Source organism: Corylus avellana, chromosome 6 (genome assembly GCF_965113065.1).
Source record: "Corylus avellana chromosome 6, dhCorAvel1.hap1.2, whole genome shotgun sequence".
In the NCBI taxonomy this organism is placed as follows: Eukaryota; Viridiplantae; Streptophyta; class Magnoliopsida; order Fagales; family Betulaceae; genus Corylus; species Corylus avellana.
The window spans coordinates 27,171,592-27,308,006 of NC_142495.1; the positions used below are offsets into that span (position 1 = coordinate 27,171,592).

The following is a 136,415-nucleotide window of genomic DNA, read 5'->3' on the forward strand; positions in this document are numbered from 1 at the left end:
TTTATTGCCTTACAGAGAAGGGAAGTTGAAAATGCATGGTTTTCTAAAAGTTGCACCAATATATATATAGGAAAATGTTAAGTGTTTTTCTAGTGTTCTTCTGTGTCCTCTTAACTGTACGTGATGTGACTTTTAAAATTACCGTTGAATTTGATATTATCATTATTGACTTTTAATCTATTGATAATTTTAAAAGCCATATCACAGTTATGAAGACACCAAAAAAACACTAAAAGAACACTTATCATATTTCATATATATATATATATATATATATATATAAAAGAACTTTATTGGCAACCAAGCTACTTATTAATTAGGCTTGGGCGAATATTGAGAAAAGAATATGCATTGCTCAGAAGTAAAGCAATTGCATGTACGAGGGCGAAGAAATTCATTTATAATTAATGGTGAAAGGACACTAAAGCTAATTAGCTACTAGCTCTTGCTTTTCCTTGAAAAGCAACTTCCATCTAACCAATATATTAGGCCTTTTTTTTTTTGTTCTTTTTTTCTTTTTCTTTGTGTCATTATCTAACAAAAGGCTACTAAGATCTCTTGCGTTTCCTTAAAAAAAGCCACTTGCGTATAACGACTGAAAAAGCATAAGTTATTTCCCATATTCTTGGCAGAACATTAGGTTTAATTTGCTTCCTTAAAACGAAAGGCAAGCAAAGCATATCACATCTGTCAGACAACTTTACTTCCATCATTTCTCGTATTCTTGGCAGAACATTAGGTAATATATTACGCTTTGTACATGCACTAGGCCTTACGAGTTGCTACAATAATATATATGTGACATTTAATTCAACACCATCGTCTTGTCCATATCAAGACAGAATGTGAAACATGCATGTCATGAGTTACATGACCAAACACTGCACCTAAATAGATCGAGCATTGCCCAATAACAAGGTGAGACACCTAGTGGAGCACATGCAGAGGAAAGAGAGCCCATGATGTAAAGAAAAAAAGCTATCAAAAATATGAAACTAGTTTTACCTCTCTTTTTTCTTAAGAAATTATTAATTTAACCATCAAAGTATTTTTCCGTTAACTCAGCCAACGAAATCATCCATTTATGTTTCTTTTTATTGTAGGTTTCGTTGGCTTTGAGAGATCCTTTAATAATGAATTCAATACTTTGTTGAAAAACTAAAGAAAATTCATATTCAATTATTCGTTTATTATCCACGTACGTACGGCTTCAAGGTTATAATATGCATAATTTCAAGCGTACGATCTAGACAAGATGAAAATGAAATTACATGGTGATTATATTTTATGTAATTATAATTATGTACGACTTTTGTGACCTTTAATTTGCAAATCAAAGGTCACTTTAACTTGGTTCACGATCCACCATTTCAAGGTTATAATATATATGCAAAATTGTAGCGGATATAATACATGGTACGAATCAAATCACATAATGATCATATTTCATGTCTCCGAGAATATCATGTTTTTTTACATAGCTTTACGCTAATGAGACTTTGATCATGACATTAAAATTAAAGACGGGAATAGGAAACAATTGCGCACAAACTCCAATAGAAAAAGAAGGCACTTCCAAGTTCCAAGAGTGAATTCTCAAAGACTATAAAAAGGGTAACAGCCAAGCCAATAGAGTGCACTTACTGGACTGAATCCTGTTTAGCATTGAAATACCTAAAATGGCAGCAACCAAGGTAACCCTGAAGCTTTTGATAGAGAAAAAGAACCGACGGGTTCTCTTCGCTGAAGCAGACAAAGAATTTGTTGATTTCATCTTTGGCATTTTCACTCTCCCGGTAGGAACTGTGACTAGGCTCTTAAAAAAAAAAAACATGGCAGGCTGCTTGCGTAGCCTGTACAATAGCATAGAGAATCTGAGTGATATTTACATTCAGCCAGATCAAGACAAAGGCTTTTTGCTAGACCCAAAAGTAGAAAACATTTCTGGTGCTAAAGTCCCTCTCCTCTTGCCAAGCGTTGAGCACAATGAGCAGTCAAATACAACCAAGAAATTTTATAGGTGTGGAAGCGGCGGAAGTCATACCAGCTATGTGGCTATTGACCGGAGAGCAATATGTCCTTTGTGCAAGAATTCAATGACCACTGAGGTAAGTTACGTAGACCCACCAAGCGATATCAAGGCATCCTCTTCTAGTGAGGGAGGTTACGTGAAGGGGGTGATTACTTACATGGTGATGGATGATCTTGACGTCAAGCCCATGTCCGCCATCTCTTCTATCTCTCTGCTTTCCAAGTTTAATGTCACGGACCTTGGAGCTGTTGAGGAGAAAGTGGTCGATTTTGGCATGGATGAGGTATATATATATATATATATATATATAGCACTCATCCCCTTTCTTTTTTCTATGCATTAAATATGCATTTTTTAGCTGAACACTGAACCGTAAACGGTTTTTAGGTTCTAAGTTTGCTGGAGGCTTCTTTGCGATCTAAGACTGTTTTGACCGACATTTTCCTTCCAAACCCCATTACAAAATTGAACACGTTTCCAATACCGATAGCAGCTCCCGCTGAAGCAATTGTAGCAGCTCCAGCACCCATTGATTTTGCACCCGACAATGAGATAGAAGTAATTCAGGATGTGGCGGGCGCATAAAGAGCCAAATGAAAGCAGTACTGTTGCTTCTTATTAGTCTTTTAATTTCAAGGTGCAAAAACTCTGGAATAATTTGTCCAAAAAAGTATCTATGCGTTTGTTTACTTTGGTATGTTGGTGTTTTTGTTGCAACTTGTAACCATGTTTCTCATGTTTTAATTTGTTCTATGAGCTTGTCATGTTAATCAAATCTGGTATGCGCGCTAATATGATTTTTATTTATTGCAATTTATTATGCGACTCATAAGTGTTGAACAATTTCAGTAATCAGATTCCATATTAGAGATGAAGATACAAAACTGACAAATATTAATATGGTAGCCTGGTAGGTTTGATTATTGTTCTTTGGGTATTGCTTTTAATTTTAAATCACAAAAAAAAAATTACAAATCTAATTATTACATATTTTTTAAATATTTTAGATTTTTAGTGTCGGCAAATTTAGTGTCAAAACTAATTAGCATGTAAGGTTTGAGTTAAGGATTGAGTTGGTGTAATTAAGTTGGTCCAAGACATTAAGAAATATAACCATTTTTTTGTTTGGTTGCACACCATTTCTAGAAGTAGATATTCTCATGGAAGTAAATATTTTCGCATGAAGAGTAATACATATTCCTTTAATTTTTTTTAGAGGAATGGAGTTATTCAAAAAGCCATCATTTTTTTTTTCAAACAAAAAAAAAAATCCCCCTAAAATTGAAAGAATTTTTCGAAGGCAGGTCGGTCACCCATAATAGAACCTGGGGGTGGTGCGACCATCCCGTGCTTGGGGTTGTCACATGTACACCACCCCTATGGCCTATGTTCTGTTATGGGTACATAATCCCTTCATTTTTTTTATTTTTTTTTGGGTTTTAAAAGTTGAAGTAAAACTGCCATATCTATTAATTCTGACATTATATGAAGACAAATGTGGCCACCATGGGACCACTGAAAGTTCATATAGGCCATGACGAGGCTATTGAAAGTTCATGGCGACCAATGTGGAGCTGCCGCAAATTCCCGGTGTCTATCGCAAGGTCAACAAATGTTTATGACGGCCACCACAAGGCCGTACGTCGTACGTTTCTACAGCCATTGCGAGCTCGCAAAAGTTCATGGTGGCCATTGAAAGATCGACTGTCGAAAGTTCTTGGTGGATCCTACATATATATGAGGCTCCACCAACATATGAGGCAGTTCGATATTTATGGTAATTAATTTTTGGGTTAAATACTTAATACCTCTAAAGTTTTATTTCTTTATTTTTTTTCTCCTTAAGGTTTGATTTTTATCACAGGAAGTACATGTAGTTTTGATAAAGACCAAATTGGTCATTCTGTTCATTGACTGTTAGTTGAATTAACGGAAGTCCATATCACTGACATATGAACCAATTAAAATTTGACACTTGACATAAGTGGCCACGTCATCAGTGATGACGTGGCCACTTAATTAAATTTTTTTATTTTAAAAAAAAAATTTAAAAATATAATTTTTCAAAAAAATAAAATAAAATTTAAGAATATTATTAATAAATACTATAAATATCAATATACACATTTGTTTTATTATTTTTTTTTATAAAAAAAAATCCCATTATATATATATATATATATATATATATATATATATATATATATATATATATATATATATCTTTTATTTTGGCATAGAAAAAGTGAAGAAAAGTCGGTAGCCCTTCCGTGGGCTTCAATAGAGGCACGAAAGTGTGAAGATCGACATAAGAAGCCCAAGTATGTTGGTATAACTCAAAGCCCAGCCCATAACGTGTGGCTAGTGCTCAATGTCGGTAATATCAGCGTACAATTGTCCCAAGTCAAAAACTCCAATGATTTTCAATTGGGAAAACCAACAGTCCCTTGCAGCAAAAATGTTTATTTGACTTTTCCGAGTCCCGAAGGTTCATCATCAATGGTGTCTGCAAATGCAAAGGGTAGATATGGAAGTCCCTAATTCCAACTTCCAAGATTGCCTAAAGACTATAAAAAGGGTAACAGTCAAGCCAACGGAACAGGATCCTCTCTATTTCAAAATTCTTTCATTTTCTTTATTTAGTACATTTTGAAGGGTATTGCATTTAATGTATTACCATTATTAAAACTTTTGGACAACATTACCCTTCAAAATGCACTAAATTAAAAAAATGGAAGAATTTTAAAATGGAGAGGATCCTTTTCCCAAGCCAACAGCTGTAGCCCGAAGTACTGTAAGGTGAAACCGGATATATACCTCGTATAAAAAAATTAAAAAAATTAAAAACAGAGGCCACTCACAGGACTGAGATACCTAAAATGGCAGCGACAAAGGATAGCCTAAGCTTACGATAGACAAAAAGAGCCAATTGGTGGAACTGAGCTTCGTTGAGGTATTGCAGTAATCCCTTGCTTTCTGTGCTTAATTAATACTTTTTGTACTTGTTGTTTGAATAAAAGCAGTGCTTTCATGCATGCACAATCTTATCGTTCAATATAGTGACTGACTATTTTGCTCTTTTATCTGGTTTGTTCAAGGGTACTGTGAAATTGCTCAAGGTTTCTCTGCAAGTAAATACTGTTCTCATTGATGTCTTCTATCGGGCAGAGGCCACTGGAACTGGAACGTTGATTTCTAGGTGCAAGAAAATTATCCGTGGGATTGCTATATTTGTTGCAATCATGTTTCTCATTTCCTTTATCTTGGAGAAGTACTCTAATCTTCAATGTTTTTGTATATAGCTTATTATGATGTGGCAGTATGCCTTTTTAAATATTTTATTTATCAAATTTGTAGTAAGCTGATGTGTTAGTATTTCTTTTTATTTTTCTAATGAAAAAAATTTAGAAAGGAGGCCATTCACATTTTTGGGTAACATAGTACGTAGTACTTACTGATTGAGAACCAATATAATAGAATGGTTTTAAACAGCAAAAAGCAGTAATAAGTCTTCCTTTATGCCCTATTGAGCCATAGTTGACTTGGCCCCTTCATGGTAAAAGTTACTACATACATCAAAACTTTTGTCATTCAAATTGGTGTAATAGTTGCAGTGCTGTGTTGATTGGGTTGGAAGAGGATCGAAGAAGTTTTTTTAACTCATTATGTAAAAATATATATATTTTTTAATAAAAATTTTCTTCGATCCAATTTATAAAGTAAATTTCGCTTATCCGAGCAAAAAGAAATTTAAGTCCGTTGAATGCACGTCTTTGGAGTTGACAGTTTTCCATTGGCAAAAATTGAAAGACAAATTTCCCCAAACTGATTTAAAAGAATTTGTGGAAGAAATTCATCACGTTATATAGAAGTTCCTTTGCTATTAAAAAAAGCATTTATTATTATTATTATTATTTTTTTTTTTTTCTATTCAAACGAAGAAACCAAGAAAGAGTAACAAGGGATACATTTCATATGCTTAAATTTATTGTCCAAAAAGCTGCTTTTTTTTTTTTTTTTTTTTTCTTTTTCTTTCAGTTATTCTGCACCGCTTTAAGGTTATAACATACATGACTCAAGCATATGATACCATTTCGTGTAAATTGGATTTAGAATCTCATTTATTTGTGGTCAAAAGTGGAAAGGAATTTTCCATCGAGAAAATCAATCCCATTACAGCAAATGTTTATTTGAATGTTCCAAGTCCCGAAGGTTCATGAATCGTGAACATGCATGACTGCAAATGCAAAGCGTAGCGAAAGAAGTCCCTTACAGAAAGTGTAACAGCTAGCCAAGCCAAAAATGGCAGCAGCAAAGATAAGCCTGAAGATTTTGATAGAGAAAAAGAGCCAACGGGTGCTCTTCGCTGCAGCAGACAAGAAATTTGTTGATTTTCTTTTTAGCATTCTCACTCTGCCGGTCGGAACTGTCACAAGGCTCTTACAAAAGCACAACATGGCAGGCTCCTTACATAGCCTGTACAAGAGCATTGAGAATCTGAGTGATGATATTTACCTTCAGCCAGAGCAAGACAAAGACTTCCTGCTAAATCCAATGGTAGCCATTTATGGTGCTAAAGTCCCTCTCCTCTTGCCAAGCGTCAAGCAACACTCATATTCAGCCATGGAATTTTATAGCTGTAGTGCTGGCTACTGGTCCTGTGAGAGCGTGGCTAATGACCGGAGAGCATTTTGTCCTTCGTGCAAGAGATCAATAACCAACGAGTTAAGATACATAGATCACGTAGACCCAGTACCAAAGGATATCAAGGCATCCTCCTCTAGTGAGGGAGGTTACGTGAAAGGGGTGATTACATACATGGTGACGGATGATCTTGATGTCAAGCCCATGTCCATCATCTCTGCTATCATTTTACTTACCAAATTTAATGTCACTGACGTAGGAGCTCTTGAGGAGAAGGTGGTCGAGTTGGGCATGGATGAGGTATATATATAAATATATATATAGCAGTCATCCCTTTTTTTTTTCTATGCATTAACAACTCTATATTCGAATGAAGATTTAGTCATGCGTTGATTTTGAAGTTTCTTTTTCTGGTCTGCAGTTTCTCTTTTCTTGTATATGTGATGAGTACTTTGTTCTTTAATCTTTTATGTTGCTAGGGTGTAAAATTGCTCAGGGTTTCTTTACAATCGAGGACCGTTCTGACTGATGTCTTCCTTCAGAATGATCAAAAGATTCAGAACCATAATGTTAAGGAGGAGTTCGGAATTGAAGGTGTTGAATGAAGGACTCCGTGGGATAATTGATCTAAAAAAGTATCTGTGAGATTTGTATTGAAGTGTTTTAGTCGCAACAATGTTTCTATATTCATTTTCATGATCGGGTGTGGTAATATGCTTTTTATTTGTTTGTATTCAATAAAGAATAACTTATGATACGATCCTATGCATACAACATTTCATATGTACTATCGACAACCATAACACATGCATATACATACATGAGGTTCACTTCCTAGAGATTGGTGCTCAAAGAAAGGGTGCCTTAAGTTACTTACCTCATCTATGAGAGAAACATGATCACCATTTTCTCTCAAATGTTCATGATCCAATTCCTAAATAATTGGTTGTACCGTCGAAGTCCTCCATTTACACAACTCTAGTTCTCCAATTCGACGGTCATAATTTATCCATCAAGTATCTCACCAGATAGTACTTGCTAACTGTCAATTTGAAATTGCGTTGAAAAATAAAGCTTGAAAGAGATCACAATTTTCAAGTTTTCACAGTTTTGGGCTTTTTTAAAGCATAAAAATGCTTTTTAAGGTTTTTTTTTTTTCTTTTTTTTCTTTTTTAATCAAGTCAACATTTTTTTTTTTTTTGTTGCCTAAAAGAGCTTTCTAAGTATTTGATGCAGCCTTACTTGGTGGGCTGCATTGAATAACAAAAAGAAAAGAACGAATAGATAATTCTAGATCTTGGGTCTATTAAGGATCTGAAATTTTTTTTCAAAACTATAGAGTCTATCTAAAGTTTGAAGGAAAAAGAGGAATAAGTTCAACTCTGAGTATTCTCATTAATAAAAACTTATTCATAAACAACAACTCTGACTTTCTGGAGGCTATAAGCATGTATTTATAGCCCCAAGAATTCTAAACCTAATAAAACATGAAATATAGACTCCCCAAACCCTAAACCTAATTAAAACACGAAATAAAATTTGTTTAATAAAACAAATAAAGCTACGCATTCGAACGGGACAAATGGTCGTTCGAACGGGAACTACTGAAAGCGTAAAAAATGAAAATTAACATATGGCCGTTCGAACGGGGATCGAACGGAGCCTTCTGCCAGCCTTCTATTCCACTTGGCCGCTCAAACCGTGGCTTATGTCCGCCTTCCTTCGACTACTCGATTTGCATTATCCACTCCTGGTTGGAGAGAATTCGACCTCGAATTTAGCCGATTCTTTCCACGGTCATTCGGATGCCCTACCAACTCGTTCCACTTGCCCTTCCTCAAAATCAAGACAAGACAACACCCCACAATAAGTGTGATGTTCTTCATCATCGAAATACCTTGATGGTTGTCGTGAAGGCCCCACACCCCACTTGACAATACTTCGGATTTGTTGTACTTCTCTTGTTCCTTTTCCCTTCCATGTGCCATGAAAATACTCAAAAATTGGCCAACCGTTGTTTCTCTTGTGAACATATAATTTTCCTCATTCACATAAAACTCACCATAATCATTGTTATGAGAGTTTAAAATATTTTCAACACCAAGGAAATTAACATAATTAACCTCTTTACCATTAAAATTAGATATTTCACCTGAAAGGTCTTCATCAACCTCTTCATAATTGGCGATGTCATCTGTGGGCTCTTCCTCTTCCAATGGGTCATCTTCTTCAAGGTAGATGCCGCCAAACATGGTAGTAAACCAATCTGCTGTGTATTCTGCCTCTTCGTCAGATGGCAAAAGTCTTTCAATAGGATCTTCTTCATTGATATCGTCATCATAGGTTGGTGGGAAATCTCAATCCACAAACCCCTGTGAAGGATCTTCAACATCTTCATGCTCGAACTCTTCATTAAGGATCTCAAATTTCTGGAATACCTCATCAATGGGTTCACCTTGCCCCTCCACATATAGATTGGGTAGATGGAGTTGAGGTTGGCGAATAAGGGTCAAATTGGCTTGTCGTTGACTCTCCGCCTCAATCCCTGCTTTCCCAAACACCTCTTTATTTTTGTTGACTTTTCTTAATTTTTCTGTCACCATGAATTCTTTGGGTTGCAAGCAACCTTGAAATTTCGGTATATCGAGTTTGAACCTGTTCACCGGCTGACGGGCATGAGCTTGGGCAAGGTGCTGACATCCGTGTGTTTGGTGCTCTGCAAACGGGTTTCTAGATCCATTCCCATTGTGACCACCCATGTTGGATATTCGGGTAGTGAGGTCTTCAATTTGATCCCTCATAGCCTCGAATTGATCCTCCACATGTTGCCAACGTTCAATGTTAGATTGCCTTCCACCTCCGTGAATCGAGGTCTTGGTTGGTGATGACAACAGTTCGGCCCACCACCCATGTGCCGCAAATGAATCGCCAGTTACTCCTTACGTGTTGTCTCTGTGCGCACATGCACCTCGTTCATGTATGTACAACGGTCATCCCTTCCCATTCATGGAAAGCAACTTGGGCTCTGATACCAACTGATGTAGCATGACTTAGTGGGCTGTAGCGAATAACAATAAGAAAAGAACAGATAGATAATTCTAGATCTTGAGTCTATGAAGGATTTAAAAATTCTTCTCAAAACTATAGATCGAGTCTATCTAAGGTTTGAAAGAAAAATATGAATAATATCAACTCTGAGTATTCTCATTGATAAAAACTGATTCATAAACAACAACTCTGACTTTCTATAGGTTATAAACATGTATTTATAGCCCCAAGACTCATAAACCTAATAAAACATAAAATATAGACTCACAAAACCCTACACCTAATTAAAACATGAAATAAAGTCGGTTTAATAAAACAGATAAAGCTACGTGTTCGAACAGGACAAATGGCCGTTCGAACGGGAACTACTGAAAGCGTAAAAACTGAAAATTAACATATAGCCGTTCAAACGGAGATCGAACGGGCTTTGAATGGAGCCTTCTGCCAGCCTTCCGTTCCACTTGGCCGTTCGAATGGCGGTTCGAACGGTGGCTTCTGTACGCCTTCCTTGGACTACTTGATCTGCATCTGCAGTATTAAAACATTACCAACATGCTCTAAACAGATTCTAAATGGTTGGTATGGATTGCGTCTTGACTACCCCATGGATTGCGTCTTTTCATGAAGTTCTCACCAGTTTGAGATCTTTATGAAAAAAAAAATTAAAAAATAAAATAAAATTGAACCGTTGAATTCATATTATGATTGAAAGATATCAATGACCTCATTTATCACGGAGGGATCCTAGGAGTACTCTTCAACTTTGATTTAGACATATATAAATTCATTATAAACGAGTAAATCGATCACGCAGAAAATTCGTTGCTGATTGATGGTCGCTCCATACCTTTAACACAGAGGGAGTTCTCAGTCCAGTACTGTAGAATTCATAATAAAGTGTTTGAAGTAGAAAAAAAATTACATAAATTATGCCATTCGAATTTAAGCCTTTTAAAGGATGGATTCTTATGGGGGCAAAAAATGAAGATAATAAGAACTTTGTAACAAGTGCAATTTAATTTTGGGTTATTTATAAGTGGCTGCAATTTCTTGCCTTCTTGAGAAGGGAGTTGAAAATGCATGGCTTCTGAAAATTGTACCAATATATATATATATATATATATATATATATATATATATATATATATATATATATATATATGGGAATCACTAATTTCTACAATGTGAAGTTAAAATGCTAGAAACATGTCGACAAATTAACCTAAGTAATGCAATGGACAATTGACATGCCACACCCACACACGAACCCTCATGGGTTATGGCCGACAAAAGTAAAAGTAAAGCAATTGCATGCATCTGCAGGTGGAGGAAATTCATGATGGTGAAAATTGAGAAAAGAACTTTATTGGCAACCAAGCTACTTATTGTGCTTGGGCGAATATTGAGAAAAGAAAATGCATTGCTCAGAAGTAAAGCAATTGCATGCATGTATACGAGGTCGAAGAAATTCATAAATAATTAATGGTGAAATTATTGACACTAAAGCTTAGCATCAAGCTCTTGCTTTTCCTTGAAAAGCCACTTCCATCTAACCAATATTAGGAGCTTCTTTTTATTCTTTTTCTTTTTCTTTTTGTCATTATCTAACAAAAGGCTAATATACAAAATTTCTTTTTTTTTTCTTTTTCTTTATCTTGACAAGTAATCTCTTATGGATATCTTTGGTTCACTACCCACCGCATCAAGGTTATAAATTATAATATACAAAAAAAAAAAATTAAGCGGATAATACACGGTAAGAATCAAATCACATGATGATCGATCATATATATTCCATGTATTTGGGAATAATTATGTACATGGCTTTACGCTAATGAGACTTTCATCATGACCTTATAATTAAAGACGGGAATAGAAAAAGAAGTCTCTTCCTGGCTTCCAAGAGTGAATTCCATATATATAGCCCAAAGACTATAAAAAGGGTAACAGCCAGGCCAAGAGACAACGTAACACACCTAAAATGGCAGCAACAAAGGTAAGCCTGAAGCTTTTGATAGACAAAAAGAAGCAACGGGTGCTCGTTGCTGAAGCAGACAATAAATTTGTTGATTTCCTCTTTAGCATTTTCACTCTGCCGGTCGGAACTGTGACTAGGCTCCTACAGAAGCAAAACATGGCAGGCTGCTTGGGTAACCTGCACAAGAGCGTAGAGAATCTGAGTGATATTTACATTCAGCCAGAACAAGACAAAGGAATTCTGATAGACCCAAAAGTGGCCAATATTTCTGGTGCTAAAGTCTCTCTCCTCTTGCCAAGCGTTGAGCACTCATACACACCCAGGAAATTTTATAGGTGTAGTGGCTGCTACAATGACTACGTGGCTAGTGACCCGAGAGCAATTTGTTCTTGGTGCAAGACTTTAATGAGCCACGAGGTAAGATACGTGGAGTACCCACCAAAGGATATCAAGGCATCCTCCTCTAGTGTGGGAGGTTACGTGAAAGGTGTGATTACATACATGGTGATGGATGATCTGGAGGTGAAGCCCATGTCCGCGATCTCTTTTATCTCTTTACTTACCGAGTTGAATGTCACGGAACTTGGGGCTGTTGAGGAGAAAGTGGTGGATTTAGGCATGGATGAGGTATATATAGCAACCATCCCTTCTTCTTCTTTTTTTTTCTATGAATTAATGCGTTTTTCGCTGAACATAAACCGTTTTCTTAAGGGTAGTTATGGCTTTACGTACATACTATATATCTAATATTGTTTCTTTGTCTGGTCTGTTTTTAGGTTTTGAGTTTGCTGGAGGCTTCTTTGCAATCTAAGACTGTTTTGACCGATGTCTTTCTTCGGAACCAATCTGACAATGATCAAATTGAAATAATTCAGGATATTGTGGGCACATAAAGAGCCAAATTATCAAAGCACCGGCTTGCTTTTTATTTGTCTTTTAATTTCAAGGTACAGGAATTCTGTGGAATAATTTGTCCATAAAATCAAAGTATATGTGAGTTGGTATTTTGGTGTTTTTGTTGCAGCCATGTTTGTCATGTTCTGTTTCATGACCTTCTTGTGCGTTTCATGTTAATCAAATCTGGTTTTGGTAATATGATTTTCATTTGTTTCATGTTAATAACAAAACTTCTGCAACTTGTAACCTAATATTGCTAATTATAACAATTACAATTACTTGCGACCCATAATAAGTACCGTTGATCAACTGCATGAACCAGATTCCAAATTAGATATAGAGATACAAAAATGAGAGATAAGGTAGCCTGGTAGGTTTGATTATTGTTCTTTTGAAACATTTTTTAATTTTTAAATTCACAAAAATAATTAATAATACAAAAGTATTTATTACATATTCTTTTTTTTTTTTTTAAATATATATTAAACAGTTAAGTTTTTAGTGTTAGCAAATTTAGTGTCAAAACAGGTTGGGATGTAAAGTTTGAGTTAAGGATTAAGTTGGTGTAAAAGTTTGTCCAAAACATTATAAGAAAATATGTTTGTGAATGCAGTTCAAAAAAGACTTGGCTAGAGTAAAACGGCCATATCTTTTAATTCTAATATCATATGAAGACAAATTTGGTGGCGTTGAAAAGTTGATTCAGAGTCTACAACTTTGTATTTCATGAAAAAAATTTCTTTATACTCTTTTAATGTGGAAAATATTCAACACTAGCTCATATTTCTCATTTTTATTTGAAAAAAAAAAAACACTTATTAAACTTTAACACAATCTCAAACAAACCGTAAGAACCATCATTTTTTGTTTGCTATCATCTTCTTGAATTTTAACGGTCTCGATAGGGATTCATTTTTTGTTTGCTAAACCCTAGGGGTGACTTGCGGCCACCCCATGGGCGGTTAAGGGTGGCCCGGTGGTTTGGGGTGACTTGCAACCCCAGGGAATGTCCGCAAACCACCCCATAGGAGTTGAGGGGTGGCAGCCCCACTGCTGGCCACCCCTTCAATTTATTTTTTATTTTTTAAATTAAATTAATAAAAAAATATTATGCTGACGTGGCAAAATGGTGCGTTTTGATAAAGACTAACAGGCATTACAAAAATTTAACGATTGAGATTTATTTGGCATTTCGATTAACCCAAGAAGTCAAAAGTCTAAAAAAAAAAACTTAGGAATTTTTTAATTTTGGCGGGTTGACTCCGGAACTTATGATATATTTACCCTTTATTTATTTATCTTCTTCTTTTTTGGGTCTAGCTAGAAGAGTAAAGGAAAGACTGTAGCACTTCCCTGGGCTTGAAATAGCAAGGCACAAAAGTGTAAAACCAACCGAACAAGCCCAAGTGTGTTGGAATATTCAAAGCTCAGCCCATAACGTTTGGCTATAGGGCTCTATGTCGATCCGAAATGAAACAACTTTATATCAGTGCACAATTGATTGTTCGAAGCCACAAACTCAAATGATTTTCCCATTGAGAAGATCGACAGTCCCTGCATGAAAATGTTATTTGTCCTTCCCAAGTCACAAGCTCCAATGATTTTCCATTGAAAAAATCAACAGTCCCTTGCATCAAGATGTTTATTTGACTTTTCCGAGTTCATGAATGGTGACAGCAAATGCAAAGGGTAGCCAAAGAATGCACTTTCCAAGAGTGAATTCCATATAGCGGCCTAAACACACTATAAAAAGGGTAACAGCCAAGCCTGTTGAGAGCACTTACTGGGACTCATTGGCATACGTAAGATGGCAGAAACAAAAGTAAGCTTGAAGCTTTTGATAGACAAAAAGGGTCATCGAGTGCTTTTCGCTGAAGCGGACAAGAAATTTGTTGATTTCATCTTTAGCATTTTAACTCTGCCGGTGGGAACTGTAACTGGGCTCTTACAAAAGAAAAACATGGCAGGCTGCTTGGGTAGCCTATACAAGAGCATAGAGAATCTGAGTGATATTTACATTCAGCCAGACCAAGACAAAAAGTCTCTGCTAAAACCAAAAGTGGCCATTTCTGGTGCTAAAGTCCCTCTCCTCTTGCCAAGCGTTGAGCAGTCGTGTACAGACAGGAAAATTTATAGGTGTGGTAGCTACAACAACTGTCAGTTCGTGGCTAATGACTCTAGAGCAAATTGTCCTTCGTGCGGGAAGCCAATGAACATTGAGCAATGTTACTTTGAGTACGCACCAAGCAATAATATCAATGCATCCTCCTCCAGTGAGGGAGCTAGGTTACGAGAAAGGTGTGATTACATACATGGTGATGGATGATCTTGAGGTGAAGCCCATGTCAACCATCTCTTCTATCACTTTACTTACCAAATTTAATGTCAGGGACCTTGGATCTATTGAGGAGAAAGTGGTGGATTTGGGCATCGATGAGGTAATATATAGCAGCCATCCCCTTCTTTCTCTGCATTAAAACTACATATATATATATATATATATATATATATATATATATATCAAATGCTTCTTTTACTTCCTGTTATCTATTGCCTCGATCTATTGCTGGCTCTACTTATTTTTTATTTTAGTTGAACATTGAACAATTAGCCTTTTTCTTAAGGTTAGATTTTGGCTTTACAATTTTATCGGATCTAAGCAATTTAATTGGAGTCCTGTATACGTTTGTACTTGTAGCAGTTTTTCTTTTTCTTTTTCTGAGCCTACTTTCTGCAGTTTTTGTTTTTATAATATCTTTGTTCATGAAGAGTAGAAAATGGTGCGCTTTTGCAGCGTCGCTTTTTTTATTACCCATGATGACTATATTATTGTTCCTTTGTGTGGTCTGTTGTTAGGTTCTGAGTTTGCTGGAAGCATCTTTGAAATTTATGACTGTTTTCACCGATGTCTTCCTTCGAAATGATACAGACAAGGAGGAGTAATTAGGATTGATGTGGGCAAAAAAGAGCCAAATGAAGTTACTGTTGCTTATTTACTCTTTTAATTTCAAGGTTTAAGAACTCCATGTAATATTTGGTCCAACAAGTATTTATTTTGATTGGTATTTTGGCGTTTTTGTTGTAACAATGTTTCTCAAGTTCTGTTATATGAACTTGTATGTTTCATGTTAATCAAATCTGGTTTGCTGTTATGATTTTTATTGTTTTTAATGTTGTTAATTAAACTTCTTCAAAATTAAATTATAACCTAAGAATATTTCTAGCTATTAGTAACAATTACAATCGTTTAATTTATTATTCCACTCGTACGTGTTGATTGATTGCATTAATTGCAAATTAGATTTAAAGAAACAAAAATGAGAAATATGGTATCCTGGTAGGTTTGATTATTGTTCTTTGGAAACATTTTTTTTTTTCTATATGTACTTTTAAATCTCAAAAATAATAAATAATACAGAGTAATCGTTCACTTGTACGTGGTATCAAAAGAACCAAGCTAGATTGCCCTTTGTTGAAGCATACCAAGGAAATTGTTGATTTCCAATTTAACATTTTCAGTGTGCCCGTTGGGAGAGCTGGGGGAGGCCAATGGTCCCGCCGAACCCCCCAAAAAAATTTTGGTGGGTTATTGAACAAGTTAACTAAAGCTATTTGTATGTGTCTATTAGGTTATTGAACAAGTTAACTAAAAGCTATTTGTATGTGTCTATTATGCGTGTGCGCCACGCCCACCTTGATTGACAACACAAAACTTGCTAAATTGCTAAGTTGTTCGAGTGCTTAAATGTTTTGATGTAAGCATGTGATTAAGTGAAAACGAATGCTATGCCTCGTTCATGCATGATGTTGGAATTTTTTGTTGTGCGCAACAGGAACATTTGATTGTTGTTGCAATGGTTTTGTTGTTGTTTTTTTTTTTTTTTTTTTTGGGTCACTTGTTTTCAAGTTTTTTTTTTTTCTACACAAATTTGACATCTAAGTAAGTTTGTATTTTTTTTTTCCCATATTAACTTGTGCACAAACTAATGTCAACTTAAACAAGAAGAACAAGTCAAAAATAAATAAATAAATTAGTTACGTGAGATAAAATAATATTATTTTATTAATTCAGCGCATGAATCTTCTGTCAAATTGCTATGCTTTTTTAAAGTGTTGAAAATATGCTAATCTTATTTCTGATACAAATAGGACTACTAAAATAATTAAAAGAACACACAAATATATGATGAAAGAAAAGAAAAAATATCAATTGGACAATATCAGGAAACAAAATTGAGATGTACGGTTGTTGTGTAAAAAAGAAAAGAATACAATATTAATTAATAAATACTATATAAATATGAAATTACATCTCTGTTTTACTTAAAATATGAATCCTATTATTTATTTATTTATTTTCTTCTTAATTCTTTTTTGGGTCTAGAAAAGGAAAGGAAAGATTGTAGCACTTTCTTGGGCTTGAAAATAGCTAGGCACAAAAGTGTGAAACCAAACGAACAAGCCCAAGTGTGTTGGAATATTCAAAGCTCAGCCCACAACGTTTGCCTATAGGGCTCTCTATGTCGATCCGAAATGAAACAACTTTATATTAGTACACAATTGATTGTTCGAAGCCACAAACTCCAATGATTTTCCCATTGAGAAAATCAACAGTCCCTGCAGGAAAATGTTTATTTGACCTTCCCAGTTCCCAAGTCACAAACTCCAATGGTTTTCCATTGAGAAAATCAACAGTCCCTTGCAGCAAATTGTTTATTTGACTGTTCCGAGTCCCCAAGGTTCACGAATGGTGACTGCAAATGCAAAGGGTAGCAAAAGAATGCACTTTCCAAGAGTGAATTCCAAACACTATAAAAGGATAACACCCAAGCTAACAGAGGGCTCTTTTACAGGACTTATCCTCTTGAGCATTGACGTACCTAAAATGGCAGCGAAAAAGGTAAGAATGAAGCTTTTGATAGACAAGAAGAGCAATCGAGTTCTATTTGCTGAAGCAAACAAAAAATTTGTTGATTTTCTCTTTAACATCTTCACTTTGCCGGTGGGAACTGTGACAAGGCTCTTACAGAAGTAAAACATGGCAGGCTGCTTGCATAGGCTGTACGAGAGCATAGAGAATCTGAATGATATTTACCTTCAGCCAGGCCAAGACAAAAACTTTATGCTAAACCCAAAAGTAGCCGTTTCTGGGGCTGAAGTCCGTCTCCTCTTGCCAAGCGTTGAGCACTCATATACAGCCAGGAAAGTTTATAGGTGTGGCCACTGCTTTTTGTAGACGGCTCATGACCGTAGAGCAATTTGTCCTACCTGCAAGAATACAATGACTAGCGAGCTAACACACGTAGACCCATCAAGCGATTCAAGCGTTGAGCAGACATATACAGCAAGTAAATTTTATAGGTGTGGCTAATGACCCGAGTACAATTTGTCCTCCGTGCCGGAGTTTAATGCCCAACGTGCAAAGTTACGTAGACCCACCAAACGATATTAAGGCATCCTCCTCTGGCGAGGGAGGTTATGTGAAAGGGGTGATTATTTACATGGTCATGGATGATCTTGACGTCAAGCCCTTGTCCACCATCTCTTCCATTACCTTACTCACGAAGTTTAATGTCAAGGACGTGGGTGCTGTTGAGGAGAAGGTTGTCGATTTCGGCATGGATGAGGTATAGCTGCCATACCTTTCTCGGCATAGTACAACATATATATATATATATATTCCACTGTTTAGATATGTAGGTCAAGTTGTATGATATATTTGGAGTTTCTTTTTCTGGTTTATAGTTACTAGCTAGCTGCTTTTATCTGCTTAACTTTTTTTTACTTGTTTGAATAAATTTTTTATACTTGGATAATTTTTTTTTTATACTTTTTATTCTTGTGGTTTGTTTCTAGGGTATAAAATTGCTCAAGGCTTCTTTGAAATCAAAGACTGTTGTGACTGATGTCTTTAATTTCTAGTTGCAATAATTGTGTTGAATTATTTATCCATAAAATTATCTGTGGGATTACCATATTGTTTGCAATCATGTTTTTTCTCATTACCCTTGTTCTCGACGAAAAGTACTGTACACGTCGTTGTTTGGATCATGAGAAGTCAAATTCTTATCTGTGTACTAAATTTCAAAAGCCAATGTAGTTATGGATGTTTTGATCAGTACTTCACATTTGTGCCGATGTGAATTTTATATAAAAGAATAGGGTAAATCTTTGAATTTTCTTTTAGATAAGGTTGTCAAATTGCATAGAAATTTGTTATAAAAATTGAAGGGAAATGATACACATACATTTCTTGTTCATTTAATTTGTAAATCAACATGCATATTAATTTCCGATTAAAGGTTTATAGTAAATCTACACTATTATTTGTGCTGATTTTTTTTGTGAATCTGCACTATTATTTTGTCAAATTTATAATAATCTTATCTAGGGCTATAAATAAACTAGTATATTCGACAATCAGTTTGATTTAACTTGACCCAAACTTGAAGTCAATATTATACAAACCCGCTTGTTCTTGTAAAAACCCGTTCAATTAGTTAATGATACATACTTGACTGTTGGATTAATTACCAACTTGACCTTGTTCGTGCCCGTGCCTTGCCTATTGAAAAGTAGTAGATTAATACTTAATAGCTTTGTTTTCACCTAATTTTTTTTTTTTGGAATATATTTTTCCCAATTTGGGGCTTTTAGCTTCGTCTAAACCGAAAACATTTTACACTTCTTTTTTATTTAAAATAATAATCCCATCATCTATATATTCCTTCTCTCTAGAAATGAACCACTTTGAAGATTTTAAAATGTGTCAATTTCAGTGCACACTTAATTGCTAAGTGAACTGTTTAATTCCAACTTAATGTTTAAAAGCATTCCCAAATATTTTTGGGAATTAATTCTTTAAGGATTAGTGGCCGCTGTAAATCCCCTTTCCTCACATTAATCACAAATCAATTCTACATTACCAAAAAAAATTCTATCCTTATCACAAAATCAAATTCTTGGCTCAAAAGTAAATCTATTGCATGCATATATCTGAAGGTTGAGGAAACTGTGATGGTGAAATTTGAGAAAAGAACTTTATTGGCAACCAATTAAGCTACTTTTATTAGTGCTTGGTCGAATATGGAGAAAAGAATTTAAGAAATTTTCGTAAAGAGACATACTTTATAGAGAATCGGAAATAGTTCTCGAAATGTCAATTACAAATAAGTTATCTTCATCGATTTTATTCCTCCTATTTTTTGGATTCTTATGATCTCCGTAGCATAGAATTTGATTCAGACTGTTTCTGGGAATCGCTTGAATGCGAGAATTAAACATGCCGTTCCAACCCTCGTGGCCGACAAAAGTAAAGCAATTGTACGAGGTCGAAGAAATTCGTGATGGTGAAATCAAAGTTTTTTTTATAGGAATCTTTTCTTTTTTTTTTTACCAGTTGGAGAAGCGTAGCATATGATAAAAGCCACTGGCCAGAGAGAATTCTGTGTAGGCCAAAGAGTTGTATAAAAGCCAAACTAGCCAATAGAGGGCACAAAGCTAACATGGCAGCAACAAAGGTAAGCCTGAAGCTTTTTATAGAAAAAAAGAGCCGTCGAGTGCTGTTTGCTGAGGCAGACAAAGAATTTATTGATTTCCTCTTCTTTATTTTCACTCTGCCGGTGGGAACTATCACCCGGGTCTTACAGAAGCAAAACATGGCAGGCAGCTTGAATAGCTTGTACGATAGCATAAAGAGTCTGAGTGATATTTACTCTCAGCCAGGCCAAGATAAAGACTTTGTGCTAAATCCAAAAGTAGCCATTTCCGGTGTTGAAGTCCCTCTCCTCCTGCCAAGCGTTGATGAGCAGTCATTACAGCTGTAACAACCGAGAAATTTTATAAGTGCGGAAACCACCAGAAATGTACGTACGTGGCAGTGGCTAATGACCAGAGAACAATTTGTCCTTCGTGCATGAATACAATGAACTCTGAGCTAAGATACGTGGACTACCGACCAAGGGATATCAAGGCATCCTCCTCAAGTGAGGGAGGTTACATGAAAGGGTTGATTACTTACATGGTGATGGATGATCTTGACATCAAACCCATTTCCATGTCCACCATCTCTGCTATCTCTTTACTTATCAAATTTAATGTCAAGGACGTAGGAGCTGTTGAGGAGAAGGTGGTCGATTTTGGCATTGATGAGGTATATATATATATATCAATTGCTCATTTATAGTGGAAAATTATAACTATTTTGCTCCTTATTTGGTTTATTTTTAGGGTGTGAAATTACTTAAGGCTTCTATGCAATCAAAAACCGTTTTGACCGATGTCTTCCTTCAAGCAGAGACCGCTGGATTTGGAACTTTAATATCTAGGTGCAAAAATTGTATGGAAACAATGGAATTATTTATCCATAAAATTATCCGTGGGATTACTATATTGTTTGCAATCTCGTTTCTCATTGCCTTTATAGGCAACGAAGATTGTATGCGTCGTTGTTTGGATGAGCACAAATTCAAACTCAAATTTCAAAAGCCAATGTAGTTATGGATGATTTGAGTACTTGGAATTTGTGCCAATGTGCTTTTATGTAAAAGAATAAAGTAAAACTTTGAAGTTTTTTTAAGAGTAGAATGTTAAATTTGTACTAAAAACAAAATATATCTCTTGCCCATCTCTTATTCACCCCTTCTGTAAATCATCACGCATGTTAGTTTCAAAGAAGAGGTTTATAGTAAATCCACACTATTATTTTGTCAAATTTATAGTATTCTTATATTCCAGGGATAATCCTGAGTTTGGATGACCTCTTTATTGTGGTGTTTGACCCTTGATGTAAAATTGAGGCAAATTTTGTTTGGATTACCAACCTAGCATGTTCCTGCCACGCCTAGCTACATGATAATTGCCAACATGTCATTCAATGATATAATTTATCATTGAATTTGTGTGGAGTCCACGTGAGCTTACAAAGTTAATGGTTGATACTTGATATATTAAATTTGTAGAATGAGATGAGAAAAATATTAACGCGAATCTTTCATCTTTATTTGGTTAGCATCCATTCTTAGGATTTATGAATAATTATTCCCGTGAGAATAGTCATTCTCTTAAGAAGATGAATAGTTATTTCTCTAGAAAATGAGAACATGTACAATATCTATTCCTACATAAATATACAACGTTTTTTCCAAAGAAATTCACATTATTTTATTTTCTTTCAATTTTATTTTATTTTTTTTTTATTTTTTTTTTAATAAAGACAAACAAGCCCTAAAGTATTTTCTTGGAAAATGTTTGTCATCGTCCTCAACAACCATATATGCATGTGTAATGGGATACAAATATCCCAAATCTTAAGTAGAACCCATTCTTGAAAATCGGTATAAAATGAGAGGGTTTCCAATAACTTATATACATAGTTAATATTAGACTTAACCCATGAAAAATGAAACATCAACCTCCAAGAAAATAAAGAATAAAATTGAATTTTCATATGGTACTTTCTGCTTAGTTTTTCATTTCTTTCCTACTCTATTTATACAAAGCATTAACTGAAATGGGGTTCGTTAATTACCCACTAAGTAACAAACTTACAACTAAACCTCTATCTGACAATTGCACTAACAGCATTACAAGAAGGAATTATATGATTAACCCAATTGAATACAACTATTTACCCATGATTAACCCACCTCACGAACTATATATCCTTATTTCCCTCTAGTCTTCTAGACAAACATGCTTTTGTTTTTTTTTGTTTTTTGTTTTTTGTTTTTTTTTTTTAAAGAGAGTAGTAGCAGCCTCACCAAATTTTACTCACCAAAATAGTTAATTTTTTTTTTCTTCATTTTAACTACCTGCTTTTTTAAAACACCCTCAGCAACCTTAGCATTCTAACATTTCACTATTACATTTAAATATTATTTTTCAAATATTGCTTTATTCTTTCTCTCTAACTTTTTTCAAAGAATAAGGAGGGAGAGAGAAACAATTTATTATTTTTTATTCATTTAGTGAATAAACAGTACTCACTAAAAATTAATATTTTGCTGAGGCTATAGAGAGGTTTTTTTTTTTTTTGTGATTTTTAGTGATTTGGCTTACCAAAATAGCCAAAAAAATAATTTAGTGAGGAGGTTAGAAATGCTTTTAAGTGTTAAAAACAAAAAAGAAAATATACTAATCTTATTTGTGATACAAATAGGACTACTAAAATAATAAAAGAACACAAAAATGATAAAAGAAAGAAAAATAATATCAATTAGACAATATAAATATCATTGTATCAATTTACACTTTTGTTTTAATTTTATATATATATAGTTTTATTTTGCTATAGAAACGTGGGCTTCCAAATAGGCAGAAAAGTGTGGAAGCTTTCGAACAAGCCCAAGTGTGTTGCTATAATAAAAGGCAAGCCCATAGCGTTGGCTAGGGCTCTATGCTCTATCCGAAATGAAACAAGGTTATATCAGTAATTCAGCTCTGTATATAAAGCAGCGTCCATCTTCTCCAGTTGAGAACCCTATTCTACGGCCGCGCAGCCCTCTCTGTCTCTCTCTCAGGTTACGACCCCTCTCTGTATTTCTCTCCAAAATCCCATTTCACGGTGCTGCTACTTTCATTTTTTTGTGCTTAATCACTCTTCAAAATCACTTTTTCGAGAAAAAAGAGAGAGCTTTGTGTGTGTGTGTGTGTGTGTTTTGCTCAGAACTTCCGCAAAGAGCTTAGTTTTGGAAATGGATCTGAAAATTATAATGGGTATTTGATATTCTTAGAAGCTAACGCTTTTTCTTGCTGTAATTTTGTTATGTTAGGTAAGGAAGAGCTTTGGGTAGAGTTTTCTTCATTGTGCAATGGCTCCTAAAGGTACATTTTTTTCTCCATCTTTTTTTAAAAAAAAATTATATTTCCATTGTTAAGTTATGTATGTGTTGCTGGGTTTCCAATGTAGATGAGATTCAAGTTGTGGATTTCTGTTTTGACCAATGATAAGAAATTTACGTTCGTGTTATGTTCACCATGTGTTTGTCTTAACTATGAATTTGCTAAATATTGGATAATGTGTAAGGATCACACGAATTTAAATAGCTGTGTGTTTGTCAGCCTCAATCGTGCCTCTAGCCCATATGATATGTTATGGACATTTAGCATAATTTGAATGCTCTCTGTAAAATTGGTACGGTGCTTCATGATTTCCTGTTATATTTGTTTTTTTGTTTTGTTTTTTTTTTTCTTTGAGGTTGAGAAAAAGATATAGGGTGGGGGGGTTGGGTTCTTGTTACATTTTACTGTTGAATCATGAATGTAAGCTGAAAAGTGAAAACTCTGAAGATGTATAGAAGTTGCATGATGTTGGTGTGCTCTTTTTGTTTGAGATCGTTATTGCTCATTGTGTTTTTCTTGCAGTTAAACAATAGGTATTGAAAAGTAGTTTAATATATAGGGATTCTTGTTATATGGTTTTTTGTATCAATTTGTTACATATATCTCTGTGTTATGATTACTGTAGCCAAATTAATGGCATCCCTCACGCTATGCTCTCCTACTTGTGGCGTATTAGGCAATATATGTTTCTGCTTACCTGCTGTACTTAGGTTTAATGCTGTATCTTTTTGCAGGTGATGTGGCGAAAAAGGGTGATCCAAAGGCTCAGGCCTTGAAGGCTGCCAAGGCTGTGAAATCAGGTGCAGTCTTTAAGAAGAAAGCTAAGAAGATACGGACATCAGTCACATTCCATCGGCCAAAGACATTGAAGAAGGACAGGAACCCCAAATATCCCCGTATCAGTGCTCCACCAAGAAACAAGTTGGACCATTATCAGATTCTCAAGTATCCACTGACTACTGAATCTGCAATGAAGAAGATTGAGGATAACAACACCCTCGTTTTCATTGTTGATATCAAGGCTGACAAGAAAAAGGTCAAAGATGCTGTGAAGAAGATGTATGACATTCAGGCCAAGAAAGTGAACACTTTGATCAGGTAAATTTCTTTCTTCGACACCTAAGATTTTGGTGTTTATATTTAACGGATATGGTGGAGGGCTATGCAACTTAATAAACCACTCATACAAAAAATCTGCGATACTACATATAGTGGAGGGCTGTGCAACTTCATAGCCTGTCCTTTTACATCTCTGCTTGTTCTTCAAAGCTATTCTTTTCATGTAAGATTAGAAAAAACGAGACACTTTTTTATATGCATATACCAACCCTTTGATTTTTGTGATGCAGGCCTGATGGAACTAAGAAGGCATATGTTAGGTTGACACCAGACTATGATGCCTTGGACGTTGCAAACAAGATTGGCATCATCTAAGATCTAATTTTTTATCCGTTTGTCTGGAGCAAAGTGATTCTGATCTTGCTATGACAGTTTTGTTAGTAATGAGACATTGTGTTAGTACTCCAATATTAGTTGCTTTTTTAAATTTTTGTACTGGGAACTATATTTTCTATACACTATTGCGATTGTGTGCCAATTAGGAATATGTTTTCTAGTGGTATTGCAATTTTTCTGTTCTAGTAGCCCCTTTTTGCCGCATGACAGGATGGAAAAATGGTTAACCGTCGTATTTAAGGTGATCTGAGATCACCCGGTTTAATGTTTACTTGCCTGGTATTCTGTGTACGTTGCCCTATTCAAGGAATTAGGGGAACTAGTTTATTCTTGACTTTCATTCCTTTATGCCATTGGTGAATGAGTTGGTGACGTAAAATTTTGGAGAGTTGATGTTGCATACGTACAGGCTTGTTAGGATGTTTGTATATCCGTTCTCCTTATGAATTAGATTATAGTGTTTGTTAGGTCAAATCTCAACACTCTGCTTAGCAGAAAAGAAGAAAAAATTAGGTGTGCAATTCGTAGTTGTGTACTTAGTTTGGGTTAGACATTGATATAAAATTATATAAGTTTACTTTGATTTGATTCATTTATCTAAATTGGTTAGATTTTTTAACTTTAACCTGTTAATTTTGTATTGGGTTTGTGGGTTATGTTAATAATTTTTAGTTTTAAAAATCATGTATTGGGTTTGTGTTTAGGTATGAGATTGGGTTCGTAGTTAGGTATGAGTATTAGACTATATAAGTTAGTCTTAAATTGATTTATTTAATTATACCGTCAAACTTCTTAATTATAACTTACCAATTTTGTCTTGATTTGTATTGACTTTGCAATTCATTTTAAAGAATTGTGAACCTTAGGGGAAAAAAAAAAAAACCCTAATTTGAGTGGTTGATCAGATGTTGCTAGGGACACGAGCCAGGAATATACACCAATCATGCCACTCGGACCAATCATGCCACGCCCTACTCGAGTGACTATCAAGTAGACTTTAGAGAAGCTTTACACCAAATGACATAAAAAAAAATAAAAAAAAAAAAAAAAAAAAAAAATGGCCTCAAGGAATATTGAAGGCTTTTATTATAAATTCCTTATAAATTTGATGTCCCTAAGTTTTATAGGGCCATCTGGACCTTTAATACGGGTGGAGAATTTACTTACTTACTTCACAGTTTCTACTAGTTTGTCCAGAAAAGGAAAAACTGACAGATAACATTTGACTGATCATGGCAAAAATGCTTTCCTGCACATAATTATAACCTCCATTGTAATTTCATTTGAAACAATAAGTAGTCCGTACTATAGCTACACCTCATCATCGTGTTAGAATTGAACAAGGCTCCGTCTTTACCCAAATCCACAAAAGAAAGCATGAAAGAAGGGGGAAGAAATAATTGTTGGCTTGTATTTGGGCTGCTAAACAACTGAGGAAAATGCATGGTGGTGCTTTGCAATTCAGAAGTGGTTGTTTCCAATCTGATACGAGAAAATTGAATGACCACATCAGACGTTGAAAAGTTTGAAGGAATCCACAACCGTATGCAATTTGTCTTTCATCTTCTCCCACCTCCTCTCATTGGCCCCTGTGGTCAAAGTGTAGAACTTCCCTGCCATTGTCAATGTGATTCTCAATGAAAAGCAAAATTATGTACCGGTATACACTTGTATAAAGAGTTGTTTCATGTGGGTTATCAGTCTCATATCACCTAGTGAGTTGTAATTCTAGCCCTCTAAAAGACATTCAAAGTGGTGAAGGGACTGCTAGAGCATAATTGTATGGACCTGTCCTTAATCCATAGGATCAGATAGCTCTTTCCTAAATCAGTAGTAAATCTAATAGGAGACAGAAATGGTGTTATGTTGCTGCAATAGTAAACTAACGACAGGCCTTTAATGCTACATTAGTCGGTATAACAATCTAGCGTAAAGAGTAGTATTACTCTATGAGAAAATTAAGCCCAGTGAAAGCATGCCATGAAATGACACTACCAAGTTGAACAAATACTCCCAATTGGTTGGATGGAGCTCTTATGGAAAACCCAACTTCTTGGGATGGGATGTCATAAGAAGTATACAGAATGCATTGCTCATGCACCTAACATACACAAACATAGGAAGTGCACCATACCATTGCCTATGGAGATTGTGCTGAGAGCATGGCGGGTGTAGTTTGGAGCCTTAGCAACGAACTCAAATGTGTAATATGCTTTCCCGTCAACATCATGCTGTACGATACAGAGGATAACTAATCAGTCGATAATTTTAGAAGTAATAGTTGAACAAGTCCTCCATTCTTATGTGTGCATGCAAGTGTCAAGTACAGACGTTTGTGAAAAGTATGGTTCGAGAAATGGTAGAATTTCATTCCCCTAATGACCTTAGCAGTAAATGCTACAGATTCAAGCTAAATTGTCTGCCAAATATGCAAAATTGAAGAACCATGATATAGCATTGAATTTTATTGAGGTAAGTGTTATATTGGAATTAAAAACAAACAAGTGTGATCATCTCGGAGGAGAACTAAGATACTTTTCTGAAGTACTGAGGCAAACTGGTAATGGAATAAACTTGAATCAAACTCAAATATGACCAAGATTTTTAAGAAGAGATAAGACTAATAGAAGGAATATCATATTACATAGCAGTGTCTTAGGCATGAGAAAAAGCATATAAAGCATATCTAAGATTAACCCAACTTATGGAGGGGGTCAAACCTCTACTGCCTCAATTAGCTTTGTTTTCTGGGAAGACGGGGCCAAGACCCTTTTTATCAAAGTTTCAGCAACCTGTGATCGTTTTATAATGAATAGTAGCAACCTTATCAAACTCCAATATGAACAAAACTTTAAGAAATAGACAAAGCAAAAAGTGGTTAAAGAGTTAAATGCACAGAACAGGCTAACCTCATTTGGTGGCCCAAAGTCTCGAATGTCCTGTTTGACTGTTGGGATCAGAGTCACACTTACATTTTCTAATGGCTCAATGACATCTTTGAAAACCTTGTCTTGGCCTTCAATCACTACTTCCTGCCAACTCCCAAGACAGCATAGAGGAGCTACTCTTAACTTTTGGTATTTTAGCAGTTTACTGATAGATCAACTAAAAGAGACTGACATGAGCTACAGATATAGCAGACAAAACAGAAGCAGATAGAATTTTGCAAAGCACACCTGCCACCCAAATGGATAAATAAATTCGTATCCATCTTTCTTGTCTGTGACCGGCAGAAATCCCTTCTTAGTTTCTGCAGCAACTGAGCCATATCAAGGGTGTACTCTTAGGATATCAGCCATCATTAGTTAAGGAAACCGCTGCACTGCACAAATGGCAGGCATTGCTTTCCTAGATGATCACTATGTTAGTACAAAGATATGGACAGGCTAACTCCTTGAATGACAACCTTAATACACACACACACACAAAAATAACATTCATCCTACGTTCAGATTAATAATTCTTACACGATTTGTAATTCTGATTGACAAGAAAAACCAAAGGGGCAACTGTTCCAATAGCTACCACTTGTCGCCTCCCAGTTCTGTCTGCCAAATTAAAAGGCAAAAAATAAAAAAAAGAAGAAAAATGATTCTACTGCTTTTTCTTTAAGTAAACGCCAAGAATGAAGAAACCCAATTAATATAATCATAAATCAAATTAAAAGAAAAAGAAAATTTACCTTGAGGAGGAGACACTCTTGAGGACGTTCCTACTTGCTCGGCTCTGACCAGAAACGAAATGCCGCCTCTTTTACAGCAAGGCAACGTACTGTGCTTCTGTAACTGAGCCATAAGCGCGTGAGGAAACAATATAACAAAACGGGATAGGAGAATATGGAGAAAGAGACTGAGAACCTGAGGGAAAGAGTTGAGAAACAGTGAGTTTTGCAGAGACGCCATTGTTGGTGCGTTTGCGTGTGAACCGTGCAGGCATTAGAAAAAAGAGGGTCTCTGGGCTTTGTGGTGGAGACCTTGTTATCTTTTTTCTATGCTTTGGTCCACTTATCCGTTATTCGGAGCTTGCAATGTGGGCGGGTCTTTTGACACCCGTATTCGTTGGTAGTTGACCCGGTTGCATGGACTTGGACCCGCTTTTTGTCTGTCCAGAAGTCGGTCCCTGTGAAAATTTTAAAAAAAAAACAAAAAAAAAAAAAAGCGAAAAATCATTATTATTTTCTAAGCTGGTCTATCACATGTATTCAACAGATAATTGAATTTTAAAAAATTATATAAATTTTAATCATTTTTTAGTTATACATATTTAATATAATATATCATTGGCAAACAGATTTCCAGCAAATTGATGGAATTAATCATTCAATTTTGTTGATTTATGTAAAGTGTCCCAGCTTTTCTGTTTAGCAGTTTAGAAGCTTACAGTTTTACGTTCTATTTCACAATTCGATATAATTTTATTTTTTTTTCTCTTCCCTCGTGATACTACTTTATTATTGTTCACCCAAAACTATTTAGCCTTACACGGTGATTCTATTTAGAACGTAAGTTAGTGATGCTTTTCGACTACGGGACCATCACCATTTAGGGTTCAACATTCCACCGCTCTTAGAATATGGGTTTTGTTAACATAAAAAACAAGATAATTAATACATAATTTTATATAATCTATTATTTTAAAGTATCAAGCTAATTTTATAGGACATCTATACCATAAAAGGAAACTGTTTCGTTAGTATGTATGTGTTTTTTTATATGATAAACTTAAGAACTACACAAAATCTTCAATTGTCATCAAATAATATTGTTATGTAGAATTGTACTATATAACCTTTTTGAAGGGATTTGATGACTAACATTGAATATTAGGGGAAATTTTGTCTCTATCATGCATATTGTCGATGGTAGCTAATAGCTTATATTAAATAAACTTATTTGATGTGATGTTAGATTATTTGCCATCACATTCATCCTTATTTTTATTTTTTATTTATTTTTAATATTGGGACTTCTCATTAATAATCAATCAGAAAATGGAGTTTAAAAAACTCCATCAAAACTCATTTTCATTGGCAACTTGATAATTAAAATCTTTTTCCAATGGCAATCACACGAGAGTAATCATACTCTTTATACTTATTTTTCATCGGCTGACATGATGTGTATTAAGTATTTTTTATTTATTATTATTAGTATTTAAGTGATTGACATAAGAAACCATTTAACATAAACAATGTCAACACATGAAAAATGAATATAAATAATAACATTACTATAACAGCATTGCTTAATAACTATTAATCCATATGCTTTAAAATACGAAGGGCAATTAAATAGATAAATGAAAGCAAAAAAGGTTTTTTTTTTCCAAATTGAGTTGGGAGATATTCCTTAAACTAAGTATAATAAACAAAATAAACAGATATATATATATATACATATATATATATATATATATAGAGAGAGAGAGAGAGAGATAGAGAGCATGTATTTTACATGCATTTTTAATATGATTAATAGAGTATGTGATTATCACATATATTTTTTTAAAAACACACATAAAAATCATACGCTATAAAAATATATGCCAATTTAATATTATAAATTAAAAAAAGTTTCCACCCCCACGTAGGAAGAAAACTTTATCCAATAAAAGCATTGTTGATTAAACAAATCAATTTCATATTTTTTTTTCTTTATCTTGTACTCAATAACACTTTTTGGCAACATCAACAAAATTTCTCTAATTTCCCTAAAGTATATCTTTTTATCAAATCACTTCTTAAGTATAAATTTTGTCGATTTACTTTATAAAGTTTCAATTGTTATCAAATAGGTCATTTAATTTATTTTATGTTAAATTTCTAACAGCATTGCCATGCCATGCCTAATTAGAAGGCGTCACGTGTCCCCTTTAATAACAAAATATAAAATAAAAAGAAAAAATTAAAACTATAAATATAAATATAAAAAACAAAAAAATAAAAAATGTTTTTTTTTTCTTCAATTTTTAACTTTTTATATTTATATGTATACTTTTATTTTTTAAATATATTTTAATGTTATTTTTTACTTAAAAAAAGAAAAGAAAAAAGAAACCATTTTTTCCTTATAAAAAAAATAGCAAATGGAATAAATAAATACACTGCCACTAAGGCGCCAACCCAAAATATAAAAAGAAAAAACAGAGAAAGACGGGGGAGGGAACAGAGCAAATGGACTGGCAGCAAAAAAGTTCATCCAATCTCAATGATGTCCCGCATACTCCTATAATTCTAAACACACACTTTTTATTTCCCAAAATATTACTTAAATAAAAATAAACAAGAGACACGCACACTAGCCTCACCCGAGTTGTCTCATGAGCCACCGCAAAACACCACGCGTGACAGCCTCACAGCCCCACTCCCAAAGGACTTGAACGTAAATTCACCACTCGTTTATACAGCTGTTAGCACATTTACCAACACCATCATTCGTCGCCGAAATTTACCAAAACACCACCAAACCCCGTCCAGGTGTCCACCACCAACTTGACCCTCACCACCAAAACACCGAGACACACGTTTCTCGCCTTTAATCGCCGGCTACGGTTATCGAAATATCCAAATGCGCAACAAATCGCCGGCGCTTAGCCGTTAACCAGAAACAAGGAAAGAAAGAAAAGGCGTGGGTGAGTCAAACATTTTCCCTTTAGTCTCTCTATCTCTCTCTGTCCGCCTAGTTTGACCGAACCACGCACACCCACCCGCGACGACCCCGTTTTGTCTGTTTTTGCTTTTGAGAAAAGCAGAAAAGAATGGAAGGATAAAGAGAAATATCGCAAAGCGCGTAGCATACAAAACTCAAAAGATACATCAATCCGTCCTCTAAATTTAGCGGATCTGCTAAATTTAGAGGGATTTGTTGCTTTGAGCTTATTCCAGATAGTGACTCAGTGAGCTTCAGCTGCGGGTTCGGGTTCGGGTTCGGGTTTCGAAGAAAGATGATGGTCTCGAGGGGGCTATTCGGGTGGTCCCCACCGCACATACAGCCGTTGACGCCTGTGTCGGAGGTGTCAGAGCCGCCGGAGTCTCCGTCGCCGTACATGGACCAGAGCGCAGAGACTGCGGGGCAGCAGGTGGAGCCGGAGGAGGTGATGGAGGAGATGGAGGAGATCGAGCCGCCGCCTGCAGCTGTGCCGTTCTCGCGTCTCTTCGCTTGCGCCGACCGCCTTGACTGGGCTCTTATGATCGTCGGCTCGTTCGCCGCTGCCGCCCACGGCACCGCTCTTGTCGTCTACCTTCATTACTTCGCCAAGATCGTCCACGTCCTCAAGATCGACCCCGAAAAGCACGACGAGCAGTTCGAGAGGTTTCGGGAGGTAATTTCATATAGTTTCTGAAACCCTAATTTTGGAGTTCTATATATTTGTGTTGTGTTTGTTTGGTTGCTGAGAAAATGTAGCAAATGGTAGGAATTAGGGTTTTTGAGTTTTAGGCTTGGTTTTAGTAGCTAAGCTTGACGCGACTAATCGTGTTGAGTTCAGGTGACCAAAGACAGATTAAAAATATTTGGAATTTGAGTTTGTTTGATTCTTTTTGGTTGCGCTGTTTGATTGATAACTAAATACTATAATAAGCTCATGATTACCAAGTACTAAAATAGGCTCATGATTTTCGGTGCTGAGTTTGTTATGTTACTGTTGTTGTTTTTTTCTTTTTATTTTTGGCTTGTGGATCTAGCGCGCACTGTTATATTACTTTGTAAAAATTGGTTAAGTACATATATGGAAATATTATATACATATCCAAAAATGTATGGGGGCTAATCAAAATCTATAAGTTGAGATTACAATTGCTTCGGTGCTGCAGATTTTGTTATGATCCTCGCCTGAAACTGAATAGCTCATTCCTTATATTTAAAGCCAAATGGAACCTGTGTTTTATAGGCCAAACCATCCAAAAAAAGTTAACTGAAGTTATATTACTGTATTCTGCACAATCTATTCTATTTGGATACACTTATTTTGAAAAGGAAAGATAATCTGTTCATATTATCATTCTAAAATGCGAAGTGCTAGAGAGCCAAAGAGAATTGTCAAGAATTTTTTCCAAACTGACGTGGCAGAATTTTAAAATGAAAATTCAAGGGGTGGCTGGAATTCTGTCACGTCAGTTTGGAAAAAATTCTGGACAATTCTTTTGGCTCTTTAGCACTTCTCTTCTAAAATTATAAGGTATTCCTACTTAGCAAAGGAAAAGTAAAAAAATTATAAAGGTATTCCTGAGTTGATGGGGAATAAGATATGATGGGCTTGCATGTCTTCATTGCTGCATAATGTTGTTCTATTCTTTTTTCATAAATTAGATGTAGGTTGTTGTAAAGGTGCTGTGATTGGGAAGTTACTGATGCCAAATTGATTGCTATTTTTGCTTTTGTTTGCCCTTCTTTCGTTTGTAAAGAGAATGAAAGATTGTTTATAAACTTATTCTTCTGAGTCATGCTTTCTCCGTTTTTTGGTTTCAAGAATTGAAATTACTAACCCGACGTAGCTGAATAGACTGCTGTTTGTAAGTATTATATGGTGACTGACGTTTCCTTCTCTTACATATACATGTGTACTCGGAGGAGCCTTAGGCCAATTTACTCTAGAACAAGCCTTCTATGGTCTCTAGAAGACATAACTAGCAGATGTTTGGATGGGGTATTATTGGTTTGCATCCAATGTCTGCATTCCGTGAAACTTCTATTTTAGGTTAACCTTTGCTATTGTACTTTATATGAAACATTCAATATCTTCTTTTTTCCAGATGCCATATTCATCACTTCACTATGAAAAATAGTGGCTTGTTTACAGAAATATCGTGTTCTGAGGGACTATCCTTTGGTATCTAATGCATCAGTTGCTTCTCAAATAATGGGAGAGTTGTCCTAACATTTTATGTGAGGGAGAAAAAAGGTCATAAAACTACAGGAAGAGTAACATCTTGCAACACTTTCACTTGGTGCATACCTGGAATTGGCTAAGTACTTAATGGCTTATTGTTTGAGTAAGTTTTGTCTGGAGGGTGGGTATCATATACTTTAGCATATTTATTGCGGGGCTAGGCCTGGTTGAAAGAATACGAATTTTTTTTAGTCACTTTTTTCTTCATATGGTTATTTTTTCCTCTTTCTCCCCTGCTTTTTGATGAGAAAGTATGAAGGTTTAACCATGAAGGATGCATACTATGTGTAATAAGAGTGGGGAAACCCCGGATCATCTTCTTCTTCACTCTGATGTTGCAAGAGATTTGTGGATTATGGTTTTTCAGATGTTTGGGGTAGAGTGGATTATGCGTAGATGGAGTGGTGGATATTGTGGCTTGTTGGAAAAGAAGGGTCAGTTGGAATGATATCATTATTGTTTGGAATGTAATTCCTCTCTCTTTATTGTGGTGCATTTGGAGAGAAAAGGAGTGCTCGAAGCTTCGATGGTTGCGAGAGAACGAGCTTGGATGTACGGACTTATTTTCTTAAATCCCTATTGGAGTGGATCTCTGCTATCGTCCTTCTTCATGTCTCTAGCTTTGCAGATTTTTGTACTCTTTTTTCTTGTTCTTGATCTGCATAGTGGTTGTACTTGGGTAGCGCCCAACCTTACTTAGAAAAAAATGAAGGATACATACTAGTTGCATCTTATTATTGGGGAAAATCTCAGCTTTGCGCCTTGACCTGGATGACATTCAATATCATGTACCCATGTTCCTATACGTATAAGCAATATTCCAGTCCATAAAGTATGTAATTTTTGAAGTTTGTACCTGAAATTAATTTGTAATGATTTAGTCAAAAAACATTACAGCAATGACCGATACGTATAAACAATATTCCAGTCCATAAAGTACGTAATTTTTGAAGTTTGTACCGGAAATTAATTTGCAATGATTCAGTAAAAAAACATTACAGCAATGACTGAGATACTTGTAAACTGCAAATACAATGCAGGGATTTGTCCAGTGTACGTAGGGGCGCCTTACGCTTTTAATAAAACTTGAATATTACTTATAAAAAAAAAAAACAATGCAGGTCCATGACTTGTGGGGTTTCCTTCGGTACTAAAGTTTCTATCTGAAAGAAAAAAGTTTTTTTTTTGCCATTTTAAGTGGTAATATAGTGTGAAATATCATTTCTATATGGCAGAAGAAGTCTAATACCTAGTTAACAGGTGGGTTTTGATTTTTGAGGCTTGGATTCTCATTTTGCTATTTTTCTCCCCTTTACTGTAAGTAACGGCCTTCTGTTATGGTCCTTGGCATATTGGTGTTTCATCCATTGTGCAATTTATTAAGTTAGTGTCTCCATGTGGTTTAGAAGGTGAAAATTTGTATATTTTCATTTATGAACTGGAAGTTGAAGACATGAACTTATTGTCATTTAACTGTGTTATTGTTTTGCTGCAGCTTACTTTAACACTCGTGTATATTGCTGTGGGCGTTTTTGCTGCTGGTTGGATTGGTAATTTTATTGATCATAATTAGCATTGCTGCATTCCTGTTTTTGTATCCTATTTGTGACCTTCAGTACTAACTCGTTTTGTGTAATAGAGGTTTCTTGCTGGATTCTGACTGGGGAGAGGCAGACTGCTGTCATCAGGTCAAGATATGTTCAAGTATTACTTAACCAGGACATGAGTTTTTTTGATACCTATGGGAACAATGGGGACATTGTGAGCCAAGTATTGAGTGATGTGCTACTTATTCAATCGGCTCTTAGTGAAAAAGTATGTAAAGATCTAACATATTGCTTCACGCATAATTTTTATTTTTATTTTTTAATTCTTCTACAATATAAATTCTCTCTCGATACATTGTTTTGTCTAATCTTTTTGTTTGCCTCTCATGATACAGGTTGGAAATTATATCCATAATATGGCTACATTTTTCAGTGGTCTTGTTCTTGGATTTATCAACTGTTGGCAGATCGCACTCATAACACTAGCCACCGGTCCATTCATTGTAGCTGCTGGAGGAATATCAAATATATTTCTTCACAGGCTTGCCGAGAATATTCAAGATGCATATGCTGAAGCGGCTAGCATTGCTGAACAGGTCTGTTTATGTTGCTTTTTTCCATTTAACATATCCCCTCCCCCCCCCCCCCACACCCAAAAAAAAGAAAGAAAGAAAGAAACAGAAAGGAAAACTATGGTGTTGTTTGCTAATTTTTTTGAAAAGTGTGTTTTGAAAAGGTGATTTGAAAAATGTTTTCGGTGGGATCCACATTTGGAAAGTGTTGTTTGTGAGGTCCACAGGAAAAAAAAAAAAAAAGATTGCTTGTTAAACTTTTTGAAAAGTGTTTCAGAAAAGCAAAAGTCTAATAAGTTTTTTCAAAAAAAAAAAAAAAAAACTGGGATAACAACAGTGCGCCCCGTGGTCATCCGATTCCTCTGGTTGGGTTGGTTGCATAGAGACCCCCTCTCATCAAGTGGGGGTGGCTGAAACCACCTCCAAGTCCCTTAGGGGTGGCTCGGCCACCCCCAGACTAAGGTTGGAAAAAAATAAAGTCTTTAAACCACAGGAGGGTAATGAGTGTTTAACTTTTTTTTTAATAAATATTTAGTTTTTTTTTTTTTTTAATTTAATTTATAAGGGTATTTTTGATTTATTGAAAAAAAATTTAATGTCATTTTTGTCTTTTTGCTGGCCTTGGGGGGGGGGGGGGGGGGGGGGGGTGGGGGACATGGACTCAATCTATTGTTCGAGGGGGACATTTACAATAGGGTGGGTGATAGTTTAAGGTGGTATGTGGACTTTATCCTTTATTTTAATTTTTTCAAGATCCTTGAGAGAGACCTTTCCTTACCTATTTAAATATATGATTTTGGTCGGGAGACGCTGGTCCAAGTGGCTTGCTTTCTGCTTAATTGATGAAAACTTCATATCTGTTAGCAGTAGTTGCAGATAAATGGCTCAAAGTGCTTCTGTATAATCTCCCGAGTTCCCTTCTCTCCTTTTGGGATCATTTGGAATTAGGCCCAGGAATAACCCTCTCAGTGAATTAGTGGCTTTATCTCCTTGTTGAGTTGGCTGCAAAGGTGATATTAAGGATTAGAAGTAAGATTTGGTTGAGGGGGTCTGACGATGCTGCCGTTACTTTATGTTACTCAAAACCATCAATGTATCCTTTTTTCTGTAATTGAGAATAGAACATCTATCTGACTATTACAAGGGTGATCTATTTTTATTTTTTAAAAAAAGGAAGAAAGATTAGGCTTACTTTCTCCCTGAAGCACTGTAATAGTTGCTGGCTGTGTAGCTCCTAAGGGCACTTTTCAGGGAATGTTTGGAAAAACAGCTACAGATTAGGAGAAATTGAGTGCTTGTAAGACTAAGCTTATATTTGTCATGCACTTATGGATAAATAAACATATTGATTGGTACCTGGTAACTGAAGTATATGTCCGTTATAATTTTTAACTGATGTCTACAAACATTTTTTTTTAAAAAAATACTTTTGGCATTTATTAATTTTTTGTTCTTTCTGTATATGTATTGGTTAAATACTATAATTGACTGATGGTGGTCATTGAAGAGCTTGCTTGTGCAGTTCATTTTTCCCTGAGTAATTTGTCAATAACCAAAGAAGTAAAGGGCATGTTTGGTTCTATTCTCTGAAAACAGCTTTTATTTTGTGGAGAAAAATAAAAAACAGCATGAAGGCACATTGGGGAATGTGTTTATTCTTGTTAACATCAATGTTCAAAATCAGGGCAGTGAAGTGTTTAGAAAATTTCTTTTCATTCTCAACAACTGGTTTCTGAAACACGATAGGAAATAGCTTTCTGCTGTTGTGTTGTCCAGTACTTTCAGCATGTATTTTTTTGAAAATGGTGACGCATCTTATTTCGTATAAATTTTTCTGTTATGAAGTGGCAGGTAAATAGTTCAAATATAGTAACAGTTTTGAATTATACTTGTGGTCATTTTTGGAGTATTTAATGCAAGAGATTCTGAAGTGTGAATCATTTTTTAATCATGCAGGCAGTCTCCTATATTAGGACATTGTATGCATTTACAAATGAAACATTGGCCAAGTATTCTTATGCAACATCACTACAAGCAACTCTGAGATATGGTATATTAATAAGCCTTGTGCAAGGCCTTGGTCTTGGATTTACGTATGGGCTTGCTATATGTTCTTGTGCCTTACAACTGTGGGTGGGAAGGTTTCTAATTGGAAGCAAAAAAGCTCATGGTGGTGAAATTATAACAGCCCTATTTGCTATAATTTTAAGCGGCCTGTAAGTATTTTGCTTAAACTGTCGTGTCCTGACTAAATCATTTCAACCATTTTTTCTTACGTATCATTTTTCTGTCTTTAATAGTGGACTGAATCAAGCCGCAACAAACTTCTATTCATTTGACCAAGGACGAATTGCTGCTTATAGACTTTTTGAGATGATAAGCCGATCATCCTCTGCAGTTAATCAAGATGGAACTACCCCAGTTTCAGTACAAGGAACTATCGAGTTTAGGAATGTATATTTCAGCTATTTGTCTCGTCCTGAAATCCCTATTTTGAGTGGGTTTTACCTCACTGTACCTGCTAAGAAAGCTGTGGCACTTGTTGGCAGAAATGGCTCTGGTAAGAGCAGCATTATCCCACTCATGGAGCGGTTTTATGATCCTACATTAGGTATGATTGTCTTATTCTTTACCTTTCCTTCTTGTTTTTTGTTTTTCTGTTTTTCTTGGGGGTGTGTGTACGTGCTGGGTTGGGTTGGTGGGTCTGGCCATATTCTTTTCCTTTTAAAAAGGTGCATGTATCTTGGCAAAGTTCCATGGAAATACTTAGTATGCTTGCACATTTCAAAGGTTTGTTTTTATTCTGTGGTGCAGGAGAAGTTCTCTTGGATGGAGAAAATATTAAGAACCTGAAACTGGAATGGCTAAGAAGCCAAATAGGACTAGTTACCCAGGAGCCTGCCTTGCTAAGTTTGAGTATAAGAGACAATATTGCTTATGGGCGGGATGCTACCTTTGATCAAATTGAAGAAGCTGCTAAAATAGCACATGCACATACTTTAATCAGCTCACTTGAGAGAGGATATGACACACAGGTAAAAGTTGAAAGAAAATATTAACTCAAACCTATGTTTCCTGGTATTGTCTGATACGTATCATTTCCTGTTCTTATGGTCTCAAGTTAAGTAACTCTTTTTCATTTCAGGTGGGTAGGGCTGGGTTAGCATTAACAGAAGAGCAGAAAATAAAACTTTCTATTGCTAGAGCGGTACTTTTAAATCCATCAATTCTTCTGCTTGATGAGGTTACTGGCGGACTTGATTTTGAAGCTGAAAGAGCTGTTCAGGAGGCTCTAGATCTCCTCATGTTAGGACGCTCAACTATAATAATAGCTCGACGACTTAGTCTTATCAGGAATGCTGATTACATAGCTGTGATGGAGGAGGGTCAACTTGTTGAAATGGGTACACATGATGAATTATTGACCCTGGACGGCCTATATGCAGAGCTTCTCAAATGTGAAGAAGCAGCAAAACTTCCTAGAAGGTATAATACAAGGGAAAACTATGCATTTGCTGACATGGATATTGCGGGTGAATAACCTGCAATAATAAATTTAAGCATTCTGTATCATTGTGAAGATAATTATTTTTTTATTTTTGGGCTTGTTTGCTAGAAAGTTAAATTGGACTTCTTTTTATTTTTACTTTTCTTTATGCTAAGTTGCATGTATGGTTTCTGTTTATGTAACCACATCCAGGATGCCATTAAGAAACTACAAAGAGATTGCAGCTTTCCAAATTGAAAAGGATTCTTCAGCAAGTTACAGCTTCCAAGAACCATCATCTCCTAAAATGGTCAAATCGCCCTCTCTCCAGAGAGTTCCTGGCATATTCCGACCATCAGATAGCACCTTTAACTTTCAGGAATCACCCAGAGCTGGGAGCCCACCACCAGAGAAGATGCTGGAAAATGGTCAGCCCTTGGATGCAGCAGATAAGGAACCATCGATAAGAAGGCAGGATAGTTTTGAAATGAGACTACCGGAGTTGCCCAAGATTGATGTTCAGTCTGCACATCGACAAACATCAAATGGTTCCGACCCTGAATCTCCTGTTTCACCCCTTTTGACATCTGATCCCAAGAATGAACGTTCACATTCACAGACTTTTAGTCGACCACATAGTCAGTCTGACGATGTTCCAGTGAAAGTGAAGGAAGCGAAAAATACACAGCATCGGGAAGCACCATCATTTTGGAGGTTGGCAGAGCTTAGTTTGGCAGAGTGGCTTTATGCTGTATTAGGAAGCACCGGTGCTGCTATCTTTGGTTCTTTTAATCCTCTTCTTGCTTATGTTATAGCACTTATAGTAACGGCATACTATAAACATGAAGGCCATCACTTGCGGGAGGAAGTAGACAAATGGTGCTTGATCATTGCCTGCATGGGTATAGTGACAGTTGTTGCCAATTTTTTGCAGCACTTCTACTTTGGTATAATGGGGGAGAAGATGACTGAACGAGTTCGTAGAATGATGTTCTCAGGTGCTTGGCTCTTTCCTTAATCTCCCAGTAGTTCTCTTGAGACATGAAATTTTGTTTATTCACATTACCTTATATATTTCCACAATGTGACAGCGATGTTGCGCAATGAAGTTGGATGGTTCGATGAAGAGGAAAACAGTGCTGACACCTTATCCATGCGTTTGGCAAATGATGCTACATTTGTGCGAGCTGCTTTTAGCAACCGGCTCTCCATATTTATACAGGACAGTGCTGCTGTTATTGTGGCTGTTCTCATTGGGATGTTGCTACAATGGCGATTGGCACTTGTGGCTTTGGCGACCCTGCCGATTCTCACTGTTTCTGCCATTGCTCAGGTTTGCACCATATCTACTTGCCTCCCAGTACAAATTTATTTAATACTTGAACTGATAGTTGAGTTGTGATTTAAACTTATTCTTTAATTTTCTTTTATGAATAAAAAATTCATTAATCAGCCCATTTTGTATATAAATATCCTTTTCATCAGCTTCAAGGTCTTTCATATTTTCAAGGGCTATATTTTATTTTGTGGAAAGTGACTTGTAGGCAGAAAAGTTTTTATTTATTTTTAATAATGTTCAGTGTAACTTTTATGTTTTCCACTGTTTGATAGGAACACTGAAAATGACATGAAAGCTGTTTGGCATGCCTGGAAAACCCTGATATTTTCTTATTTTCAGATAGCTACAAGTAATGACTTATTTGAGATAAACACAAAAGTGTTCACAAATTACCTAGAATGCTGAAGTAGGAAATCATAAACACCAGATGCAAGAATAGGCAATAAGTGTATTCCATTGAAGCTTTTAATTTATTTAAATCAAAATCCATCACTTCTTATGAGTCCCACCACAAAAGCTTGTGTCATCCGCATAAAACCACCCCACACACTCAGCCGCCACCAATAACTGCCAGTGAATGGTGACCTCAATAATTCTCTTGTCCTATGTTATCCAATCCACCTAACAAAAACCGCACATGCACCTCACACCCGTATCTGCTTTTTACATGCACACACTTGCAGTGCACACTGCACAACTATAAGCATATGCATCATTTCTATATAGTGGGTTCCCCCAAACACACATAGCAAGCCCATGCGAAATTGATTTGACATATTCCTTTAATAACGACTGTGCTTTTTCAAAGTCCTAAAACACAGTTGCCAACAATGTGGCATTGTGGTGACCTAAAAAAGGTCAATATTGTGATTAACAACACTTGCAGTGCAGGCTGCACAACTATAAGCATATGCATCATTTCTATTTAGTGGGTTCCCCCAAACACACATAACAAACCCATGATTTTTGAAATTGATTTGACATATTCCTTTAATATCGACTGTGCTTTTCAAAGTCCTAAACACAGTTGCCAACACTGGCATTGTGGTGACCTAAAAAAGGTCAATATTGTGATTAACAGCTACACTGTCTATATATTTGGATCTAATTTTGTCTGATCTTTTGGTCAATTTGTAACCTTACTGACCTGCCTGGATTTGTGAAATCTCTACCTTTCTTATATATCTGTTTTCCGTGGATGTAATAATTACTTGGTGCTGAGTTTCATTTTATATGATTCACTTTCATATATTCGTTTTTTTTATTAAAAAAAAAAAAAAATAATAATTAATTAATTAATTAATTTTTTAATTTATAAAAAGCACTGTTTAAATATTTTGCAGAAATTGTGGCTTGCTGGATTTTCAAGGGGAATCCAGGAGATGCACAGGAAGGCATCTTTGGTCCTTGAGGATGCAGTTAGAAACATATACACTGTTGTAGCATTCTGTGCTGGTAACAAGGTAATGGAGCTCTACAGATTGCAACTAAACAAAATATTTAAACAGAGTTTCCTTCACGGAATGGCCATTGGTTTTGCATTTGGCTTCTCACAGTTTTTACTTTTTGCCTGTAATGCCCTTCTCCTCTGGTACACCGCATATTCTGTAAAACATAAATATATGGATCTACCTACTGCTGTCAAGGAGTATATGGTTTTCTCTTTTGCAACATTTGCACTGGTGGAGCCTTTTGGATTGGCTCCTTACATACTTAAGCGTCGTAAGTCTCTCACTTCAGTATTTGAAATCATAGATCGAGTGCCTAAGATTGAACCAGATGATAACTCAGCATTGAAGCCACCGAATGTATATGGGAGCATCGAGTTGAAAAATGTTGATTTCTGTTACCCTACTCGCCCAGAATTGTTGGTATTGAGCAACTTCAGTCTCAAAGTCAACGGGGGACAAACTGTGGCTGTGGTGGGAGTTTCAGGGTCTGGGAAGAGCACCATAATATCTTTGATGGAGAGATTCTATAATCCGGTTTCTGGTCAAGTACTACTGGATGGGCGAGATTTGAAACTTTATAATTTGAGATGGTTGAGGAACCACCTAGGTCTTGTTCAGCAGGAACCAATTATCTTCTCAACAACCATAAGGGAAAACATAATATATGCAAGGCACAATGCTAGTGAAGCTGAAATGAAAGAGGCTGCTAGGATAGCAAATGCTCACCATTTCATCAGCAGCTTGCCTCATGGTTATGACACACATGTGGGAATGAGGGGTGTGGATCTCACCCCAGGACAGAAACAGAGAATTGCAATTGCTCGGGTAGTGCTAAAAAACGCACCCATATTGTTATTAGATGAAGCAAGCTCGTCCATTGAGTCTGAGTCAAGTCGAGTGGTGCAGGAGGCTCTAGATACATTGATCATGGGGAACAAAACAACCATTCTGATAGCCCATAGAGCTGCAATGATGAGGCATGTAGACAACATTGTAGTTCTGAATGGGGGGCGAATTGTAGAGGAAGGGACCCATGATTCTTTGGTGGCAAAGAATGGTCTGTATGTCCGTTTGATGCAACCTCATTTCGGGAAGGGTTTGCGTCAGCATCGACTTGTTTAGAAGAATGGGTTTTGTGATTGTTTGGGTTTGGCTCATCTACGGTTCTCATTCTGCTCATTTTGAATCTCTTGGATATATCTATACTGATGGTTGTTTTCCTATAATGTTGGTGGGAGTCCTGAGTCAGCAGCAGGGAGAGGAATGAGACTGCTGAGGCTTATTACAATTTTTATGTTGCAGAGTGAGTTGGTGTATCCAGTGGCGGCTGTGCTAGTTACATTGTTCAAAAGTAGGTTTTAGAAGTAGGGTTTTTGGAATCGGTTGGCCTTTGGGGATGTGCTCTCGGGGCTGGATGCATATTCTTTCGGAGGCGATGATCACTAGATTGGCATTGTGCTTCGTCTCCATGGTATATTGATTTGCTTTTTAAGCAGAAAGTGGGTTGGAATTAGTTCTAGTATTTTTTTTTTTTTTTTACTGAGGTGTGGTTTTCTTTTTACATTTTTAGTAAACTTCTTTGACCTCTCTCCAGCTTCAACGCTAAATTTATTTCTTGTAGTAAGTTTTACTTCCCTTTGTGAAAAATGTAGAAAGTTCAAGAGGAAAAAAAAAAAAAAAACTTGTAACCTTTGTATATAAATACTGATGATTTACAAGCTATTCAGTTTTGCCTGTTTGATCCCGCAAGTTATACTGTGCCAAGAACAAGAAGCTCCCCCCACTGTTGGATTCAGTGTAATCTGAAGTTACGTTCTGCACTGCATCATTCTCTAACTTGGATGTTCATGGAGCATGTTGTTACGGCATGAACAACAGGCATCCCATGTCCTGCTTATTATTATATGGCATAAACTCCTGGAGTTGCATACAGATTGATTGTTAATTTTGGTGGTGATGATTTCTGTAGGAGACTTTCTTGCTCAATATATACATTTATTGCAAATTAACAATCAATAAAAAACAAAAACAAAAACAAAAACAAATAATGACTTTCACATAGGAGATTGCCAGCTCCACAACCGTACTTCATATGTCAAGCACCTTAAAAGAGTCTGCAACCACTCTAAGCATCTCGCGATATCTTCTCCATCGTCTTGTGTTTGCTCCGACAATCAGCGTGTAATATCTCCCTGCAGAAAGAGCAAGTTGGTATTATTTATTGATAACATGTCCTCCCAGTGTGTTGCATATTGACAGTTATGCTTCAGATAGCAGGTAAACTCGTGATCTAATCTCAAGGCTATTCATCTTCCTGGTATTGTAAGATGGATGATGGCAGCACTCAAATCAAATGGTACAAAACATTATGATAATGGCACTTACCATTTGCAATTGCTATGGTTGCAAAGGAAGTGGTAGAGAAATTCGGAGATGTAAGTTCATACTCAAAGGTGTAATAATTTTTCCCATCAACGGTTTTCTGCATCCATTGGATAGACATTATTATATATTTCCTGCAAATTTTGGAGTTAAATTGAGAGGAACTTTGTGAAGAGGAAGATACAAACCTCCTTCATCTCCATTATATCAGCTACTTGATTCGGTGCAGCATATCTATGTCTCACCAAATTGTAAATTACCTGTTAAACATAGTAACTTGTCAAAGACCATTTAGAGTCTTCTGAAAACATAAAAGACTCTGCAAAATTGCATTTCTTCACCTCTTCCATTGGACCCATATCATGGATGTCTGTTTTAACAGTCGGTATAAATCTCACTCTAACATTTTGCAGTTGCAAATATCGATCCTTAAATGCAGAATCATGCGCCCTGAAGTCAAACTCCTGAACAATACAAAAGATGAATTATTTTTACAACCAAAATTCAGGCTTCCATTTCATAATGAGATTATCTTACCCTCCAATCCGCCGGGTAGTAATAAGAATACCCATCTGCAGAATCAACGAAAGCTCGATAGTTCTTCGGTATTTCTGCGCAACACGGGTAGGATAACAACTTATTTGTTACAAGCAAAGAGAGATTTCAAATGGAGATTACAAAATTGCTTCATACTGACATAAACTTACAAGTCATATATTGAAATAACTTCCAACCATGATACCTTCAGCAAAAAGGGAACTTGCAGGGAGTAAACTTGCACTTGCAGCCAGTGCTCCAATTTTCAACAGCAGCAGCCTTCTCTTGCAATTGCCTAAATTTCATAAAGGTAATCATTTAAGACACTGAACAACCAAGTTTATAGGGTTTGAATTAAATTCAATCATCATATAGAACAGGATATAATAAACATTCTAACAAACCCATTACAGATTTAGCCAAAGTAATCATCTAAGCATCAGGGTTCTTTTGTCAAATATCAGTTTGACAGAAACCCACTTGTAATTCCTAGAACAAACGGCAATCAACTCATTCTAAGCCAAAAATCGAAAAGAAATCAATCTAGTTATCTCTCAAACACGACTTTCCTCACAGATAAGAGTGGCAGAAAGTGCATAACAAGTGTGAAGAGCTAGAATTCATCTGGGTGTCTTACTTTCGTCACTTGAGGCTGTCTCCCTTGAGCATGTGATGGTGTTGCGAAAGCAAAAGGCAGCATCTCTTGGTAAGTCCTTCGAAGGAGGCAAGTTCAACTGGAAATAGTACACAACTCATTCACTGAGAGGGAAATAGAAATACATAGTCTGAAATCTGAATAGAAGAATGTGGAGAGGGAACCAATTGATGCACTGACCTTCTTGCAAGAGGTGGTTGAAACCCAGTTCAGTGAGAGTGAAGACGCTGCCATGTTTGACAAAGAGAAGAATTTCTAGCTTCTCATGATGTGGGTATTGGATGGTGTAGCTCTGCCTTTTGTTTTGGCTAGGAAGGAGATTGTCTCATGTGGGGGCTTGTTTCCCTCTTGTTTTTGGATAGCAGTGGATAATACCATGTTTAATGGGGGGAGGAAATTCATTGATTTTCTAAATTTAACACTGTTAAATTAATAAAATTTAATATAATTTTTTTTGGTCATTTCATTTGAAATGAAAGAAGATCCAGATATCATGCTGCCAAAAAAATTTTATACAGTTTTTCAAACATTAATAATGGACGGTATTATTCATCCTCCAATATTAAATGCAGGAACACTTCGTTCAAGAAGAGGGGCATGTGATCAACCTCCAGCTTCGTTATACAACTTATACTTTAATTCAAATTAAGCTGAACCAAAATTATTTAGTTTGCAAGGATTGCAGCTTTAAACTTTTGGACGAACTTCTTTTTCAAATCGAGTCAAAGAAATTTAATTTATTTAATTCACTTGTGTTTTTAGTACATGAAAAACACATAATTTTTTAATAATTTTATTATAATTTTTATATACTAAAGAACACATGACTATGTTTATAGACCCATTTAGAAGAAATTTATGTTCATAATTAAATGTTTCATTGATTTGAGAAAGTGTAACTGAATAGAATAGAGAAAATGCTTATAGACCCAGCAAATGGAGCCTTTACACGTCTTCTAATTTTGTAAATATATTATGAATAGAGAAAGCTTAAAACTCTGGGAAGTAGCCAAAGATCCATGGAGTTGGTCAACAGCAAATCTACTGACCATCGCTTTAATTAAAGAAAGGTTTTTTTTAAAAGGTTTCGTACTTCTTGGGGAAGTTTATCACACTGCCCTTGCTGAAGATCGATTTATTACATGTCTACTCCTAACTTTTGAAGCATATTGTAAGGGAGAAAAATAACATAATTTTAACTGATTCATATGAACATCCTTATTTCAATATTCTAATATTGGGAAGGATTCCTGCCGTTCACACAAGGTAGAAATGGGATTTATCGGAGGAAAATTAGATCATCTCCAGTTCAAAAACCCAATTCCTCATCGTGGTGAATGAGAATTGTTAGAAATTTATAAGAGTGAAAAATGGAAAAAAAAAAATGAATTTCAGTAATTTATGTTTGAGTTATTAGTAATTTGAGTAGCAAATATGATTCTTTATAAAACTCATTTGTTTGAACAAAAGACGAGTGGCTACTCAAAACTTATTTAGATAGATGAAATTAAGTATTTCACAAGTTGAGTCTCATTTATTAAATGAGTTATAAAAGGGAATTGTTGAAAGCCCATTCTCATATTTTCTATCTGAATTTCATTAAGTTCAGACAAAAAAATAAAAGGACGTCTTGTTCCATCGTAATCCAATTCAATTTTCAGACCGGTGATTGCATTAATTTACGTTGTTGCCAAAAAAAAAACAGCTAAGTTCAGTTAAGTCAGTTTCCTACTTCGCAAACTTCAATGAGGCTCTTTAAGAAAACACCAATAATTTATTTAAAACTGTCAGTGGGTCCTCAAAAAACTAACAGTCCAGATCTTGGAAACGGCAGCATCACCATCATCACTCCCACACGCCTCTTCTTCCTTCTCCTTCTTCAGTGAGAAAAACTCTCTCTGTTTCACATCATTTTCTTAAGAAGAATTCTGACCCAGGCGCGCCTTGTTTCATCCAACTTTGCTCTTGCTAAAAGCCTCAAAAGAACTGAGAACGCAAAGGTGATAAAAATAGGTTCTTGTCTGCATTTTATGTGCTATATTGGTTAGCTTAAGCGAAAGTTGTGTAGGAAGATATGTCTCATTCAAATACTTCATGTGTTACCTGGATATTATGCGTTTTCTGTGTTCCACTCGCTGTATGTGCTTCATTTTTTCCTAAAGATAGCTTTTTTATTGATTGTGGTGGAAGTAAAGAATTTAAACTCGATGATGGCCGGGTTTTTGAGTCCGATTCTGGGAATCAGCATGTGGGTTTGTCTCCAGACTCCCACATTGTGGTTTCTGAGACCAGAATGGGCAACTCAAATGACTCAACTCTCTGTAGTTCTGCTCGGGTTTTTAAAGAAACTTCAACTTACACTATAAATACTAAGCAGATTGGTCGCCATTGGCTGCGGTTGCATTTTCATCCGGTTCAGAATCCACATTATCATTTGAAATCTGCAGTTTTTTCAGTTGTGGCTAATGGAATTACACTGCTTCATGGGTTTTCATCGTCTTCGAATTTAGGCACAAAATCCTGTCTTTTTAAGGAATATGTGATCCAGGTGGATGGTTCAAGCTCAGAAAAGTTGGTGCTGACATTTTCTCCCTTGAATGGTTCGATTGCATTTATCAATGGGATAGAGGTTATATCTACGCCTGATGGGCAATTTCCTTCCAGTGCAGTGCCATTTCCCCTGCGGGCTGCTGTTGAGATCCCCACTCAAGTAGCTTTCGAGACAGCTTATAGAATTAACATGGGAGGTCCTCTTCTAACTTCAAAGGACGATCCACAATGGAGGATATGGGAAACAGATCAATCTTTTCTTGTTAATGTTGCTTCTGCCAAGAATGTAACGGTAGATCCTGCTTCGATTAAATACCTTGATGGGGTATCGAGAGAAATTGCACCCAATTTGGTTTACTCAACAGCACAAGAAATGGCGAATGCAAATGTCATCAATCAGAGATTTAACATTTCATGGGCATTTGAAGTTGAACCCATGTTTACCTATTTTATTAGGATGCATTTTTGTGACATTGTTAGCATAACTACTGGTACTTTGTTTTTCAATGTGTATGTTAACAATCAATCTGCTCTAGATTCTTTTGATATCTCAAGCAAAACAATGGAACTATCTGCTGCTTACTTTGTAGACTTCATTGCCAACACTTCCGCGAGCTTGAATCGGATTCTGGTCCAAGTAGGTCCTTCCAATCTGAGGAATTTTCCACCCAATGCAATTCTAAATGGTTTGGAGATAATGAAAATGAGCAATCCGAGTGACAGCCTTGTCAAGAATCTTAGACCAGACTATATTGATTCCAGGATCCCCAAGAGAAAAAACTGGATACTGCTGGCAATTACTTCTTCAGTCAGTCTTGCAGTTTTGGTGCTCATCTTTGCGGTTTTATACTTGTATTTGCACCATCCAAAGAAGCCTAGGCATGAGACTGCTCATCTGGGAAATTCTGATAGCAAAGTTTCAGTTGGTAGCTTTGCTTCTTCAACAGCACATTCTCTTAGTTTAGGCCGTGTTCTAGCATTCTCTGAGATTCGTGAAGCAACAAAGAACTTTGATCAAAGGTTGGTTCTTGGTGTTGGTGGTTTTGGAAAGGTTTATAAAGGAGTGCTAGAAAATGGGGTTGTGGTTGCTGTAAAGCGAGCAAACCCACAATCCCAGCAAGGATGCACTGAATTCAGAACAGAAATTGAGATGCTTTCGAAGCTCAGGCACAGACACCTGGTTTCTCTTATTGGCTACTGCGAAGAATTTGATGAGATGATTCTTGTATATGAGTTTATGGCCGGGGGTCCCCTCCGTAAGCACTTGTACGGCTCAGATCTTCCCCAACTTACTTGGAAACAAAGGCTGCAAGTTTGCATTGGAGCTGCAAAAGGTCTGCACTACCTTCATACTGGAGCAGCAGAGAGTATCATCCACCGTGATGTTAAAACAACCAACATTCTACTCGATGAAAATCTCACTGCAAAAGTGGCAGATTTTGGATTGTCTAAATTAGGCCCTACTCTGGATCAAACCCATGTGAGTACTGCAGTAAAGGGGAGCTTTGGTTACCTTGATCCCGAGTACTATCGTCGACAACAACTCACAGAGAAATCTGATGTGTATTCTTTTGGAGTAGTAATGATGGAGGTTTTATGTGCTAGACCAGCTGTAAACCCTGCTCTTCCAAGAGAACAGATTAACATAGCAGAATGGGCCATGGACTTGCAAAAGAGGGGGCAGTTAGAGAAGATAATAGATCCCCATCTTGTAGGATCTGTTAATCTTGATTCCCTGCGAAAATTTGGTGAAACAGCAGAGAAGTGCCTAGCTGAACATGGTGCTGACAGGCCAACAATGGGAGATGTCTTGTGGAATTTGGAGTATGCTCTTCAGCTACAAGAGGCTTCTATGCAGATGGTTTCGAATGAGAATAGTGCAAATTATATTCCGGATATTCCAGAATGGGTTAACCAAATTGAACCTGCTGAAGGTGATGCTGCAGACGCTATTAGCTACAAAGACTCTGATACAACAACATCAAGTGGAGTATTTTCACAGTTGATGGATCCAAAGGGAAGGTAGTTCTGCAAGGGTAATAAGCCTCTAACACACAATTTTAGTTGAGAATATTAGTGCCTGTCTTTTACCACAAATGGAAAATTTTTCTTTATATTGTTCATGACTTCCAATAGGCTGACTTGTTGTAAAATTAAAGTCTCATAGTTCTTCAGATATATGCATCCAAAAACTGACAAGGAATGTCTTTCTATGCTTACAAAGACCACTTCCTTGAGTGATTGTTGTGAACCTTGCCACATGCTTGGTTTTAATCTGCCTAGGTTAATCTTTCTGTAATGAGTGAGTGCTCATAAGTATTAAGATTTTCAAAACTTTGGGTTTTTCCTACAGTCAAATTAGGATAGTATTTACTAGTCCAGAGAATTCTTAGTTGCTTCTTATCTAATATTGTTAAGAAATGCTACATTTATTTACTGTTCCAAAATTCAACGATGATTTTCATTGCCCCATCAGAGAATAAGTACTTGTCATTAATATTGTTTTATGTGAAATCTATGATTACATTATCTGGAGTAAGAGTCAGTGGAGGAGAGCCTTTGATTCTGCAGACATGGGTGAGATATAAATAAGTACAAATATGAGGAATTTTCTCACTACTCAATGTGTGGTGGGCGGCACAGGGGAACGACTTTTGGACCAAGCATTTTGTACCATTGGTTTTAGATTTTAGAATCTTGGGATTGTACCTATGGTGAATATGGTGCTGAGGGAAAAAGTTGCAACAAATTGGAACTTGTGAAGCAGGAGTGTTACCACTCCTGCTGCCATGGCATGGAATTACCTTCAACTGCAGTAGATTTCTGCCTCGGATCTTCTGTTATGAAGAAAACAGTGCCCTTTTTTTTTTCTTTTTTTTCTTTTTTTTTTCATCCCTCATTTTGCATTTGTTTTCAGTTCGTTAGTATTAGGCCATCTACAAAGAGTAGAATGATTTAGTTGGTGGGTTTCAAATTATAATGAAGGTTTATAGGAGCAAATTTATTTATTTTTTCTAAGCAAATTAGGAAAGGGTTACAAGGGATTAAAAAACCTTCATTGAGTGAAGTTTAAAGGATAAAAGACTATTTGTAACGCATTCGGTCCATTAGGGCTATGTTTGTTAATTAAAAGCTAAAAAACTCAAAAATATTCACTATAAGCCCAAAGCAATGAAGATATTAGTAAATGAACAAAATGTCATGAAAGCTGAAACGTCGAGGTCAATAATATAGAAACTTAAACTTTGAACAAAACAACATAAATGTTCTTAATAACTTTTATAGTGTAGTAAGTCACTTAATAAGAACTCAACAAGAAAATTTAAAGGATCATGCTTGTGCAATTGATCAGGATCTCCAGCGTTAGAATTCTTAGCAATTTGAGTAGAAAATGTAAGAGAGACCTTATGAGACCTGCATGCCTTAATAAGTGGGTGGGCTGCTTGAAATTTATTAGGGTAAGTGAGCTCCATTGGGGCTCTTTAATTGTGCATATGTTAACATGTTTAACATGCTTATGCTAAGTGCTATAGTGAATTTTATGAATGTCTTTATTTTACAGAATATATATATATAAAACTATTTTCGATCTCATTTTGTTGGGAAAAAGACCAAGAATGGTCAGTCCACATAAAACTTTTACTAACTAATTTCATTAAGGCCCAGGATTCAATTACTTGGGCCTAAAACATAAACTACAACAACTTAATTAACTTATTTGGAACTAATTAGCCTAAAACACCAACTAAGGCCCACAACCTTAGCTAAAATGGATCCATTTCCCTTTAACCAACTGTTTACACAAAACTTTATTGAAAATGAATCGAATTCTCCCTTTGTACTAAAATTGGAAGAGCACCTATTTAATTTTTCTTACCAACCCGTTTTGGACCTTTGATAAATGATACTTTTCCAACCACTTAGGACCTTTGGCATGGAGTTTTTGGCCATGAAAGTTTATGCTTTGGCCGACTTTTACAAAGATCAGAAAAGGAAGGAAAATTTGAATTAATGACTCCCGCTTCATGAGACATAGTCCTCAGCCAATTAAACTATTTCTTATGCTCAATTGCTTATAACGTTTAGGTTTAAAATCATTTTTCAAGTAAAAACTAGTTCTTAATGAGCCATTATAATTCAGGTACGTAGGGGAGTTCTTCCCTTGGCCGAATCATGCTTATCAATACATCATTTTTAGGAAAATAATTATTTTTATTTTTTTAGAAGAATATCATTATTATGGAAATGATATTTCATTTATGAGTTTATTCGAGTGTGCAAAACATGCTCTTAGCCGCCCATTGGTGTGTTAAGTGTCTTTAGTGTGAGTGAGGCCAGGTGCCCTTATTGGATTCGTGTGAGTAGGCAGTAGATCTAATTTAAGTAGAAATGTCGTTGTTATTAAAAAAAAAAAAAAAAAAAAAAAAAAAAAAAAGGGAGGTTTTGGCATTCAAACATTGATGAACGTTATCATTTTCTCCATTGTTATTAAAAGTCAGTCATCTTCCTTGGGTTGTAGTGGCAGTACTGTGACCTGTCAAGTTATATGAAAGACAAACTAATCAATCATGGCAAATGATAACAGCTCTTTTTTGCAATTATTCAAGAGCCTGGTCGGTCCAATAAAGATATATATGATTATGGTAAAGTCCTTCTGTCGGCATAATAAATGATATTCAAGATATTTTTTTATCTCACCCAAATAATGTTAATGTTTGAGAGCAACTTGTAAACAATTCCCACACTCTTCCTTTATGGGCCATAAGATAGGAAGAAGTACAAACCTCACGTCTTCATGTCTCTTGCTCATTACATTTTGCATCAACTACTACTGGGATGGAGTTATCCAACCAAATTTGCAAAGAAACAAAGTAACTTGCTGCATATCACATCACATCACATCACACCACGTCTACTCCTTCAAACTATCTATTTTCTTTCTATAAGGATGATGTTATATAACTTCATGTTTGACACTGAAAAATCAGGGAAAGTTACAATTTATTTTTTAGTTTTGAGACCTATTATTTCTCAATCTCTTTATCGAATTACTGTGGATTTGAAAAAAAAAAAAATATATATATATATATAGATGAAGATGAATGGGAGATGGAGAAATGACATTTCCTTTTGATTTTGCTTAGGACAAGAAAAAAATATTGATGTTGTTAGACTATATGAAAAATATATTTGGTTACAATTGCATATGCAATTGCAAGTAATATTGAAACTTATCTTAAGAGTATCCACATCATATCAAATTTTGAAGAACAAGTCTACTTTTTTTAATTTTAAAGAACCACTAAAAATACTATAAACCCATTCTTTATTTTGGATAATGAATCATTTTTCTTTTTTCTTCTTTTTTTTTTTAGGTTTAAAAAAAGAATAGTTAAAGAGATAAATAGAGTTTGAAGAGAAAAATTAATGAAATAAGAGATAAAGAATGATCTATCATATATTTGAAGAATTAATAAAAACCGGATGTAGGGTAATTTTAAGGTGTGATTCTTCATAAACTTATTATTATTTTTAAAAAATAGAATTGTTTAAAGAATTGGATGTAAATGCTCTTACAACCCAACTATGATATTACCTACCTAAGATCAAAATTCTCTAAATGTTAGCCATATTCCAACGTGTAAACTCTCAACCATTTTTTTTCTTCAAATTAAATGGTTTAATTTTTATCATAATCACTCAAAAATATGATAAATATTAAGAGGATAAATTTGAAAAACTTATCAAATTTTAACCTCTTAATTTGAAGGCAGGCATTAGACGATTCCAACAAATTTGAAATTTCTTAGAAAAACTCTCGAACCTTCTATCTACCTACTTTTTCGTAATTTCGGGTGTGTTTGGTAAATGGCTTGAAAAATGAAGTGAACCGAAACTGTAGCAGATTTAATTGATGTGAGAAAAAAAAAGTAAGAATGTTTTATATAAAAAAGTGAAAAAATTTTTTATTTTATAGTAATTTTTTGGGATAACTTCAGAAAACCCCCCTGAAGTTCCAGCCGATTTGAAAAGACCCCCCTGAATTTCCAAAACTCTCATTTAAGCCCTCTGAACTTCCATTTTCTCTCACTTTGGACCCCTTTAACATTAAACTACGTCGTTTTGAATGTTTTATACCCATTTTACCCTTCCCCAAAACTACGTCGTTTTGTGTCCTAAAATTACCCAGCCTAAAACGACGTCGTTTTAGGCATTAATTTTTATTTTTTTAAAAAAAGAAAAAATTAAAAATTTTAAAAAAAAAAAATTTAAAAAAAAAGAAAAAAAAAAAGAAAAAAACTGGGGTGGCTTCAGCCACCCCCTTGGCCAAAATGGGGTGGCCGAACCACCCCATTTTTGGCCAAGGGGGTGGCAGAGCCACCCCCTGGACGGTCTGGGGGTGGCCGGACCACCCCCTTGGCCATGGGGGTGGTCCGGCCACCCCCAAAAGGGTTAAAAAAAAAAAAAAAAAAAAAAACGGGGGGGCGGGGGGGTGCATATGGGGTGGCCGGACCACCCCCAAGGGGCTGGGGGTGGTTTCGGCCACCCCATACGGCCGGTATGGGGTGGCCGAAACCACCCCAGCCCCTTGGGGGTGGTCCGGCCACCCCCAAAAACACCCCATCCCTTTTTTTTTTTTTTTTTTTTTGGGGCCAAGGGGGTGGCCGGACCACCCCCTTGGCCATGGGGGTGGCTCGACCACCCCCAGATCGGCCAGGGGGTGGCTGTAGCCACCCCCTTGGCCAAAAATGGGGTGGTCCGGCCACCCCATTTTGGCCAAGGGGGTGGCTTCAGCCACCCCCTTTTTTTTTTCTTTTTTTTTTTTTAATTTTATTTTTTATTATATATATATTTTACTTTTTTTAATTAAAAAAAAAAATTATGCTTAAAACGACGTCGTTTTGGGCTGGATATGTGTTGTGATTTTAGGACACAAAACGACATAGTTTTGAGGAAGGGTAAAATGGGTATAAAACATCCAAAACGACGTAGTTTAATGTTAAAGGGGTCCAAAGTGAGAGAAAACCAAAGTTCAGGGGGTCTAAGTGAGAGCTTTGGAAATTCAGGGGGGTATTTTCAAATCGGCTGGAACTTCAGGGGGGTTTTCTGAAGTTATCCCTAATTTTTTTATTTGAATAGCACTAAAAAGCGATTGATGTGAGGTAAAAAATAAAAATATTGAAATTAATTTTGAAAGAAATTTTCTAAGTCTTTTGAATCCGGTCCGGCCGAATCCTTTGCCAAACAGACCCGATTTCATGCACACCACAAGTTCACAAAATTCAAAAACGTGCACAGTGGACGCCGCATGATGGATTGGATGGTCGATGTGGGGCCATTAGAGCCGAGAAAACCTAACCTCCATGGTCCCACCAACATACTACAAAAACCCCCGAGCCTTAAACGCACATGTTTTAATATTCGTTGGTCGGTTCGTCCCAATCAAAAAACTCGCCGACCATGTAGCGCGCCATGAGATTTAATTGGCCGAACATCACGCGCGGGCCCATTGTGGGTCATAGGTCGGCGATCCTATTATCCTCGCCGATTCAATTGTAGCTAAATTCGATCACAACCACACACGTGGCCTCAGAGGACGTACTCTGGGCCCCATTCCTTGGCTGTAAAGTGACCGACATGTGGCTTCGAGAAAAGCCACGCCTCATTGGTCACATGGTATTTGTCTTGACCGAGAACCGGTTAGACCGGTTCCCTAGCCGTTATTTTAGGTATATAAATAGAAACTCCCAATAAACACATCTATATGAATGAGAGAGCTTTGAACAAAATCAAGTTAGAGAAATAAGCAAATAGACTTCCAAAAACTTTCAACTCTCAAAGCTCAAGAGCAGCTGAAATTCAAAAAAAATGCCGATTTCTAGAATTGCAATTGGTACTCCAGGAGAGGCTAGCCGTCCCGACGCGATTAGAGCTGCATTTGCCGAGTTTTTCTCCATGCTTATTTTTGTTTTTGCTGGGGAAGGATCTGGCATGGCTTTTAGTAAGCTCCCAATTTCAAAAATACATTCATTCCATTTTAATATTAGTTCATTGTTATCATGGACGAAACTAGAGGGCTGGGCAGCCATGACCCCTCGATTTTGAAATTCTTTTTAAAAATATTTACATATAGTTAAACATAACCGCGTCGCATTTGCCGAGTTTTTCTTCATGCTTATTTTTGTTTTGGCTGGGGAAGGATCTGGCATGGCTTTTAGTAAGCTCCAAATTTCAAAAACACATTCATTTCATTTTAATATTAGTTCATTGTTATTAGGGACAAAACTAGAGGGCTGGGTAGCCATGATCCCTCGATTTTGAAATTTTTTCTTAAAATATATACATATTTTTGGACCTAAAAATTTGGCTTGACTGTTATATTCTAACTTTTTTTTTTCTTTTTTTTTTTTTCTTAAGTGTGGTTGTAAAAAAATCCTTATTTGTTTATCATAAGCTTTGTGGCATTGCATGGTTTGGTCACAACTGATGATACCCCACCCACCACCCAAAAAAGTGTCACTTTCTTGAAATTGTCAAGGGCTGATTGGTGGGTTGTTTTGGCAGACAAGCTTACTGATAATGGGTCAACAACACCATCTGGGCTTGTTGCTGCTGCGCTGGCTCATGCATTTGCACTTTTTGTGGCGGTTTCTGTTGGTGCAAACATTTCTGGGGGGCATGTAAACCCTGCTGTGACTTTTGGTGCTTTTATTGGTGGAAACATTACTCTGTTGAGGACCATTTTGTATTGGATTGCACAGTTGCTCGGCTCAGTTGTTGCTTGCTTGCTTCTTAAGTTTGCCACTGGTGGACAGGTAAGAATCTGGATATGAGAATTTATATTGTAGACTAATTAACAATATTACACCGATTGGGTCTCACTTGAATTTGTACATGACCCACTGCAGGAAACATCAGCATTCTCCCTATCATCTGGCGTGTCTGTATGGAATGCGGTGGTTTTTGAGATTGTGATGACCTTTGGGCTTGTCTACACTGTGTATGCCACGGCGGTGGATCCAAAGAAGGGGAATGTAGGCATAGTTGCACCCATTGCAATTGGTTTCATTGTGGGTGCCAACATATTGGCTGGTGGTGCCTTTGATGGTGCATCCATGAACCCAGCAGTCTCCTTTGGCCCTGCCGTGGTTAGCTGGTCATGGACTAACCACTGGGTCTACTGGCTTGGCCCAATGGCCGGTGCAGCCATTGCAGCCATTGTCTATGACAACATCTTTATTGGCGTGGTTACACACGAGCCACTTCCCACCAATGATTTTTAAGAATATTGATTTAATCTCTCTCTCTAGATTAGTGCATGAGAGAATAAAGATGGGAAAGAAATGCGATTCTTCTTGTGATAGTCTGGGGAATGGAATTGAATTTCCATGTACTTCTGTTGTAGGTGTTCTTCTTGTTGTTTTCCATTTGTGCTCGAGGAATGGGTGAGCTTTTTGTATGTCTTACTAAATCAATGAATGAATTGTTTGTTTTGCAACTTGCTTAATAACTGTGTTTTGTTCTGAACAATGATCAGAGAAAACAGAAACAGAAAATCCCAAACAAGTTTTCAATTTCAACAATTAGCTACTTAGGTTTTCTTATGATTTCAAATAGGTATACTTGTAATTTAAAGTAATTGTGCCACATAGCACGTACAATTGACATATGATGTGTTAAACAAGAGCCACATGTTGTGCCACATAGTACGTACAATTGACATATGATGTGTTAAACAAGAGCCACATGGTAATAATTAAGTGGTCTAATATGACATACTGTTAATTAATTGGACGATAAATTTACAGAATAACCTATTTGAAATCAGACAAAAAACTAAGGATTGTCAAAATTAAAAACCTAAGGGTTCAATTGAAATCACAAGAAAATTTAAGCACTAAATTTGATGTTTCCTTAAAAGAAAGAAGGAAAAAATAAAGAACAAAAGCCAAGCATGAAAATGTGAAAACAGTATGTTACAAAGCTAGAAGATTGGGATAACTAAGAAGATTGGGATGACTAAGAAGATGGTTTTTGTTTCTCAAGTTCAGTTTTTTGTTTTCTATGGATGACTTCATAATTCCTAACATGGCATTAATATTGGGTGCTGATATAGACATTAACGTGTCAAATGAGATACATGCGACATATGATAAATAATTAACTTTGACGGTAAAGTAACAAACGAACCTATTTAAAACTTGGACAGAACTTACCGACCTTATTCTTGAAATTGAAAAATCAAGCATTGAATTCAAATCAAATGAAAACTTACGAGCTAAATAAGATTTTTCCCCTAAATTTTATAGATATACTTGATACACTCTTTTTGAGATCTATGCTTCATCTTTAGGCCACGGCTTTGCTTGTTTTTGGGCTTGGGAGAAGTAGATTCTCGAACAACTTTAACTACTACACCGGAAAATTCAACTACCTTCCTATGCAGGAACCTTATTGGCCATCATATTTCTTCTGGCAAAACAAGATATGGAAGAAACAAGATTTGAGTGCACTGCACTTCACCATTTGAGTGCCCGAGAAGTAAGTACATATTAGATATGGAAGAAACAAGATTTTGAAGACTTGGTTACATCTATGGATCCATGTGCGCATGTTTAGGGCATACCTCACTGATATCTCCGGTTACTTCAACAAACTTATAGGTATGCTTCCTGTCCTGTGACCAGGATGCCACCTTTTCCAAGTTGCTCCTACACTGCTGCTTTGGCTGATACAGAGGAACCTTCTCCAAACTCCGCAAGCAAATCCCATCTGATGTTGCTATGATTAGTGGCTCTAGGGCACCTACCTTTGTAAAATGCTCTGCCAATGAGATCTCATCCTCTTGATTTGTAAATCCCTCCAATTTAACCACTTTGAGATGTCCATGTTCTGAATGCCTGGTGACGTTCTTTGAGTATGTAGCAGTGCTTGGCATGCAGTAGCTCTTAGGGTCAATCTGCGGCAAAACATAAGAACCGGTAAACTCGGTGGCGAAACAACAAAAAATATGAGTAGCAACTTGTTTTTTTCCCTTGGAAGAAACTTACAGTGACAAAAAGTTGCTCTAAGGCAGGACACAGTTTCAGGAAGGAGATTAAGGCCTCACTGTTATACCCTTGTGTTGAATTATCAATCCACCATAGCCTTTTCAATTTGTAGAACTGGAAGTTTGAATGAAAATAGGAAATCGATGGCCAAATCAGTGCCTGCAACATGAATCGTATGAAGTTCTTAATGTATGATGAATAGGAAAACATAGGTTATTAGTGGTTTGTGTTACTAGCAGAACAAAACTTTGAAACCTGTACCAAAAAAGGAAGAAGTTACGAGGACATACCTCAAAAGTCCATTTGCATAGTGTAAGAATTTCGGCGTTTTTGATCGTTAACAGAGTTGGGTTAAAATCACAACTCTTGAAGCCAATGTTGCCAGAGCCTTGTCTGAAATCTAGCATGGCATCTGTCAGGTTAAAATGATATTCGGGCCAGAGCCAAGGGAGAAGACCTCGATACCGGAAAGATCGAAGTTTCAAACATCTAATATGGAAATATTTCAATTGCAGACAATCAAGAATGGTTAAGCTTTTAAGCTTTGGACTGCTATCAATTTCTAAAGCTTGTAATCCATTGCATTCAATGATTTTCAAGTTTTCAAGAAACTGAAAATTGGGAACTATAGAGGACACTGCCTCATTGGTAAGAGAGCTTACTGATTTAAGATAAAGAGTTTTAACAAAGAATGTAGAGGGACTTGGCTGGTGGGTAACGTTTTGGTGCTTCAGCTCCAACGGCCAATCAAACAGCTTTGGAAATTCTTGCTTCCCACTAGAGAAATCCACGTGCAGTTTATTATTAGCTGCAATGGTAGCTAGGAGGATACTATCTTTGCCAAAGTGATATTGAAGCTTCCGGGGTTGCCTTAATGGATCAAGCTTATCAAAATGAGTTAAGAATCCAGAAATTGCATTGGCGGCAGCTTCTATTGTTCCATGTTGCACTGAAGTTGTGTTCCATAGGCCTCTCCATCGAGTAGAAAGGAAGCTGGTCTCTAGTGCAGATTCAGAGGGGAGAAAGGCAATGATGCGGCAAAGGATCTCTTCTGGTAAATTGCTCAGCAAATCCAATGTACTTTCCTTCATGAATTCCTGTTGCAAAAAAATAGATTAGTCCAAATAGACTGTGGAACAACTAGATTATGTCAAGAATTAACTTAAAGAAGAAGAGCATATGATAGTAGTTCTTACTCTTTCTAGCCTTTCAGGTTTCACATTCCTTTTCTTCTGCTGCTGTGGTTTATATTGGGGTCTTGATCTTGATAATGCTTCCCTCTAAAGCTTCTTCCTCGAGTTCAATCCAACTACCTGCTTTAAGGGGATCGTAGAATTAGGACCACTTCTATGGCTTTGACTTTCACATATATCATATCAGTTTCTAACTCACTCAATCTTCTTTAATTAATAAAAATTAAGATACTAAAGGAACCTTTCACGTTAGTATGATATAAATTGATGTGACTGAGAGAAAAGGAATGCTGTTTGACTTGGTTTGATCAAGCCAGGCTAACTCTTATACCCTTTTTATAATATAGCCAGGGAATGTGGCAACCAATGGGGTGAAATGGCTGTGTCCAACTAGTGATTCAAGGACTCTTAGAAATACTTTAATATCTTAGGGAGTGGATGAGCAGACTGTATCTTCAATAATTGATGATCAAGTATCTTTCAAATAGACTGTTCTAAGGCAGACCATGCCAAGAGTTGAAGATTTTTTCTTTTCTTCAAAACTTAGAGTTAAAGATATGGTGCCTATAATTAAAGATATGTAGGTCATGTATGGTCATTTTCAACGGATTCGGATCCCAAGCAATTTTTTGCTCGGATTGCTAGTAATTTGGATAACAAATGTGAAAGAGCCTCTACGAGATCCACCTGCACCAACAAGTGAGTGGGTTGCTCGAGACCCGTTTGGACAAATGAACTTTATATGAACTATCTCACATTTCCTGTCTGAATTACTAACAATTCAAAATGCAAAATTGCCGAGAATCCCATCTGTTTTTTGAACATAGTTGTTATTATTGACTTCACAGAGAACTACAGCGGACTTTAGGCAAACTGTTCACTGTGAAGTCAAAGACAAACAATTATGAAGAGCCTTCTAAGGAAGGGAAAGTTGAAATTAGGAACCAAAATGTTTTCGTGTAACCATGATTAATTAGGGAAGCTTGTCAAATTTATTTATCGTTCTTTAAACGTTTTATAATGATCTGTATACTTGCACGCAAACTAATAGGAATTAAAGAACAATTTTTTTAATAAAATTTAGAATATTTTAAAAATGATCAACACTGACTGAATAGAAAAAGAGTCTACAAACTAATTAAGAGAATAATTTTATGACTAAGTTAGAATTTATAAAATATTTAACTATTATCTTATGGCCAAAACCAAAAGAGAAGAGTTTTATGACTAAGCTAGAATTCATATTTTATCTCGCCAGATACATTGATCTAAACAAAATAAAAAAATAAAAAAATAAATGATAAACAAGAAAAGGAGTCTACGAACCAGGGGGGAAGAATTTCATGTCCATGGTTAGTGATGGAGCAACTCTGCGGGGGCTTGTAGCAGTGATAGCTGAGCAAGCCAGATGGGCCGCCCAAATCCTGGAGCTCATGTCCTCCATCTTTCCCATTCTCCTCTTGTCGTTCATCTCTACCAAGTTGGAGCCCTTTAGCCTTAACTGCAAAACGACCCCGCAGCTTTCGGAGTCAGAACAAAGCAAATTCTTGTCGTTTATAACATCCGCCAGCTGTCTGAGAAAACGGTGCGTTTCACTGCTTTTGCCCAGCAGAGAAAAAAAAAACCCCAAATCTCTCTCTCTCTCTCTCTCTCTCTCTCTCTCTCTCTCTTTGTGTGAGTGTAAGCCGCCATTGTTGTACTATTGGGAAGCATGGTTTTGTCGAACAAGAAGTTGAAGCAGAAGCTAAGAGCCGAAGTCGCCGAGTCGTTAGAGAAATCCGTGGGCGGAAAAGACCGGAGTAGCGATGGACCGAAAGAACCAGACCCGAATGCACAGCCCCAATTGTCGCTGAAGCTGCTTTTGGACACGGCGAGCCAGAGACCCAGGTTGTCAAAGCGTGAGAAACGCAGAAAGGCCCTGCCTTTGCAGGGCTTGAAGGACTCTGAAGAGAATAAGGGAGGTGGGTCAGAGGGTTTGGGTGAGGAGAAGAAGAAGAAAAGGAGTAAGAGGAAGAGAGAGGAAGAGGAGGGAAAAGATGGAGACTTGGGTGAGGAGAAGAAGAAGAAGAAGAAGAAGAAGAAGAGGAGTAAGAGTAAGAGAGAGGAGGAGGAGGGAAAAGATGGAGACTTGGGTTCTGAGGGAAATGGGGTTGTGAAGGAGACCGAGAAATCGAAGAAGAAAAAGAAGAAAAAAAAGAATAAGAAGAATAAGAAGAATAAGGGTAAGATTGAGGAGGAGCAGAGCAAAGGTGGTGAGAATGGAAGTGAAGGGCAAGGGGTCGCAGAGACAAATAGGAACAGTGACAGGTAAATTTGAGAGTATACCCATGTGGTTAATTCTAGTTTTTCTTGTTAATTTGATGGGTTTTAGTTTGGTTAGGTTATAGTGTTGTTTGATTGGCCATTTTGGAAGTGCTTTTGTTGCTTCAGGAGAATCTATGTATGTCTTGATTCGGAAAAGTACGTTTTTTGAAATCCCAAGTGTGTTGATATTATGTTTGAGTTGATTCTGTGATATTGGTAGTAAATGGATTTGCTTTTCTGTTTGGTTGGCAAGAAAAACTGGCAAAAGGAGAAGGAAAGCAAGAAACTGTATAGGTGATTGCTATTTCTACTCAAAGTTTGATGCTTTTAGGAATGGTTGGAGAGACAGTTGGATAGATGCAGCGATTTCCTGCAAAACATACCTGGACATAGGTTTTTTTTTTTTTTTGAATGTTATGCTTGATGTTGGTTGATATTATCCTCCAACGTTTTCCTTAACAAGTAAAGAATTGTTTTTGTTAACTTTTTGGGGGGTTTTGTTTATTTAGGAAAGTTGTCTGCTTGTATAGAGAATAGAGAAGGGAATTAGTTTGAAATGGAGCTGGCTTCTTTCGCTAAGGCGATGATGATAGTTTGTAGTGTCTCCCTTATATATGTCTTCTTCTCCTAACTTAGTTCTTTTTTAATTTAACAGTCAAGCATACGAGGAGGTCAGTGCAAAAGTCTACGCTGGAGGTATTCCATTTTACTCGAGTGAGGATGATATTCGAAGTTACTTTGAAGGCTGTGGTTCAATAACTGAAGTTGATTGCATGAGGTTTCCTGAAAGTGGGAAGTTCAGAGGAATTGCCATTATTACTTTCAAGGTAAGGAATTAGTTAGAAGCCTTCCACATACATCTTGATCTTGATCAAGATTGTCTATTTTAATTAATTACGACTGTAACTTAGAAGTGATTTTTTTCCCTCTTCCATAAGAGTTAGGGAGTGGTTGCTAAAAAAGCCTAGTGAAAATGAGCTTATAAATATGTAGATATCATCACTTTGGAGATAAACTTGTAGAGAATATTGACTGCTGAATTGAAACCATTAAAACTGGTTAGCCTAGAAGGGTATTGGTCCAAATCATGAGATCCTCGATCCGATTGGATCCTATTTTCAATTTTTTGTTCATGAAATATGTTTTCGAGAATGAGAACAGAAAACCGTCTCAAGTTAATTTCAGTACCATATTTTTTTTATGGAAAGAATCATACTCAAAAACTATTTTTAGGAAACAACATACTGAAAATTTGTTTGGCAACCACATTTATTTGGAATTCGGAGAGCTAGAGAGAGGGCCACCTCCCTGACGTTCCTTCCCCTCAAACTGCCGTGACACATGGCCCAAACTGCCAGCCACCACACCTTCCATGGCTGGAACCGCCAGCCACCACACACCTCTCACAGCCCAGACAACACCATCAAAGCACTACCAACTATTGCTGCTGCCACCCATAGCCTCAAAACTCCCAAACCAGAAAATCAAACATCATCACTGCCCTTCCACACTCACACAAAACTACCATTGGCAATGCCCAAATACCACAACAAATCCACTCCCATCCACTTGTTGGCCAATTAATTACAAGCTTGTCAATCTTTTCTGCCAGTTAGTTACAATAATACAAATTCATGATTGCCAATGCATATGCCCACTCTAGCTTGCTTCAATGGTAGCAATTCATACCTCCAACCCTAGCAATGTGCCTTAAACAGCATTTGCCTGCAAAAAACAGAATATCAATGTTACTAAAGTCCATGACTGACCGCCTGTCCATCTAAATCATCTTTACTGAACTTACAATCTCTAACTCTCAAACTACTTCAATCATCACCTCCCAAATAATTGACTGCCTGTCATTCTTCACAACAAACAAAGTATAGTTCTCATCCACACTGAGTTGAAGCTGATGAGAACCACAAGCACTTTCAAATTTACACAGTAAAAAAAATTCAAGAGAGAGAGAGAGAGAGAGACCAAGATCACTCAATTTCTAATAAAAACAACAGAGAAGAGAAGGAAGAAAGACAAAACAGCATCAGATGATTCCTACCTGGACAGCTTGTGCTTGATGTAATTACCTAACTGGTTATTCTTGTTTTGACTTTTGAGATGGACTATAACCTTTTTGGGCATAGTTTTGTAAGGTAAGTGGGGCTTCACCCTTATAAGAATCACAAGGATTTCATTGTAATTAAATCCATGCCTCTTGTTTCTTGCATATTGAAAAGCATAGAGTTGTATAATTAAGTTAACTTGTGTTTCAAGGTTTCAAACTCTTGCTCCAGAGTATGTGCTTCGTGTAAGGTGTTCAGAGCATGCCTTGAAATATAGGATTACTTATACCTGAGGCACGCACCACATAGTGGAGAATGGCCAATTTCTATTATAATGGCCTAACACTGATTTAACTAACAAAATAGGGTAACCAAAATTGCTCTTAAACAAAAGGAAAGTTTCCAAGGGTAAGAATTTTTGCTAAAATTAGCTGAACGGAGTTCGTTTCCTGATTCCTGGTTTGCTTGATCTTACTGTTATACTGTTTCTTACAGACTGAAGCTGCAGCTAAACGAGCCTTGGCCCTTGATGGATCTGACATGTAAGTAGCATATACACGGTGTTCTCTTCAACTACCCATATGTAATTCCCATATCATGCTTATGTAGCTTTTAATGTCTCAGGGGTGGATTGTATCTAAAAATCCAACCATACAAGGCAACTAGATCCAATAAAGCTCCTGATTTTGCCCCAAAAATAGTGGAGGGCTACAATAGAATCTATGTTGGAAATTTGTCATGGGATATAACTGAGGATGACCTGAGGAAACTTTTCTCAGACTGCAAGATATCATCCATACGTTTTGGTATACATAAGGAAACAGAGGAATTCCGCGGCTATGCCCATGTGGATTTCTCTGACAGTCTATCGCTGACAATGGCATTAAAGTTGGATCAGCAGATTGTGTGCGGGAGACCTGTCAAGATAAGTTGTGCAGTTCCTAATAAAGGGACAGGAACCCATTCAAGATCTGCACCTACAATTGAAGTAGCTGAAAATGTAGCTGAGAATGTAGCTGAGAATGCTGAGAATGCTGAGATTGCTGGATCTACTGTCAGCAGTGGTAAGATAAGGAGGAGGACATGCTATGAGTGTGGTGAAAAGGGCCATTTATCATCAGCTTGTCCAAAGAAGCAAAATGCTGAATCAACAAATTCCATTGCAAGTTGAGCATGTATGAAGAGTTCCCATCATTCTTTGTTTCCTATTAATATTCATTGGTAGGTTAAAAGAGGTTTTTCTTTTTAGGAAGAACTTTTGTTTTATTTTGCTATTACAGGTTAGATGTTCCCAAGTTTTGTTCAACCTGACTTTGTTGGGAAGAGTTAAAGGAATAGCTCTGTAATTCTTTCTGTATCAGTTAAGCATGTTATGCCTGTTGCTTGTTAGTATACATATAAACTGATGAAATTTCATCATTGTTTGATTAAGTCAATGGCAGCTGATTCTTCATCATTTTAACAACAAATAATTTGTTGTCGTTTAAATGGTGGAGAACGGCAACAAACTCGTTAAACGGCAAGGGAACTGTTACTAAACGATAATAAACTTTATGGACATTTATCCTTCTTATTAGAGCACTTATACTTGGCTCAATAAATATTTAGTTAAATAACACTTTTTTTTTTTTTTTTTTTTAGTTACCTATTTTTTCAAAGCGCCTACATTCATCTTAATATTTTAACTATTCACTTTCAATTTTTTATTTAAAATATAGGAAAATTACACTTTACCCTCTAAAGTTTGAGACGATTTTCAATTTAATCTCAAATGTTTCAATTTTTGCAATGCAAACTTTCAAATTTTTGTAATTCGACCAATTTTATCTCAAAATTTCTATATTGCCCCTAATTTTTTATTTTATTTTTATTTTTAAAAAAAATTGGGACGCAAAAATGGTTAGATTGCCAAAGGGGTGGCTACGGAATTTTTTTAAAAAAATAAAAAATAAAAAATTAGGGGTAGTATGAAAATTTTTTGATAAAATTGGTCAAATTGCAAAAATTTGAGAGTTTTGGGGGGATGCATTGCAAAATTTAAAACATTAGAGGTCGAATTAAAAATCGCCCCAAACTTTAGAGGGGATAAAGTGTACTTTTCCCTTAAAATATTCATTCTTTATTTACTTTCTCTATTCTCAAAGAATAAAGATAATCACATTGATATTTTTTTAATCAATATAAATTACATATTGTTGAGCTACCGTATACAGCAAATTTGCTATAAGGCTAGCCAAAATAGTTTTTTTTAGCTATTTTGTTGAGTTTAATGTGAGTGCTCTTAAGTTTATTGCGAATGTTTAACCTTCTTAGATCATTCGGCATAACAAATTTTCTTTTCATTTTAATTGAAAAAATTACCTACTTTTATTTCCAAGCTTTTTAAAAGCATTTATATCTCATTCTTAAGGATTTCTTTATTGCTTTTTCAACAATAATATTTTTGAAAATTATCTTTTCATAAGGTTATATTTACAAAATTCTATATTTTCTCAATGATCATATTTCTAAAAATTCGTAGAGAGGAAGAGAATGCTTAAGAGGAGAGAAAGGAAGAGAAAGGAGAACAACGAAAAGAAAAGAAAAGAAAAATAGAGAGAGAATAATAGAATTATATATATATATATATATATATATATATATATATATATATATATATTAGGTTTGGTGAATTGTACGGTATTCACGAAATTGGTCTTCTTCCTCTTCCTTCATTAATTCTTAGCGTATATATATATATATACTCATAGAAATGTTAAATATTATAATTCTATCAAATATTTCCCAACAAGGTTAACGTGATACTCTCAATTAATTATTGTTAAATAAAAAAAATCAAATAATTAATTTAGAGCATCATATCAATATTATTAAATAATTATCAAATAAATATATAGTATTTAACATTCCTATTATAAATACACACTACAAAAATTGTATTTTTTCCTGACATGTAGTTTCTGACGTGTTAGATGGTTTGACATGTTAGTAAATTTTATTGACATGGCCTTTTTGACGTGTGTCAGACGTTAAAATTTTGGATGTCAGAATTGAAAATTTTCTAACGTGTCACTTTTAACAAGTCAATAATTTTTGAAATGTCAAAAAGTGGCATGTTAAAAAAATTTCCTGACGTGTCATTTTCTGACACATCAAAAAATTATTGACTTGTCAGAAATTGACACGTCAGAAAATTTTCTGACGTGTTAAAACTAACACGTCAATAAATTTTAAAAAATAATAATTTTTCTTTTTAAAATTTTTTTTTTTCAATTAAAAAATTTATTAATTTAAATTATTTTTCAATTAAAATATATATTTTTTAAATTTTTTTGAGAAAAGTTCACTTACTCCCCTCAAACTACTACCACATTAACAATTTCTCCCCCAAACTTTCAATTGCGACAATGTCCCCCCAAACTACCACTAGAATGACAATGTCCCCCCTCCGTCAAATAAAACCGTTAATACTAACGGTAGGGGCATACTAGTCTTTTCAATGAAATCTAAATGTCTAAAATAAACTTAACAATTACTTTAAACATTTCAACAATTAAAACCACGTCTTACCTATTGGCCAATGAAACCCAAAACACCCAGTCTTCTTCTTCTTCCCTAATATTCTCTTCTAGTCTTCTTCTTCCCCCATTCTTCTCAGAACAATTTCTGTACTTGCAGGAGCATGATTTTCGTTGCTCAAAACGACGTTATACAATTTCTATACTTGCTGGTGCACAATTTCTATGGGGAAAGTGAGTTTGCTCAAGATCTTCAAGCCAACACCATTCTCGCTGTCACTGCTTTGAAAATGGTAGAGAAAATAAATGCAGAACGCCAAGCGTGAATGTAATCCAACCCAAGTAAATATGTTGTAATTATCTCCTCTCAAGTACATGCAACTAGATTCTCGGTTAAACTTACCCCCATGATACGCTTTAAATAGTAAATTATGTCCAGCCATCATATGACCTGTAAAAAAAGATATGAGACACAACTCAAATTTTTATTTTTGTAAAAAAAAAAAAAAATCATTTGTCTAATATTTTATTTATTGTTTAATAAAAAAAATACAGTCTTTGACCACTAGAAAACAAACAAACCTTTATGATTGTCTTCTTGTGTTGTTCGCTAATTAATTAAAAAAATTTAAAAAATAATAATAATAACCAAAAAAAAAAAAAAAAAAAAAGACTAGCTGAATCATGATTCAAAAGCTTAATTCCTTCTATCATCTATTTTTTCAAATCATTTGTTTGTCTTTTATTGCTATACTTAAAAGAACGTCTGGTAAAGAACCCAAAATTTTTTTTTTAAAAAAATGCAGTATTATATTATTTCATAGTATACAAGGAAATAGAACTATTCAGTGGATCGGTATATATATATGGTATGACTTAGCATGTGTTATATATATAACACATGCCAAGTCATACCTTGCAGGATGTCCTACGTCAGTGTTGGCTATGGAAGGGCTATACGGGAAAATACTTTTACTGCATAGTGCTCTTGGCTCCGTCAATGTTGGCTACGGCAAATACTTTTACTGCATAACTGTTGGCTGCATGCGTCACTGTTTGCAAAGGCTAAACCCTAAAGGTTTGATAAGTGCACATACCTTGTTTGATGCAGGATATCTTGTGTGAAAATTCGGTAATAATTCTGCAAGGTGAAAAATGAAAAGACACATTAAAGTAGGAGGGTATTGCGGTCATTTTAAGTCAAATAAGGGTATGATAGTATTTTTAAAGTCAAATGTGTGCACATGACATGCACATGATGCCTCTACCGTTAGTATTAACGGTTTTATTTGACGGAAGGGGGACATTGTCATTCTAGTGGTAGTTTGAGGATGATATTGTCGCAATTAAAAGTTTGGGAAGGACATTATCAATGTGGTGGTAGTTTGAGGAGGGTAAGTGGACTTTTCCCAAAAAAATTTCACCAATTTCTACAGCTCTCCCTCTCCATTTTCTCATTCTCTCTCTCTTCTTTTCTCCACTTTTGTTTCTTCGGCCGGCCAGCTCTCCCTCTCTTCTTTTCTCCATTTTCTCACTCTCTCTCTCTCTTCTTTTCTCCATTAATTTTCAAAAACCCAAACCTAAAAATCTTCAATAAATCAAAAACCCAAATAAAAAAATCAACCTGAAAAATCAAAAACTCAAACGTCAAACCCAACAAATCTTCAAAAACCCAAAAAATCTTCTTATCTTCTTTTCTCCTTTTATTTATTTATTTATTTATTTTTCTTCCGCTTCTCTTCTCCTTTTCTTTTTCTTCTTCTTCTTCTTCTTCTTCTGCTTCTCTTCTTTTTCTCTTTTCCTTTTCTTTTTCTTCTTCTCTCTAGAGGGAGCTGCAGCTGTGCAGAGAGAAGAGGGAGATCGAGAGAGGAGAGAGAGAGTGGGGAAATAAAAGAAAAATGGAAAGAATAAATGTTGAATAAAAGAATAAAGGGAAAGAAGAATAAAGAATAAAGAAAAAGAAGAGGGAAAAAGTTGAATATCTCGTTCAATTTTTTTAGTGACGTGTCAACATTTAACACGTCAGAAATTTCTGACGTGTTAAAATAGCATGTCAGAAAATTTATGACGTGGTATTTTTGGCTATGTCAGAAAAATATTTACTGACGTGGCAAAAAAAAATCATGTACTATAGCCACGTCAAAAATTGATTATTTTTTTGTAGTGACATTGAAACGAAATGAACATAAAACTCGAGCAGCACTCTTCAAGTAACCTCTGAATTTGCTTTAGAAATGAATGAAAGTCATTTTGGAGTAATGCTATAAGTCTTGATAGAGTCATTTTAGAGTCATCCTAAATGTGATATGACTTTTAAAATTACCAATAGATCAAAAGTCAATAAATCATATCTCAAATTTAACGGTAATTTTAAAAGCCACATCATATTTCAGATGACTCTAAAAAGACTTTAAGAGACTTATATCATTACTTGCCATTTCATGAAAAATAGGACACTTTTTCAAATTCTACAACAAATATAATTTGGTAAGATAAATCTTTAGTAGGATTCACAATCTTTTTCTTTTTCTTTTTTCTTTTGTCTGAGCAATAAGATTCTCTGTTTACTTAATGAAATGGGTAAAGCACAGAGAAAAAGTTGCTTTTACCTTTACAAACTGTGTCTACTTCGTGAGCAAGGAAACAAATTCAATAAAATGACCATCTTCAACGTGTCATCTACTTTAGTTTCGTGATCGTTTCAGACGCAAGAGTCTTTCTTCATCTACTTCATTTCTGTCATCTTGCAGACGTATGTCATGAATGGCCGGCGAAGGAGAATGGCCAGCGATAGGGATTGATTTGGGGACGACGTACTCGTGCGTGGCAGTATGGCAGCATGATCGCGTAGAGATCATAGTCAACGATCAGGGCAACAGGACAACACCGTCTTATGTTGCCTTCACTGACAAAGAGCGTTTGGTCGGTGATGCAGCCAAGAACCAGGTCGCCAGGAATCCCACAAACTCTGTTTTTGGTAATTTTTAGTCTATAGCCATCTTAGCTCTTTTTACGTCCAAATTATCAATTTCATATTTGTAGTTTAATTAGTATTTAAGAAGTAATAGAAAATAATCTGCTTGTCTCTTAACTGACTGAAAAAGATTTATTAAAATCAATATTTGAAGCGATCTCTTAAGAAATATTAAAAACTTACAACTAATCACATGCTAGCTAGTATTTGTAAATGGTAACTGTTCCATATATTTCGCATCACCCTGGATTTGATGTTGGCCCAAAAATTAGATGATCTTGAGTCCTTGACGAAAATGAATTCTTCTTAAGAAAATTGGTCATATAAATTGTTTTATTTTTTTTCCTACCGTCTTTAATTCATTCCAATTCTTGATATGCTGATTGTTTTTCTTTCTTTCATTCCTGTGATTCGTTGCATCTTATGCTTTAGTCTTATCAAATCATTTTGCCATTTTTTTTCTTATTATTTTGCAGATGCAAAGCGGTTAATTGGTAGGAGATTTAGTGATTCTATAGTTCAAAGTGATATCTACCTTTGGCCATTCAAGGTTATTGAAGGTCCTACCGACAAGCCTATGATCGTGGTCACTTATAAGGGTGAAGAGAAGCATTTTGCTGCAGAGGAAATCTCATCTATGGTCCTCAAAAAGCTGCGTGAGATTGCCGAGTCCTACCTTGGCACAACTGTGAAGAATGCTGTAGTCACTGTCCCGGCCTACTTCAATGATTCACAGCGCAAGGCTACAAAGGATGCTGGAGGCATTGCAGGACTAAATGTCATGCGGATAATCAATGAACCAACGGCCGCAGCCATTGCTTACGGTCTTGATAAGGCTAACATTGGTGGGAGAAACGTGTTAATCTTTGATTTGGGTGGCGGTACTACAGATGTCTCACTACTTACTATTGACGGTGATACTTTTAAAGTGAACGCCGTTGCTGGAGACACTCACCTTGGAGGTGAGGACTTTGACAACATAATGGTAAAATACTTCGTTGAAATATTTAAGAGACATCACAAGGAGGACATTAGTGGAAATGCCAGAGCTCTAAGGAGGTTGAGAACTGCTTGTGAGAGAGCAAAGAGGATTCTTTCTTCCGCAAGTGAGACTACCATTGAAGTTGATTCTTTATATATTGGTATTGATTTCTTCTCAAGTATTACCCGTGCCAAATTTGCGGAACTCAATATGGACTTGTTCAAGAAGTCTATTGAGCTTGTGGAGAAGTGTTTGAGTGATGCTAAGATGGACAAGAGAGAAGTCCATGATGTCGTTCTTACTGGTGGTTCTTCAAGAATTCCCAAGGTGCAGCAGTTGTTGCAAGACTTGTTTGATGGAAAGCAGCTTAACAAGAGCATCAACCCAGATGAAGCAGTAGCTTATGGAGCCGCTCTTCAAGCTGCAAACATGATTGGTATGGGTAATGAGAAAGTTCAAAACATTGTGCTTTTGGATGTCACCCCTTTGTCCCTTGGGGTGAAGACTGAAGAAGGTGAGATGTTTGTTGTGATTCCGAGGAATACCACCATTCCCACCAAGAAAGAGCGGGCCTACAGCACTTTCTATGACAACCAAACTTCTGTTTTGTTCCCGATTTATGAAGGTGAGAGAGCAAGAGCAGTGGATAACAACTGGTTGGGACAATTTGTGCTTTCCCCCATTCCTGCAGCGCCCAGGGGTACCGCTAAGATGAAAGTATGCTTTGAAATTGATGCCAATGGTATCTTGAACGTTTCTGCCATGGAGGAGACCACTGGCGTAAGTTACAAGATCACAATTACAAATTACAAGGATTCACTATCCACGGAAGAGATTCATAGGATGGTCCAGGACGCAGAAAAATACGAAGTTGAAGATGATAAGCACAAGAAGAAGGTTAGGGCTAAGGAAGCTTTGGAGAACTATGCCTACAAAATGAGGAGTATTGTCAATGATAAGGAGATTGGTGACAAGCTTGACGCTTCTGGCAAGGAGAAGATTGAAGCTGCTATTAAGCAGGTGATACATTGGTTAGATGGTATCCAACATGCGGAGGCAAATGAGTTTGAGGACAAGCTGATTGGACTTGAGTTAATCTGTAATCCCATCATTGCAATGAGATCTGGAGAACCATAAGCAATTGAGCAGCTCTTCTCATAAAAAAAGATTGACACTTGGAGTCTGTTATGGCACCTTATTAGTATTTCTGTTGTCAGTGTGTTTTGATGTCGCTTTATTTGGTAGCAGTTGGAAATTGAAATATGATGTGTGATTTATGGTTTTGTCATTGACGGTTCTAATGTTAATGTTTCATGGCTTTTCCAAGTGCTTGCAAATGCAGCTTCCACAAATAGTTTTCATGCAAATTAAAATTCTAATAAATTGGATTAGAGGCATATTTTAAATATCAACCTAAACTATATGTTTCGAAATGATGAAACGACGTTACTTCATCAGTGTGCACGAATAATCAGAGAGAGCTAATTAAATGTACCAAATCTAACCATGATCCTTGCCTTCTATATGAGAACAAATATATGTCCATTCAATTACTATTAATTACGACTTGTCTTGAAGATAAAATTAATTTTTAGCTTATGGTACAATGTGACAATTCCCTAAAGAAACTCTCTTACATATAGTACAATGTCACAATTCTGGCCCCCCAAATATAATATAACAATTAAATGTATTTCAAACAAACCCACAAGCAAAAATGTTCAAATACATTTACAAAAATAAAAAATAAAAAAAAAAAGTTCAAATACTGAAACTGGATTTGGCTTCAAAGCTAGGCCCCATCGCCTATTGTTGCTAAAAGAACAACATAAATTTCCTCCGACCCAATTAAAAGAAAAGATTTGTCTATAAATGAAGTTTAGCCTTTAATCCCCAATAGCTATTCTGTTTGGAGTTGCTCAGTCAGTAGATTTCTGTATTATCTTCCATGGTCTTGATATTTGGAAATTGGAAAAGTTAGGAATATTTAAGGGGAAAATGTAGTTTACCCCCTTCTAAGTTTGACCCCATTTTCAATTTGAACCCCAATATTTAAAAATTTACAATGTACCCTCACAAAGTTACAAAATTTTACAATTCGATCACTCCGTTACTCAATTCCGTCTTTTCAGATGGAAAGTCAAACACGTGTCACGCATGTGATAATTTTTTCCCAAATCTTTCCATTTTACCCTTAACTTTTTTTTTTAAAAAAAAAATATTACGGCCACCCCCTTTGCCCATTTGAGGGGTGGCCAGGCCACCCCTATTGGGGCCCTTGGGGTGGCCGAACCACCCCATGGGCCGTGGGGGTAGCTTTTTCTTTTTTAATTTTTTAATATTAGGGGCAAAATGGGAAGATTTGATATTAGGGGCAAAATGTAACTGTTCAACTTTGTGAGGGGCAAAATGGGAAGATTTGAGAAAAAATTATCACATGCGCGGCACGTGTTCGACTTTCCGTCTTAAAAGACGGAATTGGATAACGGAGTGTTCGAATTGTAAAATTTTGTAACTTTGTGAGAGTACATTGCAAATTTTTAAACATTAAGGTTCAAATTAAAAATGAGTCAAACTTTAGGGGTAAAATGTATTTTTTCAATATTTAATTTGTCAACTTGCCGTCCAGTTTTTGAGCGTCATTGTTTCACGGGAGTAGCTTTGACTTGGTAATTGGTATATTGAAAATAGAACTACTTAATTTGTTTTAGCCTCACTCTTGCCCGTGAGCTTGCTAGTAATGGACAAAGCATTTGAGGAACATGTTGGCTTTGAGCCCTACAAAATCGCTCTAAATTATTGCCTTCATAAATCTTGCTGCACAAACTTATACGCTAAAGTAAACAGCTGAAGATTTATTGCTTGTGATTAGATTTCAGCATTGACAAAATTTTATGGGCAAAACTTAAAATCTCTTTTTGTTTTATACCACTTCTTGTCCCTTTCCACCCACTACTGAATAACCCAATCCACCCACACCCACCATGCTCATTGCTCCATACTTGTGTCATTTCCCAAGCCAAGCCCTTATAAATGCATGAGAACTCCCACTCGTCTTCTATTTCTTCACTAAAATGGCAGCAGATTCAAGAGGAACAGCAGTGCTGTGCATGCCAAGGCAATGGCAAGACAGAGAGACCAGTCCTGAGAGAAACAAAATCTGGATTGAGCCAAAGTCCAAGGCTGCTGATCAGCAAAAAGTTGCTGTCATTTACTACCTCTCTCGGAATGGCCAGCTTGAGCACCCTCATTTCATGGAGGTCCCTCTCTCTTCCCCCAAAGGACTCTATCTTAGAGGTACTAATTAATCAACTACATAATATATGAAGGCCTAATACTTGTAGAATCTCATCTGGTTGTATTTACTTTTCCTGTTTCTCAGATGTGATGAACAGACTAAATTTTCTTCGAGGACAAGGCATGGCCGACTTGTACTCTTGGTCTTCAAAACGGTAAAGAGCATTTTTCTTATTATATATTTGAAGAAACTTCACTTCAAACTCCTGAACTACTGCACGTTTTGAGAAAACTCTCTCAAAGTTTAAAAACTCTAAATTTGAATCTCTTAACTTTCAATTGCAGTCAATTTAAACTCATTCGTTAGTTTTTAAGTGTTAAAAGTGATACAATGACCATTATACTTTTGACTTTTTTACAAAATTATAAATTTACCCTTAATTTTAAATTAAATTTTTTTAAAAAAATTATTATAAAAAAATAAAAATAAAAAAACTACAAGGTGGTGACCCGCAATTGGGCCATTGTGATCATTTTTTTTTTCAATTTTTTAAAAAAAGAAAATCGAAGGGTAATTTTGTCTTTTTAGAGATTTTAACGGCAAAAATTGACCGAGGGATAAATTGCATCAAATTGAAAGTTTGAATGGTGAAATTGAAAGTTTTTAAAATTTATGGGAATCATTTCAAAACCCCACGATAATTAGGGATCCTTTGTGAAGTTTTAGCTATATATTTGTGCATGAACTAAAAGTTTTTAGCTAATTTTCTCTTCCAAGTTATAACTTATAATAATAACCCAAAGAAAACTAAGATCTTTCAGCAATATGAGAGTTATTTTGAATTCAGGAGCTACAAAAATGGATTTGTGTGGCAAGATTTGTCCAAGAATGAATTCATCTACCCGTGTCATGGCCATGAATATGTTCTCAAAGGCTCACAACTCCTACAAACTTCTCTAAGCTGTCGATCCTATGAAACAGTACTGTCATCATCAACCTCAAACATTTCCTCGGAAACAAACAGTACTTCCAGTGTAGATTCTGTTAATGCCCGGCCGGTCATTCCCAGGAAAAAGAATCAGTCATGGAGTTCATTTCACGACCTTCGTGAATATCAGGTTTACGAGGCCAAAACTGTCGGAGAGTTTGCCGGAAAAGCCACTAATGCAGCGACACAGACTGAGGATAAGGGGAGGGGAAGAGGGGAAGATCGGGAAGAAGCTGAAGAGTGTGAAGGGAGTGCTGCCATAACTGAGCAGTCTGAGCTGAGTGGAGAAGTTACTTTAGCATTTTCAAAGTCTTTGGAGAGGTCCAGGAAGGTTGATGGGTCAGCAGATTCAAGAAATCGGACGGTGGAGAGTGATCATCGTCCCAGTGGGAGGATGAAGCCGTCTACGGTTCTGATGCAGTTGATCAGGTGTGGATCAAGAAGGATCGGAGATTGTGAGTTAACAACCAGTAAGGATTGAAGGTGTGAGATATATAGGATATGGTGTATACAAATGAGTTGTTGTGACATGTATGGAATCTGATTTGAGCATGAGGGTGTGTTTAATAATTAATTAATTAATCATCTTTTTCAACATTTGTAATAAAATATGATTTAGCAATTATAATCTCAAAGAGAATATCATTAAAAAAAAAAAATGATTTGCAATATGACGTGGGACGTTATAAGCTTAGGGTATGCAGCATGTTCCGTAGTGCTCACTGCACTCTATCAGTCCTTCTCCCGCGATCACACGGTCCACACACTCACGAGTCACGCCCACTCTATCAGTCCTACCTAGTATTACTTTTCATATTTAATCCTGATTGCCCTCAACTTCCCAAAATATCAGAACTAACCCCAAATTCATTCAATCCTCAATTCCTCACCATTTCTGACTCAACGCTGCGCCAACAATGGCGTCTCTAACCACCATCGGATTGCCCAGAACCCTAACACCTTCCCCCGAAATCCCACTCAAACCTCACCAATGCCCACAATTCAGATCTCTGAAGCAACGCCGATTTCCCTCTCAAAAGAGGGTCTTTTCCAGAACTGCCATCAAGGCCTCGAACCCAAGCGCACCCACTGGCTCTTCGCCAGGACTATACTCTGCCCAGAAATTCGAACTCACCGCTCGAAACGTGGACTTGGTTCTCGAGGACGTTCGGCCTTATCTCATTGCCGATGGTGGAAACGTCGACGTTGTGTCTGTCGAAGACGGCATCGTATCTCTCAAACTCCAAGGTGGCTTGGCTCTTCTTCTTCTTCCTTTATTTGCTTATCTTAAATTTGAAATTAATTTGATTGGATTGTTTGTTTTGAAAGCAAAGGTATTGAATGGCATAGCTTTGTTAATTCTTAGTATTGGGGTGTTTTTTTTTTGCTCTCGTGGAGCTTGTTCAAGCAACTCTTTTCTTTTTTGCTTTTTTTTTTGGATGAATTTTCTTAAGCAACTTCAATGAAATTGTTTTAGAATACTTGATTCTTTTTTTTCTTTTTTCTTTTTTTTTCTGGTTTAATATATGGAGGATATCATGGGCTAGGGAGCAATTAATATGATCAAGGTTAATCCCCTTATGTACCATTTGACAGTTTGTTTAACTCTGCATCATAGAGTGATGTACATCCGGATCATTGTCTAATCTGATTGAAGAGCCTTTATTTTTCTGCCAAATAATCGCTCAACATGATCTTTAAAGGCAACAAAAACTTGCACAATATCAGATTTATTTTGAATAGGAAAGAGCCATTCAAAGCCGCTAAAATCGTCAACAAAGGAAACATAGAATTTATTATTATTGCTGGAACCAACTGGGGAAGGACGAGGGAAATGGGAGACAGTGGCTTTTTTCCAAGCTGGCATGCATTACACAGAATTGGAAGCTACCTTAATCTGGAGGGCACGAAGATGATTCCGAGAGAGGACTTGGCTAACGATTTTGGAGGAGAGATGACATAGATGCTGATGCCAATTGATCACTGAAGTTCTTTCTCCAAGAAAAGCTACTTCAAGAAGAGTTCAACGGGTAAACGCCATTCTTACTCTTGCTGTGAAAGAGGATAGTCCCTGTGCTGGAATCCTTGACACAGAAAAAAGAGGGATAAAACTCGAAATAGACGCCATTATCACGGGTAAATTGGTGAACAGAAAGTATATTATTCTTTGTTATTTGAGGAACATGAAGAGGAGATGGTTGAGGACGGATGGTGTTTGAGGTGGTGGATGAAGAGGATGAATCTGTAGTAGCCATGGGTGACAAATGTCGAGGCTTGGAAGTTGGATACCATAAAGGAGCACAATTTATGGAAAAGATTTTTGGCTTCACGGTATGGTGATACTGATACCCTTGGTGTTGCATTAATAGAAACAGTTAGAAGAGTTGTTACATGATTGTAATTGCTGTGAGATAGAAACCTACTGCACATCTACTAATACAAAGTACACTTGTAAGTGAAAACAAATTCTATCCGATATCTTCTCCTTGGTTATTCTAAGCTTCCACTGAGAAAAATAGGGGAGAAAAACAAAGATTGTTTGATATGGGTGTATGGTGTTCATTTCCATTGTCACACATATAATCCTTTTATATTTTTAAAGAATGCATCACATGCATATGATCCTACTAAACCCAGCTGAGAGTTCTGCGGCATTGAACTAATATGCAGGAGCATGTGGGAGCTGTCCTAGCTCAACAACTACAATGACGATGGGGATTGAACGAGTACTAAAAGAAAAGTTTGGAGATGCAGTGAAGGACATTCGCCAAGTAGATGATGGTGAAGCAAGGGAGACAACTGTTGAGGTGAGTTTTACACTGACATCAGGTGATAAGGAAAGAAAGACATTAAGAAATGAGTTGAGTTTCATTCATTCAATGATCATGACATTTCTAGATGCTCTGCCACTGCAGGCAGTAAATGGTCATCTTGACGTATTGAGACCAGCCATTAAGAACTATGGTGGGAGTGTGGAAGTGTTGTCTGTTGAAGGAGGCGATTGCCTTGTAAAGTATGTGGGGCCTGAATCCATTGGAACAGGAGTTAAAGCAGCAATCAAAGAGAAGTTCCCAGATCTTGTGAATGTTGTGTTCGCTGAGTAGGTTGGCTGCTCACTATGTTAGAAGCTCAGCTAATTTGTTATCTTGTCTTGCGCTATGTATCTTTTTACAATGTTTACAATGGATATTTCACCTAGTCCATAGTCAAAGGTTTCCTTGCTTAATGTCTTTCCCCATCCCTTGTTGGCCTTCGGTAAACGTCGCACCAATTGGTTCTCTTGGTTGGATAGTTGTCTATGTAAATTTACCGATAAATATTGTTTGGATATCTTTTTCGTGCAATTTGGTGCCATTTTGGAGAACACTCAATTAGTCGACTGTTGGAAAGCTTTAAATCAGTCGTAGCTCATTATTATTGATAATACAAATCTATCAATGGATCCATAGGATGTTTCTCTAATGCAGCTTAATTTACGATAGCTAAACATATTAATTACATCGAAGGCTCTTTTCGGTTTGACTTTGTTGCCTTTTCTTAAACTTTGGCTCATGTCATGGTACAATTCCTGACCAAACAGGTTTTCCTAGGCAGACGTATTGTCTGTATCAGTAGCAGCAATGGTTGATTTCAGCCAGCGTGATAATCTGATCAAAAACAGTGTGTAAACAAAGTAGCAAGTGACTGTCCAGCTGACAAATCCCTGCGACAACAGAAATCTCAAATTTCTCAGAAGAATGAAGACGTTATATAAAAAAAAATTATATAAAAAGAAAAATGCTCTTAGTCGTTTCTATAGTCAATTAATTACCTGGCCAAAGATTTCTATGTTTGCTTGTGGATAATACCAAAGGTTGAAGAACCTGAATATGAATACAGATAGATCCATCAACACCTACAGATTTTTCAGTTAATGATTGGTGATGAATCCATTGAGAAAGAAGATAGACTTACTTCATTAATGGGATCTCAGCCAGTGGGCAGCCAATTCCAACAATGCATGCTAATGTGAACCCAAGCCATGTCCTGTCCAGGGAAAACCAGAAGAATTCTGCTGCTGCAAATAATATGTAGGCCTCGACATTGTCTGCTACTCCAGCTTTATAAAGTTCAGCACTCAATTCAATAAATAGCACCAGTGCTCTGAGTAAAACAAGGATGTAGCTGTTATCAGGCAAATTAAGCAATACATGCTAGCTGACTATTGAAGAGAAACTCAACCTCTCCTCCTGTGTAGAAGAGCATACCGCAACAAATGAGTCTCAACAGAGCAATCCTAAACAACTTGAAACTACTATAGACGAGGATAAAGACCAACTCATGCTCGAGAAGCAGAGAGACCCAGAGATCATCTGAAGACTTGACTTCTTATAATTTTAGAATTCTCTTTTGACGTATATTCTGTAAAGATTGTTTCCTACTTACTATACAATACAAACTGATGCAAAACAGTTGAATTATAAATACAATGCAGCCCCCTCTAGAATCCTAACGTGGTTGAGGCATTCTATCAAATAATTTCTGAGTGTGATGATTTCGTTTACTGGCAAACTGGAAAATAAACATGCAAGGTATCCATCCTTACTGTTAGAATTTAGAGATCAAAGATTACCCACATCAGTGAAACGGCTGATTTCTCTAGGCTCCCCTCTGGAATCTTTGATGAGGCCCTTTCATCCAAGAAGAGTTGAAGCAACCCAACAGTGCAGTAAAACAGCCCAAGCAAGAAAGGAACCTAGCAAAATTAAGCGTATTAGGAACAGAACAGGGTAAAAATCTGGGAGCGGATGAAGCTTCCAAACAAGTTCAGAAGACAGAAGGGAAGGCTGAGAATGGCACCCAGAATTTACCCAGATGTTTGTGTGGAGAGGACCAATATCGATTGACCCTTTTTCGTATGCCACAAGATTCACCCTAGAATGAAGTCCATCAATAAGAGGACCCAAGAAGAAACCTGAACCAAAAAGTGAGAGTGAAATGGAACGCCAATGGGTTCCAAGGCTTATACTTGTCTGCTTTCTCATGCTGCAATTAGTTTTAGGCACAATTTTTTTGCACTTCCCTTGGAGGGGGTTATTGGGAAGAAAGCAAGACGAGCCCAGAGCAATGAAGGCTTGCATTCTTCACTCTCACATTGGGTGGGACATTCATTCACACATTACATGTAATTTCAGGCAAGTTGGAGACAGTTTTAAATCAGTTCTGCTGTGTGCAGTACAGCTCTGAAAGTCCTTCAATCCAAGACCACAAACTGCATCGGAGAATCGGTGGCTGTGCTTCTATCCACTGTGAAATGGAAGGACATGACAAATGATGTATTGTTGTCACACCTTCCAATAAAAAAATGGAAGAAAATCATTAAGAGTAAAATAATGCTATATACTCTGGCATATATTTTTTTTTATATACTTTTTAAAATTATTATTAAATTACAAAATTAATAAAGATCGATCACAAATTTAATAATAATTTTAAAAATTACTTATTTATATAAAAAATAAGTGTAAAAAAGGTAAGAGTGTGTATATTATTACTCTAAAAAATGAGTTTTTTTTTTTTAATAGAAATAAAAGTGATGAATGTAATATAAAAATAAAAAATAAATTTAATTTTTTATGAAATAAAAGTAAAATATAGTTATTTGCTAATGAGACGTGATATATATCATCTTCAATCGTTTTCTCATCCTTTCAATTTTTTAAATCACTATTAGATATGTGGGATTATATAAATCCCTGGCATGGGCCCACATGTTTCTTGTCGTTAGTTGTGGGTACGTAATTTACTAAATCGTTAATTGTCCAAATGTCTAATAAGTAAAGCCTAATATATAAAATATTTCATTGAAATAATTGTTATTATGATACCATATCAAATGATCAATTATTTCAATTTAAGTAGATGATGACGATAAATTTAATTATTTAATTTATATATATATATATATATATATATATATAAATAATATATTTAACAGTGGGAGATTAAGCTGAAGGGGGAGAGGAAAATCTCACTTGTCATTTTTTTAACCTTTAATATTTAACTAGTCAGTCACCCTCGGTCTGAGCTTGATGGGCTGAAGCCAATTCAACTAGCCCAAAGCGCTACGCTCCTGGGCTTTTAGCAGCCCACCTACTCCCTTTGTTCGTGAGGACTCGAAAAGCGGCTTCCAATTAAAAAAAGAAAAAAAAAATCGTTTTTTGTATATTGCAGTTAAAAATCGTTTTTTGTCCAATTTGTTTTACTTTTTTTAAAAAAATAATAATAATAAATACTCAAAAACACCTTTTTTTTAATTGAAAACTAAGCACATTTTAAAAAGTGAATTCACCAGCCAACTAAGAGTACGTTTAGTATTGTGATTTCATAGACAAAAAGTACAATTTTCAACAAATCGCATAAAATAGATTGTTTGGGATTACGATTTGAAAAACACAAAAAAAAATTGCGTTTTCAAATCACAGGCAATGATATATTTTTTTGAAAACGTAAAATTTTAAAGATTAAACTGTGATTTGAAGGTCAAATAACAATTTTGTCAAACACTTAATTGTGTTTTTAAAAATTATTTTTTAAAATCGCTATTTTGAAATCGCAGACAAAAGGAGTGTGTTTTAAAAACACACAGTTTTAAAGACTAAATTATTATTTTATCAAACGCTTATTTGCATTTTTAAAAACTGTGAAACCGCAAATTCAGATAAAATTATATGAGCCTTTTAAAACAAGTGACGCCCTTAACTTTTGATACCACACTAGGTTAGGTTGTAATAGGAAAACAAGAAAAAGTTTAATCAACGTTGTTTAGCCTCTCACTCGCTCTTCGGCTCGCACAATGGACTGAATATCTAACCCAAGAAACAAAGGTTCTAACTGCATCTACTATCGTGACTCTTGCCTCGTGATTCAAGAACCCTGTGAAGGCAACAATGTACTTGAGAAAATAGAAAAAGAAAAAAAATACCCAATCCAGAGTGTTAAAACTAAACCTTATACTGATCATAATACACACAAGTTTAGCCTGTTTAGGGGAATTGGAATATGGGTTTTGTGGGATTTGAAAGCTATGACATGCTATATATGTGTGTGGTACGAATATATATATTATATACAAATATATGTATATGTACCCATAAATAAACTCAGAAGAAAAGAAGAAAGAAAGGAGGTTGGGGAGGGGACTCAGGCGAGTCACCCATGTCCAGAATCTCTCTTTTCTCCTTCTCCTGCTACATTGTCTTTACTTGACAAATATATATCAGCCCGCGTCACTTACAACTTCTTGGTTCCTTCCAAAGCCTTTTCTTCACCCATATCTATCTCTTATATACATATTCCCTACAACTGGTTATACTATTGCATGCTTTGAATTCGCAAGAAAAAGTAGGACTTGCCTCAACCCACACCGTCTTTGGCTCTTCAACATAGCACCTGCATCCTCAAAACCCAATCTTGTTTTATTTTTTTATGTGTATGTTCCACTTGTTTGTCATGTTTTTCGTTGGTTTCAAATTTTGCTTATGATTGATTGGTTTATATTGTCTCTGGGAATTCTCTTTCACTGCTTGATTTTCTTGGTTGACGCTGCTGGGTTTTATTTGCAGTATTCAATGGGACCCATTAGAGGTTTCAAGAAGAGGAAGAAGGCAGAAAAGAAAGTTGACCAAAATGTCTTGGCTGCTTCGCTGCGCTCCCAACCCCAGCCCTTGGATTGGTGGGACGACTTCTCCCAGAGGATTACTGGTAGGGTCCTTCAATCTCCAATGTTCTGTTCTATGCATTTATATATACTGCTTGCTTGCTGGTTGGTTTGATTTTTTGAGTTCTGTTGATTCGATGCATTGAGATTGGTGCTAGTGGTCATGTCTGGTTTGCTGCTTATGAAGGCGTTAGATGGAATTTCTTTGCCTTTGGTGAAATTTGAAGACATGGGTCAATGCAGTTTTCAGTAATTGGATTGAAAGTTTTTTTTTTTTTTTGTCTATGTTCGTTCATGTTTTTTCGTGTGTAAAGCACGAGTAATGCAAAATGGCAACTGGTGTGTACTTCTAACAATCTTTTTGCTTATATTACTTGCTTAGCTTCTTCTGGTCGATTTGTTTGGTTGAGATTTGCTTAGTTCCATACATAGATATTGCTGACAGTGTAGCATTCCTTGCATGATGATTACGAGGGCATTAGCTAGGTTTTTTTTCTCTGTTCTTGATGAAATTTAAGGACATGGGTCAATTCCAGTTTCAATTGATGAGATTGATTTCTAGACGTATTCTTTCATTCAAATATTCTGGCTGTACACACACTATGACTTTAATAATAGTTTATGTATTCCTAAGAATATTATACTATGAAATACTTTGCTTTTTCTTCATTTATATGCGTTATTGAGTTTGTGTTGATTCCAAATAATGATGTTCCTCTTACTGTGCATGCTTGATGAATTGCTAGTGAGGGTATATAGGTTGGTTTTCTTTGTATCTGGGAAACATTAAGACTTTTGTAAAAAAAATCCATTTTTTAAGAAAAAAGATTGGTTTCTTGTATTTCTCTTGCAACCCGGTGAGGTATTGTATAAATATTGCACTGTGGTATCTTCTATTTCTTTTATGTCCGAATTATTCCTCTTATATCCTCATATGTATATCTTGAAACGGTAACAGCCTTCTTCTTTGGGCTTCTCTTGTCTATTATATTTTGACTTCCTTTCCCAATGGACTATGTAAAGGAGCAAAGGAAGAAAGTGCACAATTGTTAAATTTTCCATTGACTTTCACATACTCTGATTTAATAATTAAAATGTCATGTTGATTCAGAACAACCTATCTGCAACTGCATTGCCCCTTATTTGGCACTCCTCAACAAAATTTATAGGAGTCACATAGTATGCATAAGCTTCTGCTAACAGCGTGTCTCTATGATCGACATTAGTATTCTATTATGTTGGGAAGGAGGATCACTATGATTGGAAAAGTAGGTCTGCTGTTTTCTTTATTCAATATCTTTCTGGAAGATTGTTGATGACATTGTGATTTATAATTTGTAAAAGTTTTCTTTCACTGTTTAATGAAAATAGTCCAAAATAGATATTGGAAAGAAATGAATGGAAGAAATGGACGACTTCACAAATCACTTGACAGAGAAGCATAACTATGGTAGGGGAGGAATGATTGAGCACCTCGTTTGGCTTTTCTTGCTTTGTGTCCTCGGATTAGATATAATGCATAGGAGTAGAAAAGTTGTATCCTGTTAATGTCAAAAGTGTGTACTTTAGAGGATGTAATTATCCTAATTCTTCCAATCATCTGCATTTTTTTTTTGAGGCTCTATCTATTAGTTCCAAAAACATAATTTTTTTAGCTATCCTTAAATGCATTGATGATCCTTTTTTTACATTTTTCCACTCTATATCATCTACCAGATTTTATTTTTAAAAAAATTAAATGGGAAGTTGTTCTTATGTTTTCAATGCGTGTGAGAGCTTCTCCTTCTTGTCTTTAGAATCTCTCTTCTTTAAAATATGTCATTATTATTGTAAATTGTAGAAATCAACGAGTGTTTTCTGTTTATTCAAAAGCATAAACACCCAGGATAACTTGCTTTTGGAAATGGACCCCTTCTCATACAGTAACATTATAAACGAGCAGCAATCTTAAAACGTTTTATGCTGTTCATCAAATGGCAATGCAGTAGCCCTGCTTTTTTTGTATCTCCTGGATGTTCTGGATTATTTTGGGACACTTCCAGGCTCTATAGTTTGTTTTGCTTCAATTCTCCAATTAAAAGTTTCTAGACATACAGTTCCAACAAAAAATTATGCATTTGTAGGGTATTTAAAAACTAAAAGAAGGAACTTTCTTAATTTTTCTTCTTAGATTTCAAATTTCTTAATGAAGTCAAAAGGAAAAATGTGGTATTTCATCTTGGAAATCCAGATTGAGAATATCGTGGTCATCATGTGTCAATTTCTAAATTTCATTATTAGCAAGATTGCTTCCTCTACAGTTCCAGTGAATATCTTTAGAACATGTTTAGGAGTACAAAGTTGATATGTTGTATAACTAAACAGGACATGCTTTGTAATGTTGTCTGGATACAATCTGTTGTTTGTTTTCTGGTAACTCTGAGGGAATGCTCTTTTTTGAATATGTAAACTCATTGTGCTTCCATGAATCACTATAATTGAATATGAGTGTTCTTAATTTACACTAGTAAAACCTCTCCTAAAGACAGCGTGTCATAGGCATAAGGACATGTGTTTCTAGTAAGGCAGTGAGGTATAGGTTTTTAGGAATGTCAGACATTTGATTATACTGTAAACCTATAAAACTGAAAGATTCAGATATTTAGGATGGGCTTGAGAAACTCATGGAAATGACTGCAGAAAGCATGGCTATTATATAAGAGAGTGTTGGTTCTCAGTTATGAGCAAAGGATTTTACATAAACATCTAGGCAGATGAAACGATTTCGTGGTATGTTGTTCAGTGTATGGATTTAAATGTGCATATGGAAAATGGAATATATTAAAATATGAATTACTCAATTCTTCTGGCTTTGAATTCCATACAAATTTTCCTTGTCCGTGTTTAAAAATATAACCAATCTTGCTGGTTTTGCTTGTATCTGAATACAATTTAGACTAAATAGGCCATCATTCCCTTTAAATATTTGTTGTCTGCTACCTAAGAACCTCCATCCCTTGTGCATAAATAAGAGAGAGAGAGAGAGAGAGAGAGAGAGAGAATCTTTCTCTATCCTATTTGCAGCAAAGACTTTTTCCTTAATGTTTCATTTCACCAAGTTCTTTTTCTTTTCTTTTTTCTGAGCGTTTGGTTTCACCATGCGCACAAATTTTTAAATTACTATGTTCCAATTTTGCCACTTTTCAGGGCCTTTATCTCAATCAAAGAATTCAAAGAATTTTGAATCTGTTTTCAAAATTTCAAGAAAGACATTCAACTACATCTGTTCACTTGTGAGTGATGATATGATGGCTAGGCCTTCAAGCGTCAATGACTTAAAGGGCAAGTCTTTGTCTTTAAATGACCAAGTAGCCGTTGCTCTTAGGAGACTTAGCTCTGGTGAATCATTATCAAGCATTGGTGAGTCATTTCGGTTGAACCAATCAACAGTTTCCCAAGTAACTTGGAGGTTCGTGGAAGCAATGGAAGAAAGAGGGCTTCGCCATCTTTGTTGGCCTTTAACAGAGGTGGAGATGGAAGAGATAAAATTGAAGTTTGTGAAAATTCGGGGCCTTCCAAATTGCTGCGGTGCAATTGACATAACACACATCATGATGACTCTGCCTACAATGGACTCAGCAGATGATGTCTGGCTTGATCGCGAGAAAAACTGCAGCATGATCTTGCAGGCAGTTGTAGACCCAGATATGAGATTCCGCGACATAATTACCGGGTGGCCAGGAAGTCTGAGTGATGACCTTGTGCTCCGTAGCTCGGGTTTCTTCAAACTTTCTGAAGAAGGTAAGAGGTTGAATGGAAAGAAAATGGAGCTCACTCAAGGATTAGAGTTAAGGGAATATATAATAGGAGATGCAGGGTTTTCCCTTTTGCCATGGCTCCTTACTCCTTATCAAGGAAGAGGCCTCTCAGATTTTCAGTCCGAGTTTAACAAACGGCATTTCGCAACCCGTGTGGTGGCGCAGAGGGCCTTGGCTAGGTTGAAGGAGATGTGGAGGATAATTCAAGGAGTAATGTGGAAGCCTGATAAGCACAGATTGCCAAGGATCATCCTTGTTTGTTGCATACTGCACAACATAGTTATTGATTTGGAGGATGAGGTGCAAGATGAAATGCCCTTGTCTCGACATCATGATTCAGGTTACCAGCAACAAACTTGCCAATCTGCCGACAAAACCGCCATTATCATGAGAGAGAAGCTTTCTCTCTACTTATCTGGGAAATTAACATCTTGAAACCTTTCATCTTGCTCCTCCCTGTGGACCACTGTCTATGAGTTTATTGTTAATTACTCTGCCTTTTTTTCTTAGTTGAACTGGGAAATTATACTTGTTAGCTTATTTTCTTGAACATATATTAAATGGTAGTTATATGTGAATCTCTCTCTCTCTCTCTCTCTCTCTCTCTCAAAAGAGTTTAGCCGGATGGTGAATATGACCAGGGACTCAGGGAGGTGGAGGTGAAGTTGTTTTCTCATGACACAATAAAATGTGGCAGACATGATTTATTTGCATTTTATACATTCATGTTGCTTGGATGATGAACTGTAATCATGCTGTAGAGGCAAGGTTAAGGTGCAGCTATCCTATTCCTTTCATGCACTCATTTTTGCTAGCATCTTGTCGTTTCAATTGGCAATTTCTTTGATAATGTTTTCGGAGGGTGTATATATAGTTTTTTGTTTGAAAATTTGTTCTAATACAACATAAAGGTAAAAACAGTTTTATATATATTTTTGAAAGAAAAAAAAAATCCAAATAAAGAAGAAGAAAAATGTAACAAACGGAGCCACGCAATTTTATTATTATTTTTTTTTAAGAAAATAATAATTAGCTGGCAATTCAAAAGCATAAAACAATTTTCAAATATAAACCTTACTAGAAAGCATTTCTTATATTTATATCTCAACAAAAATTGACTCCTTTTAGCAAAGTTTTCCAAAGTGTTTTCATTTTTCAAATACTGAAAAACTCTTCTCAAATATTAGTTATCCAAACAAGTTTTTAGATGTGATTCTTCCATGACATATTTTTAAAAACAAGCTACAAAATTATTTTAAAAAAATGTTTCTCACAAACAAACTTTTCAAAAAATAAAGCATAAAATGATTTTAAAAATAACTAAATACTTTTTTTTTTTTTTTTGGGTGTGTGTCAGTGGAGGTGGGGGAGGCTAGTGTTAAAAAAAAAAAAAAAAAAAAAAACTACTCTCCCATGAACTTACGCACTTTTTGCAAACACCTCTCCAGTATTCAAAATCTCTTACTTTAGTGTATCGAACTTTGATTTCCTTTCAATTACCCCCATTCCGTTAGGAATTGCAGTTAAATCAAACAGTCAAATGTATAAAATACCTTTATACTCCTAAAATTTTAAAAAATCTCAGATTTACCCCTAAAATTCCAAAATTCTAATTTTTTTAATAAAAAATAAGAGTATTTTAGTAGTTTCACACTCATCCATTATGATTTAACAAAAAATCCTAACGGAAGGGGCAAAGTGAAAGGAAATAAAAATTGGATACACCAAAGTGAGAGATTTTGAACAATTGAAAGTTCTGCAAAAGGCGCGAAAGTTTGTGGAAGTAAGTGAAGTTTCCCCAATAAAAAAAATAAAAAATTAAACAGATTTGGGCTTGGGTTGCTACGGAAGTATGTATCCAGATCAGGCACAGGTTTGAGGTTACTAATCTCTAGCCCAAAAAAACCCAAAGAACGCCACAAGAAGTGAAAAAGCTCTTAGTTACCGATCAATCATCGTTCATTCATCAAAATCCAAAGGCCGAGCATTTCTGGGGTTAGGGTTTTTGTGGTTCTTGAATCTTGACCATGGAAGTAAAGAATCTGCTCAAGGACAAGAAGTTCTGGTTCGCTTCTTTCCTCATTGCCTGGGCCGCTACTCTCCAGGTAAACCAAATTCAAATTCTTATTCGTTCCCCAACCACACTGTTATTTACAATTCATTCAATTGGCGAAGGAATTTGAGGAATTGTGGGTGTGAGTGTGGGTGCAGGGGCACATGATGTGGGTGCAGAGGCAGGAATCTTTCAAGCAGAAGTTTGGTAACGAAAGCACAAATGATGCTGATAAATGACTCGCATTTGCACTATTATATGAGTTCTATGCAGAACAAGATTTTGGGTTGTTGTATTTCAAGTCCTTAAATCAAATAGCATTTTGTAGAGTACTTTTGAAACTGATTACAATCTGTAGATAAATAATTCTACGCATTTCTTATTTATTTGGATTGTTCTCAAGTTTTTGCTATGATTGGCTTGCTTACACATTTATACGCTAAGACTAAAGATACCGGTTGTTTGTGGCTTTGGATCTAATTTTATTTACTGAATTTAAGTGGTGGTAAAGATAACTTTGAAGCATTTGTAATGGTTCTTTGCTTAATTTGGATGCTGTGCACTGCTTGTGATGTTAGGACAGTGACGGGGTTATATTTTGGAAACAAGAGTGAGTTTTTCGTTGGATAATGTTGTTAGTTGGTTGATATGATTTTGCGGTAACTAGCATGAACACTCTTACTTGAAAGGCCGAATTCGGACTCTCTAGGTTAGGGTCTTTGGAAGAGTATGTGGAAAGCTAAGGATCTCAAGAGAGTTGCGTTCTTTTGTGTGGACAGAGACTTTAGAAAAAATCTTAATTTTGGATAGTTTATGAAAAATAAATGTTATTGGGTGGATTGATGTTGTATGTTTAAGAAAAGTGGTGGAGTTTATTGAACACCTTTTTCTTCGTTGTGATGTTGTAAGAGAATTATATAGTTCGCTTCTCAAGCTGTTAGGGATTGCATGGTTTATGTTCGAAGGGTGAGAGAGTTATTGGTGAGTCGGAGGGGACAATTGGGACATCGTAATGTTTTGGAAATGTGAAGGTTGGCTCTTTTGTATTTAATGTAGTGTATTTGGAGAGAAAGGAACGCAATGAGTTTTAAAGATTATGAGACTGCGAGGTTAGAGTTGAAGAAGATGTTGTTCCAATCCCTTTAGACTTGAATGGTAGCGTTTACTAGATTGTTTGCTTCTAATTTCGCAGAGTTTTTAGAGTTTTGCTATTCTTTTTCTATATTATAGGGATTCTCTTGTATTCTTCATGTGTACTAGAATTGCTATTGAATTTAAATTACTTATCGAAAAAAGGATGTTTAGTGATCGTTAGGCTTAGGTGGAGATTCTAAGTTCAGTAAAGACATCCTGTTGAATCCATAAGTAAGTCTTTTTGTAATATTTAGCAGAAGCAGAAGCAAGCCTGATGGCAATTACATCTACCAGTTAAAGTTGTAAAACTAGTTGAACATGTTTGTAAGTGATACAAACTTGCTTTGATACTTATGTTGCAGGTCCTAACAGTTTATATCCTGTCAGTATATGTGACCCCTGAAGTGTTCTTCACACCAATAACATTATATATAGATATGGAAAAGAAATGGAGAGAAATAAACAAGGGTCATCTTATGCTTGTACACATGCAGCCTCTAACATGGAGGCATTGAGAAATCATGGAATAGGATGATGCAATTCTATGATGTGATATTAAAAAAAGAAAATTGATAGTATAAAATAATTGTTGCTACTTTTCTTTGGAAGTAAAGAATACAGAAATTAGTGCCTTAACATAAAAATAAAAAATATTAAAAAATATTAAAAATTAAAAATAAAATAAAATAAAATAAATAAAACCTTTTTCCCAGATGGGTGTTTCTTGAATATATGATATTTATCTTTAAACATGTGATTCTCATATTCATTTGATTATGTGTTCTAAGTTGGAGAAATTTTTCTAGACCCATTTAAGAGTAATACTTTTATGGATACGAGAATTTGCATTGCAATGTAATGTGAAAACTTATGCTTAATTCCGTGGTGAAATCATCATCAAGGAAAAAAATAATAGAAAGAAGTAAATAAAGAAATAAAAGGGAAAGAAGAAGTGATACGGTCTACTTGGCTTGTCAATACCGTTGTGGGTCAAGACTTTCCTACGAGAAGTGTGACTGAAGACATTTTCTAGCTCCTACCTACAAATTGTAGGCATATCAAACACAAATGCTGGCCATTTCTTTGACTTCCTTAGTAATCCTCTCTCTCTCATAAAAACTCATTTCAAATACTTGGAAATTGGATTAATATTTTTAGAAATTCAAGCAAATTACATAATGGACAGTGACAGAAAGAAGACAAATGCAGCACTTGTAGTTGTAGTCCTTTTAGCCCACTTAAAATAACTAATTTCTTTGCTCTTGGCGTCACTAGTTGATCAACTATATCCTACCATCTCCTTTCATGTGATGCATGTCATTATTCTCTTCCAAACTTAATTCCACACCCATTGAATACGTGATAAAAGGTTACAATATTATTTAATTTCTTTTTCATTAGTCAAAAGATTATTTATTTTATTTCAAATTTAACTTCATATCCATCCTTTTAACTATGAAGGATATTTTTCATATTCATTTTGATATATTTTTCTTATAGAGCTTACCTCACCTATAATATTTTCTCTATAAATCAACCATGTAATACAATAATGCACTTAACTCGTTCAATAGAAATGTAGTTCTATCAAACTTTTCTTAGACTCTTAGTGGTATAAAAGTGGGTTTTTAAGGCCAAACCACTCTAAATTTATGTGTTCTTTAGTTCTCTCTTTTTGTTTTGTTACTCTCTTGTATTTTATATTTTATTATAACTTTTTAATTACACGTGCAAAACGTGTTAAAAAGATTAAATTCTTAGAACATACGAATACTGAAAATTACTATTCATTATTTATGTAGAAAAATATGGGGAATAAAATATGAAGAGAAAAGTGTGAGAAAAAAGAGAAAGACACAAGAATTTTTTTAAGTTGTTCAATGTTAGACACTTATGTCCACTAATGTGAATTTCCCTAAGGACTACATTGTGCTCTCATTAACATGCATGAATGTGTTTACAATATGAAGGTCCCCTATATATATATATATATATAATCATGATATTTGAGAGAATACAAGTATGAAAATAAAAAATAAAAACTCCAAGATTTGATTTAGTATATATAGAAGAAAAAATATATATATATTGACAATATCTTTTCAATGGAAAAAGAAAAAATATTTCATTTTAGCTGATTATCGAGTCCCAAGTAATTCTAGCTAGGTTTTGGATGTCAGGACTCTAACAAAAAAAAGGCCAACAAATCCACAAAAGAGAGAGAGAGAGAAGCCTATGTATGCATTAATAGGCCTTGTTTGGTTCGTGAAATGTCTAGTTTATTTGAAAATGAATAGCTACAACTAGAAATAGAAGAGTGTGAAATAAAATATCTATTCATATATATTCATTAGTTTGGTAACAACACACATGCATGCAAAAATTGGAATTGAATCAAAATTACGAAAAACCCTTATTTTTTTTCAAATTCATATTAAATTAAAAAAAACCCTAAAATAAATGAGTGGCCTACCACCCCCAATGGGTGATAACTGATAAGCAACGGGGGTGGTTGCACCATCCCACTTTATTTTTTATATTTTTTATTTTTTATTTTGTTTTAAGTTTAAAATAAAATAAAATAAAAATATATGAATGTTCTTTAAAAATGTATTCTATTTCTTAAGGATTAGCTAAGCCACTCATTTTTTAGTGGTTCAGCTAATGTATGGAATTAATAGTCTCATGGGAATAAATTATTCTCAAGAATAGTGTGTTAAGAAATAAAAGAATAGTTATACCTTAGATTAGCTAGTCCATTCCAATGATTTATTCCGCAAATAAAACAAGGCTAAGTTAATTCCAAGTACATAGACATGATCATATACGCATGTGTGCATGCATCTATATACATGAAATACACAGTTGTTTAAAGTACATTGGAAATCCAAACTAATTCATAGCTAGGCAGCTGGTAAAAGTCCAAGAATGATGATGGGAAAGTCAAGGTGGTGCTTTTGCTTGACCAGGAACTGATCAGAGCATGCAGTTCAAACTTCAAACTTCAAACTAGGTGTGTTTTCCAGGAGTTGTACGTTTCTAGCTAGGACAAACTAGAACAGCGATTGCACCAAACTGTTCAGCTACCCCGTCGCCAATGCCATTCTAGAACACTTTTGTTTCCTGGTGACCAAACAAGTCCTCTTCGATATAGGAGCAACCACAGAACCAAAACATACGTAGTACGTACTGTCACCTGAATTGGTAATATCTATTATGGGTACGTAAGATCAATAATAATGCGTTTACATTATGTTGATGGTCGTGCAGATCATCATGAACTTGGCCTATCTATCTATCTAGCTACTTCATCTAAATTTCCCCAGTCAATACTCCCATCTACCATGCATATAATATCTGTATCCGGGACCATATCTGATGGCGTTGATCGTGGACGATAATATGCATTGACTTTTATTGTCTTTATTTGACTTTTCAGTACTATTCTCTCTCTCTCTCTCTCGATCAATGGCATGCATTTGCAATATATATTAATATATTGACATAATATGTTTACCACTAATTAAACAATTAAATTTTGTTGCTTACTTTTTTTTTGTCATTAAAATATAATATTAAAAACCCAAACATTTTCCATATTTGCGTGCAGTCAGTTTGTATTGGATATAGATCATATCTGCGTTGATAATTTCGATAATCGATCAGTTCAATTTGCACATTGGTACCAAATCCGAATTCTCAATCAATGTGAAATGATCTAGTACTGGAGATAATAGGAAAGTCAACGGGGTTCTTTAGCTTGACCAGAAAGCAAAGAATATTTTTTGTATGTGGTCCAAATTAAATACGTACTTACGGTGTGTATAGGTTCCTGTTAGGAGAAGATAAATCAAAAGAAAAGTAAAAAGATGAGTTGGTGCATCTCGATCTCATCTCATGTTCAAAAGAGTCTTTGCGTCCGGTTCCAGAAAATTAATTGTTTAATATTCAATTTACGTTAGTATGAACATCGTGAAAATAAGAGTTCGCTATCCATTTCTTCTTCTTCTTCGTCTTCGTCTTCGTCTTTCTTTTTATATATACTTTTCTCTTAAATCAAAATTCAAAACGTACACGTTTATATTTTATATCACATCAATTAATTCATCGCTCATTTCTCCTCCCAAAATTCTTTGTCAAACACACGCGCACTCAGGATCTTTCCTGTCTCTTATATATAAAACAACAACAACAATAATAGATGATAGTTTAATTTAATAACTATTAACGATAATCGCATGATTTACTCAAAAATGAATTGTTGATTATTCAATATTCTTTAAAAAATGCATGTGAAAATTACATATTCTATCAAAAAGGCATATGAGAATCACATGCATTTTGAATACGTATCATTTTATTAAACTGAATTGGGAAAAAAAAAAAAAAATCTAACCTAATTTGAAGGAAGACCTTATACTCAATTTTATATGAGCTAAGTGATAAAATATTAATTTAAATAATTAAATCAACAATTTTATATCAGTTTAAAATTTTAAAATAATTATTGATTGAACATGATATCAAAGCTAGCTGGAGGTATTGATTTTGAACCATAACTCTCAATTTCAATTAAATAGTACCATGTGATCATGTGTCAGGCCTCACAGTTAGCGGAGTGATCAGTTGAAGCTAACATGCTTGAAAGAGTGTTAAAATATTAATTAAAATAATTAAATCTATTATTTTAACACGGAGTTTGTTGGCCCACTATTAATTAATCTGTCCACCCTTTGTTTGCTCTATGCTATGCTATTAGACCAAGTAAATGACGTCCTTGATGACTGTGCGTGGAGACGGAGTTATTAACGATGATGACAGTGATAAAGACAATAATACTTTGTTCGTGTACCTAATTAAGCAAACTCCCATAGTAATTACCATTTATACTATATATATCTTATATATAATCGAAGCTAATTAGCTAAATTTGTTTTTGTTTTTTTGAAACAAATCAGCTAAATTAGAGTATATATATATGTATGCTATCTATAATATTGATTATGAATTAAATCAGCAACAGCCCAAAATAAATGTCATTTTCCATTTCTATGGAAAAAGAAGCGCATGCCTTAATCCGTTCGTATGCGGATGTAGTTGATTCTCTCATTCTCGATCTGTTATCACCAATGCCACAAATAATAATAATAATAATAATAATAATAATAAATTGTTTAATTACCTGGCATGGGCAGCTACTAGAAGTTTTCAATCCTTGAAAGAGACAATCAAGCCCTAATTACACGCACAATTATGATTAAATAGATAAATTTGTGAGACATCACAAGATTGGGATTTATTTTTTGCTTCAAATTGACTTTAATTAATTAAGGCTTAATTAATCCGTTTGTTTCGGCGTAAATTATTTTTCATATATTTTTTTCAGTATTTGGTGCGACCGAAAATAATAGTCAAATTACAATTAAACTATTTTCTTGACCAATTAACAAGCTTATTTAATTTTGAAAATTTGTTTTCATTTTTAATTTTCATAAACTATTTTTCAAGTTTGAGTTTCTCATTCTCAAAACCACCAAACCTCTATCGGAGGTTGTTGAAAGTCAAAGACCGTTTTCTACCGTCGTTCATTTTCCGTACGAGCCGAAAAAATGATTTTCATTAAAAATATCTTCTAACAAAAAATATTATACTTCGAAACAATTCTGACAATAAATAAAAGATCGAGCTCATTTATTCGAGTAAGTAACTAAGCTAGCTAGTATTAAAGCTCTCTCTCATTTGGAGTTCAGACAAAGTGTATTTCGGACAGAAAATTGCAGCCAATTTCAATCCTAGGAAGATCATGCTTGGTACTTAAACGTATAGTACTCCATTTGATAAACAATCTTCAATTAATGAAATTGACCGACACCTACCATATATATATGATAGCTTCTCTATCTTTTTCATACAATTGCAAATTTAAATATATTTTGATAAAGAAAGTTTGTTAGAGAGTGACTGGAGACTAAAAGCTAGCCTTTCCCAGATCGATAGTATTACTTAACTAGGAATATTTATTAGATGTTTGTATATATTGAAATACTTAATTAGTACTTAGAGTACGTTATATATTAGAAGATTTGGGCTTGATTTGGAAATATGCTCAATATATAGATTCTATTATCTTCTTCTTCAAATTAATTTACTTAATAATTAAAAAAAAAAAAAATACTAAACTGCACGCCACCCATGACTTAGAAACTAAACCCCTAGTTATCTTCTAGAACCATGACTTAGGAAAAATGTTTGATTTTTTTTATTAATATTGAAGTAGTGGCACCATGCCAGTACTACTATCTAGCTATATGATATTATTTATATGACACCACCAAAGGGGACTGATTGTTTTTTATTATTTATTTTAGATTTTAATTGGGTAAATGACTATATATCTCAACACGGCAAACTATCAATATCATACTCTGATTAAATACTGATTATGATCATGATTGCATCAAACTATGAAATTAAGTATAATTTACATTACTATAAATATTTGTTTTCATGGGAACGCAATATGATGATCACTATACAGTCTGTTTAATTAATCACATAGGATTCATCGAATATTTCTAACGGATATATATAATATTAATTTGCGTGAGTGTTTTCTCTTTTCTAACGAAAATTATTAGCATTGACATAGAGACTACGTCCACCAATCAAATTTCTATCTTGTTTTACAATTTTTTTCTGCTGACCGCAGGTTGGGGCTGGTCTATTCGATCGTCAGAATTAAACCTTAATTAACAACTTGTTTCTTTCATCTAAATGAAGCCAGATTCAGTACGCTACTACATCGTCAGCCATTATCAATAGTTGTTTTATGATAACTACAATTAGCAGAGAATTATATATCCATTATATATATGATCCAAACCCCAAAATCATGTATATATGTTCATTATCACTGCATTAACGCATTATAGAAGTCTTAATTAATTTTCTTTCTTTCCTTAATTAAATGAACAAGTTAATAGGATATTTAAGAGATGCATGTAAAATTTGAGTTAAATCTAAATACAAGTGCCCGATGTTCTTATTATAAGTATGCAATAAATCAACAAATATCGATCGGTTCTAAAAATAAAAAAGAAAAAAGAAAAAAGAAAAGACAGAGAACTACAGTAACCTACAACATGATGACTGCATAAAAGCTTAACAAATATTGATCATTACAAAAAAAAAAAAAAATCAACCATATATTTGTGGTGCTAATCCCAAATCATTCTCGAACGGCGTCAGGTTTAGATCCAGATACAAGACTCTCCGACTAGTCGTTTTCTTTACAACCGGAACTTGTGAAGAAGGAGAAGGAGAAGAAGAAGAAGGATCTAAAGAAACCTGCCGCCTTTCTTCAAGACTCAAAGGAGCTTGGCTTTGTCTGTGCCTCCTCATGTGACCGCCCAGAGCCTGCCCGATCGCAAACTCTAGGCCGCAGATGGAGCACTCGTGCGTTTTGGGTTTGGTCGGGGAGCCATGCGACGACTGCGAAGAGTCAAGACTTGATCCGTCTCCTCCCATCATCAACCTCGGCTTCTTGTGGCTCGCCCGGTGACCGCCGAGCGCTTGGAACGACGGGAATTGCCGGCTGCAAGTCTTGCACTCGAAGACGCGGCTAGGAGAGCTGGAGAAAACGTCAATTTCTGCCCCCCGAGAGAGCAGCATCAAGCAGTTCGCCATGGTGCTCATGCTGTCAAGCTCCCTTCCTGTCATGCTTCTCTTCATGGTACGTGTGAACTCTAAAAAGGAAACTTTTGACAAAAATAAAGGTTGTTTTTGTCTGCAGTGGGAAAAATCTGAATGAAACTTAGGCAGTCTCAGGGTTTATGATATTTATAGGCTCGGGTTGGTTACTTTGTTAGTTGGTTTGCCGAGTAGTGCAACTTTTATTTTATAAAGTTGACATTTTAGATGACGCTAATAGCCCTGTTACTTGTTCGATAAGGCAGGAAGAGTGTTGGGGATTTTGGGCAGTAAAAAAATAGCCAATAGAGGTGAAGGGGGGAGGTAGCTGCTGACGTGGGACCACGTAAGCATGACCGATGGCATGAGCCAATAGATGAAGACCGAGTCGCTAGTGGCGAGCCAGAGTGAGTCATTCATGGAATCTTCAACTTCTAGAAGAAGAGGAGCCTCTCTTAACTCTCTTTACTCGCAAGTATGAAAGAGGAAGCAACGGGATATATGGTGTGCGTCAGCAAGAGAAATTGTGGGTAGAAGTCGCTTGCAACTTTTACCAGTCCAAGAATCATGTTATCTAGAAAGCATTAATTCTTTCAAAATCTTGATGCATACATTATATATCAATTAATTCACACAAGTCGTCCTACTTAACTTCCATGCCAAAGAGATGATCTGATCAAGTTTAGACCCAACAAATTAAATTAAAAAGGGGTGGTTGGAGTACTAGTGTACGTTACCCGCCAAGTGTCATCAATCTTTCAAGTTGGAACTATCGAGAACTTGAAAATTATTTAATATTTGGGGTGGCTGAACCACCCATAATTTGGTCATTTAAGGGTCATTGAACTATCCCCGATTCTTATTATTACGAGTAATGCTAGAAATCCTCATTATCATGTCCCTCCAAAATTGACTTGGTCGGCTTTAAAATCACCAATGAATTTATGTTAGATCACTATTAAATTTTGATTTAGTGATGATTTTAAATTAAAGTCACATTAGTTTTGAAGTGACAACATACGAATGACTTCTAACATTACTCAAATTCTTATGCCTACATTGGGACGAAGTCATAACTTTTTATCGAAAGGGGACATGAATGAGAAAAATATTGAGATAGAGGGCCCAAGCATAAATAAAATATATATATATAAGATTGAAGATTAAATTAATATATAAAAACTAAAATAACTAATATCTATTTAGTATTAACAAAAAATAAACAAAATAATTGTTTCTTAATATATTTCAATTTTTAGTTCGAGCGATTCCTATCAAAATGGAACCCGACATTGTGTTGTAGATGTCACTTCAGCTGGTACATTAATACCCTTTATGTGTTAAAACTCTTTTACACTACTCTTAGAGGCTATTGCTCACGCCTAATTTTTTTTAATAACATATATATATATATATATATATATATATTTGAGTTGTTGCTCATAATAAATTTGTAGTATTTAAGATTTGAGTATGAAATGATTTTTGTTATAAGAGGGCAAGAGCCAAGTTTTTGTTTTTGTTTTTTGTTTTTTTTTTTTGTTTTTAATAACTTTCAAAAGAGGAGGAATGTCGTGGCCAATACCGGCCCTTTCCTCCCTCGATCCGTCTCCACCAACTACCTAACCAAATGGATTGCTTCAAGAAGTATTTCCATTCCCTCCTTCCCCTTACTAGCTAGATATTTGATTGAGCATTGTGGAGGACCACATTTGTAATATTTTTTCTCCCCTTAATTATCTTGTTTACAAACAAAAAATAATAACTAAAAGTCTCCCTTATTGAAAACCTTCCTTGAAAACTCTTCAAGACTTTGGCAACAACATCCAATCCATTTATCAAGTTCAAAATGAAGATCCTATTAATTAACAACTCGATCAGTAAAATTACATTAATAGGATCTTCATTAATTTTACAGTCCCTACAGATTATCTCCATATATATTTTAACAATCAAATTTTTCAATTTTGTTTGGTTCGTCAGGTTGACGTACAATGGTGGCCATGTATTTATATTACTCTCTCTTCTTCTTTTTTTCTTCACTTTTTTCAGTGAATGGTGTTAATAATAAGAATTAAGAAAAATGGGTGATGATAAAGCATGTGGGCCATGATTAAAAGATAAGGTAATGTGATGGAAAATGAAAAAGAAAAAATTATTAATAGGAGACAAAATTGAAAAATACTAAGATCAAATGCGATATATATCCACTGATGGTTGAGTAGTACGACTAATTAAAACAAGAGATTGATTAGCTCTAAATTCTAATACCATAAATGGAATAAGTTGATTGAGAAAATCATATAATTTGTCAACACATCAATCAATTTCTTTAATCTTTTCCCACTAATTAGTAGTTGATCACAATATAATTAAATAAATAATTTCATTTATTCAAAAAAAAAATTCTCTTACAAGTAATAGAAACTACACAAATCTATATTAAAAAAAAAAAAAAATCACTATGGATATTAATCACGTAAACTTTACGTATCATTTACGCAACTTATATGAAGATCGAGATAGTGGAGTGTGAATCATATTAATTGATCACTCGATCTCAACACTGACAAAAGTAAACACAGGCCGGCTGCCACAAAGAGAACAACGCTAAATGTTTTTCACACCGGTTGAATTATATTGTTCTTATCTCTACGCTATACTTTGACTTTGTTTTTCTTGGGGGAACACTTGTTTTTTTTTTTTTTTTTTTTTTTTTTTTTTTTTTTTTGTGGTGGGGGTGAATTATACATCATGTTTTCACCTATAATTTATGTTGGCGTTGAATTGTGCAATGTATAGGAGCTGGAAGTGGAAGCTGTTGGCGTAGCGTGTAGAGTGCTGTGTCGTACACTAAGTGGGCGAGTGTGGTGACGTCATTGATCTTAGCCAAAAACGACGACGCTAAGAGTCAAATAAGTAATTAACTTCTTGTAGATTTGCACTACAAATTTTTCTCTCTTAATTAATTAATTGAGTTGTTGTCGTGGGCGGTAGCATAATTTCTGATTAAGTGTGTAGATAAAGACTTTTGCAATTTGCCACCAATCTCACGTTATATGTGAATCCAACTTCCCTCACATTAACTTCTTTTTATATTTCTTTCTTTCCACATGACTTCTCTAAGAAACCTAATTAACATGTTTATCCATTACATATTAAATATAGGACAAATTAATTAATTAACTAACATGTTAATCCATTACATTAACATGTTTATCCATTACGTATCAAAATCTCAAATATTTGAAATTTTGATGCCCTCTATTCTAATTTTGTCATCATTAAAACTTATGAAATTAAAGGTAATTACGTAATTTCATAGGTTTTAATAAGGACAAAATTAGAATAGAATGCATCAAAATCCCACGTGAGACGCACATGGGATGATTTCCGTCAAATTATACGAAAATTAGTAACGGAGTGTCTGAATTAAAAATTTTTAATATATTAGGAGGTTATATTGCTAATTTTTAAACATTAGGGTTCGAATTAGAAAACTCCTAAAACTTCATAGGGTAAAATAAATTTAACCCTTAAATATACGTGTAATGCTATAAATAATATTTTTAAAAATAAGTTGCAACTGTCATGTTAGTATATATTATATAATTTTTAAAAAAATGTAATTTCTAGTATACTCAGTGAGAAAAAAATATATTCTTTGAGTGTTTTTCTTGAGTTAAATATGAGAGATTCTACTGTCTTATTTGTAAAGAAATGCGTAGATAATGGATGGTATGTGTGCTGATTATGTGACGTGCTGCCACTAGTATTAATTTTCCCACCCCACTTTTGGTCAACATTTAAATGGAATGCTAGCATTGGTCTTGTGGAGAGAGCGTGAAGTATATATAAATATATTTATGGTTCCGGTCCAATTAGTTGCCGAAATGGCATGTTCTACGGTCGGGATCTTCTACAATTTTATATATATATATATATATATATATATATATATATATATATATGTCCATTTAGACCTTTTTATATCAAACAACATAAAAAATGTTATTTATTAAAAATGTGACGTATTATTAATGAGAATTGAATATATTTTTATTAAGTTTTTGCGCTTTATGTTGTAAATTTTTTTTTTGAGGATTTCCAATCTCTTTAAAATTGTAGGGAATCTTGATCTCGCTTGATATATTGGCGTGGGTTCTGTCTACCTCGAGTAATCGAGAGTGCAAAAGGCTCACTTGTTAGGTGTAAATGAGTCATGCACTTACTTATGTGATGTTAAAAAATATATATATTACAACATTTGTTGTAGTATTTTCAATGGTTCATATTTATTTCACTTTTTCTCTCTTAACAAAAAAAAATCAAATTAGATATGAATCTTTTAAAAAAAAAAAAAAACTACATCACATGAGCCAAATCCCTTTGTGGGGTTACTTGTAATGCATGCAATTCGAAATGGTAATTGCACCCGACCCTAACCTTCTTTTATATATATTAAGAGAAATGATAAAATTTATTATTTCAACCATCTCCATAGAGTGAATGGATGAATTTATAATTGAATTTATGTACTCATATGAGTCTACAAATCTAATAGTTAATCTGTTGAAATTGAAAAAAAGAGTAATGAAAATATGGTTGTGTAACATGCCTCTTATATTAACAATCAAATATTTGAAATAACTTCTATGATATTTTGAATAACACTAAGAAATAGTACTTAACCCCACCCACCCCGCCCTCCCCCCGAAAAAAATTAAAAAAAAAAAAATCAATTAATAGAGCATGTATGACGAACACTTTTTCAACTATCATTTGTTATTTATATTTTTTAATGAAAAAATTAATAACTTATTATAGTATATATACATGATAGCAGTGGCGGAGCCACTTGAGACTTTGGGGTGCCGTGAAGCTTTTAAAAAATAAATTTTTTTTGCTATTTTTCTACCCAAGTTTCACACAGCACCCCCAAAAAAAGAAAAAAAAAAAAATTATCTTCTACTTATACAAGTTACTACTCGGCACCCTCAAAAAAATTTTAGGAACACTCCCAATATCAATTGAATGACTCTGCCATTGGATGGTAGTATAATCTCTGGTTTGTAATACAATAATATAATTTAATCATGTTTACATTTGCTTTACTTTGATAAACCTATTGTAGAATGGGCCTAGTTGGTTCAATCACAGAGTATTATTTTTTTATTTTTTAGATTTAGATGAATATTAATTTTCATCCTCTTTCTAAGATTAAAAAAAAAAAAAAAAACCCCCTATTTTACCAACAAAGGTTTGACTCGTTTGAAATTATTAATGATATTTTCGTAATTCAGTTTATCCTTTAACAAGTTCATGCTTTTGCATATAATATAAATATAATCAAGGACAATGTTATTTGAGACCGTTTTAGATATTTGAATATTCAAATAAACTGTTAAATAAAAAGCACACCATAATTCTGATTTTATTTTTATTTTTAGCTCTGATTCTTGTTGGAGGATTATGGCTTTATTACAAGTGGGCCTATTCGTCTAATGCCATTTACAAGTGGGTACCATTTTTTTTTGGCCCAAACAGCAAGACAAGACATGATGTCTCGTACATTAAAACCAGGCCTATTCCCCAAGTACCAAAGGGTTTGATTGCTAATCTATTTAGGATTTTTTTTTTTTTTTTTTTTTAATTTGAAAAAAAAAAATGTTCTGATGATACTTATTTTTTTGTTTTTAAAAGTAGTTTGTGATCGAGTTATTTATTAATATTGTTGTTTTGGCAATAAAAATAAAAAGACAGAAAGCAAAAATTTTATCAAACTGGGCCTCATGTTTGCCAATCCCAATGGCTAGGCACGTGTATCTTAAATGTATAGGGTTCTTGAACAAATTTTTCCTCTAAATTATATTAGAAGAAATTTATCTAATATAATTTATTAAACCAACATCAATCTTTAAAGCATGTGATTCACTGATTCCCATATGTATTTTTAAAAATGAACGTGAGAATCATATACTTTTAAACCTATTAGCCGCCATCCGTTTATCTTATTAAAAATGTATGTGTGACGCAACAAATGCTAGTTTAACACAACCACTTATATATAAAAACATACAACCCATATGTACAACATATTAGGTTTGATCCTAGCACATATAATCACATGATTTTGTAACTAAATCAGGAATATACAAATCATTACTAATTCTACTATAAACGGCTCTTGTGATCAAGAATTGTTTGAAACTTTTGTTATTAAATATATATATGTTTTTAAAGTATGTAATTTACGGATGCTTTAAAAATAAACGTCAATTTAATAAAATGAACCGAAGGAATTTTCTTTAAATTTGTCGGATTCAAATTCCTAATAATTTGGTGCTCAAATTGCTGGTAATATGGACAACAAATATAAAACAACTACTATGGGGCCCACTTGTAAGAGAAGAGGGCACTCTCAAATACCTAATCGTGCATGTAAGCGCTATAAAGACTCACAGTTGCTGCTTTAATTGCTAACGATCTGAACAACAAAATTACTAAAAATTTGTATCCAAATATATCGTAGCTAAGTTCTTCGTGAGTGGAAACCAACTAATATTGTTCGCTACTTTGTCATTATTATGTTAATGGGTGATAAATAAAATGTTATCATATTTATGGAGTAATGTTAAGTGCCATCATTTTATTATCATTTTATCTTTTAAAGTTACATGTCTTTTAAAATTATTATTTGATTTAAAATAAGTTAATACTGAATTTTAATCCAACGATAATTTTAAAAATTACTCATAAATAAAAAATAGTAGGTTACATTACTCCATATTAATGTACTCACATGAATGCTAATTTTCCTTAATCTCCTTCACAATGCTGTATTTGAAAGGTAATTAATATCATATCTGTCTGCCCCACTAAAGTTTTAGCTTTTAAACTGCTCATTAAACTCTATTTGCTGGAAGCTCAATAAAAACCACTCACAGCAATGAATGTTTAGGAGTTAACAGGGTTAAAGTTTCCTGCACCGTCGATATTATGTATGAAAAAACAGAGAGATCTGAACCATTAGTTTAACTCCGGAAGACACGTAGCACTTATGTGGAGAAAAACCCTTTGTTTTTTTGAGGGCTCACAGCGCTTCCTCCTTGTATCACATGCATACGATTACCCGTTCTAAGTCGGGAGCACAGTATAGGCACATGTGCAAACCTATAAAGAGCCAGCACGTGGCATATCAGCCTCTTATGGTAAGCTTCACTTGAATACATTCCCATATATGCTTCCTCCATGTATGGCATAGTGTAAACGGACAAGATTCTCTAAAACCCACTCCTGGGCCCACAAAATCCCACGTGCGCGGTCAAGATGAACCCCAACCATATATGGAATTAGTGCAGAGCTCCATACAATCTCTCTCGTCATAGTTAAAGCACAAACAAGCTCAGAGATAATCTCAAGTCCTTTTCTCATAGTTTGTGTTTCTGTCTCCGGCGTGTCCCCGCCGGAAAAGCTTCCGGCAAAACCCCGGTGAAGGTAATTTCAACCCAATACCCTCTCATTCATCTCAATTTTTATGGCTTGGCCTCCATTGCCCTATCTTAGTGTGCATACGTAGATATGTATATGTATACGTAGTGTGTGTAGAGGTTTTGAAATTCACTCTGATCGCTTTCGGCTTTACTTCTCTCTAAACGATGCGTTTTGATCTTTCTAAATCATTGACTGCATGTCGTATGTGATCGAAGCTCGATTTCTTGGGTTTGAAATTGTTTTTTGAAGTGTTAGGTTTTGCTGTTGTTTGCAGATTGAATTGGCGAGGCTTTGAGCTGGTCTTTGCGTGCTTTGTGAGTTTATGGGCAAAGCGACGTAGTAAAGGATCCAGTTTTGTGAGAGTGGGCTGACTCAGTGAGTCTTGCTTTGGCTGGGATCATAAAATGGTAGGCCCGGAACTCTGATTGAAACTTTTGCATGCAAATGCTCCGTTGGAATCCTTTCGGGGTATTGTGTATTTGATTTTCTTTCGCGCTCAAGTGGTTTTCTTTGGCTTTGTGAATGTTGGAACTTATGTGTCAATTTATGGTACTGCATATGCTGTATTTTTGTGATTGCTACTGCTTTGTTTTATTTCGTTTGGTTGAATATTTTTGTAATTGTTTGGGATTTAAAAGGGTGTTTCTCTGTGTTGGATTTTAGGATTAAAAGACTATGGCCTTATGATAAAAGTTAATTGCTTATATGGCCTTAGGATATTTTTGTATCTATTGGCATGGCTTTAACCAGAAACATGCAGTTTTTAGATGATATTCTTGAGCAAATCTGCCCATGCTCGGGAGCACTTTTTGCTTGCAAAGTGATCAAGCCCTTCCTTGAGTTCCTTTCACAATCATTATTCTATCCACTGTCTTGCTGGGTTAGGATTACTGACAAGTGACAACAGATGAGTTCTAGCCCTCTCCCATTCCTTGTCAGGTTGCTTAAATACCGCAACTATTGAAATGGTGAACATCTGGTTGTTATTGCTATTATCAATCTATTGTTTTGATATTCAACAACCAAATGTTTCATCAAATTGCAAGGATAGATCTGCTAGAGTTTCTTATGAAAAGATTCATATCACGGTTGATGGGTCAAGTTGGTGGTGAGTGATCTGTGGTTGCTTATTTTCCCGATACAGGCAAACTCTAACCCTTTCTTCAATAATCTCTAAGCCTAAAGCAACCAATTTTTATGCATGAAAGCCCATCACAGAACAAGTTTCCCAATCTGTCGTATATCGATAAAAGTCAACTTCTATTACAAACATGTGGCTAGAGCTGCATTTTTCTCATTTATAATCAAATAAACTAAGATCTAGGGCAAAAGGGGTTGGTGAGAGAGAAACATTAAAGAATGGACCAAGCGAGGAGGACTTAGAATAGAATGAGAGAAAGGAGTTGATCATGATTTTGAACCTGCCACTAAGTATGCAAATAATAATTATTTTTTTCTGAGTTATTTTTCAGAAATTAATGTTGTGCATTAAAGGTTAATACTGCCTCATTGATTCTCTGATCTTTCCTTGAGCTATCATAACGAAAACCTTTGTTTACTCAGTTCCAATAGATCATATGGTGATAATTCACCATTGGTGCCTCACCTTAAAATTTCAATATATGTTTTGAATATGTCAAATCATTTTTGTTGAGAGGTTAACCTATTCAAAAGCAAGCTAGATTTCAGCAATTTGGATCCAACCCAATCACAATTAGGTTGAATTTTGAGTCTTTTGGATCAATCAACTTGGTCCATCTTCTTTTTCTATTTAGGTGTTTCTCTTATTTAGTTCCTATATACTTGGGTAGCTCCCTTTCGCTCTTAATAAATTTCGATTACTTATAAAAAAAAAAAAAAATAAAAAAAAAAAATCAATCCATCTTATTTCCGGAAGTTAAAAAAAAAAAAAAAATTATCTATGTACTTTCTTTTGACTTTTAACAATATGTGTTTTTGGGAGAATTTGTAAGATCAAGAGGGGGGGGGGGGGGGTGGGGGGATTACAGAAATTCCCCGTTTTAGATAATTGTATGCTGTGAAATTGAGTAGATTGGAAATAAAAGGTTATTGTGGATACAAGTGAATGGTTAGAGCATTCCCAATGGAAGAGCCAAATTTTTATGCAAAATGGCTTCTCAAAACGCACTTTATCTAGTTTAGCTAATGAATTTTTAAAGGTCTTCTACATTCGATTAGCTATATTTTTATCTATATCATTTAAATATTATTAAAAGTGAGAAAAGTTTTGAGAAAAAGAGAACATATGAGAGGAAAAATGGGAAAAGTTTTGGGAAAAAGAGAACATCCGAGAGAAAAAGTAGGAAAAGATTTGGGAAAAAGAGAAAACAGGTGAGAGAAACAATAAAAAATAAAATGGATCCCTTAAAAAGTGCTACTACATTTAGCTTTTTTTTTTTTTAGTTTTTCCAATCAAATATCTATTTTACATTTTTTTTTTGGCTAATCCAATGTAGGAGTTTTTTTAAACATTTGAAGAACCATTTTAAATAAAAATAACATTTGACTCTTCCATTGGGAATGCTCTTATTGATTCTGGATTGCCCATGGTTGATGGATGGGAGGTGCTGTGTGCTGAGCACTATAAGGAACTTGTGTGTTTAGGGCAAGATTTTGGTTTACTTTTTCTTTACGATCCCTGCATTAGTTATTCTTATTATTACCTAGTTTGGAGTTTGAGCAGGGAACATTTCCTTGAGTTATTTGAGCTACCTAGTTTTGGAGCTTTAACTTGATCCAGATAACTTGCTAAATGCGCTTGCGTGTGCTTTAACTAGGTGGGGCTTGAGCTAGTCTTGAGCTACTTAACTCATTTTAAAGCCTTAAATAGATAAAAATGATTAATTGGAAAGTAATAAGTCTCTTGTGAGATCTCCCTATCATGCAGAAATCTTTCCAAAATATCAGGAAACCTTACTGTCCGATTGAAGACCTACAAGGATCTTACTGTGGCCAAGTAACATATGTGGAGAACTCACAAATGGATAAATAATATGATATTTCCTATTTTTAAAAAGAGTTTGACAAGAAATCCCACCTACTTGTCATGACATGTTTATTCCTTTTCATGCCCAAAGTACCTCAAGATGTAAGAAGAGGGAGCCATGTGGTAGGGCGACTTTGTTTGAAGTCTGTATTCTGAAATTCGATTGTAGTATAACTAACTTTGTGGTGGTAACTGAATGTTGGTACGTATTGATCAAGTTTTCACAAATGATGTGGTTCCTCTCTCTCTCTCTCTCCCCCATAAAATTAAAATAGAGAGAATGCAAAACATTAAAGAAAAAAAAAGCCAAAAAAGCCAATTTATTGGATTAAAAGGGAAACCAAGAGCATGTAACATGTAGGTCGAACTATGCATATCCTCCAAACCGAAAAGGAAAGAATAAAGGAATCTTTTAAAGTGATCTAGGTCACCATAAGGAATCCTTGAAAGTGATATGGATCACCGGTGTGTAGGTTGAGAGCACATGCACCTCCGGAACATTTGTTTGTGTATAAAACAGAGGAAGACACTCAAACTTAAGCATTAATGCTGAGTTTCGTTAAAAAAGCCTGCATAATTCGTGAACTGAGAACATGCCCTCAAACACATGACATGTCTCAACAAGTGATGCTTTCCATCTTATATGAAACTCCTGTGTTGTTAGAAATTGATGTCCCCAAGGCTTTGTGTTTGTGAGAGTTTCTAGAGCTTCACCTTCGTCTTTGGTTAGATGCAAGTTTAATAGCAATGATATGAACTTGACAATATCTCTTTGTTACTATAGTGAGATCCCTTTGTTATTATAGCGAGATTAATTGTGATCATGCTTTTACTAATTTAACTATAAAAGTAATTTATACTTTAACTAAATAAGTTTCAGGATAAAATATTCGGCCATATATAATTTGATGCCATAATAGGTTGTAAAATCTGTTTGCATCATGATTCATTATTGTTTAATTAATAAACATACTTAACCTCCCCTGGTAACATAGAAAATAAGGAAGTAATCAATTAACATTTTTACATCTTTGGACAAGTGCTTTTGTTTTCTCTTTAGTGATTAGTTATTATGACTTTCTTGTTCTTTTTGCCCCTAATTTTTAGGTGGCTTCTCTTGTATACTCCATGTGCACTTGGGAGTGCTTAATGCTTTTAATGATATTTCGATTATTTATTATAAAAAAAAAAGGGGACATTTTTGCATTCTGATTCCAAGTTTATTGGGGCCAATTTCCTTATATGGATGCTTCATAGTGTGAAGTACTTCGCTTTCATGACCTAATATGGATAAGGGGTATATTATTGTTTCCAATAAAGGGAAGAGAACTTCCCTTGTTTGCTTGAATTTCCTAAAAGATGATTCTTTATAATGTCCTCATGTTAAATAAATAATTACAAATGAGTGAAATTTCCATTTGAGACATGTTACATCACATATATGTCCTCAGGTATGGAAGAAGGGAATACCAAGTATTAAGAAAGGAAAAAAAAGAAACAAAAAAAAAAAAAAAAAAAAGAGAAGAAAAAAAAGATGGAGAACCTTTGCATTTCAACCATGTTCTCATGTCCAAATTCTGAAGATGTTGGCAAACCCATAACCTGGTTCAATCTAACACCTAAAGAGTGAAGCTCATTCTATGTCTATGATCACATGCAATTATTAAATCATTGCATTTAAATGCACGTTCAATGTCCTTTTTATTTAGTTCAACTTGCTCTTTTTCACCATTGCTTGTGTTGTGCAGGAGTAAGTGCAGGGGTACATTTACTGTGGCACTCTCATAATTTTCTGTTATCTAATCAAACATTCAACAGTGGGTTTGCTTTGCGACCAATCCTAGTCGAAAACGAGCCAAGTTGAGTTGAGTTGAGTTGAGCGCTACTAAAGCTGATATTAGTGAATTCAAACTCTTGAACCAAGCTTGAACTTAAGTGGAGTTTTGAATAGCTTGATTGAGTTTGCCTTGCAAGCTTTATTAAATGTTTGATATTGGCTTTGCATGCTCACTTGCACTAGTCAAACAAGCTTGTGAGAGTATATATATATATATATATATATATATATATATATATATATATATATATATATATATATATATATATATAGAGAGAGAGAGAGAGAGAGAGAGAGACTCATGCTTAAGGAAATTAATTAAGGTTTGAACCCAAGTATTCTTTGCTCTAAGGCTTGGAGTCAAATAATTTCCTTTGCTGAACCCTTTAAAGTCAACAACCCTAAGTGGTAAATATGTTTAATAAGGAGTGAACTATAAATATATTCTAAACCCCAAGGGGTTGGCCTTGTGGTCTTAAGGAGTATCACCCTATATATCTCAAGTTCGAGACTTACTAAGTGCAAACTTCCTCTTGGGGGCCACACCCTCGGTGTAAAAGCTTGTGATTTACCCTGATCCCTATAGGGAAACTTCCGAGGGTGCGGTGCACGGGTCCGGGGTTTACTCTGCAGGAGTGGGTCCGAAAGGCCCTGCCTTGCCAAGGTTATATATATATATATATATATATATATTTTTTTTTTTCTAGTGGCTAGTGTATGAATGAGCCTAGATTTCTTTGGCCTAACTGATCTAAGTCGCATGATGTTTAAGCTCACTTGAAGGTACAGTGATATAAAAATTTGATTTGATATTGGCCCATTTACTGATGATCGAGCTCGAGCAAGCTTCAAGACAAGCTGATTATGAGCTGAATTTAAGCAGCTTGGATCATTTCACACCCTAACCACTCTCTTTGGTAACCCCATATATAACTCCCCACCACTCACCTAAAAGAAACAGGTTTGAAATCAGGAAGTCTGGTTGTAGCTTGACATATTTAGCCAAAAGAAGTGGGAATGCTTCCAAGCAGTTCCAAATGTTCATTACTATTTTTTTGCACTTAATTCTGACGTACTTATTCCATTTACTCCCCTGGTTATGTTTCTGCTATTTTGCTCTGTAAAACTTGATGGTGGAAATAATTGGTTTGAATTTATAACGAAAAATAAATAGAATTGAAGAAGTTAAAGTAAAACTTGAAGTGGATAAAAGTAGGTGGTTCAAATTTATATATTTATTCATCTTTCCGTAGGAGGACACATCTCTACTTCCTGTGAATTAAATTCCTGATTCATTGAGTTAAAAGCATCTATATCTGTGCCAATAAATACCCTTCTCCATATCCTAAAGTCAAATAAAGTCAAATATGAATTCTTCTTAGATAGATCTGAACTGACTTCAGATTACGAAAGTAGCTGTCACTTGTCTCAGTTGTAGATGATTTGGTAGTGTACTTATAGAGTTGAAAAGTTTATGTAGTTATACCAAACACAATACTGGGATGAAAAAGTAATTAGTTCATTGTTTGCTTTTATTTGTTTGCTTTCTCCAATTGTAATTATGTGAATTATTCAAACAAAATTCGCTAAATTGTTACTGATAATTTCTGCTTTCACCAAAATATTTAAACCAAATCCATAATTTCTGATACTTCAATGTCTTTTTGAGATAGTTGTGCAATAGTAATATGCATTGAATACCTCTGTAGACGTCTTGTGTATGTAATTTATTGATTGATATGGTAGTAAATGATCAAGATTTTTTTCCATGGTTGGGAAATGTATTACATGCCATGTTTATAGCTTGGACATGTAAAATGGAGTTAAGTTTGGAAGCATCTATTAACATTTCATTCTAATTAAATTACTAGCTAAGTGTAGCTGGATTCATGGAACAATTATTGACAAATGACATATAAGAGTTTGTTGGCCATGCAGTAAAATCTTAATTTGGGGAAAAAATCTAGTTGGTTAGATTTATCTGGCATAACTGGCGGCGGACTTTTGCTTTGGATTTTAACATTGTGATGATAAACCTTATCTCATTGGAAACAATATGGTTTGAAGGTGTCTGTGAGGTCAATGAATTATAACTAATTTCCTAAGAAAAATGATCAGATCTAGCTATTGTTCCCCTGTTTTAATGCCAAACAGCATTCTTGTTTGCCTTAAAAAAAGGAACCTTGATGTGTCATGTCAATGCGGCTCACATCGGCAAAGATTTCAACAAACTATGCATAGCTGTAAGATTTTGAGCTGCTCTTGTAATGGAATTTAGGCAGCCTTCAGGTTTTAAAAATTATGGAGTATTTGGGCTTTCCTTCAAATACTCTGTAAGTCAGAAAAGTTTTACCACTTCATTCAATTTCACTATGGAATGACTTTATGAAAGGCTGAATAGTTTCAAGAGGTTTTTTTTTGATAAGTAATTTTTTTTTTACCCTAGGCAGAGGGGAAGGAGAGATTCAAACCTCCCTTTCATGAAGCTTGGCTCTTAGCCGATTGAACTACCTCTTAGGGTTTACTAGTTTTTAGAGAATTAATTTGATGCAAGGGGCAAGACATGAATTTTATTTTTATTTTATTTTATTTAGGTCTAATAACTGGGTTATTAATATTTAGTTTTATGTTTTATTTAATTTTCAAGAGTCAAGGATATTTTTGGTAATTTAATAAATGGGTATTGCCCCAGGCTGAGTTGTTAGGCTATTTAAGTGTGCTTTGTACTCTAATGGGGGCAGACTTTGATGGAATAAAAAATATGTTGAATTGATTCTCCTCTCTTTTTCTCTCCCCCTAGCTTTTTCTCGCTTTCTTTCCCCCTAGCTTCTCTTTCTTTCTCCCTTCCTCTCTTTTCCCTACTTTCGCCGCATGATTTCTTTGTGATTATTATTGTCCTGCATCATAACTAATGCGATATTTTGTGCTAAAATGTGGCATTCTGTAGATGGCTGGTCTACTTGTCTTTATTGGTGCAATTAGTTTGATGAACATGAAATTTGTGTTGAGACAGGCTTTCTCATTTCTCTTCTTAAGTTAGCAATTATTTTAAGATTGTACATTCTCTATCAACCTTTCTAAAATGTTGTTATTGGAAGTCCTTTCAGCACAAAAGCTTTTGGATGCCCAGGGATGCTGGGTGTCTAACTGATGGAGAGATGGGTTGCGATAATACCTCCAGAATTGATCCAAAGCGTGGTCATCAGTGGTTTATGGATGCCAGTGGGCCAGATCTGTTCAACAAGAAGCAAGCTGTAGAAGCTGACGATGGAAGACCAGTTTCAGGAGTTGCACATATGAATGTTTTTCCATGGGATAACAGTCCTAGCTTCCAATCTGTTCCGGGGCAATTCACTGACCGCCTCTTTGGATCTGAGCCTTTACGGACTGTCAATCTGGTTGATAGGAATATTCCTTCTGTTGGAAGTGGAAATATGGTTATAGGAATAAAAGGTTTTGAGAATCAGTATGGAAAAGATCCTTCGGTGGATTTGTCTATGTCTCATACTATTGAAGATCCATCATCTTGTCTGAGTTTTGGTGGGATAAGAAAAGTTAGAGTCAATGAAGTTAACTCTGACAATGGCATGTCTGAATCTATGGGGCATACCTACAGTAGGGCTGATAACAGTATAATATCTATAGGTGCCTCCTATAGTAAGAATGACGCAAATGCCATATCGTTGGGTACTACTTACAACAATGGGGATGAAAATGCCATCTCAATGGGCCCGACCTTCAGCAAGGCAGAAAACAATTTCATGTTGATTGGGCACACGTTCAATAAGGGAGATGGCAATTTCATAACAAAGGGTCACAACTATGGCAAGGCAGACAATAGTATGTTATCAATGGGTCAGCCATTTGACAAGGGGGATGGAAATTTTATATCCATGGGTCAGTCGTTTGAAAAAGGAGATAGCAGTGTCATATCATTGGGTGCCTCCTGTACCAAGGGGCATGAGAATTTTATTACAATGGGCGGTAAAGCCAACGAGAATTTTATATCAATGGTGCCATATAAGGGGGATCATATCATATCAATGGGTCCAACCTATGACAAGGCAGATTCCAACATTTTATCAATGGGATCTTCCTATGACAAAGGAGATTGCAGCGCTCAATCTTTGGGCCACAACTATAATAAGGGCGCTCAATCTTTGGGCCACAACTATAGTAAGGGCGAGAGCAATACCATATCTTTTGGAGGTCTTCATGATGAATCTGAGACAGATCCCTCTGGGGGGATCATTAGTAGCTATGATTTATTGATGAGTACTCAGAACGCAGCTCAAGCTTCAGAAGAAGTATCAGGCCAGAAGGATCTGGTTGAAACTAATGCTGATCCGGTTGTAAATGATGCTCAAAAAGCTAAACCTGATGCCAACCCCAGGAATAAGGAGCCAAAGACAACTAAGAAGGTTCCTCCTAACAACTTTCCTTCAAATGTCAAAAGTTTGTTGTCTACTGGTATGTTCGATGGGGTTCCCGTGAAGTATGTTTCCTGGTCGCGTGAGGTATGCTTATTCTTCTATGTTTCTTGGCCATATTTGCAAAGCCGATTTAACTTTCTGAACCTCCTGGTTCTATTATTTTGACAGAAAAATCTTAAAGGAGTTATAAAGGGAACTGGGTATTTGTGTTGCTGTGACAGCTGCAAGCTTTCCAAGGTAAGCAAATTACATTACCATTTGGCTTCTTTTAGGAAAGTCGACTAAAGAATGTTCAGTTTGAGTTTAATTACCAAGCTGGTATTTTGGATTTCATCATGCAGTCTCTAAATGCTTATGAGTTTGAGCGTCATGCTGGTTGCAAGACCAAACACCCGAATAATCACATTTATTTTGAGAATGGAAAGACCATCTATGCTGTTGTTCAAGAGCTGAAGAACACTCCTCAGGAGATGCTGTTTGATGCAATTCAAAATGTGACGGGTTCTCCAATTAATCTGAAGAACTTCCGGATCTGGAAAGGTAATTTTCAAACATGAAAGATAATTATACCCCTCTTCATTGTCTCTTCATAACTAGGTGAAGTTAAATATTTGTTGTTCTCTCATATGATTTTTCTGTCTTCCGACCATATTCTCAGCATCATATCAAGCTGCCACCCGTGAACTTCAGCGTATCTATGGAAAGGATGAAGTTATCATGCCATCCTGAGATGGAAACCCTTCCTTTCTGACGATTTTGAGGTTGTGAATATGTGATATGCGCATAGCAGAATACAACCTATAGAATATATAGAGTCAGTGGGGAATTTAATAGTTTGAGCTGATGGATGTTTATAAGTATTTTGGCTTCCTTTTTCTTTTTCTTTTTTATTTTTTTTATTTTTTTATTTTTTAACTTTTTGCAAATTAAGATTTTAATTTTAATTTTGGATTATCTGTTGGATGTAGATTTATCTTTTGGGATGTGTCTGATTGGAGCACTAGAGTTACCTTTTTCTGTGTTAGTCGTGGTGGCAAAATAATTCCTCTGAGCAATGGGGCAGGTTAGGTGCTTGGTCAGATTCGATAGTATTTGGCTTTTTGGGAAGTGATAGTCTATTCTATTTAACAAGAAGAAATATTTTCTGCATAAAATGGAATATTTTTCAAGAAAATTACTAGTTTTCTATTGTTTGGTAGAGACCTGAGAAAGTAATGTCAAAAATATTGCGGGTGTTTGATTGGCATGCAAAACTTTTGCATACCACAATCAGACCCAAAAAAAAAAAGGTGGGGAGTTTTGGGGGTTGGGGTGGTTGCAAAGGGAGGACAGGGAAAGTCCCAAAAAAAGGTTTTATACCGTAACAAATGTAGCCTGTGACAACATTTGAAAGTAAAGGAAATTAGAAGTGTTTAACTGTAGATAATGAGAGGGTGAAATGGGTTGGATTATGTTAGCTTTCGAACATTGCTCAGAAAACAAATAATAATGTAAGCTTTTGAACATACCCTGATGATTTTTGGGACCAATCCTCTGGTGATATGCTTGTTAAAGATTGCAAGCAATCCTAATCTGCATATCTTACTATAGAGTGAGAACACTGCCCTTCCCATCTGACCAAGTTTACCTTATCATAAATGATAAATGGCCAAGTTCAGCTGGTTTTAGCTCAAGCTGTGTTTTCTCTAAAGTAGGTCCCATATTCCAATATTGTTGTTTCTTTTTGCCTGTTCAATAGTGCGGTTCACTCCATTTCAGGCCGACCTGGTATTGTTTGTCTTGGTTTGCAATGCTGTAGTTATCGCCGCAGCATTCTAGGGTAAAGTCACAAGCCAACCTTCGGGGGTGGCCGAACCGCCCGAGGAGTCAAAAGGAAAGATTCTGCCACCTCCAAATGAATGCACCTCATACAATACCTTAGAAAACATTTCCTCAAGCAAAACCCAGAAGTCAATGTTTACATCAGTGTCAGGAAACATCATTCCTATTTTTCCTGAATTTCCTCCATGAGCTGGTTTACCAATCTTGCAAACAGACATTTCCGCACAAGCAATCTTTTCGTATCGTCTTTTGGCTAAATCCTATCCCCATTCCTTGCCCAGAAATACTAATTTGAGGCGTAAGGTTTATCTCATATATCCATATCTGCTCGTCTTAGCTGTCTCCCATAATCCTATATAAATAGCTTCACGTATTGGGAAATGATATTAATGCAGAAGGAGCATAAGAGATTAATGGTGATTGAGATGTTTACTGCTCCATTAAATCCTGTGGAAGGAAGTGGAGAATGTCTGTGAAAGACAAAGATCATAGAAGAGAATCGTCTAGTCGTATTTCTGAAATCATTAATAAAAGATAATAAGTAATAAACGTAGGATTTTTAAAGTGCCTTGGAATTACATGCAACACAAAACTCAAATTCCAAAAGCTGTTTCCCTTCAATCATGTTCATTCGTCGGTACTACGCTGGAAACATCAACGAATGCACGATTTGCAGTCCCCATATTCTCGGTAAATGTAGCCGTTTGTTCTTCGTTTGGTGCTGCAGTGCCAGTAGATGCAGGCTGATCCACCCTCTTACCCCATAGAACAAAATATAGCCCAATCACAATGATAACTGCTCCAATAATTCTACAAGAACCCAAGTTATATATATTAAAAAAAAAAAACCACCATATTGGTTTAAATGTAGTACATAATTTTAAGAACAAAGTTTTTATGGGTTGGATTCTTTCGTCTCAGTCTATTAAACTGACATTTGTCTTTAGAGAATTATGTACTCAGAGGATTAATGTTTGGGATGAAGGCTAACCTTCCTAAATACATTTCCTCTGCTAATACGAAGGAGCCCACAATTGCAACAACGACAGTGCTTAGAGGACTAAAAGCAGAGAAGAAGACGGGTCCCCTTGCCCTGATTACCACCCCCATGATATAATAACTTATTCCAGAGAGTATTCCCTGTAATGGAAACTTCGTCTGTGAGTATAAACCCAATATATAACAGGAAACATTGAATAAAATTCAGCAAAAGTAGTTAAAAGGAGAATTTCTTACTGCATAAAGACAAGCTAGCAATTTGGCATCCCGGTGTATGGACCACACTGCAGCATTGCCCTTCTCAAATGCCAAGGCCACTATGCTGCATTCCACCGTGGCGGACATGCATATCAAAGCTGTGAGGGAGAGCTTGGCAGGGTATGATCTTAACGTAAATGCCTACAAAAAATCACCCATTTTGTCATACCAACTTAAAATTGGGAGTCATTAACAACCAGAGGCAGAGAGGGTAGCAAGGTTATGCATAGTTTAATCTGCACTGAGATGAGCTTTTTGGATAGACCATTTGGGATAGATATTACTCAAAAGTAAGAAAGCTTCAGAAATGAAAGGTTTTGCTAACTGGAAAAGAAAAAAAAGTTATTGAATTGAGAAACTAACGTGTAGAATCATGAAGCAAGACCAGAAGAAACAAGACCCTAAGACCAGAAGAGCACCCTTCATGACATTTTCCTTGGATGCAGGTCTAGCAGATGGATGATCATGAGGGTTTCTTCCATTTGTCCATGGCGGATTTATGACAGATCCTTTAAACAGAGTCATAAACATTGCCCCGCCAACCGCCACTAAGGTCCCAATTATCTTTGCCTTGCTGTGCAGTCTCCTAGTATTGACCTGCTCAAGCCTACAAAAGTAACATCTCCCACTTCCTTGATCACTCTATACAATACAAAGCCACATGCACAAAAAAGGGTTCTCTTTTCTATGTTAAAAAAACTTACCCAAAAACCCAAGCCATTGAGAATGCGAATGCAGGAATGGTATTGCACATGGCAGATGTGAAAGAGGCATTGGTATACGTCATCCCAATAAATAATAGGTTCTGGTCAAGAAGAGGGCTGTACAGAAAAACAAATACAAAAAAAAAAAAAAAACATAGAAGATTAAACAAACTTGTGATATATAGTAATGTTCTGTCTGAATCGTCTAGATTCTTACTCAAAGAAGCTCAGCAACATTGCCTTCACGAAGATGGACAGGGTCATCCTTGGCCTTGATGTCCTGTTGGGTGTCATGTCATGTCAGTATATTTAGCTTCTTCATGGAAGATGTAAATTTCAAAGAGAGAGAGAGAGAGAGAGAGAGACCTTTCCAAAACAATGGCAAAAGGAGTAATAACAACAGAGGCAATGGCCATCCTGTAGGCTATGAACACGAAATGGCTCATCCCCTGATCTAAAGCATACTTGGCAATAATGGACATTCCGGCATAGCCAAACTGCAAAAGAATGACAGCCAAATATAGCTTCACGCGACAAAATAAGCGACGCAAGGACTCCAGAGGCATTGTCACTTTTGTCTCTCTCACAGTACCTTGAAAAGCTTACAATAGAGGGTAGCCATGGCCTATATATAAAGAGTTGTAAGCCCCCACTGATCAATTTTGATACGTTTTCTTTTGAATTGAGTGAACTCAAAACCATATTCCTCAATGTAGAAAAAACCGTTTTTTTCTTCAAAACATCAAACAGGCCAGGCCACCAGTTTTGCATCAAGAGGGAAGTAACTGCAGTAAGCAAACATCAGAGAATGATCCCCATGAGAGAGTGTTTTAGCCATTTCATAGAATCCGCCTAATGTACACGTCATTTATGCTACCGTTACTTGTCATACTAGCTTACACCTTTTCATCACAATCTAGACACGAAGTCGGAATTGCCTTGGCATCGATCGTTGCTAGATCACTAAGGTAATTATGTGTCACGTGCTCACATAATCCAGCTCACATAAGTGGAAATTAGAAAGTTAAATGCTTTATTACACATCAATATCCTATTTTCATCTCACTATATTTGCTAACTTGCCAGGGTGTAGCATCACTCAATTAGAAACCCAATCAATCAAAAATGAATGGACTTTTGCGCTTCCTAGCTAGTGGTGGATTGGGATTGGCTGTCATTGTTACCTAAATTGTAATCCGTTCGCTCGACTGTAATTGTGAGAGACTCTCGATGTGACCTACTTACCTAAACTCCTAAGTATCTCGAGACTTGCTCCGGTACGTAAGCTCCATCGAAAACCTCTCACAATTGTCTGTCTGATTGCTAGAAGTCAATTACAAGGGATCCCAACGCCCAAGTGGTAGCGTTTGACAAGGAAAATGATTTAAGAATGTCAAATATTTGAAACATTTTTTATCAACATTCATTGCATTTTTACTTGTCCCTTATCTCTCTCTCTCTCTCTCTCAAGCACTTAGCCTTCACCTTATACAAAGTTACTTGTGCATGGAGGTAGAGGGGATTCCTTTGAGGGCTAGTAAGATCAATATATAGAACTAAAACAAACAAACAATCAATCAATCATAATTAAAGAAACGTTTGCATCAATTAATCACAAGATGTTCAGAAGCATCAAATCACAAATTAACATTAATAAATTGTAGATTTTGGTGGATTACACACGTACGCAAGGGAGAGTGATCGAGTAGATTGCCATGCAGGCATCACTGGCTTCATTACTGCAACTTTTGTTTGATTCCCTTCTTCTTCTTCTACTTATCATATCTTACTCATTCTGGTGTCCTTGCAAGTGCTTGTCTTGTTGCTTCAATTAATGTCCACTTTGCTTTCCTTCATTCCATATTTAGTAATGTTGCACGTAATTGTTTTTATTTGAAACCCCGAAAATTTTAAAAATTAGTAATAAATGAAGCAGGAATTTCCGATCGTCCAATAATCATTCTTATCTTCTGAGTAATGACGAAAAAAAAAAAAGGTTGTCAGTTATATATGGTGGTGACGCTGGCTCCACATCAAACGTTTTTCCTCCACCTGCTGACAACACTATAGAGGAAGAGGTGGCACAAGTGCAGAGGCGATTGGAAGAAAAAGAAGCTGAAGTTGCCAATTTGAGGCCACGTATGGTTGGTGTGAGCAACCAACTGAATCAAGCCCAACAAGTGGTTGGTCAGACCCAAATAAAACCAGATAAAAACAATCTTCTACATCTCTTTTGAGTCAGAGAGGGAGAAAGCAAATTGTAGAGAAAAAGCAAACATAAAAAACAATATTCTACATCTTATTTACTGAGATGGGTTTAGAATTGTTTTGTGAGAAAAAAAAAAAAAAAAAAAAAAAAGGAAACGTCTGGAGAAAATAAAGTAATGGATTACTTGAGAGTAATGGACACTCAGAAACTAAGATAAATAATGTGTCGTATGGCAGGATAACATTTCTATATATGGAAGATACCGAGAAATAATTTGTGTTAATAATTTGTCGATATTTTTTTTTAATTTTTTTATAAATTCAATAGATTAACCATTAGATTTGTGGGGGTTCGTTATTGACTTACGTAGAAATTATATAAGTCCACAAATTTAATAACTAACTTGTCGGTTAAGATAGACAAAATATAAAAATAATATTGACGTCGACTATTTCTCGGAGATAAATTATGTGACATATATGGACAAAGATGTATATCTTGGGTAATTAGCTGTTCGAATGAAGCCCATATGCCTTGGGCGCGCAAGTTCGGGACAGGTGGGTTCTCTTTGTGAGGACAACCTGAACGCGACTTTCCGGCAATCAATTACACACCAAAGCATTATGCATAGCTCTACTGAGGCCTTCAAGCGTGCACGTACTAACACATGGGCCTGGCTCACCCTCACCCAAACATTGTTTAAATTTGTTTTCTTGCTAATGTTATATATGACAAAGAGATCTAGTTTTTATCATTTTATTCCGAGGATCAACTCTGGTTTCTTTTAAAAAAATCAAGAATTAATTAGAATATCCATAAAAATGTAGTATTTAATTAGCATTACTTCATAATTCAAACATGACAGTGAAATATTGACTAATATATATATATATATATATATATATATATATATATATATATTTCAAATTAACTAGCTATTTAGAGTAATAGTGTACGTACGTACGTAGGTCATTACACATATAAAACACTGCAAATTTCAATCGACAAACAAATTAAACAGTTACATTAGGTTCTATAATCGTTAGCGTAACCGGTTTCGTGTTAGTGCCCTCGTCGACATGGACACAAATTCTTGGATTTGAAGTCGTTATGCTCTCATTCATAAGAGATGTAGTAGTATGGGCATTTGGTAGAACCTCATCGCTGTCGGATTTGGTAAGCTTCTGCTCCTTGCTCTTGCCCCATAAAACCAGATATAGGCCAACAACAATGACAACCGCTCCAATAACCCTAATAATGTATATATATATATATATATATATATATATATATATATATATAGTTCAGTTATTAATTTCCCATGTTACAATATTTTCTTAATTTGAGAAAAAGAATTAAAAGAATTAATTAAATATTATTTTACTGCACTTTTACTGACCTTCCTAAGAACATGTTCTCGTTGAGCATGAAGGTGGCCATGATTGCGACAATAACCATGGTTAGGGGTCTAAATGCTGTAACGAAAACAGGTCCCCTATCCTTCATTATCACTCCTTGAATGTAATAAGTAATCGCTGTAGATATTACCCCCTGCATGTATAAAACTTCACTTCTTAGCTCTAATAGTAATTAATTCTAACACTTAATTATAATCTAGTATCTTGTACTTTACCTACCATAGGGTGCTACTTAGCTAATAGTACACTGTACTCTATTGTTATATACCACATTATCAAATAGGATTATTAATTAATTAGCTACCTATATATAAATAAAAAGATTATTATCTATATTAATTAACATAACAGTTTATTTGTATATATTTTTCTCACTTTTCGTTAAACTGTGTTATCTGCCTAGCTAGCTAGCTTTTGGATTCTTTTCTAGTAATGTTCCTAACCAATTGCAGCAAGTCATTATAATATATAGAGCACCCTGAGAATATTTTGTTCTTATCACAACAATCAAAATATATATATATAAAATTCTTGATTTAAATTGGGGTTAAGGGAATAAAAGGATAGAGCCCTACATATATATATGGCTCTGATTATAAGGTAACCAAAAAAAATAAAAAAATCACCAAGTTTATGTCCCAAATTTGAATGATTATCGATTGACCCTAACCTGACTTCCTTGAACCATTTGACATGACCCGACCTAATCTAGCTCCAATATGAATTGGCTCACTTCTAAACTGATCTGTCATGCTCAATCCACCCATGAATGACCCATGCCAGCACAACCCGTTTGACCTGAAGCGGCCCGACCCAGTTGACATCAAGAGTTCAACTAAAAACCAGGGTTAAATACCCGTTTACACCTGTGCTTTGCAACTTTATCAAAAAGTTATTGGGGCTTTTAAAAAATGACAATTTTACTATTTGTGTGTGGCTTCTGTCAATCTTTCATCCAAAAAGAGAACAATTATAATGTCAAGCGGACAAATCTCCTTGTCATCCCCCTACAAGATTGTGTCGTGTGTCCACCACCACAACTGATATTTGATAAGTCAACATTACTTATTAAATTAACATATTAATTAAATACCGTAAATTATAATCATGCCCTTATGTTAAAAATGTTCCAAAAAATAAATGGCCACAGAGATCCATTGCCATGAATCTCCTCCATGCTTGGCCATGGCCAGACCACCCAGAGGTCTCTATGGGGACAAAGTTTTTCTCCAAATTGGGGTTAGAAATTTTTTTTCAACTTACTCTATAAAAGTGACATGTGTGATACGTCCATTTTTTTAATAACATGTGAAATACACGAGTTTTTAATAAAAATTATTTTAACTTTGTCCCTACTATTTAAAAAACATACATTTCATATGTTCAACACATGTCACTTTTATGAAGTAGGTTGAAAGAAATTTCTCCAACCCAGTTTAGAGAAAAACTTTATTGGAAAAAAAAAGAAAAAAAAAAAAGTGCAACTAAATTTCGAAATCCTCACTCCGTATATAGCAGTTAAGAGCATGAAATTCAAGCGTATCTCCCAGGCCGTCGGATTGTTCCATTCGATGACAAGGGCCAGTATACTGCTTTGGAGTGTGCCCATCAAGCATATCCAAAGAGTTAGGGAAAGCTCTACAGGGTATGATTTCAGGGTAATTGCCTACAAAAGCAGCCACCATGATTTAAATAAAAGTATTTAATTTATTATATTATATATAACACTTGCGGCCATTAAAAAATTGAATGGGGAATGGAGCACTTACTTGAAGAATGATGAAAGCAGACCAGCAGACACAACCTGCAAAGATCATGACAGCACCCTTGATGGGATCTTGCTTATTTGCTGCACCAGTAGATTCATGATGGTTATTCCCATTTGTCCATGGCAAATTCAACATGGGTCCTTTAACAAGAGTCATAAGCATTGCTCCCCCTAGCGCAACTATAGTCCCCAATACCTTTGCCTGGCTAGGCAGCCTTCTAGACACCTTCTCAAGCCTACAAAATGCATGCACTAATAAATTTGAAGCACCCTCCCATATCATATATGTTTATAAGCAAGCTATAACTATTGGGTAGTTACCTGCAAATCCAAGCCATTAAAAATGCTAAGGCAGGAAGAACATTGCTCAAGGCAGCTGTAAAAGTTGCTGTAGTATGCTTCATCCCAGTATAGTACAAGTTCTGGTCAATTACAGGCCTGAATATTTGGAGAAAATAAAAGGTAAATGTTTGTTTGAAGCTTAAGCCAAAAAGCTAGCTTGTTGCTAATTAATGCTCAAGATTCTTACTCTAACAAGCCGAGCAACACAATCTTAGCAAAGAGAGAGAGGGTCAACTTTGGCCTTATTTTCCTGTTAAGAGAGTATTAAATCACTGTTCATATATGGCTAGCTTTTTCATCTCCTTCAACATAAAGAATAAGGGAAGAGAGAGAGAGAGAGAGAGAGAGAGAGAGAGAGAGAGAGAGAGAGAGAGAGAGAGAGACCTATCCAAGACAATAGCAAAAGGAGCAATGACAGCAGAGGCAACAGCATACCGGTAGACTATCAACACATGTTGGCTCATTCCCTGGTCTAAAGTAAACTTACAAATTATGGTCATCCCTGCTGAACCAAACTGCAAAGCAATGACTGCCAAAAATGGCTTCAACCGGTTATACAATTGAGCCATGGACTCCATAGACATGTTACGTTTGATTTCTTTCTTCTCTCAATTGCAAACAGCTTCTAATCAAATTTATGTAGAAAGTGAACTTTATATAGAGGTTTTTTTTTGGTTCATTTTCTTGTGGATGAAATCAATCTCAACACGTCTTCGTTTTACAATTTGGGACCTATTTTCGAAGTACGTAACATATTAAACACCTATAGAACCAGAAAATGCACCCGAAACCAGGGACCAGAAAATATTAAACACCTAAAGGCCACCATTATCAGGCCCGACAGAGGCCCATAAGAGCCCCACAGCAGGCCGCTCACCATAAGAGGCTGGAAAGCCCACAAGGCACAAGAGGCTCATAAACAAAATATAAAGGTCTCTACTGTTTTGACTTTTCTCATTACTCATTCATTCCCTTTTCCCTTTTTCCCGTACTTCAATAGGGAAAAAAAAAAAAAAAGTAATGTTTTAATTTATAAGTAAAAAAATAGGCCATGGTCCCCCTAAAATAAGGAAAAAAATAATTTATAAGTAAAATAATAATAATAATAATAAAGTAATGTTTTAATTTTAGTCATTTGGCCCCTCCTAAAAAAATTTGGTCCTATTTTTAAATTTTTTAGCCATATCAAATAAAAACTTTTGGTTCTATTCTTAATTATTTTAGGCCATACCCATTAAGTTTTTTTTTATTTTTGGTCCTTACTTTCAAATGTCCATTTTTTGGCCCTTATGGTAGTCTTCGGTTCATTAAAAAAAAAAAAAAAATACTAAAATAATTTTTTTTAACAAAAAAATTCTAAAGAACCCGAAAAAAATTTTGATTGCCCCCTCCTATAAAATTTCCTGGTTCCGCCCTGTCTGTTAGTTCTGTCAGTCCCAATTAACAAAATATACATGTCTCACTCCCATAATGCGCCACGTGTCCTAAAAATTAAAAATAATTAAAAATATAAATAATAAATAATAATTAAAAAAAACTAAACCTAAAAAAAAAAAAAAAAAAAAAAGAGTAAAAATTTTATGGGATGCGTCAACCCCACCACAGTTTCCATCTGCTGTACGGTGCAAAGGGAAGTGAAGCAGTAGAACAGAACCAGACCCATATGAAATGCTATTCTCTCTCCAACCAAATTTATGGTCTATCTCCCTGAATTTGCCACCCTCATTCATTGATTCTGTTGGGCCTTCAGTTCCCATTTGCAAAACCACACACTCTCTCTCCGCTACTTTCTCAACACCAAACCGTAGATCATTGTCCCCACAAAGCAAAGCCACAGCATTGAGCGAGACGAAGCTGATGTTACTAATCTCAAAGGCACTACAACACGCCGCATACAGTCCTGGGAAATTGCCAGCGACCCAATTAACCATTTTCACATTCAATCCTCTACAATCTCTGACGTCCCTGTCACCGAGAATGACATGATAAAGAAGACCCAGCCAGAAACGGGCCTAACAGTCCTTGAAACTGGTGGACCACAGAAACCCATTTCCCTCTTGTTAACTCTGAACCTCTTGCCGAAAAATCTCCCAAAACTAGCAGCATATCAGGCCTAACACTTTCGAACGATTTCTGGTGAGCATATTAGCAAATTTCAGAAATCAATACATCAATTTCAAAAGAGAAAAATCAACAAGGAAAGCTTGAAACTGGTCTCTGAAATTACCCGAAAGAACTTGGACATGTAATAGTGTCTGAAATAAAAATAAATTCTCGGCAACTCGGCAACACATTCTTTCCCTTGTTTTCTCGGCAACCAAACAGATGGCAACTCGTGTTTTTTTTTTTTTTTTTTTTAATTTTAATTTTAATTTTAATTTTAATTTTTACTTTTTAGGACACGTGGTATATTATGGGAGTGACACGAGGAAATTCCGTTAAGTAGGATTGACGGATCTAACGGAGGTATTGATTTTGTCTTTCCTCATAGGTTAGGTACTAGATTTGTCCGTTTTAAAACGTAGGAGGAAAAAAAAATAAAAAAGTGAAAACTGAGATACCAAAATAGTTATCCTCATAGGTTAGGTACTAGATTTGTCCGTTTTAAAACTTAGGAGAAAAAAAAAATAAAAAAGTGAAAACTGAGATACCAAAATAGTTATTAACCCTAAAAAAAAAAAAAAAAAAAACAATTTGCCTTACTGGCTTATATTTGGCCCACGTTGCCTACCTTTTGGCCATTTGTTGGCTCAATCTTTTGACTTTTGTTGATCTTGTTTGATGACCAGTCCCATTTATAATTGACCTCATTTTTTGGCATAGATTGGCCCGCTGTCCAATTTACTACCTTATATGAGAGGGATGCTAAGTTGCTAACTTATATGATAAGGCATCATAAATAAATTGAATTACTCTAAATTGAGGGATTAGATTAGGATTAGATTGGATTTGAATAAATTCAAATCATTTATAAGCTCTATAAATAGTCTCTTGTACACAATTATATCAAGCAATAAAAGCAAGATATAGCCATTTTGAGCTCTTTCCTAATAGAGAGTATAAGTGTATAACACGAACTACTCATACAATCTCTTTATTTTATCTTATTAGGCTATTCTCTTTCTATTTAGGGATTTGATTACCCTAAATGAAGGGATTTTATTAGAATTAGTTTAGATTTAGAGCTCTATAAATAGAGCCTCTTGTAGACAATTATATCAAGTAAAAAAGCAAGATGTAGCCCTTTTAGCTTTTTGAATTTTATATCAAGTAGGTGTCTAGCACCGAATTATCGGTAAAATCCTTTGTCTCTATTGTATCTTATTCCGCTATTCTCTTTCTATTATCATATCATGGCATGAATTTTTACAATTCCAACTTTTCTTTTTGGAGTTCTTTGTGAATTAATAATTTGTTGAAGGTAATATTCATAATTTCGTGTTGTTCATGTTTGAAAAATGGACTTATAAATTGAAAGGATAGACATTTGTAGAAACTTAATTTATGCATTTTTGTGATTATTGTTATCATAAACTTAGCAGAATCTGCATGATCAAATCATCCTTAGCTTAGAAAAGCAAGGAAACCGAAAATTTTACTTATATTCAATAATTCATTCTCAAAACTTATTTCTTCCATACAATCAGTATCTTCTTATAACATAAACTAAACGTCAAGAAAAAGGTAATCTCCTAAATATGGGAAAGTTATAACTTAAAAGGCAAGTCTTTCCTCTTAAATGGTGGAAACCTAAAATTCAAAGTGTCTAATACTAATCAGATTTGGAGATCCCATTATAGAGTCAAAGTACCATATCTTAGTATTTGTTCAATCACATAAAGATTTCCTTAGGGCCACTAAACTACCACCACTAATGATTTCGGACATATTCATTAAGCAATATATGTGCACCATCCACACATATACGTTTACCATATTTAATTACTGTTTTTTCTCTTGCCCACTTGTAAATAAAAAATAAAAATGCCCCCCAGTTTCAATTAATTCTGTAAGCCACAACCCTCTATAAAATTAAAAGTTGTCAAAAGTAATGACAAACAATGTATGTGGTTCTCTTTTTTAAAAATAAAAAAAAAAAGAAAAGAAAAAACAGTAAATGTGATGAGAAACGTGAAAAAAGTTGTCAAAGAAAATTCTTACCAATTTTCCAAACGTTTTTTTTTTTTTTTTAAATTAAAAAATGGCAAGCAAGAAATATTAACTTTGACTATTCTATTTGGGTGTGACTATAGTAATATATACTTGCCGAAAGCCACATAGGAAGTGCTTAAACGATAGAAACCGCAAATACTCAATTTACTGAGTCATATATAGCTTAACTGAGACTCACTAAGACATCAATAAGAACTAAGGTTGTTTACACTAATCAGGCATGAAAATTTTCATTACAAAATTCGAACCGCTAACTACTTTACGAATTTTTTTGAGGCATTGATTAATCATCCTAGATGGTATTTTCCAAATGTGTTGACGTGCACGAATCCAACACTATCGGCAAGGCACAAGCCACTTTATGGATGGGAGAAAAAAAGTCTTACCAAAACAAAAAGCTTCCACATGTGCTGGTGCTGGAAAATGTGAGGATTTTGCAAAACTCGATTGTAGCCTCCTAATTACCCATACATCATTATTAAAAAAAAATATATATTGTTTTCCTTCTTTTAGCAGAGTATTTTTCAACTTGCCTATCTACCATCTCTTATCATATGGTATTTGTTGCCCTCAATTTTGTAGTTTTGTACAATCTCCAATAACAAGGCTGCTTTAATGCAAATAGTTCTCTTTCTTGAAATTTTTTGTGTGTATATATATATAATCAAATTTTTATATGGTAACGTTTTAAATTTACTGTCAAATGACATATACAAAAAGGAGTTGCATGTCTATGCAAACTCTTATATTTAGATTTTAAACATTTTACATATTTTAATTTTATGAAATACATAATTGTAGTTACCAAAGATTATAAAGAATAATAGTTCTATTGAGCCCTAATCAAATTCTAAGTAAGCTCAGGTCAATGTAAGATTTAACGATAGGAACCACCAATATATATATATAAGTATGGATGTAGACATTTTTAAAAAAATAAATAAATAAATAGCTTTTTTTCAGATTTTCCAACAAAAATAGTTTATTTGTGGGTTCAATATCAAATGAAGATTTGAACGAGTGGCTCTAAATTAAAGAAGACAAGGCAGAGGCCATGGCGTCATGCCATTGCCACCTGCCTCTTTCATGGTGATCATGATAATAGTTTAACTATTTTTGTCGTTGAATGACAATGCGGTCCATGTCATTATCATACAAGTGCATGCAAAGATGTTGTCTAAAAGCATAATTATGGTAATTAAACCAATTTTCAGCAGCAAGCACAATATGATATTATATGTAATTCTTGCTCCAACAAGTTAGGAGCCATTAATTTTTTTATAGAAACTCTTGGGAGTCTTTCAGTTCTTTTGTCTACTCCAATAGGTTAGCTCACTCCAAGTCAGGCCGCATTAATTATTTTAATTTGATTCCTAATGAGTGTTAATCTATATTCACATCGTTTTTTTTAAGCTAATTTTTATTCACTTAATTTTTTGAAATAAATGATAATATAACACGATATGAGATTGAGTTCGAACCTTGTCACACTTTACTTATTGAAGGCTTGTTTGAGCTCACTCATCAAGAAAAATATTAAACTATTAATTAAATGATTAAATTCATTATTTTTTTATTAACTTAAACTTTTGAAATATATGGTGATTTAACAGACTACACCACATGTTACTTGTATCTGATGGGCAGGTTGTGTAGAGCATTGAAGCCAGATGCCATGAAATTGCTTGTTAATAATACCCTAGCTAGTCTAGCCAACAACAATGCATGTATTGAAAGGGTTTGCGTAGTCTACTACTTCTCAGGTCATGTAGCATTGAATCGAAGGCCATGAAATTGCTTGTCAATTATACCCTTACCAATAATAATGTTGTGAAAGTCTACTTAATTACTATGCAGCCACAGCTTCTCCATCTGATCATTGGTTTCAAAATGGCGTTTGAATCATAAGCTGCAAATATAGTCATCAACCAGTAAGAGGAGCACTTTGTAATCAGTGGGAATGAAAACACTACAGGAGAGGTCGTTTCCACTATCTAACCAAAATTAAGGTCAAGGAGTGGTGATGATTCAGTGGAGATGCTTCGATTCCTGAGAAAAGCATAAAGCAAAGAAGAGGCACATTTAAGATGAAGCTGGATGAGATCATTTAGAGGAGGGTGACACCAAGAGGACAGGGCAGCTGGTTTCGTTTGTGACAATGAAATTGTTGTAGGGAAGAACGGTAGGAAATAATTAAGGGAATAACCGCCAAGAGGCTGACAAGGGTGGCACTATGCATGTGTAATACTTGGCCCTAAATGATATGATATTGTCTATTTTGAGCTAAACCCACCATATGGTTTTATTATTAGGCTTACTTCAAAGGACCTCATACCATTTAAAGATAATGTTTTATATAAGCACATTTCCTTTTTCGCTGGCGATGCTCTCTCTAAAATGTACGAGACTTTTTGGGATAAACCTAATAATAAAACCGTACAAAAATGACTGAAAGCAGACAATATTATATCATTTAGGACAGAGAGATGGGTCTAATAATATGGTTTGGGCAAAGAGGGGTGAGAAAAGGAAAACAAGCTCTAGAAAATGATTTACGCTTCTCGACAAATTTATTGTTGACCCGAAAATCATTTTCCGTTCGACTAATACATATCTTTCAAAAACATTTTACATCAAAACATACACAATCTAGTAACACACAAGCATGAAACCGACTCCTCAGTATCTTGATCTAAAACTGCATTGAGCAATCTAGGACACAACGTACACCAGCTTTCAAGGATGTTAAAGTAGACATCCTTGAAATGGGTTTATTATTATCGGCCAATTAAAATGCCATTTATAGACAAACGTTTGTTCCTCCACCTGCTAACAACACTATAGAGGAAGAGTTGGCACAAGTGCAGAGGGGATTGGAAGAAAAAGAATTGCAGAAGTTGCCAATTTGAGGGCACGTATGGTTGGTGTGAGCAATATCTACCGTAGCTAGAGAACCATAGAGAAAAATATCTACATGAAATCAGACCCTTCAAGAGGAGGGAGGATAAGAGAGGTGTAGTGGGATTTTTCGGTTCAGCCTAGATAAATTTTGTCTTTTAACCCATATTTAAGAAAAGGCCTAGAGCTTTGTTTTTAGGTTCCGAGTATAACCCAGAAATGGAATAAGTTTTAACCCAGAAAAAGGGAAGGGGAAAAAAAAAAAAAAAAAGGTTTGTACGTAATTAAGCTTTTACAGATGCAATGTTTTAAGTCAGGGAGGTCCCAAGCTTTGTTCTGAGTCATTTTGCTTGCGACCCAAAAAGTGTTTAGGGAGAGAGAATTGGGCGTGGAGATACTTCGAAAACAGAGTTGGTTGTCAAAGCGTAAACCATTAGAGAGTACTGGTTTTTTTTTTTTCAAGTGCCTTTAACAGTTAAACGTTTGTTTTAACGTTTGCCTCGTCTCTTCCATAGCGTCGTTTGCCTTGAACAATCTGGACTCTCAATTTTATAACCGCAGATGTGCGTTACTTAAAAAGTACTGCATGGAAGCCGGGTACTTTCTCAAGAGCATAAAAGCTCTTACAATCACAAAATATACAGTTATGCAAAATCATAGCTGAAGTTAAAAGATTACAAGTCAAAAAATCGAAAACATAACAGATCTTACAATAAAAAACCAATCTATGACGTCAAACATCCGCTATCCCAGCCTGATCTTCAAATTATAAAACAGATATGTTGACTGTTAACGCAAACTCTTTTCGAGAACACAGGAAGCCATTTCCTAGGTATGAGCAAAAGACTGACACCCAAACCATTCCCCTCTCGACCCAAAAGCCAGAAGCATTATTCACGTCCTCAGCCCAACGACTAGGACTATAAAATAAAAACAACAACAACAAAAAACAAAAACAAAAACCTCCACAAGCAGCGGTGGAGAAGCACAATATCGTAAACATTCATTCGGAAGACACGCATTGGCTGAAGAAAACGATTAGATCTAAGGTTGAAAAAACTAGATCTGGATCTAGATCTAAATCTACAAACTAGATCTAAATCAACCCGCTAGAAACAGAGACCAGTAGAGCCTACAGAGAAGACGCCGAGCACTGCTACCATGAAAGGGGAGGAGAGAAGATATTAAAGTTCTTCTTAGTGTTGTTTAGATGAAAATAGAGTAGATGTGTCCAGACAAATTAATCTAAATTTGAAATGAGTGGGAAAAAATTAATTAGCCGGGTACTCTATTATATATACCACACTATCAAATAGGATTATTAATTAGCTACCTATATATAAATAAAAAGATTATTATCTATATTTAATAAACATAACAATCTTTCATCCAAAAAGAGAGCAATTATAATGTCAAGAGGACAAATCTCCTTGTCATCCCCCTATAAGATTGTGTCGTGTGTCCACCACCACATCTTATATTTGATAAGTCAACATTACTTGTTAGATTGTCCTCATGGTACTTAACATTATTAATTAAACATTTAAAATTATAATTATGTCCTTATGTTAAAAATATTTCAAAAATTAACTGGCCATAGAGATCCATTGCCATGGATCTCCTCCCACGCTTGGCCATAGAGACCACCCCTAGATCTGTGAGGGATGTGGGTCGCAGATGACCCGCGACATCTACAAACTTCACGAAGGATTGGTCATAGACTCATAGAGGCCTCACGATTGCCTTGCAAAGGTCACAAAGCCTCTGCAAACCCCTTTGCGAAGGGTGGGTCACAAAGGCCTCTCAACCCACCTTTCACAAAGGTGGTGATCACAAAGGCTTTGCGAGGGAGTTGTGAGGCCTCCATGATCCATCCCTCGAGTGGGTTGCAGAGGCCTCGCGACCCACCCTTTACAGAAGTAGTTATGGATGTTCTGCAACCTCAACAAGAGGATCTAGAAGGGACCGTTTACATGACCGGCCATGCATCTAGAAGGAGACCAATAGGTGGTAGATCTCCATGGGGAGTAATTCTAAAAGTTACTTTTGTGTTCATCTTGTGTCACTCTATGAATGAGGTTGCTTTTAAAATTACTATTTGATTAAAATTCAATAATAATCAATCACAGGTCCAATGACGATTTTAGAAGCTACATTACTTTTAGAGTGACACAAGAGAAACACAAGAGTAACTTCTAGTACAACTCTCTCCATGGTTCATGGACAGCCTTTCAATATATATATTAACATAGGGGCATAATTGTAATTTAAAATACTTAATTAATATGTATAAGTTATAACATGAGTTTTTTTTTTTTTTTTAAATTGAACGAGGGAAAATGGTTATAAGAGATGGTCATTTTCATTCTTGATCCGAATGGAAGAAAGAATAGAGAACCCGTAGGAATGTTTCAAAAAACATGATGTTGACTTGTTAAATATGAGATGACGTTAGCCGATACAATTTGAAAGGGGATGACATAGTGATTTGTCCATGTGGCGTCATGATCGTTTTCTTTTTGGATAAAAATTGGATGGAAGTAGCTAAGAATTTGATAAACTTACAAAATTTGGGTAGTAAAACTGTCATTTTAAAAAACCCAGCTAGCACTTCGATAAAACTGCAAAACCACTTGCAGAGAATTAAAATGGTATTTAACTTAAAAGAAATTAAAATTAAAAAAAAAAAAAAAAGAGAAAGAAATGCAACTAAATTTTGAATTTCTCACTCCGTATGTAGCAGTTAAGAGCATGGTATTCAAGCGTATCTCTCAGGCCGTCGGGTTGCTCCATTCGATGATGTTGGGTAATGGATTGGTCACAGAAAGCCGAACAAACCTCCAGACCCGTTGTAACATACAAGTCCATTAAAGAGACAGGTTCAGGCCAAGAAGTAGCCAACCCACCAAAGGTACAATCGCCCTTCGCCAAGTGAAGGAAGCCCACGTTTACTAATGAACGTGAAATATTCTCAGCATCCAAGCAAAGTCTCACGTTCACCAGAACATAGTCCAACCGTCAACACCAAACCGAGCCACATGTGCCCAAAAATAAATTAGGAGCCCACATCCAAGGAAAGCATGGCCGAGCCATCCACTAACACATTACACGATCTCATGATCGTGGAGTAACTCACAACCCACGATCCACTTTGACAACATTGCGCACAATGAATCCTCGGGAACGTGGGGCCGAGAATCGAGGGATATCAACCGTTACTTGATGCCTATAAAAGAGAAGCTCTAACCCAATACTCGGATAATCACTCTCAAACTCTCAAGCTATTCTTGCTCACTTACTCTCCTTTCAAATCACCTACTAATTTAGACATCAGAGCTATCTTCCGCCAACACATCCCGGCAGCTCTTATCCTAAATTTTCCTCTTTTGCAGATCAACAACTCCTTGGATTCTGTTCAAAGTCACTCATTGGAAAACATTTTACAACACGCAAGCATGAAACCAACTCCTCAGCATCTTGATCTAAAACTGCATGGAGCAATCTAGGACACAACATGACAACACCAGCTTTCAAGGATGTTAAAGTAGACATCCTTGAAATGGGTTTATTATTATCAGCTAATTAAAATGCCATCTTCAGACAAAGCGTCAACCGGAAGACTGCTGCTTTACATTGCTGACAGCCTCACACTAGGAAAAAAACATACGCAAAACCAACAATAGATTCGCAGAAGCATTCGCCAATGAAAAAACTGATATATCGATCACCATATTGTAGAAAAATGGTATTCCAAAGCCTCCTAGTAATAAGGATAATGCAGCTTCCAGGTTGTTATTATTACAATTCTGAACAATTTTCTTTGCTATCACATTAGGAGTATACTCTTAGATGCAGTTCAACTGGTGTGAAATGCCCTCGTCCCTTGGCTGAAGGGAATGGTGAAACTGTAACACGCTTAAAGAAAAGGTCAATCTTCGGGGAGACTAGTAGAGGTAAACCCTTAAATGTGTAAATTTTCTTCTCACAAAATCATTTTCGGAAAGAACTTAAAAAGGATAGTTTATTGGTTCACGCTGCACGGCTTTCTGCGCAAGCTCGGTCTGTTCCTTGA

General features: G+C 35.5%; 23 protein-coding genes and 2 pseudogenes across 32 annotated transcripts in view; 17 read left to right on the top strand and 8 right to left on the bottom strand.

The window, feature by feature from the left end:
- The first annotated feature begins 1,676 nt into the window (after positions 1-1,676).
- LOC132188856 (uncharacterized) lies at positions 1,677-2,617 on the top strand. The gene is made up of 2 exons (XM_059603421.2): positions 1,677-2,315; positions 2,420-2,617. The coding sequence occupies exons 1-2, from the start codon at positions 1,680-1,682 to the stop codon at positions 2,615-2,617; spliced, it is 834 nt and encodes a 277-aa protein (XP_059459404.2). The 5' UTR covers positions 1,677-1,679.
- A 3,626-nt stretch (positions 2,618-6,243) lies between these two features.
- On the top strand, positions 6,244-7,374 carry LOC132188709 (uncharacterized). Its single transcript, XM_059603239.2, has 2 exons — positions 6,244-6,976; positions 7,156-7,374. The coding sequence occupies exons 1-2, from the start codon at positions 6,335-6,337 to the stop codon at positions 7,279-7,281; spliced, it is 768 nt and encodes a 255-aa protein (XP_059459222.2). The 5' UTR covers positions 6,244-6,334; the 3' UTR covers positions 7,282-7,374.
- A 4,331-nt stretch (positions 7,375-11,705) lies between these two features.
- Positions 11,706-12,687, top strand: LOC132188082 (uncharacterized). Its single transcript, XM_059602493.2, has 2 exons — positions 11,706-12,329; positions 12,479-12,687. Exons 1-2 carry the CDS (start codon positions 11,706-11,708, stop codon positions 12,593-12,595), a joined length of 741 nt encoding a protein of 246 aa, XP_059458476.2. The 3' UTR covers positions 12,596-12,687.
- A 1,719-nt stretch (positions 12,688-14,406) lies between these two features.
- LOC132188083 (uncharacterized) lies at positions 14,407-15,542 on the top strand. Its single transcript, XM_088517705.1, has 3 exons — positions 14,407-14,834; positions 14,866-15,037; positions 15,456-15,542. Exons 1-3 carry the CDS (start codon positions 14,407-14,409, stop codon positions 15,540-15,542), a joined length of 687 nt encoding a protein of 228 aa, XP_088373831.1.
- A 1,942-nt stretch (positions 15,543-17,484) lies between these two features.
- Positions 17,485-18,521, top strand: LOC148585120 (uncharacterized; annotated as a pseudogene).
- A 1,467-nt stretch (positions 18,522-19,988) lies between these two features.
- Positions 19,989-21,095, top strand: LOC132188084 (uncharacterized; annotated as a pseudogene). Its single transcript, XR_015912697.1, has 2 exons — positions 19,989-20,751; positions 20,829-21,095. The product of XR_015912697.1 is annotated as an uncharacterized LOC132188084 (transcript).
- A 1,961-nt stretch (positions 21,096-23,056) lies between these two features.
- Positions 23,057-25,081, top strand: LOC132186926 (large ribosomal subunit protein uL23). 2 transcript variants are annotated; one of them, XM_059601047.1, is made up of 4 exons: positions 23,057-23,119; positions 23,372-23,423; positions 24,176-24,539; positions 24,791-25,081. In XM_059601047.1, the coding sequence occupies exons 2-4, from the start codon at positions 23,411-23,413 to the stop codon at positions 24,873-24,875; spliced, it is 462 nt and encodes a 153-aa protein (XP_059457030.1). In that variant the 5' UTR covers positions 23,057-23,119; positions 23,372-23,410; the 3' UTR covers positions 24,876-25,081. The 2 variants fall into 2 exon arrangements, with proteins under 2 accessions (XP_059457030.1, XP_059457029.1); XM_059601046.1 differs by lacking the exons at positions 23,057-23,119; positions 23,372-23,423 and having other exon boundaries at positions 24,142-24,539.
- A 1,048-nt stretch (positions 25,082-26,129) lies between these two features.
- Positions 26,130-28,855, bottom strand: PPL1 (PsbP-like protein 1). 2 transcript variants are annotated; one of them, XM_059601551.2, is made up of 8 exons: positions 28,754-28,855; positions 28,579-28,675; positions 28,364-28,444; positions 28,073-28,155; positions 27,806-27,928; positions 27,617-27,688; positions 27,031-27,127; positions 26,130-26,509 (listed from the first exon to the last, which is right to left on the bottom strand). In XM_059601551.2, the coding sequence occupies exons 1-8, from the start codon at positions 28,796-28,798 to the stop codon at positions 26,406-26,408; spliced, it is 702 nt and encodes a 233-aa protein (XP_059457534.1). In that variant the 5' UTR covers positions 28,799-28,855; the 3' UTR covers positions 26,130-26,405. The 2 variants fall into 2 exon arrangements, with proteins under 2 accessions (XP_059457534.1, XP_059457533.1); XM_059601550.2 differs by having other exon boundaries at positions 28,579-28,681.
- A 2,534-nt stretch (positions 28,856-31,389) lies between these two features.
- LOC132188289 (ABC transporter B family member 20) lies at positions 31,390-44,123 on the top strand. Of its 2 annotated transcripts, XM_059602708.2 has the most exons (11): positions 31,390-32,216; positions 35,278-35,332; positions 35,422-35,597; positions 35,725-35,925; positions 37,858-38,117; positions 38,202-38,512; positions 38,716-38,936; positions 39,047-39,387; positions 39,602-40,386; positions 40,480-40,721; positions 42,071-44,123. In XM_059602708.2, the coding sequence occupies exons 1-11, from the start codon at positions 31,839-31,841 to the stop codon at positions 43,298-43,300; spliced, it is 4,200 nt and encodes a 1,399-aa protein (XP_059458691.1). In that variant the 5' UTR covers positions 31,390-31,838; the 3' UTR covers positions 43,301-44,123. The 2 variants fall into 2 exon arrangements, with proteins under 2 accessions (XP_059458691.1, XP_059458692.1); XM_059602709.2 differs by lacking the exon at positions 31,390-32,216 and having other exon boundaries at positions 35,293-35,332; positions 35,424-35,597.
- Positions 44,006-46,086, bottom strand: PNSL1 (PsbP-like protein 2). Its single transcript, XM_059602710.1, has 8 exons — positions 45,933-46,086; positions 45,735-45,831; positions 45,303-45,392; positions 45,098-45,171; positions 44,902-45,024; positions 44,749-44,820; positions 44,564-44,660; positions 44,006-44,370 (listed from the first exon to the last, which is right to left on the bottom strand). Exons 1-8 carry the CDS (start codon positions 45,984-45,986, stop codon positions 44,267-44,269), a joined length of 711 nt encoding a protein of 236 aa, XP_059458693.1. The 5' UTR covers positions 45,987-46,086; the 3' UTR covers positions 44,006-44,266.
- A 1,496-nt stretch (positions 46,087-47,582) lies between these two features.
- LOC132187031 (receptor-like protein kinase THESEUS 1) lies at positions 47,583-50,680 on the top strand. Its single transcript, XM_059601183.2, has one exon. The coding sequence runs from the start codon at positions 47,827-47,829 to the stop codon at positions 50,326-50,328; it is 2,502 nt and encodes an 833-aa protein (XP_059457166.2). The 5' UTR covers positions 47,583-47,826; the 3' UTR covers positions 50,329-50,680.
- A 5,405-nt stretch (positions 50,681-56,085) lies between these two features.
- Positions 56,086-57,797, top strand: LOC132187083 (aquaporin TIP1-3). Of its 2 annotated transcripts, none has more exons than XM_059601251.2 (3): positions 56,086-56,304; positions 56,868-57,118; positions 57,212-57,797. In XM_059601251.2, the coding sequence occupies exons 1-3, from the start codon at positions 56,172-56,174 to the stop codon at positions 57,584-57,586; spliced, it is 759 nt and encodes a 252-aa protein (XP_059457234.2). In that variant the 5' UTR covers positions 56,086-56,171; the 3' UTR covers positions 57,587-57,797. The 2 variants fall into 2 exon arrangements, with proteins under 2 accessions (XP_059457234.2, XP_059457235.2); XM_059601252.2 differs by lacking the exon at positions 56,086-56,304 and adding an exon at positions 56,316-56,520.
- Positions 57,798-58,527: 730 nt separating this feature from the next.
- On the bottom strand, positions 58,528-62,189 carry LOC132187542 (F-box family protein). 3 transcript variants are annotated; one of them, XM_088517760.1, is made up of 6 exons: positions 61,873-62,189; positions 60,550-60,666; positions 59,644-60,450; positions 59,354-59,512; positions 58,930-59,262; positions 58,528-58,772 (listed from the first exon to the last, which is right to left on the bottom strand). In XM_088517760.1, the coding sequence occupies exons 3-6, from the start codon at positions 60,442-60,444 to the stop codon at positions 58,755-58,757; spliced, it is 1,311 nt and encodes a 436-aa protein (XP_088373886.1). In that variant the 5' UTR covers positions 60,445-60,450; positions 60,550-60,666; positions 61,873-62,189; the 3' UTR covers positions 58,528-58,754. The 3 variants fall into 3 exon arrangements, with proteins under 3 accessions (XP_088373886.1, XP_088373885.1, XP_088373884.1); XM_088517759.1 differs by lacking the exon at positions 58,528-58,772 and having other exon boundaries at positions 58,789-59,262; positions 60,550-60,642; positions 61,873-62,188; XM_088517758.1 differs by lacking the exon at positions 58,528-58,772 and having other exon boundaries at positions 58,789-59,262; positions 61,873-62,188.
- An 8-nt stretch (positions 62,190-62,197) lies between these two features.
- PHIP1 (phragmoplastin interacting protein 1) lies at positions 62,198-66,128 on the top strand. Its single transcript, XM_059601883.2, has 4 exons — positions 62,198-62,853; positions 63,506-63,677; positions 65,406-65,452; positions 65,535-66,128. The coding sequence occupies exons 1-4, from the start codon at positions 62,258-62,260 to the stop codon at positions 66,079-66,081; spliced, it is 1,362 nt and encodes a 453-aa protein (XP_059457866.2). The 5' UTR covers positions 62,198-62,257; the 3' UTR covers positions 66,082-66,128.
- Positions 66,129-71,022: 4,894 nt separating this feature from the next.
- On the top strand, positions 71,023-73,672 carry LOC132187539 (heat shock cognate 70 kDa protein-like). The gene is made up of 2 exons (XM_059601882.2): positions 71,023-71,405; positions 71,879-73,672. The coding sequence occupies exons 1-2, from the start codon at positions 71,192-71,194 to the stop codon at positions 73,519-73,521; spliced, it is 1,857 nt and encodes a 618-aa protein (XP_059457865.2). The 5' UTR covers positions 71,023-71,191; the 3' UTR covers positions 73,522-73,672.
- A 1,786-nt stretch (positions 73,673-75,458) lies between these two features.
- On the top strand, positions 75,459-77,091 carry LOC132188086 (protein SOSEKI 5-like). Its single transcript, XM_059602497.2, has 3 exons — positions 75,459-75,681; positions 75,767-75,836; positions 76,470-77,091. Exons 1-3 carry the CDS (start codon positions 75,459-75,461, stop codon positions 77,089-77,091), a joined length of 915 nt encoding a protein of 304 aa, XP_059458480.2.
- A 342-nt stretch (positions 77,092-77,433) lies between these two features.
- NFU1 (NFU domain protein 1) lies at positions 77,434-79,836 on the top strand. Its single transcript, XM_059601455.2, has 3 exons — positions 77,434-77,858; positions 79,281-79,417; positions 79,526-79,836. Exons 1-3 carry the CDS (start codon positions 77,528-77,530, stop codon positions 79,712-79,714), a joined length of 657 nt encoding a protein of 218 aa, XP_059457438.2. The 5' UTR covers positions 77,434-77,527; the 3' UTR covers positions 79,715-79,836.
- Positions 79,837-79,981: 145 nt separating this feature from the next.
- LOC132187216 (insulin-induced protein) lies at positions 79,982-81,925 on the bottom strand. Its single transcript, XM_059601454.2, has 5 exons — positions 81,461-81,925; positions 81,227-81,345; positions 80,565-80,753; positions 80,422-80,473; positions 79,982-80,313 (listed from the first exon to the last, which is right to left on the bottom strand). The coding sequence occupies exons 1-5, from the start codon at positions 81,728-81,730 to the stop codon at positions 80,197-80,199; spliced, it is 747 nt and encodes a 248-aa protein (XP_059457437.2). The 5' UTR covers positions 81,731-81,925; the 3' UTR covers positions 79,982-80,196.
- A 1,828-nt stretch (positions 81,926-83,753) lies between these two features.
- Positions 83,754-88,824, top strand: LOC132187797 (PIF / Ping-Pong family of plant transposase). Its single transcript, XM_059602236.2, has 3 exons — positions 83,754-84,081; positions 84,215-84,353; positions 87,496-88,824. Exons 2-3 carry the CDS (start codon positions 84,221-84,223, stop codon positions 88,539-88,541), a joined length of 1,179 nt encoding a protein of 392 aa, XP_059458219.2. The 5' UTR covers positions 83,754-84,081; positions 84,215-84,220; the 3' UTR covers positions 88,542-88,824.
- Positions 88,825-89,996: 1,172 nt separating this feature from the next.
- Positions 89,997-90,543, top strand: LOC148585121 (hexose transporter). Its single transcript, XM_088517909.1, has 2 exons — positions 89,997-90,211; positions 90,318-90,543. The coding sequence occupies exons 1-2, from the start codon at positions 90,134-90,136 to the stop codon at positions 90,396-90,398; spliced, it is 159 nt and encodes a 52-aa protein (XP_088374035.1). The 5' UTR covers positions 89,997-90,133; the 3' UTR covers positions 90,399-90,543.
- A 7,807-nt stretch (positions 90,544-98,350) lies between these two features.
- LOC132188346 (zinc finger protein ZAT7) lies at positions 98,351-99,081 on the bottom strand. Its single transcript, XM_059602770.2, has one exon. It carries the CDS (start codon positions 99,022-99,024, stop codon positions 98,491-98,493), a length of 534 nt encoding a protein of 177 aa, XP_059458753.1. The 5' UTR covers positions 99,025-99,081; the 3' UTR covers positions 98,351-98,490.
- A 7,304-nt stretch (positions 99,082-106,385) lies between these two features.
- Positions 106,386-116,653, top strand: LOC132188532 (N-lysine methyltransferase). 2 transcript variants are annotated; one of them, XM_059603016.2, is made up of 6 exons: positions 106,386-106,479; positions 106,751-106,883; positions 114,419-115,837; positions 115,922-115,990; positions 116,095-116,293; positions 116,412-116,653. In XM_059603016.2, the coding sequence occupies exons 2-6, from the start codon at positions 106,881-106,883 to the stop codon at positions 116,480-116,482; spliced, it is 1,761 nt and encodes a 586-aa protein (XP_059458999.1). In that variant the 5' UTR covers positions 106,386-106,479; positions 106,751-106,880; the 3' UTR covers positions 116,483-116,653. The 2 variants fall into 2 exon arrangements, with proteins under 2 accessions (XP_059458999.1, XP_059459000.1); XM_059603017.2 differs by having other exon boundaries at positions 114,428-115,837.
- Positions 116,654-117,975: 1,322 nt separating this feature from the next.
- Positions 117,976-120,219, bottom strand: LOC132188207 (WAT1-related protein At2g39510-like). The gene is made up of 7 exons (XM_059602616.2): positions 119,902-120,219; positions 119,753-119,815; positions 119,536-119,652; positions 119,195-119,438; positions 118,811-118,972; positions 118,566-118,714; positions 117,976-118,384 (listed from the first exon to the last, which is right to left on the bottom strand). The coding sequence occupies exons 1-7, from the start codon at positions 120,099-120,101 to the stop codon at positions 118,192-118,194; spliced, it is 1,128 nt and encodes a 375-aa protein (XP_059458599.2). The 5' UTR covers positions 120,102-120,219; the 3' UTR covers positions 117,976-118,191.
- Positions 120,220-122,757: 2,538 nt separating this feature from the next.
- LOC132188455 (WAT1-related protein At2g39510-like) lies at positions 122,758-125,856 on the bottom strand. The gene is made up of 7 exons (XM_088517706.1): positions 125,657-125,856; positions 125,460-125,522; positions 125,252-125,368; positions 124,932-125,166; positions 124,667-124,828; positions 123,144-123,295; positions 122,758-122,995 (listed from the first exon to the last, which is right to left on the bottom strand). Exons 1-7 carry the CDS (start codon positions 125,854-125,856, stop codon positions 122,758-122,760), a joined length of 1,167 nt encoding a protein of 388 aa, XP_088373832.1.
- Positions 125,857-136,047: 10,191 nt separating this feature from the next.
- Positions 136,048-136,415, bottom strand: part of LOC132186260 (uncharacterized) — a 7,444-nt gene continuing 7,076 nt past the window's right edge. For both annotated transcript variants that reach the window (XM_059600145.2, XM_059600146.2), the window contains exon 9: positions 136,048-136,415. This exon is cut by the window's right edge and continues 174 nt beyond it. In XM_059600145.2, the coding sequence (XP_059456128.2) occupies positions 136,351-136,415 (65 nt within the window). In that variant the 3' untranslated portion in view covers positions 136,048-136,350.

Coding starts and splice junctions, on each gene's coding strand:
- LOC132188532 (XM_059603016.2), top strand. Junction 115,838..115,921: donor ATGTTTCCTGGTCGCGTGAG/GTATGCTTATTC, acceptor TTATTTTGACAG/AAAAATCTTAAAGGAGTTAT. Junction 116,294..116,411: donor GAACTTCCGGATCTGGAAAG/GTAATTTTCAAA, acceptor CCATATTCTCAG/CATCATATCAAGCTGCCACC.
- LOC132188455 (XM_088517706.1), bottom strand. CDS start 125,856: ATGTCTATGGAGTCCATGGCTCAATTGTATAACCGGTTGAAGCCATTT. Junction 125,167..125,251: donor TTAATGGCTTGGATTTGCAG/GTAACTACCCAA, acceptor TGCATTTTGTAG/GCTTGAGAAGGTGTCTAGAA. Junction 122,996..123,143: donor GAGAACATGTTCTTAGGAAG/GTCAGTAAAAGT, acceptor ATACATTATTAG/GGTTATTGGAGCGGTTGTCA.
- LOC132187797 (XM_059602236.2), top strand. CDS start 84,221: ATGGGACCCATTAGAGGTTTCAAGAAGAGGAAGAAGGCAGAAAAGAAA. Junction 84,354..87,495: donor CTTCTCCCAGAGGATTACTG/GTAGGGTCCTTC, acceptor GCCACTTTTCAG/GGCCTTTATCTCAATCAAAG.
- LOC132187216 (XM_059601454.2), bottom strand. CDS start 81,730: ATGCAAGCCTTCATTGCTCTGGGCTCGTCTTGCTTTCTTCCCAATAAC. Junction 81,346..81,460: donor CTCTCCACACAAACATCTGG/GTAAATTCTGGG, acceptor TAATTTTGCTAG/GTTCCTTTCTTGCTTGGGCT. Junction 80,474..80,564: donor GCTGAGATCCCATTAATGAA/GTAAGTCTATCT, acceptor ATTCATATTCAG/GTTCTTCAACCTTTGGTATT.
- LOC132186926 (XM_059601046.1), top strand. CDS start 24,157: ATGCTGTATCTTTTTGCAGGTGATGTGGCGAAAAAGGGTGATCCAAAG. Junction 24,540..24,790: donor AAAGTGAACACTTTGATCAG/GTAAATTTCTTT, acceptor TTTGTGATGCAG/GCCTGATGGAACTAAGAAGG.
- LOC132187083 (XM_059601251.2), top strand. CDS start 56,172: ATGCCGATTTCTAGAATTGCAATTGGTACTCCAGGAGAGGCTAGCCGT. Junction 56,305..56,867: donor AGGATCTGGCATGGCTTTTA/GTAAGCTCCCAA, acceptor TTGTTTTGGCAG/ACAAGCTTACTGATAATGGG. Junction 57,119..57,211: donor AGTTTGCCACTGGTGGACAG/GTAAGAATCTGG, acceptor GACCCACTGCAG/GAAACATCAGCATTCTCCCT.
- LOC148585121 (XM_088517909.1), top strand. CDS start 90,134: ATGGAAGTAAAGAATCTGCTCAAGGACAAGAAGTTCTGGTTCGCTTCT. Junction 90,212..90,317: donor CCTGGGCCGCTACTCTCCAG/GTAAACCAAATT, acceptor GTGTGGGTGCAG/GGGCACATGATGTGGGTGCA.
- LOC132187031 (XM_059601183.2), top strand. CDS start 47,827: ATGTCTCATTCAAATACTTCATGTGTTACCTGGATATTATGCGTTTTC.
- LOC132188709 (XM_059603239.2), top strand. CDS start 6,335: ATGGCAGCAGCAAAGATAAGCCTGAAGATTTTGATAGAGAAAAAGAGC. Junction 6,977..7,155: donor TCGAGTTGGGCATGGATGAG/GTATATATATAA, acceptor TTATGTTGCTAG/GGTGTAAAATTGCTCAGGGT.
- LOC132187539 (XM_059601882.2), top strand. CDS start 71,192: ATGGCCGGCGAAGGAGAATGGCCAGCGATAGGGATTGATTTGGGGACG. Junction 71,406..71,878: donor TCCCACAAACTCTGTTTTTG/GTAATTTTTAGT, acceptor ATTATTTTGCAG/ATGCAAAGCGGTTAATTGGT.
- LOC132188082 (XM_059602493.2), top strand. CDS start 11,706: ATGGCAGCAACAAAGGTAAGCCTGAAGCTTTTGATAGACAAAAAGAAG. Junction 12,330..12,478: donor TGGATTTAGGCATGGATGAG/GTATATATAGCA, acceptor GTCTGTTTTTAG/GTTTTGAGTTTGCTGGAGGC.
- PNSL1 (XM_059602710.1), bottom strand. CDS start 45,986: ATGGCAGCGTCTTCACTCTCACTGAACTGGGTTTCAACCACCTCTTGC. Junction 45,172..45,302: donor AAGTTCCCTTTTTGCTGAAG/GTATCATGGTTG, acceptor CGTGTTGCGCAG/AAATACCGAAGAACTATCGA. Junction 44,821..44,901: donor ATATGGGTCCAATGGAAGAG/GTGAAGAAATGC, acceptor TATGTTTAACAG/GTAATTTACAATTTGGTGAG.
- NFU1 (XM_059601455.2), top strand. CDS start 77,528: ATGGCGTCTCTAACCACCATCGGATTGCCCAGAACCCTAACACCTTCC. Junction 77,859..79,280: donor CGTATCTCTCAAACTCCAAG/GTGGCTTGGCTC, acceptor ACTAATATGCAG/GAGCATGTGGGAGCTGTCCT. Junction 79,418..79,525: donor CAAGGGAGACAACTGTTGAG/GTGAGTTTTACA, acceptor CTGCCACTGCAG/GCAGTAAATGGTCATCTTGA.
- LOC132188083 (XM_088517705.1), top strand. CDS start 14,407: ATGGCAGAAACAAAAGTAAGCTTGAAGCTTTTGATAGACAAAAAGGGT. Junction 14,835..14,865: donor ATTGAGCAATGTTACTTTGA/GTACGCACCAAG, acceptor ATCAATGCATCC/TCCTCCAGTGAGGGAGCTAG. Junction 15,038..15,455: donor TGGATTTGGGCATCGATGAG/GTAATATATAGC, acceptor GTCTGTTGTTAG/GTTCTGAGTTTGCTGGAAGC.
- LOC132188207 (XM_059602616.2), bottom strand. CDS start 120,101: ATGCCTCTGGAGTCCTTGCGTCGCTTATTTTGTCGCGTGAAGCTATAT. Junction 119,653..119,752: donor ATGTTGCTGAGCTTCTTTGA/GTAAGAATCTAG, acceptor TTTTCTGTACAG/CCCTCTTCTTGACCAGAACC. Junction 118,385..118,565: donor GAGGAAATGTATTTAGGAAG/GTTAGCCTTCAT, acceptor GGGTTCTTGTAG/AATTATTGGAGCAGTTATCA.
- LOC132188086 (XM_059602497.2), top strand. CDS start 75,459: ATGGCAGCAGATTCAAGAGGAACAGCAGTGCTGTGCATGCCAAGGCAA. Junction 75,682..75,766: donor CAAAGGACTCTATCTTAGAG/GTACTAATTAAT, acceptor CCTGTTTCTCAG/ATGTGATGAACAGACTAAAT. Junction 75,837..76,469: donor TACTCTTGGTCTTCAAAACG/GTAAAGAGCATT, acceptor TTTTGAATTCAG/GAGCTACAAAAATGGATTTG.
- LOC132187542 (XM_088517759.1), bottom strand. CDS start 60,444: ATGAAGGAAAGTACATTGGATTTGCTGAGCAATTTACCAGAAGAGATC. Junction 59,513..59,643: donor TATGCAAATGGACTTTTGAG/GTATGTCCTCGT, acceptor TTCATGTTGCAG/GCACTGATTTGGCCATCGAT. Junction 59,263..59,353: donor TAGAGCAACTTTTTGTCACT/GTAAGTTTCTTC, acceptor GTTTTGCCGCAG/ATTGACCCTAAGAGCTACTG.
- LOC132188856 (XM_059603421.2), top strand. CDS start 1,680: ATGGCAGCAACCAAGGTAACCCTGAAGCTTTTGATAGAGAAAAAGAAC. Junction 2,316..2,419: donor TCGATTTTGGCATGGATGAG/GTATATATATAT, acceptor AACGGTTTTTAG/GTTCTAAGTTTGCTGGAGGC.
- PPL1 (XM_059601550.2), bottom strand. CDS start 28,798: ATGGCGTCTCTGCAAAACTCACTGTTTCTCAACTCTTTCCCTCAG. Junction 28,156..28,363: donor CAATCAGAATTACAAATCGT/GTAAGAATTATT, acceptor GATATGGCTCAG/TTGCTGCAGAAACTAAGAAG. Junction 27,128..27,616: donor AGCTAATTGAGGCAGTAGAG/GTTTGACCCCCT, acceptor TGTATCGTACAG/CATGATGTTGACGGGAAAGC.
- PHIP1 (XM_059601883.2), top strand. CDS start 62,258: ATGGTTTTGTCGAACAAGAAGTTGAAGCAGAAGCTAAGAGCCGAAGTC. Junction 62,854..63,505: donor ACAAATAGGAACAGTGACAG/GTAAATTTGAGA, acceptor TTAATTTAACAG/TCAAGCATACGAGGAGGTCA. Junction 63,678..65,405: donor TTGCCATTATTACTTTCAAG/GTAAGGAATTAG, acceptor TGTTTCTTACAG/ACTGAAGCTGCAGCTAAACG.
- LOC132188346 (XM_059602770.2), bottom strand. CDS start 99,024: ATGAAGAGAAGCATGACAGGAAGGGAGCTTGACAGCATGAGCACCATG.
- LOC132188289 (XM_059602708.2), top strand. CDS start 31,839: ATGATGGTCTCGAGGGGGCTATTCGGGTGGTCCCCACCGCACATACAG. Junction 35,926..37,857: donor CGGCTAGCATTGCTGAACAG/GTCTGTTTATGT, acceptor TTAATCATGCAG/GCAGTCTCCTATATTAGGAC. Junction 40,387..40,479: donor TCGTAGAATGATGTTCTCAG/GTGCTTGGCTCT, acceptor ACAATGTGACAG/CGATGTTGCGCAATGAAGTT.